The sequence below is a fragment of the Hirundo rustica genome, chromosome 2, assembly GCF_015227805.2.
Source record: "Hirundo rustica isolate bHirRus1 chromosome 2, bHirRus1.pri.v3, whole genome shotgun sequence".
Lineage (NCBI taxonomy): Eukaryota > Metazoa > Chordata > Aves > Passeriformes > Hirundinidae > Hirundo > Hirundo rustica.
The window spans coordinates 101,689,782-101,833,960 of NC_053451.1; the positions used below are offsets into that span (position 1 = coordinate 101,689,782).

Consider the following 144,179-nt stretch of genomic DNA (forward strand, 5'->3'; position numbering starts at 1 on the left):
ACACATTGCACATGACCTTAAAAGAGATAAAGGAAGAGTCAACTCACAGAGATCAGGCTCTTTTTTCCAGCAAATTCTCTGTTGCAGCAGTGTAGTTTGGCCAAGATTCAACGTTTTGTCAAGAGGTAATACTTTCATCCACTCCAATGGATCCAGCCAGCAAAACAGAAGCTGAAAAGCCATATTCAGCAAAACAGGCTAAAGCCTCACAGGCTAAAGCCCTCACATTTTATCTGACTTATTTCAGATGTCTACTGAAGATGAGATGAATCACTCCATGTTTCTCTCCACTCCTTTTGAAGATAGCCATATATCTCCCTCAAATGTCCAAATTGTGAGCAGCTGACTTGAACAATGCATTCCCTTCCAGGTGTCATGATGTGAACTCCAAGGATCTGACAGCTGAGCTGACCTGACCTGCCCTGCCCTTAATGAGCAACAGGGGTGGGAAGAACTGCACCCCTCATAATGAGAACAATTAGCAAGGCAATCTACATGACACAAACCAAGAAAATTATCTTCTCTCTCTCCCCTCCACTTCCACATGTTGCTAGCAACATGGAAAGGAGGGCTGATGCCTGTGGGGTTACCTCTCTTAGCAGCTTCGTGGATGGGGGATGCCAGGTCACAGGGTGGTTGTAGGCTGGCTCCATGCTCCAGCAGTAAATTCAAGCAAGCCACACTGCCACTGACACAAGTGTTGAACAGTGGTGTGTGCCAGTCAACAGTCACTCCGTTCACCTGGGGTAAAATAACACAATCCGGCAAGTTTTTTTATCTTCTTGGTATTTCAGAATTGATGATAACTAACCAGTTTCTCAGCAGAAAATAGGGGTTTTGATATTTTTTATTTAATTCCATGCCAGAACTCCCCAGTGCTTCTGAAGACTACATCTTTTCATTAAAATGATCATTAAAAAAGTATTTTTTTTTTAATTGCCCCCAAGTCTCTCCTACTGAAAAAAAAAAAAAGGAAAAAAAAAAAAAATTCATCAGGGCCACTCCAGGGTCTTTCAGGACTACCAAGATAAATGTATATGCATTTCTCAGTTATCTTAGCTGAAACACACCTACCCATGGCACCCTCCTGAAACAGTCAATTCTTGGCTAAAAATGTGCAGTCCTTCCTTATTTTTTAATTGTTTTTTCTTAATTTTAAACTGAAAAGTAATATCTGGTAATGTATGTATGTATGAATTTTCTTATTCATTATAATTTTGACATTAGCTTGAAAAGCAGTGGCCATGAGACACCCATTCACGATTTTACTTGCATCTTGTTTCCACTTTCTTCCCATTTTATTGTCAGTTGATCCTAACATTCCTATGCCTCTACTTAAGGCTCTGCATAGCTCTGCATATTGATACAAGCAAGATTAATGTGTGCATAAAATAAAACACACCCTTAACTGCTGCAGGATTATAAACACTTTTCAAGATGAACTTCCCCTTGTTCTTGTGAAAGATGAAAACATTTAATCCTCATCTAAAGAACAGTAAAAACTGCTGCTTATAGCTGTGCTTTTTGGATTGCTTTGTTAGGAAACGCATTTCATAAGTACCTTAAGCAGAGCTAAGTACAGAGTGTAAATGACAGGGATACTCTGCCATGACATCATGTAGCATTAAAGTGTGCTAATATAACATACTAACACTAGACACAGGTCTGTCCATCACATACTCACCTGAGCACCATGTTTTAACAAGACACTGGCACAAGCAGCATGACCCCCCAGGCAGGCTTCATGGAGAGGAGACACCTGGTCTGCTGTAACAAGATTGACATCATTCCCCTGATAAGATAATGGAAAATACCATTAAAACCAACTACTAAAACACCCATACCACAACCAACAATTAAAAAAAAAAAAAACCGCAAACCAAAAACAAACCCCAAAACCTTATTTAAAAGCTTTATGTAACTAGACCTTCCTCAACTGCCTGGAGCTATTCATCTCAAAAAGCAAGCAGATGAAGGGGTGAAGAGGCTGTGATGTTTTGGCTGGAGTGGACACTGGCACAGCGTACCCGAGGTCATGCCCTGTACACACTGAGAGCCAGCACGGAGAGCTTAGTGGACTGTCCAGTGGGACAGTACATCCTGTTAGGAACTCAGCGTGATTTGGCTTCTACGACACTGTGGATAGCAAAATCTGAAATAAAAGAAAATGATAAAAAACTGCTACTAGAGTTCTTGTCAGGGTCACGACTGCTGCGGTTTCCTTCCACTGCTCAAGCCAAGCCTTCTGACCTTCTACCCACTGAGTCTGTGGTTGTTTGACTGGGTTGAAAACCCTGAAATGCTCTTGAAGTATTTTCTGCTCTTTGCCTCGAGGCAATCACTGAAGGAAAGAAATGCATTAGAAACATTGGCTGGATTCTACAAGATCATCTGTTTCTATCAATCTTGGTGCTCCAGAAGACTAAGCTGCAAGAGTCTCCAATGCCCCTTCCCTTTCCATCAACTCCTTCACAGCCTAAACCCAGGGATTTTGAAGAAACAAAGCAGTGAGGTTCAGAAATCACTTCTACCTATCCCTGACCTTCTGGAGTGGGACCAGGGCCTTAGGATACGCTCAGGCACTCCAGAAACAGATGTCTGGGTGACTGAATTGAAGCCTCAAGCAGACCCATGACTGGGTCCAGAGTTGGCCCTCAGCTGGGGCACCAAAAACTGCTCACAGGAGCTGCAGAGGAGCTGCCCTCGGCCATCCAGAGATTTCAGTGACCAGCATCCCATTACCCCTGCCAAAGGCAAGGCATCATCCAGGATAGTTCAGTACATCATCAAATTAGTGCACAAAGCTTGTGCCGAGCTGGAACTGATTGTAGAAAAAAAAAAAAAGCCTGTTGCACGCAGATTTCACTGTGGCCTGGTTAACACGATTTTCTCACCATGGAAGCTTCAGAGTAAAGCACAGACTGCATTCATCCACTGAACAAACCCTGCAGAGACCACAAGGACCCAATGGAGAGGTACCTGTTCAATGAGCTTCTTCAGAGAAAGCAGACGCCCATGGATAGAGGCCTCATGTAAAGGAGACCAGTCTGAAACAAAGTCTGCATAAAAACAAAGACAGGAAAAAGGCTAAAATTCTATTTCATTAGCATACTTTACTTCAACTGTGTGACCTCCCTTCTACTTTATTTGAGTTGCCAAGGTTTCTTTGGAGCAGATGCTGTGAGGGAGACAGACAAGAAGATGGTTTCTCTCTGGGTGCATTTTTAACTCATCCAATGTTTGCACTGCACAGCTGTGTTCCCTTTCAAAAGACAGGAGAGGGATTTGCAGAACATCAAGCAGCTCTGGCTGAGCTTGTCCCTCTCTCTGAATTATTTCCAGGGCCTTTTTTTTTTTTTTTTTTCCCCCACAAACTTATTACGTTTTACCAATTATCTCAAAAGGAATATGTTTTGAAGAGGGTTTGGCTGATCAGTCATTTACCCCTGTTCAGAACTGGACTAGAGTCAACAACACTTGGCAAGAGAAGAGACCAAAGTACAAGGAGGCAAACTGTGCTACCTGTTGATTCCATCTTTCAGCTTTCAGTGTCTGGTGTGAGTGGTTCATTTTAAGTAATAGCTGTGGTCTCTGCATTGTTGAAACCACAAACTGAGGTACAGCACATATACATTGTGCAAATATTAATAGAGGGAGATCTTCAGCACTACAGATTTCATGGCTCAGAGCCAACTGACAGCAATAATCCTCTGGGAGATATTTACATCCCAGCATTCAAAACCCAGTATCTGCTCTATGTCAATGTCCCAGGTTCCCCCTGGGAAGGAAGGGAAGCCTTTACAGAGGGCACTTCACACAGCTTCCTGTGGAAAGACATTTTGCTGCTCTCTGGATACATCCCATTCTCTTTCCACTAACTACAGAGAAAACTCCAGTATCAAGTTGCTGGCTGAGTTGCTGAAGTTCTCAGGAACTGTAACAGAGCACATGCATGGAATGGAATCCCTAACAGTGGGAAGACTGCCTTCAGCAAAAAAAACTAATAAGCCACTAGAGTCCTTTACAATAATGTTTACACATAAGCTGATGATCATAAAGGTTTTAAATGGAAAGAAGGTATATTTGGGCCAGACATAAAAATGAGGTGGTGAAATAATGGAACAGGTTGCCTAGAGAGGTGGTAAATGTCCCATTCCTGGAAAGATTCAAGGTCAAGTTGGATGGGGCTCTGAGCAACCTGGTCTAGTGGAAGGTGTTCCTGCTCATTGGAGGGGTATTGGATGAGAGAACCGTTAAAGGACCCTTCCAATCTAAACCTGGATATGAGTCTATGCATTAGCTTTTAAAGAAATTTGTATTTTTTGTTATCAGCATTATTTAAGCTCTGCCTGCCTCCTTCTATGTTCCACAGTCTGCATCCCACAACAGTTGCACAGTTTCATTAGGTTCCCAAACATCCCTGGGCTTTAGCAAATGGACAGCCAATTCTGGAAACTGGGGTTCTGGTTCATAAGAAGAGCAAAACTAAGCCACAATTATTAAAGCACAGTACTATTAACTCACTAAAACGGCTTTGCTCTAAGTGATGTGTGTCAAATTGATGCTCATGTGACTGTGCTGCTGTTCCTGCTGATCCTGCTTGTGTTACAGTCAGCTGTGTTTGAGGGTATGTAAAAAGCCTTTCCCCCCATTTAGAAACTAATGCCATTGCCTAAATTGCATGAGTTGTAAGGGAAGTATGTTTATAGAAACTCTAAAAATCTAGACTGAAGTACAAGTTTTTTGAGCTGCAACTTGAACTTTTTTTGGCCGCGTACCTGTACCAACCTGTGCGTTGTACCAGCTTGTTGTATCATCATGTCAGAATTCTGGTTACTAAGAGGGACATATCCATGTGAGGATTTTATCCATTCAGTCCTTGCTTGAGAAAAGACAGGTTTCTACTGAAACTCTAAAAAGAGCCAGCCATCTGTGGACTGGGCATTAGCTTGCAATTTTCTAAGTCTTAACAGTGAATTAAAAGCTTGACTACATGAGCATCAAAAATAAATGTCAGAGAAAAATAAAAGAAATATGTGCTAACACATAATCTATCTGTGAGTTCTGTAACTGAGAGAAACTGAGAGTTTTATTCGAGGTGGAAGTAAAGTCCTATGGAGGCCTATGGAGTCCATCACAGCAGCCTTGGATACCTTGGGAAGAGTGGTACTGAATGCCTGACAGAGGACTAACTGCGATGGCGTAATTCCAGATCTGCTGCCATGAACTGCACAGCCCCAGGCTGATGTCTCTCCTGCCCTATCTCCATCTGCAGCAAACACCTCTAACCTGAAGCAAGGCCAGGGAGACAAGCCCCCTGGAAGGGATGGCAAATTTCCCCAGTTTCTTGACGCAGGGCATCACTTTCTGGCAAATAACAATATTTCTATCTTCTGCCTGCTCCAGGCTGGAACTCATTTTTCTTGCCTGGAAGAGGAGAAAGGCTGCTGTGGATTTCCATGTCTCACTGCTCTCTTCTACACTTCACAGGAGGCACACTGTCAGAATATAAAAGACCTGTATTGTACTTAATTAAGGCCTAAGCAAATGTCAGCTCCAGCTGACCAAGGGCCTTCAAAATCCTGAACTAGTGACTTTTGTGCTCAATACACTCTGCCCACCAGAGCTGCACACGAAGTAGCAAGGCCGGTGTATGTGAGGGGACACAGCTGTGTTCAGTGCATGTACCACCACTGCAACAAGGATTCATGACTGTCAAAATTATGTACAACTGCTCTTTCACAAAGAAACAAGATAATTAGTTCAAATTTGAAATTTACCCACACCTTAGGCCACAGGGAGGCTGAGCCAAACCCCAGAAGACCAGCATCTACACATCCAAATCCCACTGGCTTTCAGTGGCTTTGGGCCACCTCACTCCCCTTCCACTGCAGAAAACTCCAGCCAGCCCAGAGGTGACATTAAACCTCTGGTCACATCTGCATTGCCATCACTCAGGCACGTGACACTGGCAGGGTGGTGTATACAGAGGGAGCCTTGCAGCAATAACCATGCACACATGCAAATTCTGACGGCTCCCTGCGCACAAGAGAGCTCTCACAGGACCTTTCCAGAGCACTGGATTTTGTGGTGATGGCTGAAGCAACTTCTTCCAACCTCTGACCATGTGAGGGCAATGCACCCTCTGTGCCTGTCCCCAGGCTGGTTTCCTTCCATGCCTCTCACACACACTGCAGCTTGAAAGGGGCTCTGAAGTCCTCCAGTGAAGGTACGCTCTTGCATTCATATTTGCAGATATAAAATCTTATGGCATTATATAGAACGAATATATTTTATATATTACAAATGAGTTTTTTCCTACTCAAAGGCTGTCCCTTAAAGTCTGTGATCTACATAGCCTAAGCCAGATACATTGCCACTGCAAACTGCCAGCAGAGGTCATTGACTCTGCTAAGGAACAGGCAGACACAAAAGGAACGGACTAAACTCTGATTTTCAAAGGACCAAATGATCAGCGTCCAGCACTGTGCCATGTGGGATTCCCTCCTTCTACCCTCCATTTTACTGGAGCTCATCTCCAGTGTGGACTGGTCCTATTCACATCGTTAATAATATCACTATGCCTTCCCTCTCACCCCAGTCTCAGGCTGTACATATGCGACACATATAAGGATGGGCAGGCTACACTGCAGACAGACTGGTCAGACTTGCATTTTGGTTTTATGGTCTTAATTTTCAATTTGGTATTAATGGAAACATCCTGAACAGCCCAGGAAAGGAGCAAGGACAGCACAAAGTCACATTTTCTGAATTTGCCCCATTCCTCCTGCACTCACCATTAGCTGAAGGAGTAACTTCACAGTAACAGAGCTACATGGAACACGTCCAGCTAAGGATATGCTTGTCTTTTTTTTACCATGTCATATTTTCTATGGCTCTGGGCCAGACACAGAGCAAAGACCAGAGTGAGGCCATTTGTCTGAGCAACTGCTCACTATTATGTGTCCACAACAGCATTGGTCACAACAATGCCACTGCAGAAGAACCCAGTAGGTTCAGGCCAAACAACACTTAGGTCTGTTCATCTTAAAGACAAGGAGAAAGGTTAAAAGACAAAGGAAGAAGGAAAAGACATAAGATAAGACAAAAATGAAAAGGAAAAATTAAAATAACCAAAAGAAAGGAGGCAGGAAAAAAAAGAAAGTAAGGGGGAAGGGAATGAAAAGAAAGAAAAGGAGAAGGAGATGAGAAGAAGAAAGAGAGAAAAAGAAGAATTGAGCCAGTGCTGAGCTTCCTGCTGGCAATAATTTAAGTCAAGCATGCCACATTTCAACTTATTTGCAGCGCACTGCACTCCAAGTGCTGCATTTGTTTCTGCTTGCACAAAACGCAGTACAAAATCAACTACTCTTTCCTATGCTACAAATGAAAAACCACCAAAATTTCAGTACCAAACAGAAGCAGCTTTTTGAAATGGCCTCAGAAGTCCAAAGGCACGGGGGTGTTTTGCGGGCCTGTCCTGAAGCAGGAGGCGGGGAGCAGCAGGCACCGCAGCCCGCCCGCGCCCCCGGCAGCGCGCAGAGCCGCGGCACGCAGGGGCGCGTCACTTACCCCTCGGCAGCGGGTCGGATGGAGCCGCGGCAGACACCGCGCCTCCAGCTGCTTGCAGTTTGCTGGCATTTTGATTAGTTCTCTCATCATCCATCTCAGCCCCGTCTGCCCGACCGCTGTTTTTTCACTTTGTGGTTGGTTTGCGGAGTTCAAATTCCATGGTCCCCGGCGAGCCCCCAGCGGCCGGAGTGATCTCTGGAACAGACTCTGCACGCATGAGCCCAGCGGAGCCTGCAGCAGCCCGGGACGTGGTGCCGGCAGCTCTCTGCGCAGAAACCCGAGTACCTGGGCTGGGATTTAGCTCCGGGGCTGCCCTGCTCGGCGGCCAGCGATCCAGCCAAGCGAGAGATGTGCCTGATGTCACATCCTCTCCAACGCCCAATCGGGGCGCCCGCCGTTCCCTTTTTTATCAGGAAGGAAATTCTCAGTTTGCCAAAAAAAAAAAAAAAAAAAAAAAAAAAAAAAAAAGACAGAAAAGAGCCAGTTGAACTAGTTGAGCGGACTGTGCGTGCAGGGGAGGCGCAGAGAGCGCCGGCAGAGCAGGCACAGCTCTGCCGCTGCCCGGCGCCGAGCGCTGCCCGCCCGCGCAGGGAGCCGCGGCTGTGCGGAGAGGAAGCTGCAGCGGGGGCTCGTGTGCCTTCGCCCTGTCCGGCTCAGGTCGCTGAGTGGCAATCGCACCAGCAGTCTGGTACCGAAACAGCGTCCTTCTACTTGTAAGCAGTTTCTCAGCCTAAACAAACCGTCACAAACCAAACAGCATTAAAAAAAAAAAAAAAAAAAAAAGTCATTATTGTTTCAGGAGGACCTCTGCCTCATTTCTCTGGGTCTGTTTTCCAAAAGTTCTGTGCTCACAGATCATCTCTGTTTGCGCTATTTTCCTTCCCAACTTAGTATCATTTACAAGCGCAAAATCCTTTTTCTGACGCAGAATATTTGCCCATTTGTGCAAGTAGGCAGAACTTCCATATAAATTCTAAACCATGTAATGTTTTTCCTTTTTTTTTTTTTTTTTTTTCCCTATATGGGTACTAGAGAAAAATGTTTGTGTATTTAGGGATTCAAAGTTGTTAATACTAGTCTAATTCTGATCCCAACTCAGCCAAACCTAAGGAACTTGATTTTAATTTTATTTCTCTTTGTAATGTATGCAAGAGATCTGGAATCATATTTAGGGTCTTTTTGTCCATATCTTTAAAAATAATGATTTATATTAAAAGATGCAAACAGCAGCTGAACATCATCCACAGACCTTGACAGCAGGGAATCTGTGACAGCAATCTGGGCACAGGGGAGGACAGGGCCAGCCCTTTCCATGGCTCTCCCTGCTGAATGCAGCATGACCTCCCATGCTGGATGTAAGCTGACACTTTGATCTGCTTGGAAATTATATTTGTGTCTTAGCCATTTCCACACTAAAACTGTTGTGGGAATTTTTTTTTTTTTTTTTTTTTTTTTTTTTTGAGGACTGACGTAAAAGGAATGGAAAAACAATTTTTCTCCCTTAGTGTTGCTCGAGTTTAGAGGCTAGGTTGCCACATCTTGTGTATGATCATATCTACAGCAGATCTAGTATTAAAAACTGTGGCAAGAATTCCACCACCAAAAGGAATCAGCATATGCATGCAAATGTGGAAGCTCAGAGCTGTGTTGTCATATTCTCTGATGACCAAGAAGATAAATGCAGTAATGACCAGCAAGATTGAGTGCCTCAGGAAGTTTGCAGGTGACATGAATTTGAATGGTGCAGTTGACACTCCTTTAAGGGCAGGATGCCATCCAGGTGACCCTGGACAAACCTGAGGAGTGGGCCCATGAGAACCTCATGAAGTTCAACAAGTGCAAGTGCAAAGTGCTGCACCTGAGTCAGGGCAATCTCAGACATGAGCACAGACTGGGAGAAGTTGTCATTGAGAGCAGCCCTGCAGAGAAGGACTTGGGAGTTCCTGTGGATGAAAAGCTGGACATGACCCAACAGGGTGCACTTCCAGCCCAGAAAGCCCATGGCACCCTGCATCAGTAGCAGCATAGCCAGCAGGTCGAGGGAGGGGATTCTCCCACTCTTCTTTGCCCTCATGAGACCCCACCAGGAGTGCTGCGTCCAGCTCTGGGGTCCTCAGCACCAGAAAAACGTGGACTTGTTAGAGCAGGTCCAAAGGGGGACCACAAAGATGGTCAGAGAGCTGAGGCACCTCTCCCATGGAGGCACGCTGAGAGAGCTGGATTTGGTCAGCCTGGAGAAGAGGGGGCGCTGGGGAGGCCTTTCTGTGGCCTTCCAGTACCTTAAGGTGCTTATAAAAAACAGGGAGAAGGACTTTTTATATGGGCAGATAGTGACAGGACAAGGGGCAGTGGTTTTAAATTGAAAGAGGGCAGATTTAGATTAGATGTTATGAAGAAATTCTGTACTTAGAGACTGGTGAGGTGCTGGAAATGTTGCCCTGGGAGGCTGTGAATGTCCCGTCCCTGGAAGTGCTCAAGACCAGATTAGATGGTATTCTGAACAACCTGATCCAGAGAGTGGCATCCCTGCCTATGGCAGGGCCTGGGACTAGATGAACTTTAAAGTGCCCTCCAACCCAATCCTGTCTGTCATGACAAATGTGCTCCTCTGAGTTACACTGAAGATGCCCTTGTGCTGAAATACAGCCAGATTATAGCAGAGAGTACCTAGAAAACACGTGGAGCCTTACTTTGAGTGGCATAAATTCTCTCTTGAGCTCTTGCTTCAGCTAGCAGTTCAGACATACCTGCAGAGGCTGTGTGAGGCTTTGGCCTGGTGTTCACCGTAATATTTTACCATCTAGAGCCTCTTACTTCTTAAGCATCATCTTGATGTGAACGGCATCATCAAGCTAAATTAAACTCCCCAGGTAACACATCCCAAAACCAGGGGACTCCTATAAGTTGCTCTCAGCCTTGCTGAGACTTGGAATATACAAGAAACTGATTCATTTAATCTTAATTGTTGCTGATATTTTTTGGAAGCAAGCAGAAAATTCTCCAGTAAAAAGGGAACATGTTTTAACATTAACCTGGACCTCAAGATAAGCAGCACAGAACTTCAAATACAGATTAGAAACAGTTTACACAACACAGAGACACACCAGAGCTTTTAAGCATTACAATACTGTTTTCTATTTAAATAGCAAATACACTCCCAAGTTCTACATAAACAGGTCTAGCTACAGAAATTACTTCATCCTTATTCAAGTGCAGCCATCCTTGGTGGATAGAATTGCACAGTAAAGAGGGATCTACAACACTTAATATTACTCTTTTTTTGCTATTTACAGCATGTCTTATAAAAGGAATAATTTTTTTCCTCCTTCAAAAATCTAAATTTATTGTAATGGACTGTTGTAGTATCTTGGTTCTTTTTATTCTTCCACTTGCTAATCAGTTTTTTGAATTGTTCAGATAAATTTTATAACAATTTTATTATTATTAGCACAAATATTGCTACAAAAGTGAAAATGCACTGCTGGTAAATCTGTCTTGGTATGAAAATTTATCGTCGGTTTCTGAGGATGCAAACCACAGAATTACAGAAAGTGTTCGGGAAATTGGACACAAAACTTGGACACACAATTTAACTTCAGAATCAGGGTGAGAAATCCTTGCTTTTCCTTAGCACTAATGAGGAAATATAGGCACTTTCAAACCGTGATTTGTCTCATCTACTTTGGATGTCTGCTCTGGGGGAACACATACTGGGATTTTAGAGTCAGTCTTCACCGACTGTAAAAGGGATCCCTAAATCATGAGCAGAGAATTAGGTGTGTATGTGTAAACAGCTGAAACCCACTTTAAAAATGGCTGAATTGACAGCCAAGGCTCCCAGCTCTGACCCCCCTGAGCACCATCATGTGCCTTGTCCTGCACAGCCTCTGGGCGCTGCAGCTCTGGGGTGAAACATCTTCAGTGCAGACAAGGGCCAGCATTGCCCAATGCCTCAGCCACAGAGCCTCAGCTTTGGAGTGTCTGTATCAGAGAGCAGGGTTTTGGCAGGCAGTTCAGACAGGTTTATCTGCATTGATCCAAGCTGTTGGTCCCTGCCTGGCTCCGGACTCTCAGCAGAAGTTGCACAATACAAGGGATAGCAGCAAAGTGATGCCACTGCTGTCTCAGTACATGGTCCAGGTGTCAGCTCAAAAACCTGTAAAAGCAGTTTTCTTCTCCAGCCTGTAAACTCAAGCCCTGAGACCTTAGCACATGCCACATACTCCTCTAAGGCAGTAATTTCCAGTCAGCAAGCAAGGCAAACATCTGGGACAGCCACGTTTTAAATCACAGCAGTTAAATCTGCCAGAGCTTGCCCACAGGAGTACTAAAGCACTGGCATCATTTCCAGAGGTACTTGGGTTTTCTTTGGAAAGCTGCTGTGAAATCCTTGAGCTGATTCAAAGTGGAGAAGTTCACCCTTGGAGAAATTAATAATACTGTCTGGTTCTTGTTTCCCTAATTTCCTTTCCTCAAACCAAGTCTCTCCTCCAGAGGCTTTCCTTCTTTAACAGTTTTTCTGACATGGAATATTTTCATTTTCCTTCCTCTCACCCTCACAGAAACTTCCCTTCACAAACATCCCATCAGCCTGGCTGGGGACCAGACAGACTTCTACAAATAACTGTTCCCTTCTGCAGAATGGCCAATTTACTTAGCAAGAGGGACTCTAAATCAAAACAAACATAAAAACCCTGAAGAAAGCATCAAACACATCTTGGTTGCATCTTGGCTACATCAGTAGCACCTAGATCTGTTCTTTAATTCATTGCAGGTGTGCAGAAGCACCAAGATTTCCCAAGGAGCAGGACAAACTCTGCATGAGAGCTTGCAAACAAGGTTATTGTATTTTCATTGTGGCAGGAAGGCGATTAGGGGCATTCTCCCCACAGAGGAAAAAGCAACAACAATCCACTTTTCACCACCTGGTGCCAGTTGTCTCTCAGTGAACATCTGTGTAAGCATCTTCATATGTTACAAAATATATCTTGACATTGCTTTCTGAACTGGATTTAAAACATATGTATGTACTCCTGCTCAGGAAAAAAGAATCCAAACCCTGAAAGTTGGTGGGTTTAAATTTGGTTTGGGTTTTGGTTTTTGTTGATTTTTTTTTCCCCCCCAAATCATCATGATTTCTATCATTCCTGTGATGCTTTTTTGTCCTCTCTCATGGGCTGCAATCATGACTTGCCCACACTGCCAGGTGAATAGCGTGGTGAAGCCTCTCATGTGACAGGTACACACCAGCAAGTAGACAGTAGATGTAACAACAGCAAAAGTGTCAACCCAGTCCTTGAGAGCTGTGGTGGTTTTTTCTGGAAAGCTGTAAGATAGTCTTGTCCAATACCAATTTTTAAGTGAAACTCAAATTCAGGCATAGAGCAGGTTTCAATTCCTTTCTTCCCCTTTTCTAACTGTTCATTATTAGCTTTGAAAAACAGTGGGAATGCTTTGGTTTGCTGGCAAATCCTTTTGATTCCCAAATTTTTCAGTGTAAAATAGCCATTTCTGAAGAAAGCAAAACTGCTTATTCAAAGATACTAATTTTGTCAGAAACTTCGTGGGGTTTTTTTTTAAAAAAAAAAAAAAAAAAAAAAAAAAAAAAAAAAAAAAAAAAAAAAAGTTAGAGTTTTCCACTAATCCCAGTGGTTAGACCATGTGGAGAAAACCCAAATGTAGCACAAACAAGCTCAGAGCCACAGAGGCTAGCTGGGTTGGCCCTGGTAAGCGGCACTCACATGGCAGGTCCCACACAGAGCATGTTCCTTGCATGGTGGGTCTTCCCAAACAAAGCAACTTTCCATGCCTTTCCCGAGTTTTGGTCTCTTCCCGCTGCTTATCAGTGCCATAGCTGTAACAGTTAAGGAGTATTGGAAAGGCAGATGGAATGGTAAAAAATGATCATGGGATGGAGGTATCTAATGAGGAGTCTCCTCTGTCCTGGTGCTTCTCTCACTGGGGTTAGATATTCGCTGCTTGTCGGGCACATTTCAATAAGCACTTCCACACTCACAGGCTGCTTTCCAGACCTTGGAGCTCACCTCTAGAAATTTCCCTCATGTGACATATCTTTTCACACTTCTGCATGTGATGGGAACAGCCAGCACATTCCAGCTGTTCCCACCATGACCTCCCAGGAGTGCCCCTTGGGGAAAGCTGCCAACACCTTATCACTCTACAAAACACAATTTGTGGACTTACACAAAACTTACCCCATGATCTTCTAAACTCTTGTCCAGAACTGGAACTTCCACTGGGTTCTAAAAATGAACTTCAGAAAGCAACACTGCCAGCTCTACTGCTTGAGCAATAATGGCAGCCAGAGAAAATGTCCTCAGACCCTGCATCTGGGTCTGCTCTCTCCAGCATCCCAGGCCCAGCAGGTTCTCCCGTTTTCTTTTGGTAAGGATTGTTAGCATATTACTAAGGTGGATGAAGTTACTCAGCTCCCCTGAACAACATACTTGACTCCCCGCCTTGCTCCTGGAAGATGAGGAGCAAGGCGTGCAGAGTAGAACTGTTTCCAACATTATTTTCAATTCTAAGAATCCACTCACATGGTGTTGGACAGATTAGCTGCTTGGACCAGGAGCTATCCACATTTTTCGTGTTAAAAATGCAAGGTTGAGACTGCAGTAAGCAGCCAACTACAGCAGTAGTGTGCCTCAGTAGAAGTTTCCTTTGCTGTCCCTGAGCACAGCTTGGCTTTTGTTTTGCATGAGGCTGGAAATCCTCTGAAACAGCCAACGGATGCTGATTCACAATGCTGATGTTGTAAAAATAAGAGTTTCCCTTCCTAAAGGATTATGAGCTGAGCACAGTGACAAGGGTACAAGTTTTGTCTTAGTACTCTATCCAGCTTGGCCACTCATCTGAATATCTGATGCTGCTGCAGAAGGAGAACCTCTTCTGGAAACTGATATACAGAGTGCAGGGCTTACCTGAGGCATAAAGATGGAAATGTGTGCAGGGCTGCCCGACCTCCCCTTCCTTGAGCTGTGGGACATCCCTGGTGCATATCAGGCTGCAGGTAACCTCCCCTCAGGCTGCACCTCACCTGCTGTGGGCCACTCCACATCAGCTCCCAGCATCTTTCTGCATGTCCCAAACCAGGAGTGACAGAGCCTCCCTAGGACCCCAACAGCCCTTTGGTGGGTGGTGGGCTGTAGCAATGCACCCCCACCTTAGCAGGTGTTCCCATATTAAGGAAGGATTTGGTTTTCATCCCTTGATTCACTTATAAGGCAAAGAACCAGAAACTTCAATGCTCTTCTCACCATAATTGCCCCAGTGCCAGGAGGTCCTGGGTTACAATGTAAGATATGCCCAAAGTATGTATTCTATCACCATTGACATGAGCTGTTGAAGCTGGGCTGGGCAGTGTTTCCCTTGCCCCCTCCCTCCAGACTATCTTCTGTTAATGGCCCATCAATGCCTTTCCTGCATGACTCATAGATAACTCCCTCCAGGAGCTATCTCTGTTTAATAGGCAATCAAGGACTCATTACAAGACTGATAAAATGATACCAGCCCATTGTGAGATGCTCTGCCCAGGGGGAGGAGCCAAGCATTCCCACCTGGATATAATCTGGGATTTGGGACAGCACAGGCAGCCTTACCCACTGGATTCCCAGAGGACAAGAGCTACCAGACCTTTCTGCAGGAACACTGCTTCAACAAGACCGCTTCATCTGGACTGCTACCACCACGGTGTCAGGTTGTATTCTGACTCTGTCAGTGATCTTTTGTACTATTGCATGTGTTTTATTTTATTTTATTTCACCTTTTTTTTTTTCTCTCCTATTAAATTGTTTTTTCTGACTTGGAGTCTCTTGCTGGTTTTGCCTTCAAGCCAGCACACAGGACAAAGATACCTGTTGGATCCTTGACCTCAAGACCTGTAGCTATTTCTATTGGGCAGCTTGCCAAACCCCCCCCCCCTCAATCATTACATACTTAAAGGAGAGCACGGAGACTCTCAGCGCATTTTCAGGATGTGACAGCAGGTGTGAGGATCCTTGTGTGCACCTTGCACGGCTTATTTCACTTTTGCTTTGTACAGTTTGTTATTTTCACCTTAATTAAAACCTTTTGCTTTTCAAACACCTCTGATCATGCCCTCTCACTATTTTAATAAACCATTTCTGAGGCTGTGGGCAACGCTTAGAGTGTGATGTACCTGCTCGGGGCTCATGACATTCTGGCCTCCTGTTGAATGCATCAGCAGGTAGGGAAAGGTCTGCAGCCAGCTCTGGCCCTGGCTGAGCTGTAGGGAAGCAGTGGGGGCCAGACACATATTCTCCTGCACCCTCAGAGCCCATGCATCCCCTCAGACTGCTTGGAGGGGCCAGTTCTCCACACACCTGCCCTCTTCAGAGCAGACCTGGGAGCTGTCTGCACATGCAGACCACAAAACAAGAGCTCTCTAATTCATTCTTCAACTGGGAAAGGTGGTTATTATTTTCTCATCGCCTGTTCTTGTGACAGCATTGGGGCAGGCATCTGAAGATCTGCAACAAGCCTCTCACTTAACTTTCCATTTCTTCTGATGACAAAGTTTGCTAGGGATTTGTACCAGCAAAGAGAACTATCTGTTAAAATGTACCAAGGATGAGCCATTTTAGTCACATGCTTGAGACATTAAAAAAACCAAAACAAATAAAAAACCCACCACCCTAATGAGTAATTTAATGGTCAGTGGCAAACCCCTTTTTTTTTTTTCTCCCAAGCTGCTGCAAGCATAAAAAGCCCAGGTATTTCTCAGCCATTTACAATGGATAAATAGCAGACAGTAACATTTTCTGTACAGTTAATAATTTCAGCTCAAAGACATTCATAAATATCAAATGAAGTGCCACCCTGCCAGACACCCAGCAGAGCAGCTGTGGTGCCCTGCAAGAGTGGCTGCCCACAGTGAGTGGGAGGGGAATATTTTGGGGGTAAAATAAAAAAGCATTTTGCAAAAAAAAAAAAAAAAAAAAAAGCAGTGTCAGCTCAGGGGGAAATGTTTTACCCTCTCTATACCAACAGCCTGTAGGAACCTGTCTGTGGAAACAAGCTGGAATTACTTTAAGTTGTTGGCATTGATTTAGAGGAAAGTTTTCATTGAAGTCTTGGAAATTCCCAACCCAAAAAATATGTTCCTTAGTCACTGTAATTATTCAGGATGCCATGTTTAATATATATGTCTCTCTGCAAATCTGTAGTGACCCTGAAAGCACAAGTAGCAAACAAAAATTACCACATTCATTAATTAGGAACTATTCTGGGATATTTGGGGATAACTGGTCTTCAACAGGTACTCAGTAATGAAAGACACAAAGCTGCTGGGACAAAATATTTTTATACACATCAGATTCCAGGCAGCAGGAACTCACCCTCTGAAACAGTTAAGAGGAAACATCTCCCTGTAGGATGAGATACAAGTAATATGCAAAGGATGACCTTTTGGGCCAATGTCCTTAAAAGTATTTCAGTTTATTTACACTGTGATAGAGACAGAATGAAAAGGGAACACTAGTTTCTACACAGTTTGATGAGTACTTTTTTTTTTCTTTTTTTTTAATGCCGAAAACATGAAAAAAATATGCCTTGTTTTGACTCTTAGTAAACCCTATCACCCTCATGGGGATTGGTAAACCAGCCTTGAGAGAAATTCAGGGCTGCTGTCACTGCCCATAACAAATTGTTCATTGTGACCAGAGTAAAATAGGTATTTAGTTGGCATCTAGTGCAAGAAAAGTGCAGTGAATAATACCCCTGCACCCCCCTCCCCCCCAAATAAAAGATAATTTTGAATCATGTTTGTGAAGCTGCTGGAGAATTATATGGGAAACATAAAATGAGTAAATCTGTGGAGACTTTAATTCTTCTCTCCCTAAGACAAAAACTCCCACATTTCACTTACATTCCTAGGACAAAAAATAAAAGTTAGAACAAGTTTTCTCTGGAAATCTCTAAATCTCCTTCCCTTCCCATTCTGCCTAATTTCTACTCTGTTAGGGCACGTTAACCTCTATAGCCAGCAGGTACACCTGGCAAAAAATGAACCATTCACCACAAAAGTGTACTGCTAGCAAGTCCCTGGTAACAAACAGCTAAAAATATGGCAGGATGCTGCAAAATTCACAAAATGGTTTGGGTTGCAAGAGACCTTAAAGATCTAGTTCCAAACTTCCTGCCATAGGCAGAGACATCTTCCATTAGACCAGGTTACTCGAGGCTCCATCCAGCCTGGCCTTCAACATTTCCAGGTGCCCTAAGGAATTCCACCATTCCATGGTTGCTGCAGCCACGGCTTCCCTTGAGCTTCACATTCCCCACCAGCATCTCTTTGTTGGGGAGAACAAAGTTCAGCACGTCCCCTCTTCTCATTGGCACCTCTATCACTTGGAGACGGAAGCTATTATTAATGCCTTCCAGGAACTTCCTGGTTTGCCTATGCCTCATGTTCTGTCTATCCAGAAAATACCGGGGTAGAAGAAATTCCCCATTGTGGAGTCTCTAGCATCTTGACAAAATACCTAGGGTCTGTGACAAGTCAGAGTCTCCTGCCCAGCCTGAGAGAGGGAACTTCCCAATGGTGCTCTGTACACAATGGTTTGCCCCAGTTCTCCCTTCCTTAATGCCCCTGGCCCTTTGGTTTCTCCTTTCCTCTGTGTCTCCATTGGGTTTGGGACCCCGGTGACCGGCCCCATTTTCCCTATAGGAGCCTGACCTTACCTGCCCTTTGCTCTGCCCCCGTTCCCCCAGGTCATTGGCTGATGAAGCTCAGACTCAACCCTGAGACTGGCACATGTGTTGTTCTTTCCACTCTGGATTTCTCTTCAGCTCCTGGAAATAAACCCGGCTGGAACTGATCTAGTCCAAAGGCTTTCTTGCCTCTCCTTGCTGAGCTAGCCACATGGCGTGTGTGGATGTGTGAGCTTGACTGCTGTACCTGAGTTTTCCCAGGCAGCCTTTCCCCTGGAGAGGCTTATTGGGTCTAGGCTTCAGCTCTGCTCCTAAAAGGCACGATGTTAACACCCCATGAGAGCCAGGGCTTGTGAATGTGAGGCTGTCTGTAAGGGCCTCATCCATTCAGTCTTCCTGGTCAGGTGGCCTGTCACAGACCCCCCTATAACATCCCTACCCTCCCTTTAATCCTGACCCCAAAGATCTCAGCCAGCTCCTCATCCCTCCCCAGGCAGAAATCCATGCACTCCAGCTGGTCATTGACAGAGGAAAGGCACCTCCTCCATGTCTCCTCTGCCTGCCCTTCCCAGAGATCCTGTACCCTTCCATTCTAACATTCCAGTCACAGGAGCCATCCCACCGCATCTCCCTGATGACAGTGAGATCATAGCCCTGCAGGTATGACATGCTCTGCTGATTCATCTGTCTCCCCCTCTCCCAGATGTTGTTCTCAACTGAATGTGCAGATTATGCTTTATTCTGCAATTCCTTATATCCCTTATTGAAGATTTTTAAATTTTAAACCTGACAGTTTTTAATTTGCTTGTGATGTGCATTGTGAGTTTCTACAAATAGTATAAAATTTAAGAATAGAGGATTTCTCGAGAAATAAAAATCAAATTAGGTAGAAGTTCTGTGTGGAATAATCTGTATTTTCCAATAATATACTATACATCTCATGCAGAACATTAAAAAAAAAAAAAACCCACCAAAACAAAAAACAAACAAACAAACAAAAAAAACCAGTACCACAGTGAGGAGCAATTGGCATGATACAGGTCAGACAGATTTTTCAGCTGAGAGTCAGTGAATGTATTTCATTTTCATTCTTATCAGACTTGCCCTAATGCCATGCTGGGATACACCAGCACTATTTTCAATCCCATAAAGACTGGAGGGGTGTTAAATGCCAAGAGCAGAGTTGTGCTTCAGGAGAAGGTCAGGCTTGGGACAGAAAGGTGCTGGGCAGCCCCTGTGCCTCCTGTCCTGCAGAGTAGGCAGCAAGTGGAGAGGAGGGAGTGGCACTGAGGGGACACTGACCCCGTTTGCAGGGGATTGCATGAACACAACATTTATTTCTAGCATGTGTGCAGAGAAGAAATCTAAATGCCCTGAGAAAGATGTTGGCCAGGCTGAAGTTCCCTGGGGGAAGGCAGAGTCAAAAGGAGATGATCCTCCCATCCCCCTGCCCAAAGTGGCACGGGCAAGTCCCATCACAAAAGGAGACACTGGACAGACAGCTTCCCTCACAGCCTGCGTCTGCCTGGGAAGGGGGGGTGTTGGCACCTCAAGGCAGATGAGGGGAATTTCAGCTCCTACAGTATAACAAGTTTCAATAGTCTAGCATTCCCCTACACTTTTTAATTTCACTCTCTGAATGACAGATTCAACTGGTTGGACAGAAGTTCAGGGACTGGCAAAAAACACTGAGTCCTAGAGAGGCTGGAGGATTGTTAAATGCCAATAGCAGAGTTGCACTGTAGGAACAGAGCTCACCTTGAACTCAACAGGCTGTTCAGGAGACCAAAATGGATGTTTTCAGAGCCAAATCAGAATGAAACTTCTTTTCCTAGCTACCTTAAGAAATACTGTTTATTAAGCCCTCCCAAATGTGTCGGCCTATTTATACTCGCTGTTGTACGTCCCTGAGGACGTGGCCCATTGGCCAGAATGCTTGCAGAGAAAACTCTGAGAAAAATTAATCTCAAGCTGCAGGGAAACATGTGGAGCCAGATTTTGGGCAAGGGACTGAAAGAGCACTTTATAGCAGTGAAATTGCAGCAGATGAAAATGTCTGTATCCCCAGGAAAACAATACCTTACCCAAGTAACTGATTTCAGTCAATGAACATAGAATGACAGAAAAGACATAACTTGTTTTAAAGAAAAGAGACCTTTTAAAATTAGTTTCCTTTCTCCTACCTTCAGAAAAGCATTTGACAGATGTTTTCCAGATCCATTTTGAAAGATCACCAAGATTCAATAGCCTCACAGAACATTGTCCCAGTCTTTCCTTATCCTCATATGAGATGGCATTTTTGAAATAAAAAAAAATTAAATATCTTCTCCGGCTATTTCCTCAGTATTTCTATGCATTGTTATGACATAAAGCACAGTCAATGAGAATTAAATGGGTAACTTCATATTTTGAGGAAAGAGCAAGAAAGTCTAGGTAAAGTTTCTGATGAAATTTCTTAATCTCAGGACTTCTGAACTTCTCTTCTGATTTATTAAGGCTGTCAGACTCTCTGATAGATAGAATTTCAGAGAGAATTATGTCTGCAGGAAGAAGGAAAGGTAAGGTGACTTTTTGATGGGAAGCTAATATCAGGAATAAATATAGGGCACCTTCTCCTGCTTCTTGAGATAAAACTTTCTGAGAGGCTGAATAGACTTTGCATTTTCTTAATGGAGATACATTTTTTCAATTTAAAATCCTATGCAAGTGAAATACTGCTTTCATTGATGACCGCAGCAGGAAATCAGTTCAGCATTGCAGATTCTGAAATAAATCCCCTGAACTGCCTTCGTCCCTAGATTGCAGTGCAGATCTGACAACTCACACAGCTGAGGCTCTGTCTCTCTGTTTAGAGAGCAGATGGTATTCTCACTGCCACCTTATTAGCAGAGCAAGTGAGTTTGCAGTGAAGATAGAACTGAGAGAGATCTGCTGACATCAGATTAATACAGACATTTCTCTCTTAATAGTATTTGATTTTCAAAGGCTCTGGAGAATTTAGTGTTCAAATTTCTGAGATTCATGATGTATTATACCATACAAGGTCATTGATGTCACTGACAACTTTATGGTCAATAGCTCTTGCCATCAGATAACATTCAGTACGTGCAAACACAGGCTGAAAACTGCATCCAATTTTGTCTGTAATGTTGAAGGTCCAGTCTCATGAGCTGCTGAGAGCTCCATTTATCATACTTGTGCTGAATTAATCATAAAGAAGTATGGGAAACATTAAACCTTTGTCTCAGAGAAACTGTCATGGTGACGTTAAGGGATTAGCCTTGAACCAGAGACTGCTGCTGGAGCAGGGACAGGAGCTTGAATGCTGTTGGAAGCCAGGCTCCAGGACCAATTCCTTCTGACTTAAGATGTATAGGCAGTGAAAGTTGATACCAGTGTGCCTAACTCATAAAGAAACCGCTACATTTCACAGCCTGAAGATGTGCCAGCAGCCTCTTGGACCTGTGAAGTTGAGCAAAATGGAGACAGACTCCTTTTAATTCTGCTTCCCATTTTACTACAACTAGTGAAACAACATTGCCAGTCTCATGGCAGAAGTTTACCAAAACTTGGCTCTGAAGAAATGTTTTGTCCCCCAGAAGAACCTCCCCAGGAAAAACAAATAAACCTTTAGGAAGTTAAACAGGCACTGCAAGTGTCACTGTGTACCACATTTCTCAACTCAAAAAGGTTCATGCTTTCAGTCCTGCAGTTTCCAAGTGACTAATCCTCGTGTTTTTTAAACTAATACCATGATGGACAATTATAACATTCTAAAAATCCTTTTTTCTAGGGAGGTAATTAAAGCCTCTAGAATAGGGAGTGAGGGAGCAGACAAGCCTGCAAACCACTCTTGGTGAGGAAAATCCAACCTTTATCCATTTATAATCCAATCCCATCCCAAAAGGACAACATTTGGGTGATGCGCAATTATCTTTAGTTGCCCTGCTTCTCTCCAGCTCCAGAGTCCAAGGACTTACCTTGAGAAATGTCAATCATGCAAAGCCAAAAAACTGAGAACTCCTTCCTTTGCTTTTCTTTAAACCTTGCAAAGGAGGGACATTGAAATATTACCTACTATGCCTATAAAAACATTTGCAGTTTTGTCATGGAATTAAGCTATGAAAAAATGCTCATGTAATGAATACAGCCAGATATCAGGTGATATAACTTTGGAAGCATTTTTTTTTTCTAAAAGAGATGGAAGGGGGTTTTAAGCCTTTCACACATTTTTCTGCTTTTACTCAAAGCCCCTGCATTTGCTTTCATAACATTGCTTCTGTCTCCAAGGTTAAGATGTGTTATCATTGGGGATAGCTGTGCTCAGGGATATACATTTGCTGGACAGCCAGAGACCACTGGAAATTGATGGGGCTCCAGTAGACAATAGGAAGAAGATGAAAGGATGCAAAATCAAAGCTGATAAAAGACACGCAGTATATTGTATACATCTGATGTTCATCACTGAAAGCTTTCATTTTCACATACTAATGGAAGAAAAACATCCACTGCCTTGATTTTGACATTGAGATTAGATAGGCAAAGGGAAGAAGCTGCACAGATACTGTACAACTAAATATAGCCCCAAATGCAGGGGAAATCTCTATGTGTATGTGGGTGACTGGACGTGTGCATATGCATCTACAAACATGTCAAGTGAGCTATTTACGTCCTAGAACTTCTCAGGCTGGTGTAAGTTGATGTGGCAATAGATTGTGATGGAACTGTATCCATAATACCATCCACTGCCTGTGAAAATATGTTTTCAATTTTCACTGCCACATAGCAGGTAGTATTTTGTAGCCACAGAAGACAGTAAATGATGCCATTGATTTTTCTCTTTGATGTAACAGTCTTGGAGTAAACAACCATTTGCTCCTCTTTCTTTTCCAGTCTAAGGGCAGTCACAGACTTAACGATAAAGGAGGAAGTTCTCAAGTGGCTCAGGCAGGTGCAGCTTGTGGGCTGTGTATAGGCACGACCGACCCAGACACCTCCTGATGCACAACCGGCACAGCTGGGCAAGGCTGGCAGGACCTGGAGGGAGAGAGACAAAAGACAAGAATAAGGACCCTCAAGCACACCACCGGTATGAGTCAAAGCAACAAACACCAGCAAGATTTGCAACTCAGACCAAGCACTACATAATTGTTGCAGTAACCCTCTTGTTAGAGGGCAGAAATGAGCCAAGACACAGACTTCTCATTCATCACAGCATGCAAAGGGTCCTGGTTTATTCCTCTTTACAGCGCAGCCATCCTGACTCCAACTATTCACTGACTCTGGCTGCAGCAAGCTCTTACTGTAGGCTCCCCTTACAGGCTCCGACTGCTGGTTATTTCCTGCTAAACTCTGACTGCAGGCTTTTACCTAGCTAGACTATGGCTGCAGGTTCCAACAACAGGCTCTAACTGAAGACACAGTGTGACCTCACAGCAGCAATTCTCTCTCCCCAGGTTCCTTCTTCCTCATGATTCTCACATTCATGATTCTCCATGATAACCCCTTGACCATCTAACCCACTCCTTTTTATCACACTTATCTTTATTGGGTATAGCTGTGACATATCAGGGGTGAGGCTGTATTGGATAGTTAACACAGCTGTTACTTATCAGGGACAAGGTCACCTGCATTCCCTTCTCCTACACTTCCCCCTTTTCTTTTAATTATAAAAGGACATTTAAAGAGACATATTTACACATTCTTCTTAGGATTAACAATTATACAAATATTTAAAAACAATACATATGTTTTACTAGCATATAAAGCTACTGTTTCCAGTTCTTGGGCTTCTGCAACTCTTTCTGGCTGTATTATCTCATAATGACTTGCTGAAGTCAGGTAGAGTTAGATATATTGCTATTCATATTTAAGTTGTATTGTCAGAGTTGGTTCAGCAATTTGAAAACTGTGAGCACTAAACACCTTTTTCTGTACGCACAGCCAGGCTGTTTGGCATCTCTTCTTGAGCTAACACCTAAAATACCATAAAGTGTCTGCACTGGAGAGAGGACTCTGGAATGCATAGCCCTTACTCAGTATATAAGACAACCTCCAGCCGTTTTGTGAGGATAAAGATAAAGGATAAGTACAGTTAATTGTTCATATATACAGAATATGCTTTTTCCAACCACTGGTGTCTCAGCAGGTACCTGCACAAGTAGTAACTGCAACTTAGCCTTTTTAAATGACTACAGTCTCAGAATATTTATGTTTGTCAGTCAGTCCACCAGTGCTCCTCAAAACACTTCTTACTGTGTCATCTAATTTTAGCTAAGTCTGACTAAAGGGAAAACTTTTGAAGAAAGGTCTCAAAAATAGAAAGTCTTCAAATTTGTTTTCAAAAAGATATTGAGGATAAAAAGAAAAAAAAAAAAAGAGGAAAAAAAAGACGAAACAACAAAAAAAAAACAAGATGAGAAGATTAGAAGACTTTTTGCCCTTCCCTTGATGCATGTGAGAACGCTTGTTAAACACTAGAGAGTCAAGTGATTGGAAAGCTGTCAGAGGACTCACCCTGGGCACAGGCTGGTACAGCGCTGCCACAGTGGTGCTGCCCCAGTGTTTTCCCCACAGGGTGACCAGGAGCTCTCCCCACCACACCCCACCATGGATCAGGTGAGGGACATGCCAGGCACAAACCCACTGGATATGAGGCTCCTTTGCTTCTGCAACTACAAGCTTGCATGTGCAAATGCACCCTGCTAGTGAATGTGTCCCTGCCTCCCCTTGACTTTCCTCTTGCCCCAGCTGCTCCAGGTGCAACCTTTACACCTGCCCAGAGGTACTCAGTTTTTGAACCCTATCTTGCCCTTCCACTCCAGTTTCTGTCCAAACAGTAGCAATCACAGCAGAGTTTGACAAGTAATAGGTAGAGATGTGGGCTTAAAGGCCTGTCCTTGTACCTTACAGGTAAGCTTCATAATCTGTGCTTTTACTACGGGGAAATTTAGGAGCTTAAACAGGCTGATAATATCCCCTCTAAGAAGAAGTTAATAGAAAAACATGAACATTTAGAATAGAATAAGAAAAAATAACATTTGTACTACTGTCACTGGAAGTGGAGAAAAAAACTACCATCTCCTAAAGCACTTAGGAAAACAGACACATTTTATATTTCACATCACTTAATAGCTAATGAGAGGAGGAATTAAAGGGACCCATCTAAGTAACTTCAGTGGAGAAGTTAGGGGTGGAGAAACTCTTTAGCCTGGGGTGCTTATTTCAAACAGAAGGACCTCAGAAAACACAGAAGTAGGTAAAAACAGTAGTTACATGTTAAGCATAGCAAAATATCTGAAAGTGGGACCAAAGGTGAGGAAACTGAGAAAACTTCATGCTTGAAAAACAGTCAGCAGGAGTGAAATGCCTTTAGAGCCTTTCTGACTGTAAAGGAGAAGATGGTGACAAGCTGAGAGTGAAAAGAAAAGTTCAAGAAGAGAAAGTTATTAATTTTAGGCTATTTCTTCATCTACACAATGGTAACAGGACACCTGGCAGCACTGCCTTTTCTCCCACAGTCTGCCATGGAGCCCTGGGCAACTCAGCTATGGGGATAGAAGTCACACAAGGTGAGAAGCACTCAAACAAAATTCTTCCCAGAAGGTTTTAGACTTGACAAATTAAAGCTCTGTATGAAAAAGCATAGAGAAAGGGAACAGAACAAAAGGATATTAAGCCAATGTTTCATTTCCTCCTTTAAGCCCACCTGTGTTCAGAGGGTCGGCACAAAGCCTGTGTGCAACCTTGACATTTATTAATTTACCATGCAAGAGCTGTTTGGAAGTGGGCTTTTTGTGCATATCACGCTTTGGTCCTTGGTGGGTTGTGAGTAGGCTCAGGAAGCTGGGAGGCTGCCTTGCATGGGCTGAGCACCATTCACCCTCTGAGTCAGAAGAGCCCCAGGGGAACACAGACAAACTAACAGGGTACCAGTGAGCTGGGAAACACGGAGAATAGAGGAGAGGGGAACTAATTCAGCAAGCCCATAGCACAGGGATATTGCTCTTGGGTGCATCAAGTTCTGACCAAATGTTGTGCAGGTGAAAACAGCACAAGAGGATCCTGATTCATTTCCACTCTGAGGTTTCTTCCAGTAAATTGGAAAGATAATTAATTGCAGGAATCCTGGGGGTAAAACAGCAAAGTGCTGGTCTATGCTGGGATTGCAGCCCCATAAACCACATGGAGGACCTGTGAGGCTGAAGAGTCACCTGGCAAAGAGCTATGCTTTCTCTTGACAGCCAAGGACACAGTCATTGAGCCATGGTGCAAGGCTGAACACTGGATGGTGGTACTAAAATATTATCTATCAATAAACTTTTATGGTAGTTTTTAACCCTAGGAGTCCTGCTAGGTAAATGTGTATGATTTTCCTTCAGTAGACAGGAAAACAAAGCACAGAAAAACTGACTGGTTTATCTGCTAAAACCATAGCACCAGGTGGCAGATCTAGCAACAAAACAGATTTCTGTTTCGTGTGTTGGAGGTTTGAAGGCAGCAGAAAATGTGAAAGAATTTATATAGAGCATTACTTACAAAAGCAGTTAAGAAAATCCACTTTGGTAAAGGATATAAATACTGCTTTGCTTGAAAAAGAAGAAAGGAGATCATTACCTTCCCGAAGCAGAAGTGCCTGCTCCACTTTGCTGTGGGGCATGGCAAGATCCAGGGCACATTTGAGGTCAGCATTTCTGCATTTCAGGTTAGCACCATAGTCTGTCAGCAAGACAACAATCTCCACACTGGATTTCCTCGCTGCTGCATGCAGGGGGGTCTCTAATCGCTTCCCCACATTCACATTGGCCCCTTGGGTGAACAAGAGCTCATGGTTAAATCTGGTAGGCAGCAGGGACTGTCCGAACCTGCGTCACACAGGCTGGTTTCCACCAGTAGTCTCCAATAAGCAAAGGGGATGGATGGCACACAGGACTTCCTCCAGCTCTCAACAGCAGCTGTGCAAAGCTCATCAGGTCAAACACCTGCTCTGTAAGAGTTCTCTGGGCCACCAAACCCTTTCTGCCATGCTCAGAATTGAGCAGCTTGACCTTCCCCGATACATGTTCAAAGCCTACCATATGTTTTTTAAAGTTGTTAATGGCATAAAATTTAATATGGATTATGTTAATTTAATTGCCAGGGGGGAAAAAACCTGAAACCATTCGGTATCTCATTGTAATAACTCTGGAAGCACAGCAAGCAAAATGCTTGCCCCAGGGTGGCTGGGCACAGCAGGGCCACACTTTGAGCATGTGTAACTCAATGAATGCACACTGACAGCAAAAATTTATGCTAGTTCATAGCCTGTGCCTGGACCTGCAGTGATTATTCTTCCAAGCAGCTTTACTGCTGCCTTCATCATCCACTGAGGAGGAGGTGAAGTTAATGGTTGTGATGAACTGCTCTGTTAAGAGTTGATTTTGGTCAGTAATATTAGCAAGCATTTTCTGTGCTTCCTGTTGTCATGCTAGAATACTAAAAGAATTCTGTTTTCACATTCAGATAGCCTCAGGGAGGTGTCTGTAATTACGAAGGTTTTCACTTAGGAAATCATAATTTCTTTATCAACACAGGGGAAATTTTTAATGGCCTCAATTGAGTCTGACAGAGTCAGGCTACCAAACAACTCTTGTGGAAATAACCCATGATGTTTTAAGTAGAGAGGCAGCTCAGAGAGACCAGTGGCATTGGCTCACACCACCACAGCTCTTTTCCAGCCCCTTTTCCAGGTGTACCTAGCTCCAAAAGCTTCTTGACACATTCTGTTCTTTGGTACGTGCAGGCCATGTAGAGGGGGGTCCCATGCTGTGGGTCTTCTTGGTCAATGTCAACCTCATGGGCCAGAAGGGTCTCCATGCACTCCCTGTGACCTGTGGAGAGAAGAGCTGTCACTGGATTGCTGCAGAGCAAAACACACCCAGATATAACAGCGAGGCACAAGAGCTGTGAAAAAGCCAAGCCTGTTTATCTGTACTGATATGGAAATATATTTTTTTTTTAATTCTTAGTCAGCAACAAAAGACACATTTGTCACGTAGTTTTTTTTGGCTTTGCTCACACCCTTCACACCCAGAACATTACCTCTCTTGACTGCTTCATGGATGGGCGAAGGCAGGTGGTTCCCCAGCTGCGCCTTGGCTCCGAATTCCAGCAGCATGTTGACACAGGCTGCGCTGCCACTGCAGCAGGCATTGAACAGAGGAGTGACGCCATCGATGGTGACTGCATTGACCTGCGGTGACAAGACACGCTCAGGATGATCTGGTTCAAGAGGAACGCCCTTGCAACTCGCTTCCTGTGCACACCAGAAGTGCACCAGAGTGAGACTCTTGCTATGTTTAGTTTTAGGAATTATTTACTTTACTTTTTTTTTAATTTTAATTTTTATTATTTATTTCTGAGTTATATGTTGTGACGTAACATATTGTCTTAGTTTGCAATGCAAGATGTATTCTATTCCCAATCTGTTGAAACCAGCTGGGGAGGTGTTTTTCTTTAACTGTGGTTGTGTGGTAGGGGAGAAGGCGCGGATGTCTTTCTGTTAATGGGCCAGCTGTTAAAACCAGGTGGGGCAGTGTTTTTATCTCTTCCACAACCCATCCTCCCTCTGGGGGATAGCTCCTGGTAATGGGCCATCAAGTCTCACCCCAAGACTGATACAATTACATCATCCCATTGTGAGATGATCCACCCAGTGGGAGGAGCCAAACATTCCTACCTGGATAAAAGCTGAGATTCAGGCCAGCAGGACAGCCTGTTTTTCTCCTGGATTTCCCAGAGGAAGGCTGGTCCCATCTTGCCAACATTGAACCCTTCTACAGAATATTTGGACTGTTTCCAACACCCTGACCAACTACATTTTTATTTTTAATATTCCTAGTAAAGAACTGTTATTCCTATTTCCATATCTTTGCCTGAAAGCCCCTAATTGCAAATTATAATTTGGAGGGAGGGGTTTACATTCTTCGTTCCAAGGGAAGCTCCAGATTTCCCTTGGCAAACACCTGTATTTCTGCCCTCTTTCCCAGATAGTTAGTGCCATAAGGCAGAAAAACTGCCTGCTATGGATGCTCCTGCTGGAGTTGCTAAAAAATGCCTTTTTTTTTCCCCTAATGGGAAGAAGCTGAGTATCTTCAAGATGGTTTAATTTGCACCAGCCTCGAGGTGAATCACCCTCAAATGAAAATGGCTTTGCTTTTTAAATAAAAACATTTACTTTCTGTTTAATACTTTCACCTGAAAACATATTTCCAACAAAAAAACTTTTCATAGAAACATAATCCCAAACAGAAAAGGAGCTTGAAGGAGTTCATATGCGTGTGTGTCTATGCAAGACAGAATATTTTTTTCCCCAACTTCTGATGTAAAGATCTGGAAAGAACCACTATTGCCATTCTCCATTGGGACAGCAGAGCTGTAGGTCACAGAATACGCTGAGTTGGAAGGGACCCATTGGGAGCATGGAGTCCAACTCCTGTCCTTGCACAGGACACCCCAAGAATCACACCATATCTGTGTTTATGCTATGTTTAACTATGTAGCCAGCCCTAAGGGCCAATTTATGAAGCAAATCTACATGTCTTTAACTCTGTGGCATGCTGTAGAAGAGCAATAAATTATGCAAGCACATGCAAATTTGTAAAATTTCCACTGCCCTCACCTCCTGCCGGTGTCATCAGGCAGGTGTGGCTGGAGCTGCTGGCAGCATTGGAGGTCTCCTGACTGTTTTGGTGCTGCTTGGTTTCTTGCCATATAAATTTTACTTGAAAACCCGCTGATATAAAAATATATTTCATATATTTCATCCATTCCTTAATCTCTAATGTAAACATGTACTCTGCCTTAGGTCAAGCTGTGGGAATTGTTATTTTATTCGAAGATAAAATATTTCATTGCTTCAAACGCATCCATTTTTACTTACATGAGACTCCCAAACCTTCCCATAGAAAACCAGATGTAATTCCAGGGATCATTGCTGAGGGGGGAGGGGGAGGGTAAAAGTGTGAGTTACTTTCTTCAAGGTTATTTGACTTAGCATCTTTCATTTGCTTTCCATCAATCGTGACTATGTTTTACACACGAAAGGGAATACAAAAGAGAATAATGGGATGATACAAGGGGGAGACAAATCTATCACCCAGGGAAACAGAACACTGTTATGTTTCTCCACATTCTGTCTGACATGTCCACCTGCATCTTGGCCCTGCCACATGGACAGCACGTCAACATCCCCACTGGCGCAGGGAGCATTCCCAGGTGCCACGTTCCCAGTGGCATCCCCAGGCCTTACCTGGGCCCCGTTTTCCAGCAGCACCTTGGCGCAGGCGACATGGCCACCCAGGCAGGCCTCGTGGAGAGCTGAGACACGGTCTGTCGTCACCAGGTTCACGTTGAAACCCTGCAAGGCGGGGCCAGGGGTGTGAGGGGAAAGCCCTGCGCCAAGCACAGCTCCTGCGGGGCTGGTGCAGGCGCACATGGCAGGGAGAGCCGTGTCAGTGGGGTGTGTCCAGGGAACGGGCTCAGCGTGGGCTGGTGCTGTTCAGTGATTCAGTTCTTGTCCCCACAAACCACAGCTGGTGATGGGGTTAAAGAGGGAGCAATTACAAGCATGCCTTCTACTTCTAGCTCTTCACTATGCACTGTCTGTTTCAGGAAAGACATCGCGTTTCTTTAACTCATAAGGGTGGCATTCCCTTGCCTATTAAGTCCTGCACCAGGAGCTACAGCTGTCGGGATTCACCTCCCTGAATGAGGATGGTTCTGACACGGGTATGTGCAGCTCAGCTGGTGCTGGCAGCTCCATCAGTGGGGAGAAACAGGATTCCCTAGGATAAAGCAGCTGTTTCCTGTAGGGCAGACGAATTGTATCCTAAAAGTTCTTTCATTCACTACATAGGCTACCCAAGTGTGTTTCACTCTGAGGTAGTAAGTACCTGGTAAACCTATAAGAGAGATGAATCAAATCCCACCCACAAATCAGTTCCTCTTATCTGACCATCTAGGTAATGTTTTACCCTGGAAGAAAGAACAGTGATTTGCAAATGCCTTATTTCAGGCATTTCCCTAATTGGCAGTTGCCATATCTCTTCCTGCAAAAAGATAAACCAGACATTTTCACAAAGGGGGAAGCAGTTGCCATATGTGTTTTCCTCTGAATGCAGATAAACCTCCTGGTAATTAGAATTTTACAACCATGTGTGAGAACAGGCCTTGAAGCAGCTCTGTTTTCTGCTTGATGTCATATTTTGAAGCACAGTCGGTGTCTGTCTGATGTGCTATAGACAGGGCAGCTCAGGAGATGGCAGCAATGCACTTTTTGGTACATGGTACCCAATGCAATGGGCAGAAAGGTTTGCCTGGGAGCAAACTCATGCGGCGAAAAAGTCAGCAGTCCTGAGGCCACGAGCATTAAAAGCACTGTAAAGACTTCAGGCTAAGCATTATATGATAGAAAAACAATCTTTTTCAGCCATGTGAAAATATTATTAATGTAAAAGTTGTTGATAAAATTTCACATGCATTACAATGGTGCTAGGGGAATAGATAAAACCTTCAAAAAATAGAGATTATTCCATTTTCTAATTGTATGGTTGTTTCATACTTTGTCATCAGCATATTCCTTCAAGATTAATTTCTTCTAGGGACTCCTGATAAGGAGACCTATTCTCAATCATTATTCATATATGCATATATTTAACAAATAAAACTCTGTCATATCAAGTGAAAGAACAAACACTGATACCTTGGGAAAAACAGAAATTCCTTCCATTACAAAACAGAGAAAAAGTTGTAGAACTTACAATGGCTGTTTGACAAACATCACCCATGATAAACCTTGTTTTCAATGTACATGAAAAATCAAACTCTTTTTTCAGGCATTGAAACAGGCATTGGTGAGTTCTTGAGCCATTTTAAATCTCCAGCACTATATTGCCTCCCTATATCCAGACATTCCCTGTGCACCCAGAGCCTCAGTGGCTTTCTTAAAAGCTGTAGTGCTGCAGTAGAGACTTCTGAGGGTCCCACAGATACTCAAGTACAGTCCCATACTTCATTTCAGGCTAGATGTGTAACTATATTGGAGCAATGAGCAATGATTATGCTACTCCACGCACAACTTCATGCCTACATTTATCAATCTGTGGTGACTCAGCTCCAGTTCAGGCTCTACAGACATTGCTGCCTTGATCTCTTTTCATCAGCAAAGACTTTCATCTTTTACTCCCTAAATTAAATGTCTTCAGGAAAAGGAGAAAGGGTGGATTGACTAAATGATATAACCACAACAACGTGTGCTCCACAAAACCAGTGGTGTAAGGTCAGCCTAAATGGAGATAGAGGGGTCAGAAAACCATCAAATCCGTAAATGAATAAAGCTCTTTCTTTTTATCTCTAACTTCCATCACTTCCTTTTCCATAAAAATCACTTTATGTCAGCAGGTGAAGGAAAGAGGGATCAGAAAAAGGGAGGGTGAATAGCATGTGTAAACAGCATCTTTTTTTAGCTGCAGCTATTTCTTAAGAGATGTCTGGAGAGGAGGCTTTCACACTGGCAGCTCCACTCCTTGAGGATGTTGTCCATTAGAGCTGTGGCCTCTGGTAAAAGTTATCTTGACTATAAAAAGTCTGATAGCCAAGTCAAAAGCCTTACACTCAGGGAATTAATTTCCCTGCAGTTGCCTTGGGGGCAAGAGGGAGAGGGGGACAGTTACCTGTTATATTCGTGCTAAATGAGGACACTGAGTTTAACAAAGGTGGTAAGGAAGATGATCGTCAGAGCACAAAGAACCATAACCTATCTCTTTCCATATCCAACTTCTTTTCCTTCTCAGGTATTCTCTCTTCCTCTCTTCCTTTTGCCTGAACTCTCAATTCCTTTTGGAGCAGAGGATTTCAGGTTGACTATAAGAGGCAAGATGCACTTTTACAGCTTCTTACTGGTTTGGGGTTTTTTTAATAACCTACATATATATTTATTGTCCTTATTCTCAAGCCTAGTTGCATGGTTCATCATTAAAAAAGAGCACAAGGATCATTATTTATTATATAGCAAGCTGCAAGCTGTGACAGTCTTTGTCCCAGGCTTGTGCCCAGCTTCTTAACTGAGCAAATTAGTACATGCCCAGAGGTGTTTTTGCTGATGTATTATTCCATATTTCTTATGCCCTATTGCAGTCTATTACCAGCTCACCAGCCCATAAGTGCAATTCATGTAAAACCACCCTGCTTCCCAGCCTTTTCTTTGCCCATGGGCTTTTACCTGTGCAATCAAGGTTTTCAGAGAGAGAAGGCGTCCCTGGAAGGCAGCATCATGAAGAGGGGATCGGTCTGCCCAGCTGCCTGAAACAGAATATGCGTGAAAGCTAGTTCAGGTATGCAGCAAAAGCAGATCTTGGGAGGACAGGGGAAGCACAGCCAAATGTAAATACAGATCAGGACTGAAATCAATGTGGGCTCAGCAGTGAAACTTTGATGAATTGATTTCAGCAGAGCAGCTGAGGGGTCAGCAACCTTGAGAAAGCTGGTTGCTCACTCAGGAACCTAAACAAAAGCTTCTTGGCAGAACTTTTAAAAGAACAGCTAAAAACATGTTTCAGCAAAGATCACGAGTTTAATGCTGCTGGGTCTCACATGGAGTCTTCAAAACTCTGCAATTCCCCTACTCAAAACGGTATCAACCTTTACCTTGCCTGGGGAGCTCTTGTCACAAATTGCGTCCCAGCTTCTCTGACATTTTGTTAAGAGCCTCATAGCAGGGTTGACTTGTCCATCAAATGAAGTCTGGCGTGTCCTTGGCAATTTTATTTCCTGAACTGCAATTTCATAAATAACATTCTCCCTCTCACATTACCATGTAGCAGGTTTAATCATCCTCTTCACTGAAATATTTTAGAAAATACATAGAAAACCAAATTCTGCCTGAAGGCTTTACTTTTCTTCTTTAATTATTTTGAGATGCTGAACTGTTTAGACTCCTCCACGTAGACTTGCTTGGCCCTTTTTCTTATCTTGATCTATTTGTGTGCCAAGAAAAATAATTCTTTAGCCTAGCTACTACCTACAGGCATAGACATTCAGCTCAGGTTAAACCCCTGCCACTCAAGTAGAGAGCAAATTTACTTGTCCCGTATTAAAATTTATAGCCATACTGTGGCACGGTGTGTAGTAAGTATTTCTCCAAAGGCCAGCTGCATTTCTAGTGCCACAGGACAGAAGCAGTACCAGTGTTTGCATTCACGCTCTGCTGTACAGCAAGCCCATGGGCACCGCATTTGGAACCCTTGTCCTGTTTAATTTTTTCAGCTATGCCGCACACCAGAGAGAATGGAAAGGGTGATTTATCTCCATTTCAAATGCTACCCAAGGCAGGGAGAAATCAATGAGAGGCATGGACACATTCATGGGGACTTGAGGTCAAGGACACAGCAGAGGTTTTACACTTGGCCAAAGGAGTCTCCTTTTGTTACCCAAGGACCAGGATGCACTTCAGCTATTGGAGTTAGAATTTTAACTATAGTTACTACTTTTGTTTCCATTTATTTATGGCCTCCTAAGGCAGGAAACTGCCATGGAAAGACCAGCTGGCACAATATATGGCAAGGCTCTAAATGATACGAGTCGAAACAATGGAAAAAGGAACCGAGTAGGGACCAAGAAACATCTTCCTGAAAACATCCCAAATACCCCACACCTCTCATCATGCTGGTGACTGAAATAGGCAAGCTCAGTTCAGAAAGTCAGATGACATTGCAAGTGACAAAGGCCAGAGCCCTTACACAGCAGGAAGATTCAGGAGTTAGATGACAGAGCTGCAGGGCCTTATTTAACCTTTTACACGGAGTATAACACGTGCGAGTGCGTGTTCTCACATGCATTTCCAGGGCATTTCCAATGCATGTGTACGCACACACAGCCTCAGGACAACACACGCTGCTGCTCACTTCCACGCCAGCCACCACAACCTACCTCCCTGAAACGTGTGGCAAATATAGTTCCCATAGAGGGCACATCTCCCCTTCTCAGCTGGGAGCGACATGACTGAAAGTGCTCTTTTTAAATGCCTACAGGTTAATTACTCAGCCCTGCTGCTGCACTGCTTCACTGCAAAGAGAAAAGGTTGTGAAGCTCTGCCTGTAACATGATACAGCGCCCCAACAACAACATCACATGATCTTACATCTTGTAAGATTATCCTTAATGGCTTTCTGCAAATGGCAACATGCAGATAAAGATATGTTACGGCCTGCTGAATTTCAAGGCACCTCAATAAAGAACCCGCTTGAAGGAAAAACTGCTGTTCACCACGTGTCAGACCATGATTGCATGAAGGTGCTTGGGAAAAAAAAAAATAAAAAAAAAAGACTAATAAAAGATTGGAATTTTATTCTAGAGAATAAAATATAAATTAATAACCAAGACATGCCTGTATGTATACAGGCTTGCTTGGCTGCAGTATTTCTCTTGGCCTGATGGTAATCTCCGTGCTTTGGGTGGCCATCCCACACCACCTGGGTTCTGATGCTGTTCCTGCGCCTGTTCGTGATGGCACAATCATGGAGCAAGTGCCAGATGACTGAGTCACATAGAAATGTGTGATGTCACAGTGCTGATAAGAATCTTCAGATAGGAAAATAAGCCCTCATTAGCAGTAAACTGAAAATACTGTGTCATTTTAATTAGTGGAATTAACAGGAATGCAAACACATGCCTGTTTATTATGGCAGTGATGTGAAGGACTAAAATCACTTGAAAAAAACACCAAACCATGACCTACTAAGTAACCTATGAAATACAATATATTCTTGTGCTGTGTATTTTTCAGAAAAATTTTAGCTGCATTCATTTTTATCACCTGATGTAACAAAACCAAGATTCTTGGCTTGGATTCATAAAGTCATTAGTTATATCCTCCTAGCATCTCCTTTCAGAAAATCAGTGTGCTAAAACTTTTCCCAAAATATTTTCTGGCTGTAAAACTGGATGTTTAGTAAAACCATCTGTAACCACTGATAAAGAACACTTTGAATCTGAGAACAATATTTTTATTTACTATAGTGCCTTCAGGAAATGTTGTCCTCGTTCTAGCTGGGTAATTGTTGGAGTCTCATATTTTGCACACCTAAATCATGCCAACACATAGTGCCACTGCAAAGACCCCAGAAATGGGAGGCACTTCAGGTTAAAATATTTACCCATGCATTTAGCAAAAAATTCCCTCATTTCATGGCAATTCTCTGATTTAAATCCTCAGGTTAAAAAATGTGGCAAATAAATATTTAAATGTTAGAGTCCATATTTTACTTTACCTGGGACTATTCCATAGATCTCTTCTGCTATCCTGGCAGCTTCTTTTCTGTTGCCTTTAACAATATAGAAATGGGTCAGCAGAGCCAAGGAAATCTTAATTAAAAGCTTGAAGCAAAACAAAGCAAAAATGGCAAAATAAATGTTAGTGAAAGAATGAAGTATAGAACTGCCTTCCATTTTGGTTTGCTCTTTGAATAGTTTCTCAGGTTGGCTAAGTTGCACTGGGCTATTCTTGGTATCACATGTCATCTATTTTAAACCCTTCAGGACCTGCTGTTCCTCAGTTACCAAAAATACATCCTGGTTTTATTTGGTAGGAGGTATTTGATAGTAAATAACAATATCAAGGATAAGATATTTTGAATATCTCTGCATACAGGAAACAAATGAGAAAATCCTTTCCAAATCTACATAAATGAGAATAAATTTTCAGACAGATGCTCTCCATACCACTTGAAAGCCTATACATCCACATTAGATTTATTCTTTGAGGTAACAGTTCTATTTACAAAGACTTCATAGATAAAGTTGCAGAAACTGTTCAGAGATGCTGCAAAAAGAATACTTTTGTCTTTTCCATCTTGAGAACAGGCCTTGCTGGTACTCAGATACAGAACAAAGGCAAACATGTCAAAGAAAATCATTTTATGAAAGAATTTAAAATAAATCCACATGGCCAAAGCCAGGGCTAGGAAGCCAAAGTTATTCTAGGAGGAGAAAAATACATTGAAATTGCACAAAAAGAAACATTTACATGTCTTTTTTTTCCATAAACCGATAAAGAATGGTGTCCATTAATATCTCTTGCAAACAGAATTCTCCATTTCAGAAATATTTTTACATTATCCTCCATTGATTCAAAGGCGTAATATTTACAATCAAACAAGATGCACCCTTTCATTAACAGCCCTTTTTACTTTCTGAAGGTACATAACTTCCATAGAGAACAAAGGGGTTTTTTCTGCTTGTATTTATTTGAATCTATGTAGAACACCCCATCTCTTTTTATTTTAAACTTTTATTTGTTCCTATTTTCCTATATGTACCACAGGAGTAGGATTTATTTCTTACTTGATTCCCCTATTTGCCCAGGTTCTCTTAGCCTTGAATTCCAACATCTGTCAAGGAAAAGAGCAGGATGATTCCTCTCTTAGAGATCCCAAAGAGATGGGAGATATGCACATGGAAATCATACAGCAAATTATTTCTCTGGGCATTTTAGAGGTAATTTCTTTTGGTTCATAGCAACACAGGTGGTTTAGTACCTTGCTGTCTTCAGTGCTCAGCCCACTCAGGCGCACTAAAATGCTATATAAAATCTGTGCAGAGATAAAACACCCCAAGCAATTTTCTCAACTGAACCAACTTTTCTAAAATTCTGAAGAAAACCAAGTTATTGCATTCTTATGTAACTCCTTACAAAAATATTATATTTACCTTTCCTTACACAGTAATATTATATACCTGTAGAAACTATAATACATATGAATCCAAAAGAGGAAAATTTCTTCCTTTTAATCACTTTAATAGTTTGCCACAGGACAACACATCTGAAGATACGGATTACAGGACAAGAGAAGTTCAGTTAAGGAATCACAGAAAAGCATATTGGTTTATTGGCAGCTAATTCTGCTCAGCTGAGATACAAAGAGGAGAAATGAGCAAACAAACGTGGACCAAAATCTGAGTGGTCAGCTCAGAAAAATCTGAGATAACAAAAACATTCCTGCTGAGGCCAGAGGAATAGTAAAAGCTGTAAAGAACAAAATGTAGGATGCAGAGGAAAAAAAAAAAAAAAACACATAAAAATATTAAGACCATTAATGACAAAATATTAAAATATTAAGACCAAGCCCAAATGACAGAGAAATCTTTCTCATGTAGGATTTAGAAAACTGGCCCTCAAAAGGAGACAAGCAAGAAGGAGCACTTTTTAAGAGAAAACCCAGAAAACTGGATTTTGGTTGCAAAGGAGTTTAATTGATTTCTTTCACAATCAGCCTATTAGATGGTATGTAGAATAGTGCACATCCATAAAAATCAGAAAAATACAAGAAACTGAATATCAGGTGATTTTCACTGAAATTCTCTTATCCCTAATGGAGTAATATCAAAGAGCTCTCCAAGTGCTCTAGAAAACCATGAGAAGGTTCACTTGGAAGCAGTCAGTGGAACATGACTCTCCCAGAAGGACTAACTCTATTTGTGTAACAGCAAAATCACCCTCCTGGCTTCAGAACAAGACAAATATTTTCAGTTAAATTATTCAGTGAGTCATTCGAGAAAAACTTGTGTAATCTCTTAATCTGCTCTTAGTGTTCAAGAGCACTAGGAAAATTACTGCAGTGGATATAAAAGAAAATCATCGTTGGGAAGACAGCTGAACAGCATGGTGGAAAGTTTGAATACTGCTGAAGGTGGTAATCTGGCAAACCACAGACAGATTGGGTGTGATCACTCAGAAATCTCTGGTATTTTTGAGACTGAAGAGATGAGCAACATAGTGTAGGCGTGAGAACAGGCAGAACACAAGAGCAATGACAGTGCAGACACAGGAGTGTCATCATTCCTCCCTTGCTCTTTTGAGCATCATTGCTTTGAGCTGAACGAGGTGGATTATGCAACTCCATTGATAGACACGAGTGAACAAGTCAGGCCCCTGTAGAAAAAACACACCTCCGCTGAGAACTTCTGCGGGATGCCCAAACTATTCCATGAACCCCTTTTCCTTAAGTCTAGGGCAATTACTAAATTGTTAAATCAAAATATCCAAAAAATTTATTAATACTTCAAAAAAATTGTCGTGAGATGATAGTTTAGTTAGATCCTCCAAAGAAACTGGAAGGGTAATGTTTATATACGCTTAGTTTACAAACATGCAAGGAATAAGCAGAAGAAAACAGGCAATTCATCTTAGAAAACAAGTCATTTTCAGTAAGGTTCACCTTAACTTTATCCAGCTTTTAGGGAGAAATATCAGATGTGACCTGAAGAATTTGGCAAGGAAATAAAAATTCAAGGGATCCTCATCTCAGAGAACTTCAAAGAGGTATTGGTCTATTCTTATGCAATACACACTTTGAATTACAGCAGTGTATTTCTAATGTATGTAGCTGGGATTAGAATATCAAATGTATTCAATCAAAGGAAGGCAACTGGGTAAAAAAAGGAGTCAGAAACACTCAAACAGAAGGGATGAGAACGAAGATGTCCATACAGGACCTGGCTACTTCTTTTCTATCAGTTTGATCTAATAAATGACACTACTTCCCCTACAAGCCTTGCCTTATTTGCATCCTCTGGTCAGCACACTTACAACCCTCCTGCTTTTAAAAAGAGATGTGGAGAGTGACTCACTGGTTGGTCTCAAGCCATTGTGGGATTCATCTCACCTATCTGCCACCCATCACACGGGGTAGGGTCCGGTTACTGAAACTCCTGCTGCTGCCTGGGCAGGAAGACAGCAAATTCCAGCAGCAGCCAGTGCCTGTGTTCCCAGGGAATGCACCAGTCCCTCCTGCTTAAACCAGCAACTTGAAGAAACAACATGTACCAGACAACCAGCCATGCACAGTTAAAAGTTTGGTGACTCCTGCACTCTAAGTAGCATCTGTAGAGTTATGACAGTGTTGAAGCATGTCAGGATCTGAAAGCAACCTAATCTACCTGCTAGGTTTACAATAAAAATGTGTAATTTTGGTAAAATAATTAAGTCAGATGCATCCTGCCTTTAGTTTTGTTCCCTTAAAAAATATCCACCTTTTATCTATGTCAATGCTCAAGTCATCAGGGAAAACTGTGGAAGTCAACATACTACCGAGTGTCATGATGCACAGCAAATATCGTAAGAGTAGTTTAATGATAGCAGTTAAACACTAAAAATAATAAAATACTTTTAATTTAAAAAAAAAAATATTAAACCATTTTGAGATTGATTATTCTTTTATCTATTTACATAAAGGCTGTATTTTACTGAAACAGAAAGCACCAGAAAGACTTTTACAATTACTTTTTAAAAGCCTAAGCATACATGGGGGGGGGAAAAAAAAAAAAAGGGACTAGCAAAGAGAAATAAATATCCAAAAGGGAAAAATATCAAGAGATGCAGAAAAACTTTACCACCAAAAAAAGTAAATTACAGTATTTACCTTCTCACAGATCTATCCACACCCACTAAAACACACTCTGAAACACAAATCTTATATCCATACTTTACTTGATGCTCGTATGGTGTACTGCATGTTTTAAAATACAATTTTCAATTATCAACACCTTAATTCAGTGTCTGCACATAATGTATTAGAAACACCATTTCTCCTTGTACCTGGGGATGGAATTTCATTGCAGTTTGGAGGGGGCAGATCTTCTATACAGGTCTTCCTGCTCCTCCTACACACCAGAGGCTCTGCTCTGTGCAAGACATTGCTTAAGGAGTGTCACTCTCTCTTTGCTAACATTTCCCTGGTATTTCACAACAATAAAATGTTATCTACAAGGACACGTGAAACATTTTAATTTTTTAACAAGTTATTTTATTAATTTCTAACCACACTCATCTCAGTAAGTTTAATATTTTGTGTATTTTATTTAACCTCTTTCATGTTACTCACTGATGTTTTGTAAAACTGTAAATGTTTCTGTGGCATCACCCTTTACTCCAAAGCACAAGGCCAGTCAGCAAGTCATTCCCACAGAGTTCTGCATCATACAAGTGCTGCTATTTGGGAAAGCAGCTATGGGTTAAGTTTGTAGGGCAGCTTGTACAAAAAGATGATTATTAAAAAACACTCTCATAAGAACTCCAACAGTGGTGGAAAGCAGCATTATGGTGTGTAGTTCTGTATTTTTTAATTATATGTTGCCACATATTAATGAAATGCATCCAGTCTTTATGGAAAGGTAAATAAACCTCTACATAAATTTTACACTAGTTTTGTAAACAAGACTGTAACAAGGTTTTATTATGTTATTCCTAAGTACACAATGTTCCACAAAAGAAAAAATTATTTTGAATAGATACACACACTCCTTTTGATTTGAGGTTGTAGATGTTGCAGGAAACCAAATAGAAATAAAAGAGAACAAACAAAATATTACTAAAAATACACACACATATACATGTAACAGTTCCCTGGAGTGACAATCAATATTTTCAAAAGGTTGTTAGAAATTTTAATGCTTGAATAATATTAAAAAAAATAATAATAACTTAGAAAAGTAAAATATTAGCTTAATTCTACCCATTTATCCTTTAACCTTGTGGCACCATTTTAGATTACTTCCATTTTTAGTGCAGAGTTTGAAAAACTCAAAATTGTAATATTACATGCTGTATGTTACATATCAAAGGCTAAAAATTTAAGTAAAAGAAAATAGACTTTATATATGGCAATTATTTACATTATCTTTGTGTTTCATGAAAATACGTTCAGTGGAATTATAAAATGCTTGTGGTAATTCCATCTCTACCCAAACAACACGAATTTGGCAGAAGTAGTGTGTTAAATACCACCCTTCGAGGGTTCGGAAACAGTATTTTCATATTGCACAGTTTCAATATTAATACAGTGTCCGACAGCACACAATACTCCAGAGTCATAAAATAGTAAGCTTATTAGTGATGCTTGAAAAAGAAATTAACCCAGTGCATCAGACAAGGAGCAATTTTAGAGGCTGTTGACACAAATGAAATTAACGCCTCTTCTCACACACACTGTAACAATGCTGTGCTGCCTCTCACTTCACATACACATCACTCCTGTCTGTCTATGACAAGCACAGCCGTTGGTTATTCCCACTGAAGGGATACCTTGCCACGATTTCACGTGCAGAACCTGCTGGCCAGTGTCTCTGATGTGGATGAGGTGAGATCATTCACCCTGAATGCTGTCCCCCACCCCGAGATGGACTGAAATGCCACTTTGGTCATAAGTAAGGGGAAGGAGAAAGAGAAGTGGGGAGAAAAAGAGATGGGTGGGTGGGTGAGAAGTGAGGAAGAGCAAATAAGCATGAGTGTGCTTGTTAAGCCCTTCACAGTTTTTGCTCTCTCACGAAGTGTTCACACTTTGGCACAGTCTGCTGGAAATTTTCAGGCCTGAGATGTTTCTGAAGGCTGTATTATCTCTGAATAATACTACTTCTTTGCCTATGTACCGATAAGCAAAACCCAAAACCACTATAAGCTTTACATCACTTTCACACTTGTAAAATTTAGCACCTCTGAAAATATCAGAAAATCATTACGGAATTTTGATTTAGAAACGGGTCCAGCAACTCTGACTTGGGAAGAAATTTAAAATAATAATGCTACGCAGGCAAAACACTGTCACTGGGACACAACTGCTAGAACGAAGTCTCTGAAATTTACATGGTAATGGACTTTATGACTAATTTTAAGTGCCATTTTCATCTTGAGAAAAAGGTGTATTTTGTTGAGTTTTTAATTATTTTGAAAAAGGTCTTAAAAAAAAAAAAAATCACAGTAAATATCAGGGATTAGCAGGTACTACAGTAAGGTAATATTTTTTGTTTTCCTTTCCCAAACACCTTAAGTCCCTTTCTGCAATGTTCAAGTTACCAAGAAAAATCTTATTTTTTTGTTTCCAAGGTTTCTGGCATATATAAAAACCCATGTTCTCCTCCCAGCTTTCAGTGCAAAAGAGATGCCTATAAATTTGCATGAATCCAAAACTGAATTAAGAACATCATCTTAAACTGAGGTAGCACATTGAACTAAAGTTTCTTTCCAAGAACTTCAGAAAGAAACTTAAGTATTTTTAGAGTAATGTCTCTGTCAGTAAGCATTAAAACCTCTAGTGACCGATGTATTCTTCCCTCTCCACTTGAGCAATTTAGGAGTTTGGAAGTTCTTCTTTAACTCTTCTGTTTTTCCCAAAAAAATACCGTTTAGTCCATGCACCCTTAGGTCCCGTAGCATCTATTGCAACATCAATAATGGAATCTGGAGTCATCCACCTCAGAAACATCAAGAGAAGGAAGTTCAGAACAGCAAAAAAAGCAAAAATACACCCAGTCACTGGGCCACAGTGAGTCATTAGTCTGTCAAGTCGCTCCTTCATTGGTAAAACCACTTCATCTGCAACTCTGTCATACACCTAAACAGAGAGGAGACAAAAAATAACATCTTAAAACCATGTTGCTCCTACCTCAAAAAATCAGACAGCGCTTTGCTGTCACTGCGCAAAATAAATGATCTATTCTTAGCTACCAAATGGGACAAATAAAGCTTTGCAGATCCTAAGTTCTGATTTATGAGTCTTGTTCTAGATATTTCATTAATTTATTTAAGGAGAAATATGAAACATTCTCTTTTACACACTTCAAAAGTATTTCATTAACTAGGAAGGCTGAATAATTTGTCTCTCATGTAATGTTATACAGAAAGGGTTGGGGGTTTTAATTAATTGAATGGGTTCTAATCTCATGTTCACATCAGTCCTAGGAGCAACTTGAATATGCAATTACTAGATTTTAAACATAAAGATGGATTAACTCATAGGTGAGTTTGGCACTATTCCAAATCTCTGTATTTGAACAGCAAAGCAAATCATAATAGGCTCATGATTTTTGCTTAAAGAAACACTAGATCAATTACTGCACAAAGCAAATACATGTTACTATAGTGACTCATTATACATGTTATCTACAGCCACCTACAAACCACTCCAAAGAGGCTTGAAGGACTCAGTTTTTTCCTTAAGAATGTTACAGACTACAGGTAATTTAACAATTTCTACAGGTGACTTAACAATTGGCTAACAAACAGCTGTCTTCTGTACAATTTAGGATCTATGCCTACTTCTACCAATTCTATGACCTTTTTCCTTCATGAAGTACTAGTGGGTTTTTTAAGAACAGGCTGTATAAAGCAAACTGAAATCTAGGCTAACGTCTGTAAAAACTTTGCAATTCAAATGTGGCTTGCAGTTACAAAATCATAAAGTGAATGATACTGATGGCACTTGAAAATAATAAACTGGTTGTACATGGCACTTTGAGGAGGCTTGTGAGAGATACATAGTTGAGTGCAGTACAATCTAATTAAGAGCCATGGGGTTCAGCTTCTCTCTTCCTAAAACACAAGCGGTGAGGTTGGAAGTGACACATGTCCACAGGTGTTTGTAACATCACTGCAGCCAACATTCTTCACTAACGGCAGAGTTTTTATACAGAAATGCAGTTCTAGTTCTGAAATATGATTTCAAAACTATGAAAATAAATTTTCATTACAACCACAGCTTATGTAAACTCAGCTGTGTTCAGCCTTCCAGCACTGAACTACCTCTCGTAATTTTAAACTACTTGTTAGCACATGGCAAAGCTTTGTCATGAACTGTCCTTACCTTGTCATACACCTCATGTAGCACGTTTTCCAGTTATGCCAGAAAAGCTACTTCATGTGAAGACTTGAATAAATAAATAAATGAGTAGAAATCTAACTAAAAATCTAGGCTTTTCTTCACAATACTTACCAGCAATTATGGCGTGTTAGAAAATACAAATAGGAAAAAAAAAAATCACCTATCCAGGAATGTATTTGGGGGAAAAAAAAAAAAAAAAAAAGGGCATTTTCTGAATCTTTTAAAACCATGTACTTTTGACATGAAACATGCGGTAAAATTACACTGGAATATTACAAAGTGAAATGCTTAGCAATATTTCAAAGCAAGAATTGTTCCAGAAATATACTTTCAGAGAATTTAAAAGAAGTGATTATACATACTTTCTCAGTTCTCTCTGCTACATTCCTCCATGTATAAAATGCTTTTACTTCATTATGAACAGTTTCTGGAGATGGCAGAGTTCCTGATCTGAGCTGGGCAATCGCTTTTTCTAGTCCATCACACAAAGATTTCACAGAGGGCTCACACAAAATGATGAGATTTTCTGGAAGTACCTCGGGAATCCCACCAACTCTTGTACTCACCACCTTTGAAATAAACAAAAGAAACGGCACATACGCAACACAAAAAATGAAATTGTGTGATGACAATGTTCTTACATTGTTTAGATGCAACTATTTAAAAGAAAATATCCTGGTTTGGGAGCTTGATCTGTATGTGAACTAAAGGTGTAAAACCCCAGAGAAGACAGAGCATGGCAGATTACCTTCAACATTGTCCAGAATCATTCTTTGGTGCCGTGATAAAACAGAAGACTTGGTCTAATGAGTGGCTGAGACACCTTTCCTGAAAGTGTTTGCCACAGTACACAACTAAACCCGTGTAACCAGATTTTGGACATCTCCTCCATAGTATCTCAAAAAGCTATTAACCAAAAAAAAAATCTCTATTTGCAGAGGATAATTTTACCACATACTGAAAATTTCAGTTTCCTAGGCTACTGAACTTGCAAAACTTTATTTATATTAATCTGAATTATTATTTTTAAAGGGAAATCAGAAATTACTATGCCTCACATTGTGCAATCACCTCTAAACATTGGGCAATAAGAAACTGCAGAACTTCCTCATGTCTAGAGAAGAGATGGCAAGAGAATAGTAGTAACTGCTGACAAAGTACACTGAAGTAAAGAAAAAACTGAAGTCACTCACATTTTCTATACTTACTGTAAATTAGTCACTCTTATCAGTCTTATTTTAATAAGGTTTCTTTATACTTTAATGTGAAACTCTAATTCTTTATGGCTATTGACACAACTTCCTTTTGAATTGTCAATCTGAGTTGTAAATTAGTTAGAAAGGGTTTTTACTGTTTTCTCTCTCTCCAGCTTGTCTTGAATCCCTAGAGAATAACATAGTTTTTCTCCTTTCAAAGTATTGTCAAAGTAAACCTTTGTGAACATCAACTACCCATGAACTCTGTAAAGCAGTAAATACAAAATAAGTGTTTTGGAGAGGCAGTCTGACTACTTGAGAGAACTGAGAGCAGATCTATATGTTATTCCCAATTCTGCACAAAATTCTTCTTAGAGCTTAAGCAGTTTCAATTAACCCTTCTGTCTCAGCTTCCAGGAGATCTGTAAATGGGGATAATATTTTCTTACCTCTGTCAAGACAGAGCCTCAGATGAAATTAAATGTTATAAGCACATACTATTTCATTGTGAAATTTTTGTAAAATGGATACATGCTTTCTAGATATTGAGATTTTTTTTTTTTTACCTGTAAAATGGATACATGCTTTCTAGATATTAAGATTTTTTTTTTTTTTACCTGTAAACCACAGCTTGCTGCCTCCACAATAGCCATGCAGAAGGCCTCAGTGAGCGAAGTATTGAGAAAAATGTGCCCCTGGACCAGGACATTTCTAACATCCTGGTGTTCCAAGCCTCCTAGAAGACGCACCCTGCATACAAGAAGAAAAAAACCCAGAGATAAACACTAGAATTGGACCATAATAACGCTGTATAGTGTTACATACATTCTGAAAAAGGTACTAATGGTTCACACTAATATAGTGAGAGAATAAAGATGTGCACCTCAGTTTAGCTTTTTCTAAATTTTTCCAGCAATGGAGAAACAGAAGATTCTGCTTTTTTATTTTATAGGCACTAAAGAAACTTCTGAAAATAAAGCTAGTGGGAGAAGTTCCTGTTTTAATGACATTTGCCTCTAGAACTTTGCTCCTGAGCATTCTATTTCTGCAAGAAAAAATGGCTTCATTCAGTTAATAATTAAGATTTGTCAAATGCATTATCTGAATTTTCAGTGTGAGGTCTGACCAATCTGGGCCTGACAAGGGAGAAAGTTTTAAAGATAAAATGACCAGGACCTATCATCTTGAAGAGATATTGGAAAACAATAAAGGGTAAAATGAGAATGATAGGGACAACTTTAATTGGGGGAATTACTGACTAAAGTACAAAGCAGGCAACAACAAAAAAAACCCACCTAGAAAAGAAAATGAGCAATTGAGAACATGAAACTGTTCAGGATTAAGAAAACCCCAGAGAAATGTGTAACTGCCTATGTATCATGGCAACATTTTGGTAACATGGTAGCACCAGGGAATATGTTTGTAGTACTGCAAGAACACATATAAGACAAGTGCTACGTTTAAGAGTTTCATATGGAAATGATAAATTACTAGCAGCCATCATCACATGCAATGGCTCAAATGAGCTCCTAACACCTGATGCCATAAGAGCTCCAAGCACCATGGCTGCAGAGAGGGGTATGATAAATTTATATCTAAGTCAGCTTTCTATGACTTCAGTGAAGGCTCATTAAGGGCCTATTCACAGCAATATGAATTAACTTGCTGGATCATAGTCCAGCTCTCAAAGTCTTGTGTCTGGTTTATATGCCTTCCCTTTAGGCCTCCAGCCTCAAGTGTTGGGATTTATTTAGGGGAGGGAGGGAGGCAGGTCCCCACCCCTGAAGTACCTTGAAGGGTCACAGACATCCACAGAACAAACCTGTCATGTAGCTGGTATCTCTCCCGGACTTCTTCCAGTACAATTCGTTTTGGTCCTTCTCCTCCAACTAAGAAATGTAACTCCGGATATTTCTGACAGAGCTCAGGAATTATACCACTAAGCAAATCAATACCTAAGAGTAGAAAATTTAGGGCAAGCCATTATTATATTTGATTTCAGAACAACTCACGGTGTAGCCACATCTACAACTATACTCAAGAGCAGAAGAAAAAAAAAAAAAAATCTCCTGAATGCAGTTAAACTGCTGTATACAAAAATATGAAATAAAAAGCAACTTGGGACCTCTTAGGAGATAAAAATGGAAAAAAAAATCCTTTGAGTTACTGTCACTTGATTAAATAAAAAATAATTAAAACATTTTTAACAGAATACATAGATTAGGCCCTAAATCTTATGTCCAATATGAGCCAAACCTTCCATTTTAGAAACTGCAGTTTTCAGTCTCTTCAGTATCAAAATGGAAACACACCTCTGAACCCAACATGTACAAAAAGAAATGTACATTTATTCTTCTTGAGCTCACAAACACAAAAGCTAGGAACAGCCACCTCACCGCTCCCAGTGAAAATTCCATCCATAGCACAGACACAGCCTAAGTGATAGCTGACCAAGACCTTTCCAAAGAAAGAAAACAACCGAAACAAGCTTACATTTGATCCCCCATTACCTTTTCTGTAAACGAGTCTGCTGACGACAACAATTGTTATTGTACTGTCATCCCTCCTCGAGGGGTCTGGAGTGAAGTCGGTGGGATCGACAGCGTTTGGGATGACAGAGACTATGCGAGGGTCCAAGGCTGCTCGCAACACCGTGTTCTCCTTACTCGTGTAGGAGACGCAGATGATGTGGTTGGTGTCGCACAGGGACACGGTCAGCAGCTTGTTGGTCAGCACCGAGCTGACATCCGCGAACCCAAAGAGGGAGTGGTCCGTGAACACGGTCCGCAGCCCCATGGTCTTGGCGTGGAACAAGGCGTCGTGCGCCATGGCGGAGAAGGAGCTGTGGGCGTGCACGATGGTCACCCGCTCCCGCACGAAGATGTACCTGAGCAAGGGCAGGCTGTGGAAGAGCGTCGTGGCCGTGGACTGGTTGTACATCACCTTCAGGGGCAGGTAGTAGACTTTCAGCCCGCTAGTGAGGTAGCGGACGCCCTTGCGGTGCCCGTAGGCGTGGGTGACCACCAGGACCTTGTGGCCGCGCTCGATGAGGCACTGTGACAGCTGGTACACGTGGCTCTCCACGCCGCCCATGTTGGGGTAGAAGAAGTCCGACACCATGCACACGCTGTGGGCCGCCGGGCCTCCGCCCTCCATCCCGGGCCCGCTCCTGCCGGGTAAAGGAACCACAAGGCGCCATCACTCGCCGGCGGCCGCCCGCGACGACCCCCGGACCCCTCAGCGTCGCCGGCGCCGCGGGGCCCACCACGCCTCCCGCGCAGGCCGCACGCAGGGAGGGGAGGCGCCGCGGCCCCTTCAAGAGTCCAGTCAGCGCAGCGGCCGCCCCGGGGGAGCGCGGGGGGCGGCGAGGGCGGGGAAAGCGTGCACGTACCTGCCGGCGGCCGGCGCTCCCTGCGCGCTGCCCGGCGCCATAGCCCCATTTCCCGGTCACCGCCGCGGCCACGCCCGCGCGGGGCCGCGCCGCGGCCAATCAGCGCCCGGCGCTGAGTCACGCGGGAAAACGAGCGCCAATCGCTGCGCCGGACGATGATGGGCGGTGGCACCGCCCCTGCCGCGCTCCCATCCCGGGATCCCGCCCGCTCCTGGCCCCGCCCCCGCTCCCCACCCCAGGGTCTCGCCCCGCTCCTGGACCCGCCCCCGATCCCCACCCCGGGTCCCGCCCGCTCCTGGCCCCGCCCCCGCCCCATCCCCAGGCTCCCGCCCACTCCTGGCCCCGCCCACGCCCCATCCCGGGATCCCGCCCTCTCCTGGCCCCGCCCCCGACCCCATCCTGGGATCCCGCCCGCTCCTGGCCCCGCCCCCGCCCCATCCCCAGGGTCCCACCCCGCTCCTGGCCCCGCCCCGCTCCTCACCCCGGGATCCCGCCCGCTCCTGGCCCCGCCCCGCTCCTCACCCCGGGATACCGCCCGCTCCTGGCCCCGCCCCCGCCCCATCCCCAGGGTCCCGCCCCGCTCCTGGCCCCGCCCCGCTCCATCCCCAGGGTCCCTCCCCGCTCCTGGCCCCGCCCCCGCTCCCTATCCCAGGGTCCCACCCCGCTCCTGGCCCCGCCCCCACTCCTCATCCCGGGATACCGTCCGCTCCTGGCCCCGCCCCATCCCCAGGGTCCCGCCCCGCTCCTGGCCACGCCCCCGCTCCTCATCCCGGGATACCGCCCGCTCCTGGCCCCGCCCCCGCTCCCTATCCCAGGGTCCCGCCCCGCTCCTGGCCCCGCCCCCGCTCCCCATCCCGGGATCCCGCCCGCTCCTGGCCCCGCCTCGCTCCTCATCCCGTGATCCCGCCCACTCCTGGCCCCGCCCCATCCCCAGGGTCCCGCCCCGCTCCTGGCCACGCCCCCGCTCCCCATCCCGGGATCCCGCCCTGCTCCCCGCCCTGCTCCAGCTCCTCAACCCGCCCCGCTCCTGCCCCTGCTCCAGCTCCTCATCCCACCCCGCTCCTGCCCCCGCTCCTTCCCTCATCCCGGTATCCTGCCCCGCTCCCGTCCCCAGGCAACGGGCGCACCGCGCTAATGCAGCAGCGATGTAGCGATGTCCTTGCTGTAGTGGGATGCAAGCTCATCCCGGACGGTTGTCAAAAAAGTGCAGTAAAAACGTGAACTCTATGCCGTATAGTGATGGGATTTTCTTTTTTTTTTTTTTTTTTTTCTTTTTTTTTTTTTTTGGGGGGGGGGGTGGGGTCTTTGCTCTGCCCCCAGTGGAAAAGTTCTTCTGGTGTGGTTGGCTCGGTTACAGCTGGAGCTCCTGAAATGTTCTAGATTCTTGTGCCACAAGTGCTGAAAGCTATCCCTAATTGAAAATAAATTTTTAAAAATGGGTTTTAGGGACGGCCCAGGAGCTTTTACACTGGGAAAGGAGCTGGGTTGCCATCACTTGGCTATGCATTCCTGGTCTTCTCAAGGAGCCTTACCGTCAGCCTTTTTTGCGGCTCCAACACTGTCATGACTGCTGCTGGCTGCCTAGAAGGGTGTGTGTTTCCAAAATTATGTTTGGCAGATCCTTCTTCTTGCCAAGATTTCTGGTGTGAATTTTGTGAGATTTGAGTCTGTCACGACTCCTATGGAAATGTGCTTGTTGTGAGTGACAGTACAAGTTGACCTAGGCTGGACTGCTGGCTGGACTCCTGTTAGACTGAAGCTTGGACAGATGTGGTTTGGAGGCACTGATCCCAGGAAGGATTAAGGAGGAAATGAGGCACTTCATTCTGGAGACATAAAGACATGAAAAACTACTCTGTTGAGTAAGGAAAGCATTGCTCATTGATTGAATTTTTCTCTTGTGTTCAGAAAGGTGGGACCAGCACTGGAAAATCTGATTTCATCATCAGGTGCTTCTCTGGCATGTCAAGAAGCTGAAGTTCAGGATGAGAAGCTGGGTGTGCAGCCAGAAGAGGGGAAGCTTCTCACCAGCAGCAGCAGAGTTCAAGAAGCAGGAGTTTGTAGGGATCCTAGTTCTCAGAAGAAACTGTAGCCTGCGTGTGAAGCTGTGTCCTTTAACTGCATCAGGGAAAAAGCCACCCAAATAGTGCCAGGAGAAGGAATGCACTTGGGGGTTCTCCACTGCAGCACCCCATGTGAGCTCTGGTAAATGGTGGTGGTGACCTCCCTTGCTGTCATACTGCCCTGAAGAATCAAGCTGTCAAGTCACTCCAATTTTAGCTGTCAGGAAAACAATGCTTATGGTTTTAGCTATTTGTAAAATTATTTTTTTTTAGATGAGTTCTTCATGTGTGGTCTCAAGAGAAGTTGTAATTCTTGGTATGCAAACTTTAAAAATTTGAAGAGAAATCATAACTGGTATATGACATAGCAGCCCCTTTACTTTCCTGGCTGTTGGACGTAGGTTCTGGATGTCTTTCTGAAGGAGGTCAGGGACGGTGGCCAACCTTCATGCCTTTGGCCTGGCATGTTGTCTTTGGTGGTCTGATATCTGTGTTCTTCATTAAATGTGTCTAGTTGAGCTTAATGTCATTCCTGTCAGTGGTCCAATAAATCCCCCTGTATCAGCAGCCTTCTTCTGTTGTCATGTTCAAAGGAACTTGAAAAAATTGTTTACCAAGGAGCCTAGGAAAAACTTCAATGGAAAGAAAAGCAATCTTTGCCACTGCCAAGTTGAAAAAAGTGATGCTAAATTTTGTCTCCACAGCTGGTTCACAAGGATGGGATAACATTCCCTTTTCACTGGCTGTGATGTTGTGTTGTGTATTCGTAAAATTGTCACAGATCTTGGTCATATTCAGAGTCTATCCTGCCCTGATCTGAGGTGAAGGTGATATTGAGGGGACCAACAGCTGAAGAAAGGATCAAATTTTCTTACTTTCTAAATCCTGCACTCAATATATTCACTCCCTCACTTAGAGCACATACAAGGTCAGAGCGAGACTGTAGGATAAATAGAGTAGAGAGTAAAAGATGTAAAACCTGTGACAGCAGAGTAATTGCCACTTCCAAGCCTGGTCCTTGAAAGCTCTCTTAAAACATCTCATAAATTGAGTTAATGGAGAGAGAAGATGGAGGACACCCAAAGAGACTCCTGTGTCTTTGTTCAGGTAGCAGATGCCATCATGCCTCAAGGAGATCTCTTCAGTGTTCACAAAAATATAGGAAAACTTTCTGCCAAGCACTCTGCGCTTTTAACTCCCACTCAGCCTCCTCTCAGGCTGAATTTGCCACTCTATCCCCAGCCTGTTGGATGACATTGCTCTTATTCCATGTCTGTATGGAGCAAAGACTATCACTATTTGGCTTTGCTGTGTGTTATAAGCTGGTGTACTAAATAAATGTGTTTCTTTACACTCAATAAGCCTAAAGCATGCACATTTATTAGTAAAAACAATAGTAATTGACAAAACCAAGCTATCAGTTATTCACAGAGCACTTCACAAAAGAGCTGTGAAGCAGTGCTGCTCTAGAGCCTGATGCCATGACAAGGGAGCCATAATGCTCCTGGACAAGAGAGCTCGTGATGTGCAATGCTGGTGTGAGACTGCACAACGAGCTTGAAGTGAAGGACATTCTCTTTTTGTGATTCAGGAAAGCAGAAACTGTTGGAAGCCACAAATGAAGTACATCAGTGAAAAATAGACTGCTGAATGGAGAACTGTGGCCTATAGGTGTATCATAAACTGAGACTCATTAGTGAAACCAAGCAGGGCAGCCCGAGACAGCCCAACAGCTTGTTTGAAAAATGATAGTGTTTGCAGTTTTTGATCCTGCTGGAATTAAATAGGCTCCAAAACAAAGAGGAAAGCAATATTTGAAATTGTTCCTCAGAAGAAAGAGGACTAATTGTCCTTCCATTTAGTTTACTTTTACAGGGTAAGGCTGGAGAGCCTGTCACTTCTAAGACTCCTGCATAGAGGGAGTGAGTGTCCAACTGTCTACCTCAGCAGTTGTTTTTTGCTGCTAGGAAATAGCAACAGGAGCCAATAGATTTCTATAATACCTTAGAAAGGTTGGGTTTGCCTGGTTTCTACTGCATACAGCCAACCTCATTACCTGGCTGGAATACCTCCCATAAAGCAGCCAGGAAAAATCATGGTTTTCTCATTCAAGCACCTGGGTTTTCCTATTCATGGAATCCCACTGAAGTTGGCTGAAATGACTTATTAATGTACTTCTAAAATACATGTTTTAAGTTTAAGGCTTAACAAACCGCAGTGCTGTCTGTGAAGGAAATTACCATTAAATGAAAACTGGAGAAAGGGCTTCTTTTCTTGAAGCCAAATTTCTATCTCAGATATCAGAAAATAAGTTGGTTTTCCATTTTACAGACACTTCTCCCTTCCAAGCAGTTTGGAATTCAGTTGGACATGAATTTGCTAGCAGAAGGGAGAAGCTGATTGGCAAGGCTGAAGGCTGCGTGTGTTAGCTCTCACATGTGTGTAAACCGTGCCTCTCATGTGTGAAAAACGCCATTCACCTGTTTTTGAAATTTTAAACGTTTAATAGTAAATAAGATGGTTATAAAAATAGAATTAGAGTAAAAAAATTGAACAATTAGAGTCAGGGCAATACGAGACAATAAAAACAAAGTTTCAGATGTCTGGGTGCCTCCCCCAGCGAAAAGCTTCAGAGAAGGACCCTGGTTAACAAAGGATTATCTCTTAAAAGCAATAGCCTGTTGAATATTCATACATTTCATACATGATGTATAAATTCTATTCAAACAAAGAATCGTCTCTGGTTAGTATCTTTTTTTTTTTTTTTTTTTTTTTTTTATCTCTTTGGCATCTTCAAGGCTGAGAGGTAGGAGGAGTTGGTCTCTTCTGATAAGGAGGTAATAAATTCTTTTTTTCTCTGAAAGATTTACGTTTTCCTGTGGTTAGTACATAAAAACTACATTTTAACTACAAAACTACATTTACTCTACTATCAAACTATTAATACAACACCTTCAATTAACACAACACAACGCATATAGTAAATATCTTGCATAGAGCCATATAATATGCACTTTTCACACATGCATGCCCTGAGGTCTCAACCATTTGGTTGTCCTCTGCATACTACAAAGCTCTTCCACCCCAGAGCCCGGAGCATTCCCTTCCCTATCAAATCCGGTCGGTGAAGGTGAGGAAGAGCACAAGGGCTTGGGAGCAGCCAAAGGATGTATTCCAGGAGTAGCTTCCAATCCCCTGGGCTTACAAACAGGTTACACCTCTTAGCAGGACACAGGGCAGGACAGCTGCATTGGCTGTTACTGAGGAGAATCCTCTTTTACACCACCCGTGAGTGAGCCGTCCGTCGCTGCCATGCAGGATCCATCCCGGTACCTGGACACTTGCTCTCTGGTCCTTCCTGGTCCCTAGCAGGAGCAGTCATGGCAAACAAAGCCTGGATGGTGTCTTCTACCTCCCCAGCCAAGGCACTGATCCGGCTTATTCCCATCAAATAGGGCAGAAAAAGATTCCTGAGCACACAATGCAAAGGGGCGTCTGTGCTTATCCTGACATTTTGAGTCTATCAGAAGTGCTGGTTGCTTTTATCGTGGCAGACCCAGGGGGTATCTGTCCTGCAGCCAGTGTACCACTACTGTCAATTCTCTAACAAGCCATCTATCTGACTAATGTGACAGAAATACAGTTCTGCCTGTATCTGATTTGGATCAAATGATTTACAGTAACACAGAGGTCTAGTGTCAGTTGTGAAGCCACAGCATGTTGACCACACTAGATTTTTTCTACCTTTTGTTTTGTTTTGTTTTGGTTTTGGGTGTTTTTTTGGGTTTTTTTTTTTTTTTTTGGTCAGCTTTACTAGGTTTTATTGTCTGTTTAGTTGCAAATCTGTTTCTGCTTCTGCAGCCTTGAGGCCACATCAGAGTACTTTCACACTGATGTATCAGCTGTGCTAGAAGAGAAGGCCTGTCCTAGAGCCTTGTGTTTGTATCTTTAGAATTGTACTTGACAAACTCTTAAAAACTCCTGGCAATTTATGTCAGAGAGTTCTGCTTTGTATGATTCTATGAGCTGGCACAAACTGGAGTGGCAGAACTGTCGGGTGGGGTTCAGCTTTAAAATGCTAACAAAATGGGTTTAACCAAAAGTTGAGTATGTGTGAGGACTTACGGTAGAGGAGAAAAAAAAAAGGTGCAGTGACAACAGTAGATGGAGCTATTGGAAACTTAAAATGTGCTCATCCTTCTGGTGCTGCAAAATATCTCTGTGCAAAGCTGAAAAACCTTTACCTGGTATGTTTTATTTCCTGCTACTAATGCCGTTACCACACAAATGCTCCAGAACATTTTTAGCACTGTTCTCTGTAGTAATTATACAAACAGAGTAGTACCTGCCTGCATTCTACAGTTTGAATTTGAAGAAAACTGAGTTTCTTATAAAAAACAAGCATGAACTATCTATAGTTCCATATATTGATACTATAATTAGCTATATATGGATAGTTTGAATCCAGATTTAAACTGTAAAGCAAGAAAAATTAATTTTAATTATACTTTAAAATCCATTAAATGAAACAAAGCTTTCTTTAAATTTATACTCTTACTGTGGCCTTGAATATCTAGAGATAAAAACAGGGTAAGGTCTGTGGAGGATAAAGTAATTTTTATTTGATTGTTAGAATTGAGAAGACTCAGATAGGCATGCAAACCATTCTGGAAGTGTGAAATGGAAGGCACAGATTTTAAGCCTTGTGCAAGCTGGAAAGTGCTGCTCTGAGGTCACTTTAATTGATGTGGAGCAGGGCAAGGTGAAAGGTGACTGTACTCCAGGGGACAGGTAGAGAAGTGTAGGCATTCTTAGCTCTGAAAACTTTTAGGAGTGAGCTGTGGGTAGATTTAAAATGCAATGCCCTGGGAAATGGAGGAACAGAGAAACCAGGTGATTTTCAGAGGATTTTCATGATATGCCTTCATAACTCAGCTACAGGAAAACAATGATGTTTATTGCAAACACAGTATTGATAAGAAGCATTGCATAGTTCTTGTGGATGTGTTAAGCTCTTCCTTGTGTTTCATCACTTGTGTTGGTGGTTTTATTCTGAGGAGTGAGTCAAAATAACTGCTGTGCAACTGTATTGGAATGCTTAAACACAATCCTGAAAAGTTTGTTCATTAATAGGAATCAAGATACACTTTTTCCCTCCCAGAAAAAGATCAAAGGAGGCACGAGTGTGCATAGACAGTGGGATCTGGGGTCAAGGGAAAGTTTTGGATTAATACCTTGGCAATGAGTCACCTAACTGATGGGTTAGTGTGGGTATCTTGCATTACCTTTTCAGCTGGACCTGTGATCCTAAGCCACACATCAGAGATAGTCTTCACCAATTAAAAATACCACTTAGCATAGGAAAGTAGGGCAAAAGGCTAAGTGAAATGCTTCCTACTTTGTAACCTTATTTTTTTGGCACTTAATTTGTAATCACACTCCATAACTAGATATTTTTTGTGTAGCTACTGTTGTATTTTTATATATAGAGCATATACCAATGCAAACTGGAATTAATAATTGATTATTCAACCATAAACATTTTAAAGGTACCTTTAGATGTTTAAGAAAGGAAACCGTTCACGCTAAATTATGGTTCCCCCACTTCTCTCAGCCTGGAATGACCTTTCACATTGAGTAGCATTGTAAAGTATGATAGAAGTGGAAACAAAGAAGAGTGTTGATGGCATTGAAGCCAAAATGCAGACCAAACTGACACATCATTTTGGGTACTCATTTTGTTTTATTGCCCAAAGGAGCACTTCCCTTTTATTGTAATTTAAAACAGATTTTTTACCCCTGAATTAAAAGTTTTTAGTGAGGTTTTTAAACAACTGCTGATGTAGGAGTTTGATACATAAAATGAATGGCAGTACATCACTTGTAACCCCTGCTTGTTTGGTTTTCTTAATGTAGACTTTAACAAATGAGAACAGAGATTTACTTGGCCTGGTTTCCATATTGTAGTTCAAGAAAGAACAATTCACTCCACAAGTCCAGAATTAGAAGATGACAACCTCTTTGATATTTTAAAGTTGAAATACACTTACCAGCTATTTAGAAAATATGAAGGAAACAGGCAGCTGAAGGAGCTTCCTCAGATTCAGTTTTGGGTTCTCAAGATTTTCCTTTCCTTTTTTTACACTACTGTAAAGCAAAACAACTTTAATCGCATAAATCCTGACTTGTAGTGGTACAAGAAAATAAAAAATAAGCCTAAGCAGATTCACATTTGTTTTGCCTGGAATACAGGAAGGGACCTTGTGAGTCAGCTGAAGTGGATGCCCAAAGGATACATACAGATTTATATGTTTGCAGTGTAGATGAGTATGACAGGATTTATATGAGCTCTGTCAACCCTCCCATGAATAATTCTTGCTGTAAGCAATGTCACAGCATATGACCTCCCATAGCTTTTGAAGTAAATGAGAGCAGTGCTTTCAAGACATGCTTGAATTTCTTTCATGTCATCAGCATTTGGAAAAATCACATGTACCTCTGTCCTTCTGGAAGTCAAGTAAAGTTTTTTCAGGTAGATAAATATTTCCTGACTCTTTCAATGCCGTGTGCCTATTTAGCTATTATTCTGATCATATTCTTTCTTGTCCCCTTCCTGCAAGAAAGCACATATAAGTAGAACTCATAAAAACTACACACAGTAGCTTACCATCAGTTTTATCTACTCATAAAAACTGATGGTTTGAGAAACTTCATGTGTGTTTATTTTGAATTAACAATAATTATTTAAGTACTGTCATTCCTATTACACACATAACACAAATATCACATTAAAGACATCCCTCACTATGTAAAAATTAGGACACATGGCAACAGGAACTTTTAGCACAATTATTCTGCCTATGAAATCTGTAAATCATGTCCATATGCCTAAAAAGCTAGTCATGCTGAACACAGTAATAAAAGGCCTTTCAAACTTCAAAGAGAACATTCCACTGCTCAATAACCTCCTCTCTCTGAGGGTCATTTAGTCATAGGTTAAGAGTTAATGACATCAGTCAAAAAACAGATCTGCTATGAATTTTACATACCTCATCTGATTCTTCTGAATTTTAATATTAAATATCCTAATTAAAACTCAGTCTGATGTATCAATACGAAAGATAACAAAAAGCATTTCTATTTTAAAGTTTGTTGAATATTTTTAAATTAAAAATCCAGAATTTCACCAACAAAATAGCATTGAAGTTTTATAGATTCCCACCAAAATCTAATTATCTGCATTTGTTTACATCTTTACCCAGACCCTCCTTTTAGTCCTGGTCTTCCACGTGGAGGATTTATGGCTATGCCACAGTGTTAGTGACATCCAGATATTCTTGGCTCTGTGGCAGTGAAGACCATCACACAGCACTATCATTCACAGCACTGTGTTAAATTCTTGATCTTTTCCACATAGTGTTTCAGTGAATGTTGCAGATATGCACTACATGCTCTAATTTTGGTAATTTTCTAATTATTTGGAGAGCAGGGTAGCAAAGAGCTGCACCCTACAATAGAGACTGGCACAGGGCCCTAGGAGCAGATGATCCACTGGGGTAGGAATTTATTTTAAAAGAAATACTCTGTAAGATGCCTGTAGGTTGCACCAGAGCTGACAATCCTCTCTGAAGCATGCAGAAGTACATTCATAAGGCTTCTGAAAACTAGTGCTGAGAACCTCTGGGGAGAATCAAAGTTATAAACTAGATAAAAACCTGTGTGTTGGCTGCTTAGGTCATGCCTGCTGGTGAATGCTGCCACAAGCAGTTTCCTTTTCCACCTTCACAGTAAGCCTAAGAACCATTCTTAATCCACAAGCTTTCAGGCACATTGCTCCTGCAAAACAGAAATCTCTCACAGGTAGAAGAACCTATAGGAGGTTAAATTCAGTGAAAATAACACTAAATTTTACGTTGACCTCCAGGTGTGTTTTTGATGATCACACTTTCTCTGCTGCTTGAGCATGTCTGTATCTGCCCTGGTTTGAGCTGGGATAGAGTTAACTTTCTTCTGAGTAGCTGGTACAGTGCTGTGTTTTGTTTTAAGTGTGAGAATAATATTGATAACACACTGATGTTTTGGCTGTTGCTTAGTGCTTACTCTAAATCAAGGGCCTTTCAATTTCCCGTGCTCTGACAGAGGGCAGATGCTCAAAAAGCTGTGAGGAAGCCTAGCCAGGATGGCTGACCCCAATAGGCCAAAGCAGTAGCCCAGTCCATAGAAAATAACTGAGGGAGTTAGGGAAGGGGAGTCCCATCACCACTAGGATGGACTGGGCGCTGCTCAGTGGGTGGTGAGCAATTGTGTTGTACATCATTTTTGTTTCTTGGATTTTCTTCCTCTCTCTCCCCCTTCTATTACAACTACAAGTTTCAGCATTATTATTCTTATTGTTGTTGCATCTTTTATATTTAATTTTGTTTCAATTATCAAATTCTTCTTACCTCAGCCCATGAGGTTTACTTTTTCTTTCCAAATCTCCCCACTAGGGTGTTGGAGGGCAAGTGAATTGTGGGGTGCTTAGTTATAGCTGGGATTAAATCACAACACTACCAAAAATATTTGCCTAAGTGTTTAACAAAGTGATCCACAAGATTTAAGAGCAAAAGTTTGAGGTTAAAGGTTAAATTCACCCAGAGGCTTGCTACGTATATATCAATATCTCACCTCACTCCATCCCACCAGGATCTTAAATCCTGCATTGGACATCCAGGCACAGGTCTCTTTTTCAGTGGAATTGAGAAATGTGAAAAGCTCAAAGCAGGGTTTACAGTGGTGATCACTGATGGTGCCTTTCCAGCCTAGGTATTCTAATGGCCATTGTAATCTCCTGGAGGTTATGTGGTTTATGTTCAAATCCCTATCTCTGTGAGAAAAGTTTTGGAACGTGGTTTTCAGCCCCTCAGTGACTGCTTTATCTAAGAGCCTTCTAGGATTGAAACAGACTTGTCTCTCTGTCAAGAACATTCAGTTTTGAAAAATGAAGTTAATATATTCACTGTTCAGGATAGGAAACCAAGGAAGCCTCTACAGATCAACACTGACAAGACACAGATATAATTAATACAGCATTCCAGCACCTAAACTTCAGGATAAGCTAGGAAATGTGAAAGCTTGTTTTCTGTGTGGTTTTGCATGAAGGTGTGTTTTTACTCCATATACGTCTGTTAAGTGTCAGTCTTGCCTCTGCAGCTCCCTGGTTTTCTGAGGAGGGTGCTACAGGTGTAGCTTATTGGCAACACAGCCATTTGGTCAGATCAGATAGAGAAGTGATGGGGAAGTTCACTCCTTTTATGGACCCCTGTGCAGCTCAGGGACCTCACCACCACACAAGTGTTTGAATTTAGGGCCTCTTAGAGGAGCAGAAGAGATGTAAGGGTGTGCTCGTACTGCCAGGCTGCTTCACCTGGTGTTCCACTGGGATCACCTTCCCCTTCTCGTCCATGCAGAGCTCATGCTGGTGGCACGTGTCCTTCGCTCTGGAGGAACACCTGCAAGCAGGAGCCCCTGCAGCCTGCAGGTAACCCTGCTGCAGGGGCTCCACTCAGGATGCTCACAGGAGTGAGGATCCCAGGCCAGCTCACAGAACAGGTAGCACCAACAGCCTGCAGGTATATTTGCACAGACCTAGGTCCTAGCAGGCTTAGGAAACTCTCACAGCACTCAGGTTCAAATCCTAAATGCCTTTCTGAGACTAAAGGCATGTTAAATTGCTTGGTACTTTTTCCAGCCATTCAACAAATCTTACAGGATTTGACTCTAATTTTATTATAAAGCAATCTATCCTGTATGAATAATAAAAAAATTATATTCTGCACATCAGAAATCCATTTCCTGTTCCCTGTGTTATGTCAAATGTTCCATTTCTGTAGCATTGGTTTCATATACTCTATTCCCTTTGTTCACAGTGCAGTGTAGGATTGGAGAATTCAGTAACAGGGGAAAAAAAATCATACAGATGTCAAGAATATCACTTCCAGTTCAGGACTACTGCTCATAATATTTTCTCTGAACTAGCTCACACCAGACTTCGGTGGCTCAGAAAATAATACTGCCCTTCTACCTGATCTGGTTAAAGCACTGTTACTCAGGCCTCACACTGGGGAGAGGAATTTCACTGCAAAGGAGATATTTTCATTGCATGGTAAGCTAAAAGGAAAACCATCTTCTAGTGAACAGTGCTTTTCCAAAAAAACCACTGAAGAGTTAGTACTAGTGGGCTGTTATCCCCCTTAGGAAGATTAATACACTACACCAGGAACAAATAAATCACACATGCTGTCAGGCAGACATGGGAAAAAAATGCTTATTTTTTACAGAATCTGTTGGGTCAAGTGACCTTGTTTCTACTTGGGTTTGAGCAGAAGCCAGTCCCTATGGAACAAATATAAGAAAACTGTACTTGAAATGGCTTTGGGTTTTATCTTATTTTCTTTTTGTTGGGCAGAGTTTTAAAATAACAGAGAAAAATCAAATCCACTCGAATAACTGATGTATTTATTTTCTTATATACACTTAAATATGGCACATCTGACAGTAGTTGAACAATAAACACAAAATTATAATCAAAGCTGGACAGTAGATCAATAACTCAGTGCTGAACCTATTAGAAGCCAAATCCTGTACACTGAATTTCTGAAGAAAGTTTTACCCAGGAGCTGCATTAGCTAAGGATTCAGAGGCTAAGATTATAAGTCTCAATTTCTGAACAACTGGCTGGAGACTGTGACTCTATTTCCAATACACGGTTTCATCTTCCATAATGTAGCATTGAACTGGTACTTTCCAATCTTTCTTCCAAGCAGCCAGAAATTCATCGGCTGTTACCTCTCAGAGAACAATACCAGTGTCCCAGAGGATTCACTTGCAGTTAGTGATTACTCTAATAAATAAATGCAGACTGGATTAATTCTTCTGCTATTAATGTGGAAGATGTTCATGTTACTATTGTTTGAAAGTCAGTGACAGCTACTTTGCAAAGCGGTGGATTTTCAAAGAATAGGGCAAGCTCATTCAAGGAGTTTCTCTGCTTTGGGACCCATGAGAACCTCTCTTCTCCTTCGGACACCGACAATGCCTGGAACACACTGGTTTGGCAGTTGGGCATGTTCTGGGTTGGGATGGACATCTGTCTTCACAACTATTTGATAGAGGAGAAAGAATGCAGAAGAGAAAAGCATTTTAATATGAAAATTCTTCAGTGTCATATTCCTCAACTTTTTCATCATCAAACACAGCAATGCTCCCTACACACTGTTTGGGAAACTGTTGACATCCTACAACACAGGGAGACAAGAATTTGCTGCCTCACAGTTTTTGCCTACAGCAACAAGTCTTGCAGTGGTCCATTTGTCCAGATTGACAACTTAAGTGATGCTTTCCTTTCTTGAGACAGTGAAGTTCCTATGGTCAGGCACTGGATAGTGCTGCCCTTGGACTCTGCAAAGTTGCTTATCTCACTTCATGATTCAGCCTTGTTCCTCCAGATATTCTGCACATGGAAGCCTGGCATTATGGTCCTGTGCCCAGATTATAGGAATTTCTAGGAGCCAAATTCATGTAAACAAATGATTATATTGCTGTCCTCCCACCTGTCTGAAACATACAAATAACCAATCCTTTCATGCTCATTTTTTGCTCTGTTGATTGTTTTAGCTATTTTTATTCTTGCCAACTATTTTGTGCTTGTCTTTGTTTTCAAAGCTGAACATGAAATGTTAATTCTTCCACAGCATCTTTCCTGTGAGTGAACCTCTGAAGCCACTGAGAGTGGACCCTGTGGGTGACCATTCAGTGAGCTACAGCTCTGCCAAGGTACCCAGGGAAACTGGATGCTGGCTGTCCTCATATAAACTTCAAAACTAAGGTACTGTATGTTCCTGGGTCTCAACATGAGACCAAAGCTTTCTGAAAAATAATAATAATAAAAAAACCCAAAACTAATCCATTAGAACTGGTGTTTTAAGAGGGCATTTTCTATCTGATTTGACACAGAAACCTCAAAACTAGCAATACAAACAGATTAGGGAAATTCATGGAGTATAGTAGCCCTAGAACAATCTTCCTGCTTCTCGGTGGAGTCAGAGCTGGTTTAGTAGATTTATAAGTGTACAAAATTACATTAGATTTAGAAAGTTACTTGCTTTGAGGACAAACTGGAATGTGCTGTGTGCTCTGTGTGAAAATTTAGGGAGCCCTTGTCCTTTAATGTCCCTAACCATGCATGAGATTGCCTTCAGCTGGTGCAAAGAACAGCTGTGGGTTCTGCCTACCTACATGACTCAGTATCTCATTTAAAAAAAAAAAAAAAAAAAAAAAAAAAAAAAAAAAAAAGTATTGACAGTTGACTAGTGGTGTTGTCCAGATTTCTTAAAAATACAAATAAATCGTAGATTCCTTTTATACGGTAAGTATTGTAAATAAAATGTCCACTATTATTACTATTACTATTACTATTACTATTACTATTACTATTACTATTACTATTACTATTACTATTACTATTACTATTACTATTACTATTACTATTACTATTATCTCCCTAACTTCAGCAAGGTATTTTATCCCAAGAGGACCTCCCAGCCAATTAAGCACCCTCACCTCTAATTCAGCTCTTGCAGTGTAGACCCTGAATAGCTTGCAGTGTAGACCCTGAATAGCAAGGATCACTTACCTGCAGGTTTCAGCATGAAATATCTTGTGTTTTAGAGCACAGCTCTCCTGGCTCTCCCTACACAAATAGCAGCTGCAGTTCTCTTTACTTTGAAAGAAATCTGTGGGACACTTATGTCTACAGATGCATTCACAATTTTCTTCATCAAAATCCATATGTTGTCCACACATAGCCAGCTCAGCAAGGGGAGGGAGTCCTGCAATAGCACATACATCTTTTAGCAGTAAACTTTACATGACTAAATCCTTCTTTTGAAGAGATTTTTTTATCAGGACTCACATCACATAAATTCTGATAGATTCTAGACTTCACAATTTCTGTTGTAACTTCCCATGCAGAAAAGGACTCGAGAGGATTGAGCTGATTATTTCACTTTATTCTAATACTGCTATTTCTTGTGGGTTGAACTTAGCACAAAGAAAATTTGGGGGGAGGTATACTGCAAGAGCCTAGTGTTGTGTTTTGGAATGCACAGATATTTACTGGACAGCAAGTTTTAAAAAGATAATCTCAGAAAGGATTTAGTCTATACCCAAGACAAAAAGGCACATCCATGCAAAACACCAGACCCACCACATGTGTACTTCACTATACAGTCACTGCAGAAATTTTTAAGGAGTAATGCTATGTCTACTATGGGGCAAGCTGGCCTAGCACTTCAACAAGGAGCACATTCATATTTGTCAAAGATGAAATAAAATACTTTGTTTCAGGAAAAAAAAAGCCAAAACATCCAAGGAAACTCGCTGTCTAATATCTTCCCTGAAAATGCACATCTGGAGTACAATATGAAGCTAATCCCGGCAAAAAGGGAACACATTTTGTGAAAGCTTTATTAAAATGCAAGCAGCACATCCCTGGTTAAAGGTCATAGCATATAAGGTGTCATTGGGAAGGTAATTTCCTGCAGCTTTACAATTAGCTCTCGGATATAACCTATGGAATGTGAAATATAACCTGCACATCTGCACCACCTGCCATCTGATCCCTGATCTCAGTGGCCAGAAAAGGCTTGCACATTACTTGAAAGAAATTTTCATTATTATTTACTCGGTGCTGAAAAACCAATATCTGGACAGAATAAAACCTAAGGCCTATTGAAAGGGAGGAGGGAGCCTGCCCAGAATTCTTGGAAGACAAACCCTTTCCTTGGGGTGATAAAGCTTGGCATGTGTGAGGTGGTGTAGAGTGTTTCGATCTCACTTTGTTTCAACCTCAAAGACAGATTTTAAGTTATTTTGTCCCAGCCACTTGCCAAACACAATGTACTTCAGAGAATATTTTTTCTGAGGAAGTATTGAGTCTGTGTCAACAAAGGCCATAATTCAACAAGCCATTGATTTTAATGCTCCAAGCTGAATTTACAAAAGACTCTGAGTTAAGAGGGCTCTTGCTATTCTCAGTCCTTCATACTCAGTCTGAAAAACAGAGTGCTAATCCTTTCTGGACTGAAAAGTCCAATTTGTGTTTGATTGCCTAACCTGATGGTCAGAGGATCTTATCCAGAGTGAAAAAATATCCAACAGAAATCACTGTGCAAATTATTTCTTGCTTATTAAAGTTAAGAGATTGTAATTACTAGACCAGTTTATGAGGTTATTTAACTTTATTCTAGTTTGCTAGTCTAGGAATTGCTCACCACATTGTTTATTGCTGCCTTGAATGGTTTATTCTTCTTGCTGAATGCAGCTTAAAGCACAAAAGCAAGGTTTCCTTCTCTGTTTCCTCTAGTGTTATGATTGTGTTATTTTGACCAATACAATTTCCTGAGAAAAACAATGTTTAAAAGCCTTACACAGGACTTGGAGAAAATTTATTTTCTCTGAATATTTATTGCTAGTAAGTATGTTTAGACTTACACAGTTACCACCCAGAATATTTCCTGCAATTTTCTTTGACAAATTAAAACTTTACAGGAGAAGTAGAGGAAGAAAGGCAGTTATTATTCTTCTACAAATTTTATCCTCTTCCATTTCCTTCCACAGACCTGAAGAACTATATATACGTACTCCTTAAGATTATAATTAAAAGTACCCAAATATTTTGAAATATTATATATTTTTCACACTGACTACAGCTAACATACAAGGCTGGTTTTGTCTATCTTATTCCTTATTATTTCTTTTCTTGAGAACTAAAAATAAAATAAAATAAAATAAAATTTAAAGTTATTACCTGCCCCCTGCAATGTATTCTAGGGCATTTTTTCCTACAGTTATGTTGCCCTAATGTCCATCATATAATTTAAGGTGCATGTGAAATAAAAATTTGTATCGTGTGACTATTTCACAGAATCTTATAAATACTTTCCTATGTCGTACTCAGGTTGCAAATATAGAAAGAGTAAAATATCCAAGCAAAAAAATGTGGGATGGGGGAAGCACATAAGTATGTTTATTTTCAGCTAAATTTCCACACCATAATCCAAGTCTATCTAGGGATGTGGAATAAAACCTTTAACTCTCTCAGTGGGGGAAAAAAAAAAAAAAAAAACAAAATTGAGAAGACCAGAATGAGAGACAAATACTATGCAAAAATATCTCTTTGTCATTCATTTACCTTCTCGTCTGTCAGAGTGCTGCGTGTCTATAACACATTCACATTTGTCACTATCCCAGATCCATCCATTATGGCAAAATTTGTTGGTAAAGGGGCATCTAGAAGAAAAAAAAATTGAGATAGGAATTAAAAAAAGAATAATAATAAAAATTAGGGGCATCAGAGTAGCCATTTGGCAAAATGAGCTGCTGGTGTGCTGGGTCTGCCACCTGTACCACATGAAGGCCTGGTACCTGTGTGCATTCCTGCTGCAAACAGGAAGAACGGGGTCTGGGTGGTTCTGCTGATAGGGCAGAGCTCTCTGGCTCCCAGTGACACAGGAAGCAGGTTCAGCACCTATTTCAGATTACAGCCTTAGGAAAAAGCTACAGTTTTGCAGCTCCACTTTTGCATAAAACAGCTTTACACCAGGCAGGGTAATCTTTGTCCTGCAGTATTCATGTTGTGTAACTTTACTCAATTTTGCCTTGCTGCCAGAAGGTTTAGTTCCAGTTTAATTTCCCCGTGCTCATGGATGCGCAGGGATGGATGCTCATGGATGCTTATGGAGACACTATTTCTATGTCAGAGGGACAGATTGACTTTCAGGCCCTTTGCTCTGGGAGGGGAACTCACAAACAGAAAAAAGACTGAGATTCTTCTGTGTTTGTGAAGAAAGAGGATTGGGAGTGGCCAGCAGGCTGAGGGAGGCTGGAGGGGCTTTGCTGAAAAGGCACCTCTCCCCACCCCGACGTCCAGCTGAAGGGCAGTGACGGGGACAAGCCAAACACAGGACGGAGACTTTTGAGCTGACTTCCAGCGAGTCACTCAAGCTATTTGAGTTTCTAGATTCTTTGTTTAATTTATGTAGCTTTTTTTCACCAGGAGTACTAGTATTTTATGCCATGTTTTGGAGTGAAATGTGAGGTCACTTTTCTCCTGTCCATGAGCCTGACAGACGCAAACCAAGACTGGATCAAAAAGTGAAAAGCCAAGATTCACATCGATTCTGACCCAACGTGCCATAAAACATGACAGAGGCCTTTAGCTTGAGCACAGAACTCAGTGCGCCCTGGCTAAATAACGCACGAGCAAAGCTGCTGTGTCAGGCTGAAAACGTCTGTGCACACATTCTCAAATAGCTCCAGTGGAGCATAGTGCCAATATGAGCACTTTGAGCCCCAGCTCAAGATCCTAAATATCTTAGTGACTCCAAATGCTGCTGGACTGGCCTACAGTTTGTTGAAATCTGATGACCACTCACTTAAAGTTCACATGCTTTGGGTGAACTTTCTAAGCCTTTCTGGCTTTCTAAGCCAGAATGATAACCAAGTTATTTGGAAAAATGGTTGGGATAACAGAAAGAGAATGGACCATTATAACCTGCAAATCAGGACAAAACTATTTCAACATGTGTAGAAGTTTGCAAATGAGAGAATTTACCCATCTTCTTCTGGGTACTGGACAGATCTTCGTATGATGGTGTACTGGTGGCGCTGGGTATTTGATGTACATTTACAGGCCGTGTGATTGGCAATTTTGATGGGCACAGGCTCGGGAACACTTGTCAAAGGAACCGAGATCTCAAAGAGCTAGACGAGACAAATAACATCAATTTTTCAGTTTCCATTCTAGAGTTAATAATTACTTATTAATAGTTATTAGTGTAAAAGTAATTAATAATTACAATTTTAAATAAAAATTTCATATTCTTTTCCACCATTTTCCCCACTCTTGCCCTTACCTAGAGATAGTTACCAGAAATATAAATGAGCAGAAGTGCACTGAGGGTTTTGAAGAGTAAGCCAAGCCCACCAAGGTAGGAACTTGCTAAAAAGGGCATCCTAGTGCTGTATTACAGCTATTAAACACTGAAGCCTACTCAAAACTATTTGAAAGCAAACACAAAAACCTCCTTTGGATGCTAAGGCCAAATGGGAAAGAGGCAGGTGTTAAGAACTTTAGTTTTGGTTGTACCATCAGCTGAGTCTCTACCACTTACCGGGACAGCTACTCAGCTGTCCTTGGGTATAATCACAGTATGCATCTCTAGGGACATAACGCCCACAGCCTCCTCAGAGAGGGAAGAAACAGGACTAAGTAGAGGAAAGTTCATTCTGCTTCAGCTGGGTTTCTGCAGGGAATCATGCTGGAAATGTCTCTCTGTTGACTATAGCAGGAGCTTAAGGAAAAAAGCAGCCTGCTTTCAGTGCGTCCAAATTGTTGAGCAATCTTTGAGTAGGCCTGTGGAGACTCTGGTTCCTTGGGCAGCTGTGTGTAGGGGCTGTTGAAGTGATCCACACTCTCCTCTTCCCCTCAAACCAGCTTCCTTCCCTTGGAAACCAAAGCATTGGGCATGTCTTGGTGTGCCGGCACGTCTTGGCTTAAAGCTACATCCACCGGCAGGCACTGAGTATTCCTAAGCAGAGTTTAGGTGGCATCAGAATCCTCCAGCTGCTATATTATATCAAGGGGGAAAAAAAAAGTCCTCTTACTAATATGGGAATAATTACATTAGATGAATAAATCTGGACGGATGGTGATGTATCCAGAAATGGAACTTTGCTGGGGACTTTTGAGGGACTGCTTATTTTGAAGGATGTTAAAGGAATGTTACACTCTGCAAAACTGCAGTTTTTCAACAAACTTTTGAACTGCTGCTCAAAAACCACATAAATAAATAAATATTTCTTAGCCTGACCTAGCTCCTTGAGCTGATCAGATGTCTTTTGTGTGCGGCCAACAGCTCATAACAGCTTTCTCCTTCTGGTATGGAACGAAAGCAATTAATGAGCATTGACGCAAGAAGGACAGGCCCTGATTTATTTTACTCCAGCTATATTCCAGTACAACCAGACACAGTGGAATTGCATTCCAACAAACACAAAATAAATACAGAAGTGAATTGGACCTGTTCCCCATAAAGGCTTCAATTTTCTTTACGAAACAACTGCCCTTGATCTTTATTATGATTTAAAGAGAAGCCTTTTTCATAATTAGGATTTCATTTATTACGCCAAGTGAAATAGGAATGCAGAAGGTGAAGGTTCATCAAAGAGGATCAGTCTCCTGTGCTTCATTTGTGGTTATGAATCATAGAATCATAGAAAGGCTTGTTTGGAAGGGACCTTAAAGATCAGTTCCAACCCCTTACCCCCTCCCAAGGGCAGGGGTGCCACCCACTAGACCAGACTGCTGATGAAAAATGGATGGTTTCATCCACAGAGTAGATTGAAAGTAGTAAACTTGGAGCTCTGCTCAGTCACCCACTGGAGCAAGGTATCTCTGTACATAGCCTCTAGTGGGAGTCTACAGAAAGAATCTGTCTGGCTACTCTGTGCTCAGCTTTTGTGACTGGTCATTAAAACTTGGGTAATGCCTGTTGCTTTTATTTATTTGTACCAGTATTTGACTACTGGTTTATGCCTTTCTTTCCCTAAGAGGTGTGTGATTTGGGACATTCAGGTCCTGATGCATGCTAATTAATCTGGTCTCTCCTGAAGAATATGTCTCCCTTTTTGTCTTGCAAAATTGCACATCCAAAATTATTAGCTTTCTTGGCACAGATGATAATTTTAAAATGCAGTGGCCCAATACACCAAAATTTCCTGGGGTTAAACCTTGGGTACAGAGGATTCCTAGGAGACAATGCTCTCAAGGGGTCCCCAGTCCAAGTTACAATATATTGAAGAAGGATCAAACTTCTGATCATCATGAGCCTGCAGTCAGGGCCTGATTTTCTATCTCTACACCTATATAAACAATTTTTAATAATACAACATGAATGTAAAATGCTATTGCACACTCCTGCATTCACTCCACATGGATAAAAAATTAATTCTTCTGTTTGTTATGATAGTACAGACAGATCTTTCATAACAGGATCTCAGAAACCAAACATCCTCCTTCCCCTCCCTTTTTGGTGAGCCAGGGTAAAAAGGAAGCAGATGAATAGCCTCATTTACCGTTTTCGACACGTAAGTTGTACTTGTATTCATGCAGCTGAGACTCTCCTCATTGCAGCAGCCTCCACATCTGAACACGTTCACACAGGGAGGCTTGAAAAATTTGTTCGTTGTTGTACCCAACTCTTTGGCAACTTCCACGCAGGTTTCCCTTGGCACACACTGAGTCTTTTGCCATTCTTCATCTATGACTGGAGAAAACACTATTTTTATGAACAATCATGGCAAAGTTAAACGTCTTGATTAGTGAAGCAGAAGCATTTTATAAACAAAAATGAAGTGCTGGCAGGCCATTTGTACTTGCTTGGATCAATTTGCACTTATTTGGATCAATCTAAGGGCCAGAGGGAGTCTGAGTGCAAAATTATCCCAGTAACTTACGCCAGCTGCATTGTCAGAGGTTGTTGCATTTATGTGCCTTTAGCTTTCAATGCCAATGACCAAAAATCTCTGTTAATTCCAGCAGATCAGGTAGAGCTGCATTGATTTCCCTTAGCTGAGAGTCCCCAACTCCACAGTGTCTATCTGATAAAGCTGCCCCACGCTCTGTTCCCCTTTGCTCCAGGGAAGCCTTCCTTATAGTCATTTTATCCTCTCTGTGAGTGTACCGCACCGGGGACTCAGCAGAGCCTGGGCCTTAGTGCAGAAGCACATTAATGACTACCAGATTCTGGTCAGAGATATGAGTGCTCCTGGTGGATGTCAGCCAGAGAGCACCGTTTCCAAAATGCCAGTGAAATCCAAGACAAACAGTCTCACACCTCAGTACCATCAGGGGGTTCAAGGCTGAATAACAGGAATATGAATTCAAGCCTGAGTCATCTATTCAAAACACCACGGCATCTTTCAAATTCTGAATTGCTGTAGACCAGTAGACTAGGCTTGACTGATTTGTCAAATTCTGACTCTGAGAAGGAATAACACATTAACTGCCCAAACCAGAGACAACAATGACATTTGCATAATATACATAATACAGTCCTGAGTTTTGTCACGAGGTGGCTCTCGTTTTTTTCCCTTTTGGAACTTGATTCGAGTTATGGAATTGCTCATGAGCCATCAATGCCTATGCTTTAAGTTCTTTTTAAAATTATGAAAAACATTTTTTTTCTCTTTACCCCCTATATTAGATTTGTGAAAGATGAAAAGCAACTTTTATACTATGAAAAAAATCCTCTCTCTTCCAGTGCAGTCTACCTCCCTACTATTGTAAAAGCAGTGCCTATATTTACAGTGAAGTTCTGAGAGAGAAATTCTGGAATACTTTTGACCTACATGCTTTACCTCGCCTTCAGATGAAGCTCTGTTTTTCTCATTCCTGACTTTTCTTTTGTTATTTTTAACTTTTACTTCAACTGACTTTGTATATTTAAATAATTTTGTTTATTTGTGCGAAGTCCTTCAACAGGGTTGCTCCATTTTTCAGTCATACACAGAGTACAGGAAATAAGAGTTTGATGTCAGAATTGTGAAGAAGAGGCATAAATGAAGAGAAGAATAGTCATTAAAACAAATAGAATTTTCTAGAGTAATGTTAGTTCTATCAAAACAGCAATCTAATCCTAACATTAAAATAGAAAATAAAGTGTTTGCCAAACTCATTAAGGTATGTCCGTGTAATCCCTTCAGATGTCACTTCAATGAGCATAAGCAGCAATGACCTTTCCAGCTACACACATCCTCACTTTATTAACCAGTTCTTTAGCAGAAGGGCTGTTACAGGAACTGGCTGCCAAGCGAGTGGGTGACACATCTTGTTCAGAAGCCCCGTGGTCACCCTGGTCATTTCTGTGACCGAGCACAAAGCAGTTTCTGAAAAATTAGGCTGTGATACAGTCTCCAGTTTGAAAATGCTGCAGTCCTGGGTGACTGGGCAGCTCAGGGGAGACTGTTGTTAAAGCTTCAGAAAGGAGGAACAAAGTCCTGAATTTTCCCTGATGGAGTTTGGAGTGCTTTGGAAGATACTCTAGTGAAACCATTAAAAGTCTTGACCCAGCCTTCTCATGAAAATATTTTATAAAAACAAAAGAGATGCCCTTGGCAGAGAGGTCACTGTTTAAGAACTGGAAAGGGTGTGGGAAAGAAATGCATGTTTATGGTCTTGTGTTTTCTTAAAAGGAGCTTTAGTACCTTGAACATATTGATATATTAGAACAAAAGTACTTTCTGTCCTGGGATAATTCCACTTTGAATGGAAGGCTGGAGAAGATGGCCCAATGGGCTTTTTTAACTTGAATTTCAGCAACTTGACTTTTGATGAGAAAGCTGACATCTCCGTGTCTGAAGTTAGACTTTCAAAGGACAAATAGGAAGCAACCTAATAGCTGTTCCAAGCAGAAAACTGTATCTATATGACCACAGTAAAATAGACCCACAGAACAGTTTACTTTGGAAGGGACCTTAAAGATCACCTAATTCCAACTCCACCTTCCTCTAGACCAGGATGCCCAGTATTCAATATAGCCAGGCCTTGAACACTGCCAGCAATGGGTCATACACAGCTTCTCTGGGCAACCTGTTCCAGTGTCTTCCTAATATCTGATCTAAACTTACCATCTTTCAGCTTCACTGCATGCCCTTGGGAAAATCCCTCTCCAGCTCTCTTGAAGCTCCCTATTAAGTACTGGAAGGCTGCATTTAGATCTCCATGGAACCTTCTTTTCTCCAGGCTGAACAGCCCCAACTCTCTTAGTCTGACTTCACGGGAGGGGTGCTCCAGCCCTGTGACCATCGCAAATTAGCCACAGTACACTAAATGGCATAGTGACCTTTTCATGTGAACATTATTTACATTATAAATATTGAGTTACATTATTCTGCCATTGAAAAATGCCCATTTCAATGTTCCCTGCCTCAGTAACATTTTATAACATCCCCTGTTGTCATGCTGTTTTGACAAAAGGGATGTTTTAGTTTTGCAGAACTGTTGGTGTTCACTAAATGAGCAGCAGTGAGTAGAGACATCACTTGACTCCGGGTACTCCTAATAACTCTATGAATTTTTAATGTTTCTGAGTAGAATTATAAGGGTATATAAGCAAAATGTTTATCACTATTAAAAGCTATCTTAATTGTTCTTCATGTGTGTATCTGTTTTAACTTTTTTCTGTACAAAATTTCTTTGAAAAGTATAAAACCATGCCTGTGATATGAAAACCCTCTTCAGACAGGCACCTGTACACACATCTTGGTGTTGTGGCTCAGAGAAGCAATTTAAGGCCTATGCTTAGAAATAATTTAGCTGAGTAATGGTGTGTGAATGTGGCTGGGGTTGTTGTAAAAGTGGTATTGGAACAGGGTCAGCAATATCTCATTTCCCAAAAGGAAAGTGATATGATAATATCACATCAGGATAAAGACAACAAAGAGATTATCTCAGCCTGTCCTTCATTAGGCTGCACTTTAGCTTTGCTGTAGAATGTCCATTTGCTGGACCAAAATATAGTAACTGATCCTTTGTTTTACGTCCATGAATATGTAATGCCTCTTGAGCATCCCAGCTACATGGAACAATATCCATGCTTCCTCCAGATGGAGGGAGTAGGACGTGATTCTCCACTTTTAGTTGCTGGTTGGTTGCCTCAAGTTCTACTTTTCTCTGGAGAAACTTCCTCAAACAGATCAAGGTTAGGACAACACCTTCTTCCCCTCAATTCCCACACAGACACTGCTGCTGGTGCAGTGCCTTGTATCAGAGCACACCTAATAAAAAAGAGATTTCTATGCCTGCAGTAAAGCTTATTCATTTCTGCCTGCAAGCAAATTCTGAGATGTAGCTAAATGTTGCTGTCCAGCCCCTCAGCCAGTCATTCTGACCTGGTTTTTGCACATTGACTTCTCTTTCTTTTGTGCACTGACAAATCCCTGAACAATACATCTTCACTTTGGAGAGTATGCAGAGAAAATAAGCCTGATTTGGCCACAAAACAAGGAGGTGTAGTCAGGTTGTTGTCCGACCCTTTTTCATACAAAGCCATTTTCCAGCAATGCCCTGTTATTTCCAGTATGGGTATATTCTGAGAAACCCCTTACTTGCTTCACTGTTTACTGCACAAGAATCAGGGAGGAGTCTTGAAGTTGAGATCAGACTTGGCCACAAACCTGCACCCACCTTTCAGTGTGTCAATATCATAGAAAGCAGCAGCAAATCGGGTAGAGCGATGTGAAGCAGAGCGGGAGTCTAAGTTGGCCAGGCTCTTGAGTTTTAGCCTGCATTTCCACAGCTTCCAGTCCTCAGAGTGAGTGATGTGAAGCAGCTCTTCCAGGCTGGATGCTCTCCTAATCTGCTGTTCTGACCGCTCCAATGCTGACAGAGATGTCCTCTGGAAGGAAAGGGGGAAGTCAGAAAGCCAGTGCTGTACAGCCTGTCCCCAGTGCAGCACATGGAGCACTTGTACCAAAAGGCAGCACGTTACTGAGGACATCTGAGTGTGCTTGGGAAAACAGAGGCACACAGAGGTGTTCCAGGCTTTGAGAGTGCCCAGCACCAGATTTATCTGCAGGATTTGTGCCCACATACACTGGGAAAGGGAGATAACCCACTTCTTCACCCACTTCTTCACCCTCTTCATCACAGCCCTCAGAACTATTTGACAAATGCAGACTTTACTGTGCCCCTGGTTTCCAGGAAACCTGGTAGACACTGATCACATCACTGCCGTACCTGAGCTGGCCAGTGGTGCCAGAGTGAATCCCAGGTAACCCTACAGGTCAATCTGAATCAGTTCAGCTGGTGAGCCCAGCCCATGTGCCTCTGCAACAAGCCACCTCAGGTGCCAAAACTCCGATTCCAGCCAAGAGACATCACCACAGGGCCAGGTGATACAGATGCAAGCTCCACTAAGCTGAAGGGCCCACCCATATGGCAGGCAAGCACATCATTCAACAAGCTGCAAAGAGCAGGATGCATCTGCCATCTCCCACTGTGACTACACTTGGGTCATGCCCAAGTCCAGCCTCAGAGCTGTGGCTGTGCAGCAGCATTAGCACAGTCATTGATGTTCATGACCACTCGGCTTCCATTGGAGAAAACTCCCTACAAAGGACCTGTACTATCAGTTTGAAGTTAATATTCACTTCGAAAATAGCTGTTTAAGGCTTAATATTGCACAGCACCCTGTAACAATACTGCTGTCTTTGGCTGCTGCTTTTTGACATCTGTGTTTGTATCTTTATCAAGGCACTGAGTATTTATTTCCACTGACTCACCAGATCTGCTGAAAACATTGTCTCCAACACAAGTAAGAGGTTATCTTTGTAAATGTCTGTGTTGCACTGGGCTGGTGCTCTTTCAGCTGTACTCTGGTCATACAGTGAACTGGGTTTTTTGAATTGCAAACAAAGGGCTGCGGAGCCAGCTGTCATAAATAAAATTCCAGCTCTTAAAAGCAAAGCTGTAGTACAAGAGGTTGTTGATGAGGTGTGTAGCAGTCTGAACAGCAGTCTGAACCAGTAGCAAGTGAGTGCTCTGTAGAGGGCTGGGGAAGGGGTGAGGGAAAGGGCCACCTATAACAGGAAGATTTTTAGATGAGATCTGAAATCCAAGCACTGAGTGCATCTGTTACTTGTTATAAAGACATCTGTGGCATTTATTTTGCAACAAGACAGATGTTAGCCAGTATGCATGGGCCAAGTTCATTTTTGGGTAATTACCTTCTACTGATCTAAAATTCCTTAAGTAGTTAACTCAGAAAAAGTTGTTTTCTCTCCTTTTATGCCCATACAAAACATTATATTGTGCTCTAGCAAGTTGTCATATTTCATTATAGAGATGGATGCTTAATAAGTGAACGATTTCTCATGCATTTCATATGTGGTAAAAACTGGAAACACCATCCTCAATACTTATGAACAAATAGCTCAGAAGGAATGTGAATACTTAGCACCAGTAACTGAATTTCTAGACAGTTTTACAAACAAGATATCCAGAAGTTTGCTGATTCAGGAAAGCTGAAATTCAGCTTGAGGTCAATGCATCAAGACTTATTTGTTCTAAGAACCACAGCTTATATTCACTCCCATTCACAAACTGTCTCCTTGGTCTTGCAAAACATGTGAGTCTAGGACCAGCACTGGCATGGTAATGGGACCAAAGATATCAAAACTGAGCTCTATTAAGCATTAACTTTTTTCCTCTCTCTTTGCGGTACAAAACATGTTCTAGCTGAATCAGCATCCAAGGCTTCTAAACTAGTCTGAGTTTACAGAGAACCTGTAAAATGAGATGATATCATTCTGGAACTTGGAAGATATATCCCTGCACCTCTTGTACGAGTCAGCAGTTTGGGATGACTAGCGTCTCAGTTTCTCTTACTCCTATATCAAGAGGTTTTATTAGTCATAGAATCATTGAATTGTTAAGGTCGGAAAAGACCTCTAAGATCATCAAGTCCAACCATCAATCCAACACCACCACTGTGTTCACCACTTAACCAAGCCCTGTTTATTATATGAGCAAAATAAGGTTTAAACCTTAGATGAAAGAGTACAGAAAAAGTAGCAATGCCTCCTCATGGTAAGCAAAGATCGTTGATTTTATCTAAAGCAAGATTTTTTGCTGTTTTAAGGACTTCTTAATTTTTAAAGGTATACAGATTCCCTAATGAGGACACAATATACTGAAATTAACAAACTTTGTGCCATCACAAGTACTGCTGTGTAGAAGGGTCATTAGTAGAGGTCATTTCTATACCAAAAATGCATCTGCAATGGGATTTGAATTCTGGCAATTAAAAAAAAAAAACAAAACCCACAACACAAAAAAACCCCCCACACCTCTGATATTGATGCATAATAGTAGTACTAACAAAACCTGCTATGTACTCAGGTTGTTTCTTCTTTTACTGCTTTTCATATTTTGGAAACTGGAGTGTATGGTCAAAGGAATTGGAAGGAGCAGTGCTCATTGTAGAATTGTCTTCAGAAATGTATCCTGATTAACCTAATCATGATCATCCAAAACTCACACAGATTTAGAGCTTCTCTGTCAGATCCAACTCAGCTCAACATTGCCTAAGCTATTCAACCCTGAAGTGAATCTGTTGCCTCTTCTCTCATCGTGTTTCCTAACACCTATCCGAGCTCCGCTTGGTGGGATTGCCTATTGCCTACCATGATAACAAAAGAATAATTGTATTCCTGCTCCTTATATTTGATATCTTCCTAGAGGGATCAGATTTCACAGCTGACTTTTTAACTTCTTCCCTGCCCAGTACAGAGTTTCCTGGTGTCCTTTCCCGTGACAACAGCACTGACATAAAGTATGGTCTTTGCCTCTGAGCATTGTTGGCACTTAGGCCAGATGGTGAGCTGCAGGGATTGCTGGCATTTAAGGGAGGTCTGAATCTCAAGTAGTTATAGGATTTTACATTGGGGACATCTATTTTGTTTGTGAGCTGGTTGTCCTGAGCTCCTTCTGTAGCAAAGACAGAGAAATATAGACACTTTTAGAGCATGATTCATTTGAAATCACACTGAAAGGTTTTTTGCTGGGCGGCCTGCAAGGCCAGGCTCACTCAATCACAAGAGATATCAGTATGGTAGATCTTTGGTCAAACATATCTCAGCTCAGCTATCTGAGATACAAAACATGTGAAGAGAAGCACCAAATTTTGTTCCAGTCTTGCTGAGTGTCAAAACAGGAACAGTGAAAAGCCCCTTATGTGTTTCTTTTGATTTGTTTGAGACTACTACAATGCTCTTATCTAAAACATTTTTCTAAATGCTTGCTAGATCACACAAAAGACAGCTAAGCAACCAGGACATCCACATCATAATATACTTTGGCCACAGAGGTGGATGCCCACAACAACAACAAAAAACATTCAAAAGTAAAAGCTTAAAAAATGAAAAGTGTAGAAGGTGCATCAGCTCCATCAGCAGGACAAAGCCCTACAGCCTGAACTGCTTCTGCTGGCCACCCTCGCCCTACTGCACAGCTGCACCAAATAGAGCATTGTCAGGATATCTTTCCAAAGCATTCATTTCTGGTCATATTATTTTGAAAAGGACAGCACCAAATAAAAACACAGAACCTCTTAGAGTCTCGGACAATACCATGGATGAAGTGCCATAGGGCACCGTGCAGGTCCAGACACTTCTTTATAAACTGCTGTTTAAATTCAAGCTCTGTTTACATATGGACATACTATGGCTGACTGAGAAGACCCACTTAGAAGACTGCAGCTTTGGACAGAAATCTTTCAAAATGTGAAGTCCCAAACGTACTTGTCATGTGATTCAGGACATTATGTCCTCTCACCTTGATAGCAAGTGGAAAGCAGTTTAAACTAGCATTTGAACAGGAGGCGAGGTCTTCACCCAGCCACAGAGCTGATACATAGAAAGATACAGAGATGTCAGACTGACGTTTCACTGACACCTCTGGGAGATCCTGCTCCTCACTTAAAGCAAAAGGGGAACAGAACCATTGACTGTCTGCTTCCCCTGACTGTAGCCAGCTGCACATGCTCTTTCCCACTTTTCAAACAGCCCTACCTCCCTTTTTCAGTCTTTCTCTGATAACTACATTCTTTCTTTCCAGGTTCCTCTCCCATTCTCCACTCTGCTCTCAACATCTTGAACTGTTTGGATCTCGCTGTGCTTTTATGTTGTTTATTTTCACTTCTTTCCCCATTTTCTTCTGGGTGGGAGTCTAGTGAAATCTATCTCAGGCTGAGCTACTCAGCCTCCTGGTCCAGAGGAACTGATTTTTTTCCCTTCCATGCCCGTGTCCAACTTTCCTTTACATTGACACAGATTTTGGTAGGCAGCTGAGGTGAGCTGTCACCATTGTGGAAGTTGTTGGTTGTAATGGTTGCAACCAAGATGCGGAGCAGAACTTCACTGCACTTGGCATGGCAAACATAGGGAGCAAAATCATGAACTCTGGCCCCAGAAAGCTTAAAATATGCATTAAGACTTGAGAGAAAAACAAATGAGACAAGGAAACATTGGGAGAGCACTATGGCAATGTAATTTCCATGCTCCCAAATGAAAAAAATTGTTATTACTCCTGTGGAGCCATATCACAAGAAAGCTCCAAATGTCCTAAACTCCCAGTACCCATCAATGTACACCCCATAGTCCACCAAAGAGACAATGGTATTCCCTGTGAGAAATGCTTGAGTAGAATTTATCAATAACAAATATCAAAATAGCAGGTTTAAGTAGTTCATTCTCCTCAGCTTGCTGCAGCTCTTAATGTCATTTTTCTAAGTACCTTATCTAAAAATGGATCCCATACCCCGAGATAAAAACCAGATTCATAATTAACTGGGGTCACATGTTTTTCAAAACACTGACCCTTCATATGTTCCAAAATTATTCTTCAATTCAAAAAGGAATATCTGTTTTCCTCTATTTTGGCTATGAACAATCATCAGGAAATGATAACGCGAACTAGCATTGTGATTTTTGGATAATTACAACCCTTGCCTTTCCAAAAGAAACCAAAATGGGCTATCTATCTTCTTCCTAGCAATCTTAGATGCCAAAAAACTTCTAAAAGTAGTCAGCATTGGAAAGGGACAAGAGAAAAAGCAGTGATATATTCAGTGGCCTTTCCCGCCTTGGACACAGACTAAAATCAGGCGCTGAGTTCATTTCCCCACTGATTTATGCTAGTCCAATGTTTAGCTTATGCATCATGTCATACAGATGCACAATCCCACAAACAGCCTGCACTGAGCTTTTCTTGAGTATTAGTATTGACCATACCCTGTCAGGGGCTGCAGCTCTGTGGTTTGCACCTTTTCTCCATCCTCGATAAGCTCCTAGATTTCCTGCTTCGAAAAAATGAATCAAAATTATGTCTAAAAAAGCCAGAAGAACCCACCTTTGCAGAACTCAATTTTTTTTCTTGGCATGTGCTGCTCTTTTCAGTGGCATAAATGCTTTGTTTCAAGACGTCCTGGAGGTATTTTGAACAACAGAGGAAAGATGTGGAGTACAACAGTAAAAAAAACAGTAAAAAATAAAGGCCTGCTAAGGTCCTAAGTTTATTTGAGAACCTATAGCATAAAAACATGTGAGGTTGTATTTAAGAAAACAGCTGCATGAATGATCTGCATTTATGCAGATGAATAATATTTTTTGTGCATGAGAAGGAAAAATGAAAATTGATTTAAATCTATATTTTGCTCAACCTGCCTGCATTTCACTCTGTACTCAAGCATGCTCACAGACCCAGGAAATATATCCTGAAAGCTTTACACATATTATTTTCCTTAAGTCCCAGCCTCACAGTTTTTCTCTATAGTAGGACATAAACTTCTGCTTAAAGCTAAGCAAGTGTAAGAATTCTTCTGATAAGGAGTGTTTTTCTGAGTTAGGGTCACAGACGCTATCACGGCAAGTGCTGCATAAATACCAGTGGAAATTTTCAACATTACCATTGTGTCTGGGACCAGGACAAATGATTAAGGAACCTCTTGATAACCTTGCACAGTTTTATGATCCATCCTCTCAGCAGCTAAGAAATAGAAGGAAGATAACAGATTTATCTTGCCAGTGAAAGCAGATTGTAGCTGCATAGCACAGTGATGATTCTCTTAATGCCATTGTATCACAAACTTGGCCAAACAGGCTTAAGATAAGGTCAGACTAAAGCTTTCAAAATTAAACAATCTCTGGGTGGAAGTTTTGTCTCATAATGAGGGCTCCTGAACACATAGAGTACTGGCATCATGTGAGGGCATTTTGAACCTTTATGTCAGCATTGTGTGCTTTTATGCAGCTGTAGAAACTGCATTCAGTTCAAGAAAAGTTCTGTAGAAGACAAAGACCTGATGCAACCAGAAGGTGAATTCCCCCTGTTCCAGGGCTGCCTGAAGGCTAATCTCAGAACTAGATTCAAACCAGTTTAAATACTAGGTAGATGATTCATCACCACAAGAAAATACCAAGGAATTTTGCTTCTATGTGTGCTACACCTGAAAACAACCTCCTTTTCTCTTCCACGATGCATTCCCCAAGGTGATTTTACCACAGTGTATAAACTGATTAAAGTTGCAGGCTCATCTTGTGGAGATAGAGTGCCTACAGCTCCCTGCCACCCAACAATTATCAAAAGTAAAAAATAATCTGATTCTATGATTCTATTCACCTGAATGAATAAGAACTATTTACCTGAGACTCCTCTCATAGACAGTGGAGAAAAATAGGGCCACTGGGTGAACATTCATCCCATTCTAAACCCTGCTGAATTAACTGTGCCTCCAAAATGCCTTTTCCTCTCCACTGATTCCAAAGGATGAATTGGCAGATCACAGCTTAGCTGTAGTGAGGGGACCTGAATCCTACTCAACAGAGAAAAGTCAAATGAGATTAAATAACCTCTCCTAATCTAAAGCACAAGCAGTTTATGAGGTACACAGATATAACCACCCAGGAAGTGCAACTGCACTGGGTCAGAAGGACCTGGGACTGGCTGAGGGCTAGCACTGGCAGAGGAAAGCACTCCATTCCCTGTCTCAAAGTCACGGTGTCATTGCCCAGCCATGCTCTGGCTCACAGAACACAGACTGTGAGATGATGTGGCCAAGGAACTGCAAGGGAGTTCCCATGGAAAAATTTGGTTCTCTCTTGGCAGGAAAATGAAGCAGCTCCTGCCATTATGACTCCGACACAAAGAACTACATTTCCCTGGTAAGAATAACAAGCTTGTGTGGAGTTTGTGCAGTAAGAACTCTTTTGAGAGTTTTCATCATTATTAGTAGTATTTTTAGCATTACTGTGTCTCTCATCAGTTTGGAGTCGGGTAAAAACATGAAATGAACAGATGATGCCTAACCTGGTGTCTACAGCCAAAGCAAAAGATGCAAGAAAAGAGAAGAAGGCATTCATCCAAAGGGAGTACCAAGATGTCCTAGGTTACAACGTAAGATGTGCCCAAAGTATGTATTCTATCACCATCTACATGAGCTGTTGAAGCTGGGCTGGGCAGTGTTTCCCTTGCCCCCTGCCTCCAGACTATCTTCTGTTAATGGTCCATCAATGCCCTGCCCCATGACTCATAGGTAACTCCCTCCAGGAGCTATCTCTCGTTAATGGGCAATCAAGGACCCATTGCAAGACTGATAAAATGATATCAGCCCATTGTGAGATGCTCCTCCCAGGGGGAGGAGCCAAGCATTCCCACCTGGATATAATCTGGGGTTTGGGACAGCCCAGGCAGCCTCACCCACTGGATTCCCAGAGGACAAGAGCTACCAGACCTTTCTGTGGGAACACTGCTTCAACAAGACTGCTTCATCTGGACTGCTACCACCATGGTGTCAGGTTGTATTCTGACTCTGTCAGTGATATCTTTTGTACTATTGCATGTGTTTTATTTTATTTTACCTTTTTTCTCTCCTATTAAATTGTTTTTTCTGACTTGGAGTCTCTCGCTGGTTTTGCCTTCAAGCCAGCACACAAGGAAACAGAAGATATTGTTCAGAGTGATGGGCCATGATTTTTAGGGAGCAGGGGCTCAACCACTGCCAAATTTTATCATAACAAATATTGTCTATAATACAGCATCTTGTATCCTTGGGGTGTTGCATAACAGGCAATAAAATAGTGAGAGAATCTTCTGCAGCTTGAAAACACAAGGCTTGGAGGAGTGACTTACTGCACTATCAACAAGCAACTGCATCACCCCATAAATATCTATCATGAGGCTTCTAACTCTGCCACATGTCTGACACATATTAGCATGCAGTAATTTTATCACCACACTGTATTTCATTTCCGAGGAGAGAAAGAGCATTTACTTTTCAACAGCTCCAGTAAAATAATATTTTTGATTCTCTGTCAGCTATGAACTTCTGATACATGAAGTTGCATCTCTGAGTATATTCCCTCTGGAAGCATCATTGTACATTATTAGTGCACAAATAAGCTGTTTTTAATTATAGTGAACATGATCAAAGAGAGACAAAACAATTAGATACTTTGATTTCCTGCTAAAACTGTTCTCTGAAACATGGTGGGCTTGTCATGGGATTTTTAAGTGGCTATTACACTCTTTGTCATCTCAGAAGCATGGATGAAATTTCAGGAGCATGTAGTACTTCACTCCACCTTCAAAATGTTGTAAACAAATACTCAAATCTCTTCTAAAAATGTTTCATCTCTCTCAGTGCACTGCCTTGTCCAGACTGAACATTCATTTGATCATCACAGTTACGGCATTAACAACCTGAAGGAGCATTCTCTTTATAGTGGGGACAGAGTTTAAGTTTAGGCCCTGTGAGACAAATTTCCAGCTGTCACTTTTTTAAAAAGGGTGTTTTCTCCAGTGTGAGCTGTATTGAAAGCATACAGCTATATCGTCCAAGTATAAAGCAAAAAATATGCAAAGGGACAGCTTTTTCTTTCCTGGAAAAGCTCAAGGACTGAAGAACAGGCACGGGAAAATTTCGCTTCCCTCACCCACAATCTGTGTAAAACCTCTCTGCAGTCTGCCTTGAGAGTTAGAAAGTGTTGGCCTTGGCTGTGCATCCTCTCAGGAAAGGGTGACTGTGTGATCACAGCACTCCCTCCTGAAGTCCTCTGTGCCATGGCTGCTGGAAGAGAAACTGCATAGAGCCCTGGCCTGTGAGAGGAGCAGTGCAGAGTTACCAGAGCACTGAAAGGAGGACAGATATGTTACTTGTGGGTTTGGGAGGAACAAAAAATGGTCAAAGTAATAATCTGGCCAGGTGTTTTATGAGGTGGCAGAGTGCTGAGAGGGAGACAGTGACCTCAGACTATCACGTTTCTCACTGATACATTTGTGATGTTTGAGGGCCTCTTTTGCTAAAAGCTTGTCAGTACATTGACTGAGACACAAAACCAGAGGAGGAGGAAGCTCTAGACTGCTCCACCTCATGTTCAATGTCTTAAAATCTTCCTCCAGACACTTCTTTAAAGTCCATCTTCTTGGTTTTGAGTTTATCTTCCACTGGAAAAGGAGACCTAATGACCTGTTTTCTAAATTTGGTGGTCAAGGTGGTGATAAAACAGCTTCTACTTTAGCTGAAGATGTGTTTTCACAAGCAAATCATATTAACTTCTCTGTGGCTTCAAGAGAACAGATGTTTTATATTTTGAATGGCCTTTTGAACTAGAATAGATCTTTTGTTGTGCTACAACAAACAAATCAGGCTTCTTGCACTTTAGTAGCATGCTTACATTATAAAAATCCTTGGAGATGAGACATTTTGGTTGCTCTATTCTCTCTTGAATAAACCAAAATACTGAAAGCAAATAAGGGAAAACATCAGAATTGGACATGGTTTTGTGGAAGCATGAATCTCAGAATATTTCATATAATTTTTCATGTCCAAAGCAGAGATTGATAATATTTTATAAAAATACCTCTCAGAACTATATACTTTTAGCCAGTTATGTCTTTACACCATAATGAGGCACTTTTTTTCAGCCAGCAAACTTTTTTTGTATGAGCTACTACTCTAATTAAGATGTTCCTTCCCACTGCCAGGTCTTTTGGCTCTCATGGGAAACATCCTCCACTTGTGATTTTGAGGGTAACAACATCCACTGTGCATCAGTTTGCTGGCAGTAATGGAAAAGCTGGAGTGGTAGATGAAAGAAAAGAGTTGGTCCACTAAGGTATGGATTTTCTTTCTGTTCAAGCCTAGTCAACTCCTTTGAGAGTTTACCTTTAGGGCCCTCTTACAGTGATCACACAAAGTACATTCATGTGGTAAGTGAAAAAACACAGGTGATTTGTCATAAATGTCCAGTGTGGTAACACACTGATACATCCTAAATTCTACTGACAACTTTGGGAGTCTTAACAGTACATTTTCTGGGTTTCTGCTTAAATGCTTTTTCATATGGTCTTGCATTGCTGTTGAGGCAGACGTGCATCTCAATACAGAGCTAATCTAGAACATTGTCACTTCACTGTACCCCAGGTTAGGTGCTGGCCCAACTCTGTGACAGGGTGCACACATCATAAACACCATATTAAATGTGTTCACAAAGAGCGTGTCTGGGCTGTAGTCACTGTCTCTTGATATTTGTCCATTCTTTGGCAGTCACTGGGGTTTGGAGAGTAAGTTTGGAATGGCTCAGTAAGAGAGACCTGCATGAAATCAGATGACTACATAGTCTTTTAATATTTGAAAGTATTTTAAAATGGGACGAAGGATCCTTCTGTTAGTGCCTTCATTGGTTTTTGGGTTTTCCCCAAGACACTTTAATAAATGTTTTGGAAGTATGAGTAGCCAATTGGACAGCTGGGTTTCAAAGTGTCACTCACAAAGCAAAGCCATTGCCAGCACTGGATGAACTTATGTTACCTCAATCACATGCACACATTTTCCTGGAATTGTAGTTTTTCTTGAGTAATATTTCCCTAGCAATTCAGAAAAGTATCCTAACATGGTTTCTGAGTCATGCTGCTGATTAAAGTGAAAAGTTTTGCCTGTCTTTGTGGTGCATTCTCTGTGTGCAAAGTGACATACGATATCGTAACATGATGCAACTTTTTTTGCAATTCACCGTGACTCAAATAGAATTCCCTCCTCCCCAGCTGCACTCAAAGAGTGACCACACTGCAGTCAGCGACCGTGAATTGTCAAAGCCAACACAGCCTGCTTCCCATGAAAGCATGGCTCAGGCAAACCCATCCTGACATTCCCAGAGTGAGGAAGGCGGTCACCCCCTTCCAAACCCATTCCTGTGGTGCCCACGTTGGATTGCCAAATCCCAGGAGCCCAGCCCCACGTTGTTTGTGCTCAGTATGACTCTCTGGAAGCAGGAGAACCCTAGATGGCGTCCTACACCAGCTGCGTGGTTGCACATGTTAAATCACATTTGGGCAAAAACTAGGAAAAAATATGTCCTTCATAAAGGAAGTAAGCGGTTCTTTTCTTAATGCAAGAAAGCTAAAATAGCCAGTGCAATTTTTCTGCTGTTTGTGGGTACAGAGGCCCATTTTTCACTCTTTTGCTGGGATGTTAGGGAAAAAAAAAAAAAAAAAATCTGCTTAGTTTTCCCAGGGGCAAAGGGAGTCTGTGCAGGTGTAGTGGGGGCATTCAGCATTTTATTTCCATTCCTCAAATCCCAGCAAGATGTATGACAACTTGCAAAGCATGCTGGGGAGGTAGGAAGCAGGTGGAGAAGCAGATAAGGGAATGGCACATAGTGAGAGGAATAAGAAATTTCTCAGGAGTAAGTGTTTCTGTAGGAAAGTTACTATATCAGATTTACTTCCCTGCAGCAGCATAGCTCAGGTCATTTCCTCCCCTCAGCAATATGGTCTCAAAGCCAAGTCCAAGAAAGGGCACAGGCCAGTTTTGTAACTGGACTTACTTGTCCTGAGAGAAAGGCCTAAAAGAATCACAGATCCCATGGTGTGATAACTGTAAAAAGTATTATACAAGTTTGTGAGGTATTTTAGTGGGAATAAGAATAAATGAGTTATCACCTACAACAACTGTGCCTTATTTATTTTTCCCAATTGCCAGTATGGCGTCCACAAGAGATAAGACACAAGTAAACCTTGTCTGGAATAGCGGCAGTGTTGATCAGAACAAAAACTGCAGGCACCATGGCAGAGGTCTCACAAGCCAGAATTTGCACCATTTTTCCTGTTTTCAGGCAGATCTTTTCTCTGCTTGCCTCCTGGGGGAGCCTACATTGGTACCACCACACCACTGGTTATAAACAAACTCAAATGCCTGTGGGGAGAAAGCACCAGTAAGCTGCAGAAAGCAGAAAAAAAGCAACACTTGCTGAGCCTGAGCTGATGGCTTGTTTTGGTTGCTTTCAGATCATTAATTAACGAAAGGATGGCCCACTGCCTTCTGAACCTGCCTTCTTGCCTCTCCTTGGCTTCACAGACTTGCAGATGTGAGCTACAACTTGTGGCAAAGTTTAATTAGTGCTTAATTTCAAACAGCTGATAATTGGATTTCTCTGATGCTGCATCTGATTAATCTACACAGCCTGGTGTACTTTTCCAAGCTCTGCTCTATCCTCAGATATTAAAATCCCAGCTGAGATGAACTGGATTGGTTCAGCAGCTGGGAGGGATTTTTTTGCTATTTCTCATGAGTGAGAACTGTTCTTGATAAAGTAGCAGCGTGTTAGTTGTTGCCTTTCCAAACTGATGAGAGCCAAGGACGGATGCTGTGTGGCATGATAACAATGCAGGATTGTTCTGTTTGCCTTCAGTGCACCTTGTCAAGACAGTAGCAGATAAGTCAGAACAAATTGGCTTTCCTCACAATTTCTCTGATAGCTTCTCACTTCTGAAGAAAAAACACAATCACTTCTGCAGGAATGCTGTGAGTATATTTTCACACATTTTTGGTTCATTGTGCCTATCAGAGATGGTAATCACAGAGAATCAAAAGCAGCAGACAAAACTGGGAGAATGAAATACTTCTGGAAACCACAATCTCATAATATTTGTTTAGAAGTGTTTCCTAACTTTGGAAAGAAGCTGGATTTGAGGATGGAAAGCCTAGTTTAAACAGAGAAATTGTTCCTAATGACATTTCAAGTTGCTTTTTCTAGCAGTTGAGCACTTTACTGGAATTTCAGGAGTTGCCTTTGAGGAAGAGATCCAATGACATGGAAGATCTGTTAGAATCTCACTTTTCTAGAAACTGAGCAACACTTGCAAGCAGATTTTAGAAAGCTGTGTAGATCTATCTGAAAAACAGTGTCAGTTATAATTACAGAGACAAAAGCTTACAGCCAGCTCTGCTGCTCAGGTTTCCTCACAGAGCTCTGTTTCAGCTGTACTGACAGACTGCAGCTGGCTCTGGGAAAGGAGATGTAAAGAGCTTCCTGATTTCTTCCGCCCATGGTGTGATGGCTCTCCAGTATTTCCTTTCCCAAGGGCAAGGCATTCTCCACTTAGGTGGTCCAGAGCCTCAGGAGGATGGGGAAGTGCTGCTTCACTCTCACCAGTGGACAAAGACTACGTACTAGCTGTGTTTGGAAAGTGTCTTCCCGCTCCGTGCAGTTCACAGTGACGGTAGGAGATTAAGAAGATCTGTTCAAGTGAGAATCACCGCTCAAGGCTTTAACAATGTTTAGTGCAGAAGTAAAAAAGATTTAGCTGTGGAAAAGGAGTGCATGTAACAGAGAGCAGGCATGTTTACCTCCCAGCTAAGCCCACCTAACCCCTTGGTCTTTTGATCAGAAAGCAGCTTTATAGTACAGGGACACTCCTCAGGCCTGTCCACTGCGGGTTTCTCTCTAACAAAACCAAAGGGGGTTCAACATGGGGAGAGCACCTCTGAAAAAGGAAAGGCTCTGAGTCTGTTTAACTTGGAAGTGACCACTTGTTCCTTTCTCTTGCCTGTCCCTCAATGCTTTATTAATAATGTGAAGCAGCAGAACTGAGGAGGAAAGCAATGAGATTTTCATTCTCCGAGACCAAAACTTGAAGCCTCATTAGTGAGGCACTTTTAGCGTTGGAAGGCAGAGGCAGCTCTGATGGATTGCTGGCTTTTCTTGGCAAAAAATTTGCCTCAGCTCTGATGAATATAGGACATAGCTCTTCACATCTAATTTTAAAATTCTGGAAAAAGTACTTTATGTCTCTTGGTGCTCTAGGAGAGGAAAAATTTGAGGGGGAGAGACAGAAAGAGAGACGGTGAAATTTGCGGTTCTCTAGCTGAGAGGTTCCAAAACGTAAGAGACTCTTGGGACAAGAACTTCAATAAAGAATTTTTAAAGCATTTCCTGAAAAAAAAAAATAAAAAAATTCTCAGTCTTCAGAGAATCCACGTGGAAATCTAATTCTTCCATGAGGACTTTGTATGTTAGACTGGCATTCCGAACCAAGCCACTGGAGGGCAAGGGCCAGCCTTGACATCAGCTCAGCTCTGGAGCCAAGCCCTGTTGGACACCTGTGTGGCTGTGCTGCCCCTGTCTGAGACTGCCCACTGCTTCCTAGCATGAGCCTGTGCTCCAGTTGGGTTTCTGACTGCCAGACATTTGATGTTCACACTGAAACTTTCCATACCAGATGTCTGCCTCAAAATTATTTTAATAAGTTTTTGCTCTCTCTGTCAAAATGGTTTGACCACAGCGGAGGATGAAGATCCTCATTTATCCATGCAAAAAATTTTTCTTTTTCTCTACTGTGAATCACAGATGGGATTTTTTGACACCGGAGGAACCTGTTTTTTTGGCTCAGATGTGTCTACTGCTGTCTTTGAAAAAAATCCATTGAGATGTGAAAGAGTAGAAAACAGCACAACCCTCCCAGGGCTTTGCAGCAGTCAGATCCTGTGCTGGTTCCAGCCCATTCAGGAGCAGAGCAGGACATGGGTGCAGACTACGCATGGGTGCAGGTCCAGCCTATGGGGCTGTGAGCACAGGACCTGCCCTTCTTCCCCTTCAAGCCACAGGGGTCTGGCATCCAGGGACAGGAAGCTGCTGGATTTGCCTGTGGGAGAGGAAGGAGATGAATACTCATGGAGGAGGGCAAGACCTGGCCAAGGAGGCTGAGATCATCTTTCAAGATCAGAACAAGGAATGGGTCAAGAAAAGGAAAGTTGGGGCAGTTAAAACCACAGGGACAAAGAAGGAAGCTATGGATGGAGAAGGGAATGGAGGAACCATTGACTGGAAAACATATGACTGGAAAACCATATGACTGGAAAACATAAGTGTCCATTAGGGCTGTCTCTGAGGAGCTTGGACAAAACTCCTGAGGGTCTGTGAGAGAAGAAAGATGTCCCTATCCAGGAGGAAGCGAGGGGGAAGGAGGGTAATACTTGGATAGCACAAACAAGACACTAATTGGAAAACTGAGTCCCTGAGTCCTGAAGGTGAGGGAACACAGGTCAGGTGCTGGGAGTAGAACAGGTCAGGACTGGAGAGAGGAAGGAAGAGCTCTGACAGGTGAGGAATACATGTGCATGGTGGGGAAAAGGGATTCATGTGCTCAGAAGAGAATGGAGTTTTTGAAGGGTTAGGAAAAGCCAACTGCCATGGAGATGCTGGACCATGGCAGCTTGTACATAAACTTTTTAACCTTCATACCTTTAATCAGGATATTTGCAGGGGGAAAAGAGAGTATTTAAACCCTTAGCGCCCTGAAACTCTCTTGCATGATACTACACTGATGCCACCTGATGGTTTAAAGCATAAAGAGTTTTAAAACTTCAGGTGTCCTGAGCAGAGGTCACCTAACTTGGATTCATATAAGAGAGGGCAGAGCAGGTTGCTGGTGCTTAACCCTTCCTAGGTCTCATTGGATTTGTATTACCCGCATCCCGACCTTGTGGGTTTTATCCAGGCAATGCTGCTGTTGATCTTAAAGAATTTTTTTAAAATAAGGTAGGGCAGGTGAATGCAATACATTATTTCAGTGTACTGCAAATTCAATTTGAGGTGCAAATGGTAAAAAGTAGTCATAATCCTGCGTGCCATCCAACACTGTAAGATGCAGAACATTTTGTGGTGTATTTCCAGATATGTACAGACACAGAAGCCCACATGTCATACAGGAGAAAACAGCCCAGAAAGCTAACACTCTATGTAAAACATTAAAAGATAAATGAACAGTTTAGCAAAAAACCTCTATCTATACCAAAAGAGCTAGAACAAACAGAAAGCCAATCTTTTCCTTTTAGCAATCAGCAGCCAATACAAGTGACATACTGGAGTGGGAATTGCATTTGAGTGTGATACCTTTTTGAGTGTGACCTATAAGATTCCTTTAGGATAGTCTTGGAACCCCTCAGTGAGTTGTTTCAAGAACAGTAGCCTGTGGCTAAGCTGGCTGCTTGACAGTGGTAACCAAATTTCAGTGAAAATAATCACAGTTGTACCTATGTTGGATGGAAAATCCTATCACAGTGAATGAACTGCAAGCCACTATAAGCTAGCAAGAAGAGCTCTTGCATTTACTTTAGGCAAAGTGGATATGGATTCAAAGTTTATAATTAAAGGGCTTTCTAGTGGTTTTACGATGGTGCTGAATAAGATTGCGTCCCACATGTGGCTAGAATTATCACCCCTGCCAATTATAACATTCTGTTACTATTCCATATTAGAAAGCACATTCTGATTTAAACAAAGTGATTCCTACAAGTACAAAACCAATGATTTGTCATACGGTGCACAGAGTTAATGTATTGAACAAGGCTTATTACTCTGGTCCTAATGCCTTCAAAGAATTGATTGCTGAGGTTGTAAATTAAAAGCTTGTGAACAGTCAGCATGCATCAGTCATCCTGAGGCACACATTGCTCACCACTGCTGACTTATTGGGCTGGCAGTCTGCAATTAGGCACACGACACAGCATTTCTTTTCTAAAGCACAGGTCAGCATGCAGCAGGCTCACAGACTAGTGCGTGGTCATCGCTTGCAAGCAGGGGGTTTTCTGAAGTGAAAGCAAAAATATCAGCTTGTTTTGTTCTCCTAGTGAAAAACAAATAAATCTTTTTCTGGACCACACACTGAATTAATCATTTTTGGACAGACTGCACGTGTAGAAACTTGTTCCAGTTTTCGTTCTGATTTTTCTAAATGATTGTCCTGGATGTCCTCACGTTGTCTCAAAGCCAGATCTGAAAAATCCTACTCTCATGGTGAGGCTTCAGCTTAAATTTTGAATATAGTAGATTTCATATACTATACTCAGAAGAAAAGTTAATTACCAGGCAATGTGCTCCACTATTACTAGTGGCTGTTTAGTTTCAAATCCTATATAACTTTTATTAATGAAGGAAAGGAAAAATGTTTCTCTGATATCTGGAAAACAAGTGAACAACTGATGAACATGTGTTTTTACAAGGAAAATTTCAATGCCAGCATACTAATTCCTGCAATTATAAATACCTGAAATAAAAAAGTGCATTTACCAAATATTCTAAATGCTCTGACTCATGCTTCTTTTTCAGATTTTTCTTTTATTTTGCATGACTGAAACTAAAATTTTAACTCAAAAACAAAGTATGCAAGTACTTAATAACTAGTAAAAAAAGTAATAAAATATTAAACAGAGAATATTTAAATTCCTTGTAGATTAATTTTCCTCTATTGCTGCTAAACATCTCTGCAACTAAACCATCACCAAAGAAAAAAAAAATAACAAAACACAACAATGCATTACTCAAACAGCAAGAAACCCACTACCTTGCACAGTAAATGTAGCTAATTCTGGAAATTTGTATTATTAAGAATCACCGTAAATAAAGTTCACTTACCTTCACAGATCCATTCTCATAGTCAGATCCTTGCAGCAGATGTAGAAGAGAAACTATGAAAATATTCACAGTTGCCCACGGTTTGTACATTCTGATGTTTAAAATCCACAGGTTACTACGCAGTCGTTGTTGTACAGCTGGAAGTGTCTGTTGCAAAAGGCATTTCTCTACCACCAACACAAAAAAGCTTCCAGAATTTCTCTCATAAACTCACAAAGGATTCCAACATCTGAGAGTAAATATCTGTCTCTTTGCTGCTCAAAACAATTGTAAGTTCCTCTAGAGAATGTAATTTCTTAGAGCAGATCTTAGATACACTTGAAATAAAATCATGATAAGGTTTTAAATAGATATATATCGCTATGTATACATATACACACTCACAAACTATCAAGTATGGATTCCAGTTAATGAAGTTAATATATCTTCCATCTAGACACAAAGAGACATATAAAATCCATCTGTGGTCCAGAAAATATGAGAAATCTGCTCAATTCTGTGCTCCGTGTTACGGCAGGCTTTTAAGATGGTAGTGTAATGGCCAGTGTCTTGAGCCGAGAGCTGTAATCCAACTCTGTATGAAAACTTTTTTCACAACCTTCATGGAAGCTTGCAGAAGCATGTGTCTTAAATCTGATACAGACTTTGGCAGTAACACAGGCAAATTTTGGCTCAAATCCCATTTTCTTCCTACCAATAGCATAGCAGTTTTTAAACTAACTGATGCAATCTAGACTCCCATTATTTTAAAGAAGATTACCTGAAACATGAAACTTCAGCACACGTTCTTACACTACACACATACTTTATGTTACTTCTCTGGAAAAAAAAAAAAAAAGGAGGGAGGGAAAAGAAAAGAGAAAGACTGAATTTCTTTCATATGCTCTATCTTATGTGTCATAAGGGTTTCTGAATAAATTTTAAAAAGGAAAGTTAAGAACTATCTTTGACAGCAAACAAGATTTTGATTTTTTAAAAGTGAGCTCATGAAGCTGCAGACATAAAAGGAAAAAAATCTCTTTTTATTGCAACAAAACAACCAGCATTTCTGCTCCAAGATAAGTATGTATTTTCTCTGTATGTTTCTGCAGTTTCAAACAGAGATTTAAAAAAGGAGATAAATCATTTAAAATTATAGCAGGGACAAAGGCTGCAATAATTATGCATGTTAAATCTATATTGCTGTACTCATATATATTGTGTTCAGGAGAATAATTCCACTCTCACATGTTTTAATGTGAATCAGACTACACAGTTGCTAACATAAAACAGTCAAGTACATAACACTTCAAAGTCCTGGTTTCCTACCTCTGATGTCCAAGCATGTGCTGTCTTAAATACAAGTTACGCTTCTCTACCGACCATTAGGTTGAATAATTTCTTCCTCAGTATTGACCACAAATGGACCTTAGCAAGAAAAATATTTTAATCCAGTCTTTCCAGTTGTTGTCTGTTAAATGTCATTAGATTTTTAAAAAATATATGTAATTCTACTATTTTTTAGCTTTTTTTTTTTTTCCCATTTGTTTTCTGAAAGCAATCTATTCCTCTTTTTTTGCTTCCTCCCACACCACACTGGGTATTACAAGGACATCAGGAATTTCACCTCTTTGAAATGAGAGTGAAAAAGCTTCTTTGTCAGTGTACCTGCTGCTCCCCCTCATACCTCCCCTACACCCAGCTGCTAGAGACATTCGCACAGTTTTGCACACCCCGTGCTACGAGGGTCATCCTGTGTCTGTACTGTAGGTTATAACTCAAATTCTTTAAACTATTTCATCCATCATTTTAAATTATTGTGTTATCTAACACTTATGTATGGTCACCTTGACCTCATTTAATGTCTCTGCTTTGCTTCTGATACAAATATCTATCTCCTTGCAGGAGCTGAAAGCCTGCTAAAAGAAATGGATATGCCTCAGCCTCGGATGCACAGCTTCCGAGTAAGGGATCAGACCAAAAATAACCTCTGTTGGCTCAGGACTCCATGAAAATAACTTTCTACTGACCTGTAGTTAACTGGAGGGAGTGTGGGGCCATACTCACCTCTCATTTATGGAATCATTTGGAGCACAGACGTGGAACCACGAGAGAATCAAGACGTGCCTTCATGCCTTAGAGCCTAGTGAGCGGGATCCTTACACAGCCTGTCTCCAGCACAGTTCAGGGGCGAGCTGCTCTGCTCCCCAGTAGGGCTGGTGCCAAATGCCCACAAACCGCCCTTAAGGGACTCTAAGCAGTCTAGCATTAGAAAATTAAGGCTGTTTGGTTTGGAAATGTTGGAGGGAAACAGCTCAGTAGTATTTTCTCTATGTTGTAGTTCATCGCTGTTTCTCACCAAATTCAGCTCTGAATTACAAACACACTTGGAAAGATCAGGCCTGTATCTTCCTCAAAGCAAACCATTCATCAGAAAAGGTCACCCACCTCTGGCTTCAGGGGGCTTTTTGGCAGGAAGACTGCACTCATCCTCAGGCACTGAATCAAGCTCCTTTATACAAGAGCAAGTTAGATGCTGCAGGCAGAACACAAAACATACCTAGTCTCTCCCTTAGGACACAGAGACAAAGACTAGCAAATAAAGAAAAAAAACCCCTCTTGTTAACTGCAGAGGACTCTAAAGCTGGCTCAAAGCTATTAGTGAAAGCAAAGGCAAAGCAAGAGAAACTAGCTGATAGGACAGATAATGAATTTCTGGGAAACTGTTCTCACCATCTGTATCACTGTGCTTACCCCATTCCCTATAGTTCTTGTCTCTCTCAGTTCTGGGTAAGAATCAGTTCTCTCTTCAGCACCACCTCAGCTCTGCTCCTTACACAGCCTTCTTGTGATTTTTCCTGCCTGGTGCTTGAGAACAATTTAAATACTTTTGTGTTGGAGCTCGAATCTCAGAAGTATGGTGAAATTATATTGCAGACTGCCTGCAACAGCAGTGAACAGACTTGCTGTCTGGCCAGACACCTCTGTTTTCGTTTAATTTATGGCCATAAGTTAACAATACACACACTCTAGTTTCTTCTTTTATCTCAGTTAGCTGTTGTAGAACCACCTGCTCAGTTCTGTGCCGGGTTCGGAGTTTGTACTTCTTTTAAAAATTAACGCTGTCTAAAAAGGAGCTTAAATAAAATTGATATAACTATTTAAATTACTTTTGTAACTGAATAATCAGCTCCACATACATCAGCAATGCTAAATACAAGCAATACATAATGAACTGAAATTTCAAACATTTATGCCATCTTTGGGTAAGCAGCTAATGCATTAATATTGTTGCAATGAGTCAGCTCTTTGCAAGAAGAGCTTACAATTTTGTTTAGTTAAATGTTTCTAATATTGATCAGCACTGATGTCTGAAATGGATGAACAGTACAGATTAAAACTTTAAATCTATTTATCTACAAGCATTATGTATTATTTTTTCAATAATATTTGAACTATGAGTCTTTCTTCCAAAGTAATAGTCTCACATATATTGCACAGAAACCCTGAATCACTGATTCCTATTCTCTGGTTTTGTGATGGAAGAGAACGCATAAATGACACAGAACTTGGTCAATGAATGGATTAATCATTATTTCTTGGTATTTTTATGATAGGCTATGCAGACCAAGTACAGTTTATTTACTAGAACTCCTCACCATGATGCATTGAAGGTTCTGTATTTGGACTTTACAGCACATAAAGAGAACAAAGGCCAGTACAGACGACTAAAACTAAAAAACCAGCACCATATTTAACTCGTGTATTTCTTGCATGCATGCACACACAAGTAACAGAAGAATTTCCTGACAATGCTGACCAACTCATGTGCATCAAGCTGAAATCCTTTCAGGTGAGACAGTAAATTCCTTCAGTAATCTGAAAAGAACTTAGACCTGCAGATAGGCCCGTACTGAAAAAACTAAAAGGGAACACCTCAAACAAACAAACAAAAAAATCTTCATTTGGAAAAAATTAATAAAACACCAAAGGATGATATTTCAGGCTTTTGACACAAGAGTACAACATAAATCAATAGGACTACTTAGCCCAGGGAAGTTTTGTGAGGATATGCCCTAAATAAACTCCAATTAAATTGATCAGTTTGCAAAGTTGAAATTGGAGATAAATAAAAGCAGTTCATAGCCTTTACTTCAAATAGAGTGTTGTTTCACCAGCTACTTCAGACATAGTTCCCAATGAAGGCCATTAAGTATTTTCAAGATGATTCTGTAAGCAGATCTGTCCATTCCCTCTAACTAACTCTTACACAGAGGAACTTGTTTTCTTGAAAACTACATGGAAAAAGAAAAATTGAGACAGTTTATAAAATATTGCAAACAAGGATCTTAGATTTAATAAAGCACTCATGACATAGCAGTTATATGGCAATCCGATCACTTAGCATACATTAAACTAATTATCAAATAATTATTAAAAACTTTTTTTTTTAAAATAAAGTAACATTTATTAAAATGGCTACTGGCATCAAAAATTTCTGTGAAATAGCAGAATTCTTGAAACATCACACTAATGCTGAGCGTGATAGATAGAATTTAGGGGGGGAGGAAAAAAAAAAAAAAAAAAAGAAAGAAAGGAAAATCCCATGCACAGAATGATGTCAGATTCAGAGCAAGAGAAGTCCCTTCCAAAGCTGGGGCGAGCAGAGTGAGTGGGACAGTGCCACAGAGCCAGATCCAGAGCCATCCCTCTCACCAGCCACAACACTGCTTCATCTCCTAAAGTTATTCTTTAGTTGCCCTTAAATTAGTTCATTTAATTGTCTACTTGCTGCAGCAAACCTGGAGCTCACAGCAGGATGCAAAACCAGCCTGGGAAGAGGGGAAATCCCACTGGGTGCCTCTACTGTGCTCCAGGCTGCAGTGGCTGAACTGCTATCCATACCTTCATCTAGCTGGCTCAGAGTTCGGCAGGGAATGTCTGCACAGGCTGCAAACACACCCTTGGCTGAAGGGCAGGCATACTCCCAGCTCTCCACAGCATCCCCGGGCTCAGTCCTCCCCTGCTCCAGGGAGGGACACCCTTGTTAATAGAGGAGAGTGGTCAGCAAAAGGCAGATACAAATCACAAACAAACACTGTTTGGTGAACTTTTGAAAGATGTAAACACCGTGTAGATGCTCTGGTTTTGAATAGGCTCTGCCTCAACCTTATGAAGAGCACAGCTGCCTTGTTACCCTTCACTAGTTCACATTTGTAATGTCTACTGCATGGAAAGACAGAAAAACTCCCTGGGGTATGGCTGCTGTGCTGAGCAATAGCTTCATATCAAGTAAGAAGAAATTTGTGCATCTTTCGTTTCAGTATTTCCTCTGTGTCTGTTTGTGTAACTCCAACTTCTAAGAAGTCTAACTGACACAGAGATACCTGATCCAGAGAGCAAGAGCTCTCTCTGGGTTCCTGTTATTCATAATTATTTTCAATAATGGGAGCTCTGTGTCTGCTTGTCTTCACATCCATCTGTGTTTACATACCTGTTAATGAGGGCACAACTGAAACAATAATCAAACTTTAATTACAAAGGCGTGTAATAACTTTCATAAGCCTTTATTTCACTTGTAATTTTATAAGTTCTCATTTCTTTCTACAGAGAAGTGGGAGAAGCTGAACATTGTTGCGGTGCATTTTTTGTTATGTCCCTTTGCTCTGCAAAATGCTTTGTAAACCCCTTTCTATTATATTGTAACTGTCAATGTCCTTAATGGTTAATTCCAACTCCCCTTAGTTAGTTTATCCCTCGTTCTCCTCTCCTACACTTCCTTGTCACTCTGCCCTTATGCCTGCCCTTATCCCCACCTATTAGTTGTCAATCCTCTTCTGACCCTACGCCTGAGTCCAGAAGATTCTGTTGAACTCGATATCCCATTGGTTTAGTTAAGACTGTATCCTCCCTGTGTTCTCCCTGGTTGGTTTAAGCTTTGTCACTCCATATTGTGCTCCACCTCGGTTGCTTTGTTATTGGCTACTGACCCCAAAACTCCTCCCTTACCCCTTAAAATCCACAACACAGCCTTTGTTCGGGGTCTCAGCCCCTGCTTTGTCTTCAAGTTAAGTCGCATCTTATTTTATGTTTTAATAATAAACATTCCTTGGAGTTGCAAGCTGAGCCCATCTCGTGTTTCTTAACCCTGACCCACAGGTGACTGTCCAGGACATTCAGGGCCCTGGGGGAAGGTGTCGCTCCCCCGTTAAGCGCTTTCACATCGAAGCGCATTGTGACAGAACATAAAGGTAAAACAGGTATTGCATTAAGGAGAAGAAAGGGAGAGGGAAATGTGGGGAGGTAGGGGATGGGTGAAACAGAAGAGAGAGGAGGAAGAGAGAAGGAACTCTGGCCAGATGCTATGCTTCACACCTGCCACTGGCTGTAGTTAGGCCCTTGTCTCCAGACTGACAGTGAGCCACTCCTGGTGTTCAGGTACCTCTGAGGATCACTGCCTGTTCAAGTCAGGTCTGAAACTGTTCACAAAGCCAAGGAAGGAAGCAATGACCAAGAGGATGGATTCAAAATCCAGAGTTCAATGGCTACATACAGTCTGAGGCTTCATCCTCAGCTACTGTACAGTAAGAAAGGGAAGTGTAACTGCAAAGCACAGTGAGTATCCAGACTGAATTCTGAAGGTGTTGCAAGCAAAGCAGATGAACTCACTGGTTCTCGTAAGGAAGAAAATAATACATTCTCATTTTCTCCAGCACATGTGGCACTGTTGCTAAATTACCCTGGGAATTAAGGTATGCACAGCTTGCACCAACTTGTGTAACTGAACAGACATTTGTTGCACTGTGCTCATCAAGGCCAGAATTTCTCAAGAGAAAGATGTGACTGCAGGTGATATCAACATCCTTAACCTTACAGTCTCTGGTGATGTCTTAAGCAAGTCCACATGGCAGAGAAATATTACAGCTTGTACTTCAAACATTTACTTTCTTCTCATCCAATAGAGCCTCAGAGCAATATAATTCAAGTGACTGCAGAGTGGATGGTGGCAGAAGAGCAGCGAGAAGACGTTGAGGAAACATCTTTTACATGAGAAAATCCTCATTTATTCTAGTGACTGTTGCATTCTCAGAGGTCAAGAAGCAACTATATGTTATGGGACTGGAGAGTTAAAGCAAATATGTGCAAGAACATTTTTCTGAAGCAGTCATTAGCACACAATCACCTTCAAGTGCTCCTGGAGAGCTTTGTCCATCTCATCACAATACTTCTTCGAGGTAAGGCAGACTTACAGACAGGAGTGGAAAGTGTAAGATTAGTTTCATCTTGGCACTTAGACACCGGGCTAGAATTTGCCACAGGCTCCCATAAGCAGCTGGTGGAACTGCAGGCATAACTTTGTCTATCAGAACAGAAAAATATAAATACTCGCAGTCACATCTACTTACAATTAGCTTTTGGCCTTTTTCTGGACTTTATAATCAGATCCAGTCTGCTTAAAAAAAGTTCTCGGTTAAATGCAATACAGAATACCTCAAGTTCATGCGCCTGGCCAAGTTCCAGGGCTCAGATTTTTCTTGCTTCCTAGTTCTGATGTCCTGTCAAGGAGATGAGGTCTTGAAATAAGAAGCAGCAACCCACTGTGCCAGAGTCCCAGAGTCTTGACCCAGTGGGTACAGCTAGAGGATACTGTGAAAACATCCTGCCCCTCGAGGCCAGCAAGGAACTCCAAGACTAAGTCCCACGCAAGACAGCTTAAAGATACGTGTAGTCACCCTCCCTGCCTCTTTCTGTCTTCACTGAACACAAAGCAGCTTTTTGTAGGACCTTTCAGCACTAAATAGTCTTAGGAAAAACTGCTTTTGCCCAGAATTTCCCCTAAACAGAGAGTTCTGCTCCTCATATAGGTATTTTTACAGATAAAGGGTACTAAGTGATCAGAGAAATCAGGCAGAGAAGTAGAAGTTAAAATGTTTAGAGGCAAAAAAAAATTTCTTACAAGTCCAAGGATAACTGAAATGACATTGTGGGAAGTAGAACAGCAAGAAGGTGATAATAAAGGAATTTATACCTTTATTTTCTACAGGTGATTTCCTGACTTGTAGGACCCTGAAGTGACATCCTTGGAGCAATATGTTCATACACAGCAGATGGTCAAAGAACCAGTACAGGGCTGAACATAATTCTCCTTGCAGGGCACACCGCAAAAGTGTGCACACAGCTATAGCAAAGTACTGAAAGCTGATTTCAGGACTTACACCTATCTGAGGACACTTTAGAGTAACAACAGCTCAGCAATATGAAAATAAAACCCTTCTGCTGCAGCTTAGAATTTGAGGATGAAATGGGTACTATTTACATTTCGTTTTGCTGCTTTGACACTCACAGATACTGGGCCAATAAAAGGGCAAATCAGCTCCCTGACACCAGTAGGGGAGAACAGATGAGGTGTCTGTTGCATGTTTAGATAAGAATATGTATGCTTCAAAGTGTGTATATTACAAAGTTCATCTCTAGCTCTAACAGGATGATTTTTTTGACAATTAAAACACAAAAGCAGTTCTGTGTTTTTACAAGAAACCCACCATTTCATATTTTTATTGCATTTTATTTTTAATCAATAATGTGTAAGCATAAACACAGTTTGTCAGTCTCACCCTACATATTTCCTGTTGAAGACAGCATAAAATATGGCCTGGCTAACTGTCTCTTCTTCAGAGTTTTCATTCCCATATTGTTTGTGTTGCTTCAGCTCTGCCTGCATACAAGATTTAATGAACATTTCAGATCCAACAACATCTGGCCAGTCACCTGTGTGAAACAAACTACTTTTCTCTAATGCCCGTCCACTGCAGACATCAGGGTTCAGAGGATCAGGTGCCATCAAGGCTTCTCAGGGGGCAGGACATGTCCTGAAGCATCTCAGAGAGTGTCCTGACATTAATTCATCTTGGAGCCTGCTGGTCTCACACCCAGTGCAAACTTATTTTTCTATGGATGAGACTGCTGCTCCCACATCTGCTTGCAGGTGTAGGAGTTTGTACCTCTGTTTGGGTAGCACAGAAAGCTTGATGGATCCCCCACCAGTAGTGGTGGTGTAGAGGAGAAGAGTTCACTAGGCCATATAAACTGTAAGGTTTTAACCAGGGTGTTTTATAGTGTCACAAGAGCTCTGAGAGACCTCCTCAACCATCTGGGAATTACCCCCTTGTTGGTATTAGATCAATATACCATGAACTTAAGCCTCCAGCACTGCCTTTTGGCCAGGGCATCCATAACAAAAATCTTCCAAGTTCAGGAGGGCAGCCAGGGAACAGAAAGCAAACTTTTACTGCTCAAAAGAGAAGGGGAAAGACAAGATCCAAGTGAAATAATGAGATATTTATTCTTAAGTCCATATCAACAGCTGTATTATTCTTTAAACACAGTGGAGAAATTTTGTAGAAAATTTTCCAATTTAAAAAAGCGAACACCATTTAGATACTGAAACAGGAGTTACTTATCTAAAGAAAAAAACCCCAAACAAATAAATAAATAAACAAAACAAACAAATAAATAAATAAATAGCACAGAAAACAGGCAGACATGAGTCCGAAGGAAATTAAACCTTAATTACTCAAAAGCTCTCTCGGAAGAGATTCCTGGTGTAACATGTTAAAAAACAGTAATAGTTAACTTAATATCAATTTTTCAATAAGCTTTAAAACACTGAAAAAAGCCCCAAAATGTGCTCTACCTAAATGTACCTAAATCTTCAATTCTAGCTGTTCTAATTCCTTCAGTTTGACAGAAAATCTTCAGTAACAGTCTTCAAGCAGACAAGATTTTAAAGAGCTGAAGAGGTTGCAAAATCTTTTCAGGCTTCATAAAAGACACTAAAAAGCAGACTCCAATCCAATAAGCAAGTTTTAACCTATTTATTTTTTCAATATTGACTGAGAACTAAGAATATCTCTAGATTATTTAATATAGAAGAGGCAGTGACAGTTTTTAGTATTGGATCTCTGCTCCTCTGCCATAAGTCACAGTTACCTTGCTCCATGTCCTGTTTTGGACCACTCTCGTTGGCTCACTCCAAGGCAACACCCGAGCATGGTTCTGGCACTAGATCATTCCAGAGATCTCTTTCCAAGGCTGAAGCAAGGGGATTCCCTGATTCCCCTCACACAGAGCTTTACAAGCAGGATTTGCTTCTTCAAACATGCACAAGTGTCTTCCTGCCATGCCTCAAGGCACGGCGCATGCATAATTATGATCTAATAATTAAGTCATTAAGGATAATAATGCTTAAAAGTCTTTAAAAAGGGATAATTATTACTTAAAGCCACGGGAACATCACGTGGAGCTTAGAGGAGATGTCTGACCAAATGCTTCATAGCCCAGATTCAGACAAGCTGTTCTCAATCTTGATGGGGTGGCCTGAAGCACTCTGGATACAAATGTCTTGTCCTCAGGGAGAGAGCCTGTCCTTCTTTTATCCAAAATCCTACAAATAGTCCAAGGGACTACTTGAGCACATAAAATATGTGCTATTAGGAATGTTCTGGGCAGACCTGAATTTTCATTGGCCTTTGATACAAGCAATGTTACTAGATGATACCTCCCCAATTTTAATTATATTCTGCCATTGAGGGACAAAAGCAAATACAGTAAACACATTTCAATAGATAATTATTTAGAAATCTTTCTGCCAAGCTGGACTTCACAGTCAGAATATTTCTCTGACATGCATAACACCCCACCCACCATTTTTCTGCCTACAATAAAGAGCACTCAGCATAAAAGGAAGCAGGGCACAGCAAAAGATAGATGAGACAGGGGGTGAGAAGATCCCATCATGATGTAGATTCATGAAGAATCATAACGACTGACTGTGGCTGTCTACTTTGCTTCCCCAAAGAGACACTATTCCCCTGTTACAGTCTCACAGAAGATCCCCAAGGCTGGAATAGCAGGCCAGACACAAAAAAACCCCATCTGGAGAACAGTTAACGTGTTAAGTGTAACTACAGACCTATTATTGTTGTCCTTTTGTCCTTTTTTTTGGGAAAGGGGACTTTGTTCTGGGATAGTTAAATTTTTATAATGGTAAAAGACATTTAAAATAAATGATCATTCCAGGTAAAACTAATCCTGATGATGTCAAAGAAAAGGTCCTCTTTACAATTCCAACTTCAAAATTAATGGAAAAGCTGAAGAATTGATGTCTATGATAAAATAATAAGAAAAATTTGACCAAATTATGATAGATACTACCATTATGAAATATTTAGGAGCTTTCTGATCTAAAATATTGAGAGTAGGTTTATAAATTTATACTTCAAAGGCTGCAAGGAGGTGTCAGGAAGATGATGAACCAACAGTTATGGCTTATGGCAACAATGTCAGCAACGCTCATCTTAAATCTTATGCATAGATGTCCTTCAGACTGCAATCATTAGGGCAGAAATACTTTGTGCTCAAACTGAGCAGTCATTGTCAGTCAATACACTATGGTGAAGTTCAAGTTTTTGTTTAGCATCATCAGGATATGTGACTCTAAACAGAAAAATAAATACAGGAACCACCCTGTACATTCTTTCTAAACATTTCTATTTTTTTTTCCCTCAGAAATATTTATGTTACTCTTACAATCCATTTAAAATCCTTACTAAAAGGGTTTTTTTTTCCTTGAACATATTCAGATTCACTCTTTCTTAGTATTGACTGGAAGAAGCCTATTTTCTCTCTACTTTCAAGACAGGTATGCACAACCAGGCTTTTCTCAAACACTGGATGTAAAGGATGGCCAAAATCTTTTGTTGCATGGAGTATCACTCTTCACTGTCATTCCACCATTTTTCAAAGACCCATATAGGATTTATTTTATATAGCAATCTGATATTTGAATATAACAAAAGTGCCCTTTTCATAAAGGAGAATTTATTTTCTTCTGTCCTTTCTGAGAATTCTAAGTTGCACATATTTAGTACAACTTTGCCAAAATATTGAACTTCTGACTTTATATGAGATCATTTTTTCTTTCCTCACTTTTCAAAGGGATGGCTGGAAACAGCTATGTTGTGATATGAAAGATCATTTCAGATTACACATAAATGTAGTTTCTATGGCCCATTGCTGCACTGTCAATTGTTGTCTTCATGGTTAAATGACAAAGCTTTGTCTATAGTCCCAAACACTGAAGTCAGTTTATAAAAGTGGGGAAAGCTAGCTATATAAAGATAGATTACATATGTAAAATATGTTATTATTTATGCATGAATTGCTTACAAAAGATTTGCAGAGTAGCATCAAAGACAATTACATAAATGTTCACAGGCAATTTTTTTGGTACATTATGAACACTGTTATTTTTTGTAAATCAAAAATGTTTCAAAAGTCAAAATACATCTTACATGTCTTTCACTTATAAATACAGCCAAATCAGATAAGAAATATTTTCCATTACTAACCTGGGCTAAGAATGCTAACTAACAGCACAGTTCACAAGGGTCTCTCTGAAAATAGCTGTTCTAAATATGTGGTTAGATTAGGCTGTCTAAACATTTGTAAAAGCTCAAGGAAAGCTACATGGAAAGGCTATCTTTCATTTCTAATTGTAATATTTTCATAACGTATGACTTTTATTGGCTACCACATTTAATCCCCATTAACTCTGCTTCCCTTCTTCTAGTACTGAGGATTAAGCAATAATTCCCACCATGTTGAGACACATAGACCAGACCAACTAAACTGTAACACACATCTTTAAATTCTGATTACTGCTTCATATTTTGGTTGGAAGTATTGAGCAGACTTACAGATTGCCCTAAATCTCTCAGCAAGGGAATAAGAGCTGCAGACATGAACATGGAAAAACTCTCCCTGTGCTCTGATCATCCTATTCATCCACTTAAGAAACGAGCACAGCAAGATGCTGCAATACAACATCCAGGTCCCTCTGCTGGGTTGGGTGCTGTCAGGGGCACATTTTCCCTCTGGGTTGCTCTCTGTGGGTGGCCACTGCCTTCCCCAACAATGTGCAGGCACGCAGCCCCATGGAGATAAAAGAGGGGAGAGCACTGGGTCTTAAATCAGTTCCAGCAGGTGGGAAAACAGATCTGATGGATAACATTGAGCATGTAAATAAGAATCTCATAATACAAACCTCTTCTGTGGGCATTTTTCTTTAAAGCTTGGTGGTGTCAACAGTGCTCAGATACTGAAGAGGAAATGAAAGCAGTAAGCTGTCAAAACACTAGCACGTTGTTCTGCTCAGCCACAGACTTTTGTTGTTTTTATAAAGTGCAGCATCTCACATACTTGCAAATCTTGTCATCTTGCCGTTTGCCACAAATCTTGTCATCTTGGCGCGCGCCAGAGTGCTGCTTTAGGAAAGTTGAACAGAAGCTTCAAGGAGAGTTGAATAGATTTACCAGCCATACACAGTGCCAGGCATGGTGTGAATAAAGGTTATCAACACTGGAGTACAATGAGACACAAAACTTAAGTTTAATATACAGCATTTTAGTAAACAGAAAGAACAACACTGAACTGAGGGGTTTTATAGACTTGGTCAGTGAGATGTTTATGCCCAGATAGGTCTGTGGTTAAAGTCTGTAAGCCTTAGGTACCATTGCCATCTGAGGAACAGACAGTAAAAACAGATTTAGAAAGGTGTCTTTTCTCCTTATTTCCAACCTCACAGACACAAACGAGGCAATGTAATAGACTGGGAGTATTCTCAATGTTGCCTTATGGCTCACTTGCAGTCAGGTAATTTTGGACAATGACTGACTTCCATAGGAGAGTTTAGCAGCTCCTTCAAAGGCTAAGTGTACATTTGTGCATGTGTGTCAGCCCTAGCAGACAACAGCAGCTGCATGAGACTTGGTTTTGTGCAAACTTGCACGAATGTGCTCTGAACAAGCACCAGAGTAAATATCAACAAAGTCTTTCCAGCTTTGACTGTAGGAGCCCAACAGTCCTTTGCATTGAAAATCTGAAGCCTAACTTAGCCTCTGAAACTGCTTGCACTGAGCCAAATCACTCACTACTCTTATTGGTACCTCTCACTGGACTAATTTCCTGTAACTATGGATTTTTACAAACAACTGTATGGGTTTATCAGACCAAGTACATGCATGTGCTTTGAAATGGGGATGGTGTTCCAGTGAGCCTGTTTGTCTCCACGGACCCTGTAGTGATCCCAGGGTGACTGGCTCAGGTGCGGGTGGATTCAGTCTTCACAGTCACAAGCAACTCCGTCAGCTGTCGTTCCGCCATGTAATAAAATCACAGTGTTTTCCAGATGTGTTTTTCTTCTGCCTCTCATATACTGACTGGAAAATTTCAATTTCCTAGAAACATTTTAAATCAATATGCCACAAGCCAATAACATACCACTTGCAGAATTCACAACGTATCCCATCTGGGGTTGTTGCTTCATGAAAATTGAAATATTTGTGTCCTTCTTTCCTCAAGGTGAAATGAGGTCTTCCAAAATTTTCTGCAGGTCCCATAGGCTTTCAGACATTCCGTCTATTTTTAAGTGACTTCAGACTAATAACTAATAACTCTTTATGCCTTAGCTGCTATCCTGACATTCACCTGTAGCAAAAGATTTCCCTTTAAATCAGTGTGCTCCCTATTTTATTCAATCTCTTTGTTTTGGTATAATATTGTTTTCACCTTTGAAAGCTCCCCTCCGTTATTATTAACACTTTTTTTCAAGGTATGCAGGCTGCAAGAGAGATACCTTAAAAGTAAGGCAACAGCTTTTGTTCTGTATTGAACAATATTGCACTACTGCTGTAAGAAATTATTATATTCAGCAGAAGACCTGGTTTACTATCTGAGATGAAGAGTAGTCTTACTGGAGATGCCATCCAAATATTACATACACATTGGTAAAATTCCAACACTCCACAACTGGAGTATTTTTTCTAGTGTCAGAATGCTTTAAAAGTAGCTTCTTTTAAAATATTAATCATATTCTTAAGCCAAGTGTCTTTTGCACATTTTTCAATGCTCTGCTCTCCAATGAAGATGAGTTAATACTGCAATCAAATTATAACTTTGTGCTAAAAGAATTTTTGATGCATCAAATTTTCAGTTAGTACCACAGTGAGAAACATTTATATGTAAATAATGCAGACACATTCACTAACAACTTAACAAGCCTACAAATAACCCAGTTCCATTTTGGGATACCTTTGGTATCAGGAATATATCTGCAGTGAATCAGCAGATGGGCATCCCACTATATTACATTGACCACATTTTCTACATTCCCTTCAACTTGCCATGTGCAAGGAACCATTTTTCTTGGTGATCATCTCTGACAGCAAGGACAGGGGTGTAGTCCTTAAGTACTGAAATTCTCAAAAATGTCATCTCATGCCTTTCAGACCCCTATTTTTTCCCATTCCATCCATTTTTTTTAATGATTAAGAGTTCATCATTATTAAAAATGAATTACACCTCAGTAATTTTTTTCCCCAGCCCACATACTTTTAAGGCTAGAAACACATAAACTCCATGACCCTTTAAAAACTACTTATCTCCACCTGCAGTTAACTCCTAAATCAAGGTCTGATTCCTAAATGGCACTACAGACTCTAAATCCCTCATTTGTGAACATCTGTTGACACCAGGTCTAATGCGCTCCTTTCACGTTCACCTTACAAACTGACTGGATGCCACATCATCTGCACCTAAAGCCAAACTGCAGGCTTGGCTCAATACATTTGGCTGATATAATTCTCCAGAGTCACTGGAGAGTGTTACAGCAACTCAGATCTCCAAGGATAATAACACCCAACAGCAGAGTACTGCGTCCTCCCAAATGATTTATTCTTAGAAAGGTACTTTGGGATAAAGAAATATCTTCCAGCTTCTCGATCAGATGAACTGTTGATTGTGAAAACTGAAAGGACTTGACCTATTTGTTTGGCATGGTATTGCTTAATTTTGCTTTTCTCTCACCTTGAGCAACGACAATATATAAGCCTTATCTGTTTTGGCTTCTATTTGTGTTCTTATCTGCAATTCTGTATTATCATAAGTTAACTGCAAACTATTATATTTTGGCTGCAAAGAGGTAGGAAAATCATCCTACCATAATTTCTAAAATTTATGGGATCATGTTCAGTGCTTTTAAACATTTAAAGAAATTATTTTTAAAATCACTCAAATCCTGGAATGAAATTTTACATTACATTGTTCACCAAAGAGTGCTTGTGGCAAATGGATTGCAAAATGCTTCCCTTTGATATATCATGTCGACCATCAAATTAACAAATCTGTCAGAAGTAGTGATAAAACACCTGGCAAAAAATTATGCCAAAGGTAACAAAAACCAGTAATCTCGCTGTGAAGCTGAAATATAAAGAGCATTGGGATGCCACTTTTTTTTAAGACATTTCAGCTAAAATAAATATAGTTTTTGCTAGAATATACAAGAGAGTCTCATAAGAAATTGCCAACAAAATCAAACCTTACCCTATTTTGGGTTTCATTAAGGTAAGACACTACACCAATTCTTACTTGGCGTTTTGAAAGCAATTATCTCTCGTGGATATGGTAATATGCAGAGAAAGAAGAAAACGCAGGGTGACTTTTAAAAAGATGAGGTGTATCTCCATGTTATTCAATCCAAAATCCCCATGATACTGAACTTATCTCAAAAACAACAGGTCAAAAGTGATTACTTTTATGGCAACTAGAACACTACTGAGCTACCTCCATTTACTGCATTCATGCGTTCACAGAGGGCTGAGTTAGAAACTCTGTCTCTATTTACAATTATGCATGGAGTGGTCATCATGCAAGAGGAGATCAGTAAGTGTATTGTGATTAAAGTGATCTGCTAAATCAGAGCCACCATCTCCTAACTCATTCACAGCTTGAGGTCATTCATTCATGGATCACCTTGTTTATCCTAACCCTTTGCTAATGTAAAATATTTGCTTGCTAGGTTCCTGTTACTTCACATGCCATTAACATCTCCAGTCATTCTTCCAGCAATCCAGCAGCAAGATCCAGCATGCTGATTACAGCAATTGGATACAATCCTGACCACTCAACTACCGGCTTATTCATACACATCTGTATGATGCATTTACTGTGTAATTTGGGGTGATTCACTATGCCCAACTTCCCATCTTTATTGCTCTTCTAATATGTAATTTGTAATCTATAACCATAAAGACAAAGGAGTTCTTCAGATGTGTTGCATGCTCATAATGATTAACATTATTCCTCATCTGACCTCTTTATTTAAAAGCAGCTAAAAACTGTATTTTGTGCTGCAAGTGAAATTCATTTCTGGTGCAAACCAAACCCAGTGCCGTAGATAGTAAGGAATTCCCTTTTATACAGCTAGCAGGAAGAAATGTGTTACAAATGTGAAGGAATTATGCAATGCTGAGATTCTGATGATCCTGAGGGCAACCACTGACTGCCGAGACTGGTGCATGCTGCGTGGGGAACGGCTCCCAAGAGGAAGGCTTATCAGATGGGTGCAGGCTGCAGGATGTGGCCTTGGGTTCTCTCCAAGCCACGCAGAATGTGCTGCTTTCAAACCCCCAAACTGCCTTCTGCTGCTCTCGCACTGTGCTGAAACATCTGTTTTCCATGAGTCCAAAATCACTGACCAACTGTTTAACTCTTAGATGTGCTAGTTTAAAGGAATCATCCAGGCAATTAAAAAAACTTGTTCCCTGAAAATTCATCTCTAATGGATGTGTGTCAACTTCTATTTATTTTTTCTTTTCACTCCTACGTGAATTCTCAGATGTTGATGAAGTGCAGATTACAAGAGATGTTTTCCCTTTGGTTCTGAGGCACCTGCAGTACCCTGTCTCATGGGGTTGGTAAAAGTGGAGTCCAACTGCTGCCTTCCTCAGTAGAGGGCTCTTAATGGAGCCTCCATAGCTCTCATTTGCAGTAAGCTGAATAATTGTTCATGAGCAATCTCCTTTTGTGAACTGACTGACACCAAAGGTACATTCACATAGTTAGGTCTTTCCTTGCTACCTAAAAAAATGTAAAGATATTTTCTGCTATACATTATTTTCTGCTGTACATCATTATATATTCTAAGTACTCCAGACTGAAGTAAACAGACATTGCAATCCTACTCTGTTTCCCTTTCAAAGTCTGTCTGTAGTAGATTAGTATGTGAAAACATCTGATTACCATTAGCATCTGTAGTTAATCTTTCAGTTGCAGTCTGACAATTAAGAAATCTACAGAAGCCAAAAAATGAAGGAACAATGAAACAACACACTTGAAATACCACATGAAAAATGTTACTGCTTGAGCTGTCTGTGTTTAAATCTTTCTCTGAAATGCCTACTTTTCATCTGTTCTCACATTAATACAGCTGGTATACATGAGGACATTTGGAGCGCCTCCTCACAAGTTTATATAGCCAACAACTACATTTTTGCCTTTTTTTTTTTTTTTTTTTTTTTTAATTTCCACCAAGTGAAACCATTAAACCAATTAATCAGCATGAATTAAGCCATTTTCATTCAATGAAGGCATCACAAGCCCACACTCTCACTTGAGGGTGTTTTGAACCATCAAGTGCATGCTTTTTTATGCAGAAGATAAACTTTCTTCTCTCATCCAGTCCATCATCAGCTGAGATAAAGCCTAGCTGAAATTCAGCCTTGCTGGTGAACTTCAACCTTTTTTTATCCAGAAAGCAATGAAGATCTTGCAAAATTAGCTCTGGTGTTAATCCATAATTACTCTTCCAAGGAAACAAGCTCATTTCAAACAAGCCACCTCTCGATTATAAAAAGTATGTTCCAATGCTCCAGTTTAACATCTCAAAGTCACGCTTACTAGGCAGGGATTACATCTTTCAATTCCTGTTGATTTTCTGCCAGTGGACTTTGAGCTGCTCTTGAGTGCAGTTTTAGATCAATAGAGACATTCTACTCCCATACAGAGGATCCCAGCTCCCATCATACACTGTGCTGCTCTGTCCTAAAAGCAGAATTTGGGAATGGGTAACTGCCTTTTTCAATGTTACCAAACACTCAGAATGCAGAACAATGCAAAATTAACATGCTTTTCACCCTATAAGGGTGAAATATTTTATCTTGTTATGAATCACACCCAGTTCATTATGTTCTTCCTCTCCCACTTTCCTCCTCCCACAAAACCAATCATCTTCTTACCTGTAAGAAAGTGTGTGTGCTTGATTTCTTTGTCCATCTTGAAGCCCGGGTACTTGCATGTGGATAAGGATAAAGCAAGCAGGGAAGGAAAATATTGTTTATATACTTAGAAGCTAATTTGTAATTTGTAAGATGTCTAGGGCCACTATTCAAAATCAGTTTCTTTTGTTCTTTGGACATCAGCTGTAATATCCTAGGTAAATGGAGTAGGAGTTGAGGAAGATTTCTACATTTTTAGCACTATGGCTGTAGTAATAGAAGCTCTAATGACAGTTGTATAAACATAATGTGGAAACAGAGAAAAAAATAATTGTAAAAGGCAAAGCCAAAGTAGCAAAGAGGGGAAAAAAAAGGGGTAAATCTGGCTGAGGTTAATATTCAATATACTTCCTCAGGTACACTAAATAGAAGTATATAATGCCCATTATGAAGGAATGAGGTCATACACAGTAGCTTTATCTTCTTTCTGCTTGACAGTTCCTGTCCTACATAATTTTTCTCTGTATTCTTGAAGTATTTATATAACTATGAACTCTTCAGAAGAAAACAGGGAATTTGAAATGAGTGAAATTAATAATACGTATGAAGAAATGACTTGTTGCTATCACCACTGAGACAAATTAAGGGAAACTTGGAAAAATTAAAATTCTAAGCAATATTACACTTCACTGAAAATGTTATGCTTGTCTTTAGAGATTACTGACAAACTAGAGGAATCACCACCCTTGGACTGATATCCACTGGCAAAATCGTTCAAAGTGTTGCATCACACAGTTTTATAACAAAAAAAAAATTTTATAGAAATCAATAGCAATTGTGAAATCTTATCCTTGCAAGTGATATGACTAGAACTCAAATAAATAAATTAAAATATCCATTAGGAATAGCAGTAAATTTTTTTCCAGTATGTGTTTAATTGGCTTACCATTATTTGGAAATGTTTCTAGTTAAGAGGCAAATCCAGATGTACATTAAAAAAGCCTTTTATTTCCCTCCCTCTGCCAAATAAAAAGACAGTGTAAGCACATTGAATTTAGACATTGATGTTTTCCAAAATATACATCAGCCGTCCCCAAAAGAAAAGCAGTAAGAATTCTTTGGAACTTCCTGCAGTGTTGTACCACTACCCCAAGGCACTCCTGCCTTCTCCTCTGCAGCTGAATGAAAGAAGCCCAGGTGGTTTTTGGGAGGGACTGTGGCAGTATTAGTCCACTCAGCTGCAATGAACAGGGTTAGGAGGTCAACAGGAGACTGCCCAGGTTTAAATGCCAACAGACATTTCTCTGTCACCTTTTCATCAGTGGAATGCTGCTGCATTTGATCACCCTCTAATTCTTGTAGAGCTTTCTTCTTTTCAAAGTTAACAATTTAGGGATTATTCCTGGAAATGCTGCTGAGACCATGTCCTTTTCTGAAGGCCTGTTGAATCTAACCTGCAAAGCAAAAACAAGAGCAAATAGCTGAGAAAACTGAAGTGTCTTAATAGAGAATTAAATTTCTTAAGATTTCTAGAAAAAAGCTGAAAGCTACTCAAAGCTCAAGAAGCTTTTCAGGGAGCCCCCAAGGCATTGTTTCATCCCCATGCTTCCTTCCATAAGTTTTCCTCATAACTCCTCATGGACTGCAGGAGGCTTCACAAGACAGTATTCTGTCCATTCACAGCCACAGTGAAAAGCAGATATTGAACTGACCAGAATTGCCTGGACAACAGTAAATCAGGAGCACAACCTTCCTCTGTGCTCGCAGATATTATTCAAATACACATTGCATGGTCACAGGCATGACCTTTCCTGGTCTCTGATGACTGGTTTCAGGCTGCTGATACCTCTGTTTGACAGGAAAGTCAGCTGCCAACAAACAAACCAACTAGACCTGTGTGGGTGTCAGGCTGCACAGCAGTTACAGAAAGTGTGCAAAAAATCATCTTTCACCATCTGTGTTCTGCCTAGAGAGGATGGGTTGGACACTCTAACCAGACAGTGGCAGATTCCTGAGCTAAGTTATATGCTTGGTCATGTCATAGTTACTTTGAATTGCCTTTTCATCAACTATTGAATAACAATACTGAATTGATAATTTCAGTGAAATCACAAAACCAAAATAACATAGTACTTATTGTGGATAATTTCTTGTAGATCTGTCCTTCAGCATTCTTTATTTATATGCATTGGATAAAATGAAGTAAATTGTGTTCAGAATTCACAGTGGCAATGCTCTGTGAAACCTAATCTAGTGCTGCAACCATATAATAAATGTACGCAATGCATTCCAGTGCTCTTGGGGGGGAGTGTAATTATATTTCAAAATATGTAAACAAATGCTTAATGACTATCTACTTTTTCTATTAAATAAAAAGTGCCCACAAAACCCAGAGATTTCAGAAGGATTCTGGGTGTCAAAGCCTCAGAAGATGAGTTATTACTAAAAAATAACACAGTACTTGTACATCATTGAAATAACAAAATGGTACACTATACTCGCCTGGCTCATTCAGCACATGAAGTTTGGATACTAATGGCAAGAAGTCATAGCTGAAACTTTGGAAAAACACACTAGGAAAAAAAACCCTCAACAAATCAACACAAAATGTTCCAATAGCTTGAATTGTCTGAGATAGTCACCTTCGGCTGCCTTTCTGGCTGATGGAGAGAAAGGGTTATTCATCTCTTTAATAACAAAAATACTCCTGTGAGCATAATCCAAAAAATCTCTCACATACTTTAAGGAGCACCTATGGCAACCAGCTCTGCAGTGCATACTCCTCTATGGACTTCTAAAATTTGGGAAGATAAGTACCATCCTAGTTTTACTGGTTATGTTACATTCGAGCATAGTCTACATGTGTTTAAATGGAATTTTGACAATGGAAATCATCAAAGAAAACAGGAAAAAAACTGAAGAGAAATAAGATTGAACATCTGCTTGACGGCACAGAATAGATCAGAGAGTCTTTGAGGTTGGAAGGCACCTTTGAAGACTGCCCAAGCAGGGGCAGCTACAGCATCCAGTCAGATTTCGAGTATCTCCAAGGATGCAGATTCCAGCACGTCTCCAGGTAGCCTGTGCAGTTCCTACAATGGTTAATCCCACTGTCCTTGTCTCCAACAAAGTTGTTGAATAGTCCCAGTCCCAGTACCAATGCCTGAGGAATATAAATCATCACTGCTTTCCACTTTGACACCAAGACATTGACCACAACTCTCACTGGATGTGACCATCCAGCAGATTCCTTATTCACTGAGTGGTCCACCTGTCAAATCCATGTCTGCAGTTTTGAGACAAGGATATCACACAAGAGAGCCCCAAATACTCCAGGTAAGTCCTGTCATTCATTCTTCCCTCTAGCCACCTCATCAGAGAAGGCCACCAAATTTGTCAGTCAGGATTTGCTGCTAGTGAAGCCGTACTGGCTGTCACCAATCACCTCATTTCCCATGTGTCTTAGCATAGCTTCCAGGAGAATCTGCTTTTTTATCTTGCCAGGCACCAAGGTGAGATTGCCTTGCCTGTATTTGCCACATTTTGTTACACACTCTTAACACGTCATTTCATGTGCTAAACCAAGGAAAGACAGACTTACATTTTTAAAGAGTGAAAACACCAGAAGGTGTAGGCTGTAGTCTTACAGATCTTCTTTTGGTCAAAGAGGTTTTGTCCCAGACTTTCCAGAACATTTATTTTGGAGGGTGAGGATGATAGATGGACTTTCCACTGCTGACAAGTTCCCCAGTCTGCCTTGGTCTTGGGTCACCACTCAAAACTGGAGAGTCTGCTGAGGAACAGAAGAGGCCACAGAATATCCTGGGTGCAGGCAGATGGTGAGCTCCCTACCTCCTAATAAACTCTAAAATTATGTTAAAAATTGAAGCACTTTGATATTCTTTTCCTTCCTGCAATTTTGCCATTACAATCTCTGTCACCACCACTAGACAGTTTCCTAATTAAGGACTGAACCAGTTGAGGAACTGGCCTTTAGCAAGTAGTCTCATGTTGTAACCAAATGCACTGTCTTGGTGCAGAAAACAGGAAAATCAGAACTAAAATGAATTTATAAATTCTCTTTCTGAACTGAAGAATTTCCTATATTGTGCACCCTTCAAAGAGTTTCCATTCAGAAGTCTTTAATTTTATCACCCCTGACATTCTTTCCTTCCTTTCCTGGGTTTTATTTGTAAATGTGTTCTTAATTATAAGAAAGAAACATTGCCACACATAAGCTATGCAGCTTATTGAAATCACAGCTGCTCCAGCAGGGATGCACTGGAGTTTCTAGCACAAGTACAAGAGGCAGGAATATGTACGTCCACACCAAATTCCCCTTCTGCAAATTAGAAATGATTTATGGACCTTTTTCAATATGTCCATTTTATTGCTAAAGTGAACCAAAATATAAAACATGAAATCAAGGAGAGGCTGAAACAGAGTGGAGTCTGCATACCAGAGCAGTCATAAATTTTTCAACATGTGGCTTCAAATGTATCCATAACTATTTTACAGCTGTATTTTAAAGCTATTTTTATTTTATATTTTCTTCAAGCTTGATCAATTTTTAAATTTTTTACAGAGTATTGTATTTAATTTCCTGCCCCAAGTATAATTGGCAACAGAGGTATGAAACACCATGTCTTAAGACACTATAAAAACTGAATTAGTCTTCCTTCCTAGATTTTTTTCTTTTATTCTAGTAATACTTTCCTAACAGAACAAAGGAACCAAATAATTTGCATGCTGAATGTGCATTACAACTATAGATTCTTATAATGGTTTATGTTGGAAGAATCAGTTATTCATAATTCCAGGAACACTATAAGCTGTGCTTTGCATGGGAATCAGCCAATATTTTGTCCAGTTTTTCCTTCTTAAAATGCCGTGTAATGAATATACCCACTCTGTGAACAGCTGTTCTGCGGGACTCACTCAGACCAATGCACCTTCTAGAATAATTGCTGTTTGTTAACAAACTATATGCTGATAATGATCTGTATTTTGTTTTTATTCATATATTCCAGCACTTTTTTTTTACCCGACACCTTGCTTCACCTACCTTTGTTTTTCTCTTGTACATCTCATCCATGTAGCCTTTTCCTTTCTTCTCGTTTCCTTCCTTCAGCATCAATGAATCATGACCCAAAGGTGCCATTCCACAACCAACCTCTCTTTTTAATTCTGCTGTGCTCTCTCCTTAAATTCTTTAAGTCTTGGACCCAACTTTACTCAAGCAGCTTTGCAGGGTTTACCATCAATGTCCCTCGGGCATCCCACATGCCACTCTGCCATGACCTGTACAATAAAAGTCTTTGAGCCCTAGAGAATTTAAGGATGATCCTTACGACAGAAATCATCACAGACAAATGGGGGAAAGGGAGAACCAGTAATGCAATCTGGTGATGATAGGGAGTGGGCTCAACACAAACTCAAGTTATTTTCAAGCTTGCTACAGTCAGCTTGGGAACGCTAATTCTTACAGAGAGATTTACAAATGTGGATTTTACTAAATGACTACTATACTTAACAAACATAAATTTTTAAATGGTACAACAGGTTGTATCTAAATATATAGCAAATACAAAAAGTAGTGTGGGGTCAAGGCAAAGATGGACAAGGCAACTCTTAGTTTTAGCCATGTTAATTCTTACTTTTCTTAAGACAGGTCTTTGTAACCATTTTTTTTTGCTATCATTCTCCTGTTGCTTTCTGGTTTCTGCTCTTGCAACAGATGTCCTTTCTGCCCAAAACTATCTTGGTATCTATCAGGTGTATATCTGTTGCATCTGAAAGATCAAGACCTCTTTTTGCACATGGAGATCCCTTCACCTAAACATAATTTCATACCAGTTTAACACTCCTCCAATGCAGATACAAATGCAAAATAGTAGCTCCGTATTATAGACTGTTTCAGGCAGGGAACACATTTGTGAGATGCTATAAAGCGCAGAAAACACTTTGGACAGCTTAAAAACTTCTGCAATCAAGAAAATAATTGCCATTGAACACAGTAATTAAAGACTGCAAGCAGGATGGTAGGGAGAGTGAGAAGGAAAAAAATTATTTCATTTTTAATAGCAATAGCAACCTCTAAGTCAATAATTTCCTGGCAGTTAATGACCAGACGGATCAAGATCTCCTCCAGATGGCCATTAACTGCCAGGAAATAGTCAACTTGTTGGCCATTAGTGCTTAAAACACCATTAGGGTACTGCTCTTCATTAGATATATTCACATGATGTTACCATTCACTAAGGATACGAATGCAGCAGAAACCCTTAGTTTTAATAGACAACAGAACAAAAATAGAGCTGAAATAGATGGATAGTTTCACTTAAGCAGGGCTGCATTGCTGCTGGAACTATGAGAATGTGGTGCAAGTAGAAATCACTGTCAGCAGCATAAGCTCCACACATTAATCCACTTATGTGCCTTCCCTTATGTCCTGATGGGACCACCCCAAGGGGTGAAAGGTTAGCCTCCATGCCAAATCAACTAATGGTTTCCCTGCTAAGATGTCCAAAAAGTATGTGATTGTTGAGATTAGGTTACTTTACCATTATTAAGAGGACTAAGAGAAAAATTCCAAGTGTAGAAAGCACAACCATTTCATTTAACAGTGGAGGCACACATGTATGTTTCTTCCAAGTAATCTCCTAACACTGCAGTTTGCTATAGTTTACATATGGTTTACTATATAGACTATACTATACTATGGTTTATGTATACGATGTCATATGTAATTTACTATGATTTATGTATAGTTTCCTACAGAAGCATAGTTTGCAGAATCATGTGTTGTATATACATATAACTACTCTGGCTATTTACAGAGCTGTATGGTGAGTTTAACTGATGAACCCACAAATAACTAGAGCCTTATTTATGCTAAAATCCCCAAAGTTAAAATTAGATTAGCCTATCTTTGAAAATACTTTTTATGAGTCTTTATATGTATGTGAACAAATGTATGAACATCTATGAACTAAAAAATGAATTATTTGTGAAGTATTTAATTAATTTTGGGAAAATAACTGCTAATGTCTCTAATCTGAGATAACAAAAGGGTAGCAGGATTAAGGTTATCTGTCCTCAAAAACACTCAGTGAACATAACCTAGAGGTGTTTTAGTTTTACTAGTTTTAACAACAAATACAAATCAGACATCAGCCAATCATTTACTGAAAAAAGATAGGAGGAACAGTCTCACCATATCTTTGACAAGTTTAGTCAATATTTTTGCAATACATTTTACACAAAGGGCATATTAAACCTTAACTTGGAAAGAGAAAGCTAGTGAAGAGCTCATGATATTTTCTGCAAAATGAACCACTGCTGATTGCTCATTCGGTGCTGCTGCTACAAGGCTTTTCCCCTACAATCCATAAGGCTGATGCTTACCCATTTTGAGAGTTCTGCTACATAATACTGTGAGAGATAAAATTTATTGCAGCACTCAGTTATGCTCTAGAGGAGCTGCCACCAAAGTTTTCTTACCTGCACACCGTGAATTACGTTTTCCTTGAGCTTACTATCCTGAATATGATAAAATACATTCCCAACAGATGCACATACAAGCTAAAATTTTGGAGAGGCCTTGTTTGACTGGGTCAAAGCTGTCTTCTTGGAAAAGAGAAGAAGATTTTTTTATTAATGTCTTCCTTTTTCCTGTATTATTTTACTATGATAGATTATATTTGTAATGTGTTTGCTGATGTCTTCCTAAGGAAATGATGTCATTAATAAAAATAAGTCAATGCATTTAAAAAAAAAAAAAAGTACTCAAACTAAACTAAAGGTAGAAAAATTAATATCCCCCAAAATGCTGAAGATTCTTTCGTGCTCTCTGAAGCACAGAAAAACACAAGAAAGAAATTCCTCAAAAAGGAATAATTCTAAAAGTGCCAGAAAACAGATGGTTTATGAAAAAGGAGTGAAGGACTCTGTAGCAATGTGAACACATGTAAATTAATAGTTCTGGACACAACTATTGTAAGGTCTTAAACAAATCCGTCCATTTATAAGGAATTGAAAGTGCACAAACAACTGGGGCTGGCAAGCAGACTGGGTAGTCACTAAGTGTAATATTAGCACTTTAACTTCTGTCAAGGTGCCTCTCTGAAACAAAACATGGTGTGGTCACAGTGCACTCTTGTAGCCCAGTGGTGTATTAATACAGTTTTTGGCTGAACTCAGCAGTCCAGGGTGAGCAGTGGAATCCAGGTTACCTCTTTCGTAGGGAGCTGCCCCTCAGCACAAAAGAGAAAGTCATGAATGACATTCTTGGAGCAAAAGTCAAAGCATAAGGCAGCTGGAGAGGAAAGGCTTTCTTTTATTCCAGGCATTCTACATTGGTGTGCTAATATCAAAATAATTTCTAACAAGTACCTGAATATTCTATCTAGTAATGATTTATGCCCAAATGTACAACACAAGCTTCCATTTAGCTCCATCTTCTAGTGATTTGTAAGCTTTTCTTCTGTTTGTGCCCTGCCAGGCCTGTTCTGGTGAACAATCAGATGTTCTTTCCACTACTTGATTACCTCATCCCATTTTTAGCAAACGGTGGTACCTGACAGCTACAGTGTACAGATGTCTTCTAGAGTTCACTGCAAAGAATTAGAAAGTGCTCCCGTATGCACAGGCAATAGCAATGCCAGAAACTTGATTTTTATAATGAGGAATCATAACTTAGTTTCCAACTTTTAAGAAGCAGGACACAATACAGTCATGCAGTATGTGAATGTCACCTGCCTGAGGCAGGCAGTACGCACAGAACATTCTCTCCACCTGTTGATGGCAAAATACCTACTGACATAAGAAGGGCCAGAACTTCACCCCGAAGTTTTTCCGATAATTTGTGTTATTAGAAATCATAATATGAAATAAAGAAAAACCACACCAAAAACAAGCAACCCCCCCCACACACACTAACAACAATACTTCCTCATTTGATTTTAGTGACAATAATGTAAAATATTTATTTGCATGTAGGGTTGTTATGTAACTGAGTATCCATTTAAGAAAGCCTAGGTGAGGATATTTTACAAAATAGCAAAAATTACAATGATGGCGCAGTAAGACAGTTGTTTTGAAGAGAAAACTATGGAGAGCAAATCAGGACATCAGTTTCCATATCCAACCTTTCTGCCAATTATCTGGTAGGGTGGGCACTGCCTTATCCATTAACAGACCTAATAATGGTGTAGTGTCCCTCATTTACCCCCTTTGTTGTGATTTTTTCCAATCTTTTTTTTCCCAGTGCTCCAGTGCTGGCTGAAGATACGGGAAAGACAAACAAATGGTTAAAAAAAAAAAAAAAAAAAAAAAAAAAAAAAAAAAAAAAAAAAAAAGCACAGGATTCCTCCCTTTTCTGCAAGGGAGGGAAGAAAACCCAGGAAAAACATCCCAACCCTACCACATGGACCTACTACGTTTTTTGCCAGAGGGCAGTAAATGTCAACACTGTAGTATATTTCCTGTTTTGAAAATGAACCAGTTTACTTCAGAACTATTAAAGGTCCCAGCAGTGGTAACCCCTTCCTGTCTGTTGTCTTTCTGTTGGGCAGATCTCTTAAATCATTCAAGGTTGCTCCCTGCTAGAGACTGAGTCCTGAACAAACGAAATTGCCCCTGCAGTCAGATTTCTGCAACAAGGCTACACTTTGACCAGAGCCTTCCTTCTTTCCCCAAGGATGAGTTAACCTCATAAAAATGCATATCCTGCCCAAATGTTTGTTTGCTCTCATTTATTCCTCTCTTAATACTACCAGCGAGATCGCTGAACAAACAAACTACTGCGCCTGGGTATAAACACCCAGCCTCCAGTGGCCGTTTGTCAGAGGTGGCCAGGGCCATCCCCCGGTTCATGCTCTAATTGCAGCCTGGGCGGCTGCTGTTTTTCTTGCATTGGTTCAAAGACACCCATTGAAAACAAGCATCTGGCCTTGGAAAGGGAGCAGGGATGTAAAATCCGAACAGTGTAAGCAGGCACAAGTCTGACGAGGTTTTTTTTAAATATATCTACAAATTCATCTGTGCTCTGCCCCAGTATACACAACGTAATTCTTACTGGGAGCAAAGTAATGAGTGTAACCAGAATTGCCTACCACTACAGGTTTTGTTTAACACCAGCTGAATTTAGACATGATTGTGCAAACTCCTGCCCTTTTCTGTACCCCACTCATCTGCATCCAGGGGACTGTGGATCAAGACAGGGAAGGATCATGCAAAACAGAGCTTAGTGAAAAATCATAGTCTTATTCTCTATTTTATTATAAAGTGCAATAGATGAAGTTGCATGGACCATGACTATCTGAGAGGTAGGCAGCCGAAGTGATTTTCCTCAAAGTCAAAACAAATTATCTGGCAGACGGTAACAGGAGACAACCCCTAAATGTTCAACACACTGTAACTGCACACAGACACTGTCCCCTGATGAAAGACTGAGACATAATGCACATTATCACTACCTTGGGAAAAACAAAGGACTACAAAAGAAAAGATACAAGGTGAATGTAATGCAGCCAAGTTAATGCTATTTTTGCAGCCTTGCCCACTGTTATTTCTCCACTACTTTTACCCTTGAGGATCTCTATCACAGAACTAGTACTTTCTCTGGTATTTAGGGGTTTAGATTTTCACTGGCTCTATCAACAGTTCTGATTTTTTGAGGGTTTTTTGAAGGGAGTAAATAAAAGCAGGAAGGGTACCAACATCATTCAACCACTGTCAACTGGAAATGTGCTGCCAGCTTAATCACAAAGAACAGGGGGATTGAGTTGTTTCCTCATCCAACCCTTAGTTCTTTTCTCATAGATAAGGACAAATATCACAGCTGCAGAACAATGAGAAGTGTGTGCTTAATCATCATAACTAGGAGAACCAATGAAAAAATAAAAGACATCTGATTACAACGTTAGTAGTACATATAGAAATGTTACTGCAATATGTATTCAACTTCTCTTTCCCCCAAAAATGTTAATCTTAATAAAGATAATAGAACCACAGAGCCATAGATATCTGCAAAACAAATAATAATTGAGAAGCTACATAGGACTGCCTTATGTCATGCAGCAAAAGTGCCTGAAATGCACTTATGTCAGAGGCAATGGGATGTTCAGTTTTAGGGAGTCATTAACTGGGGCTGGTTAGTTAATAAGCAGTCATTCAGCCATTTGCCCGAGACAACAGCCTAAATTGCAGTGGCCTTTTCAACTACAAAAAATGCAAAATGCCATGAGCACTTGAGTCAAAGCAACCATTATCTTCTGGCAATGAAAGACTCCCATGGCACTTTTGCTGAAAATCTGGCTTCATTCTGTTGGTAACCAACAGTTGACTCTTATCTTGATTTGCTGAATTCTTTATAAGCTTCAGTCTCTGTGGCCCCAAAATATTGGCAGAACAGTCAGAAAGCAGTTAAGATTTTGTTTTGGATGGACAAAACAGCATCAGAAGTTTGGCATTAAAGGAAAAATCAAGCTGTCTACACTCTCATGGTAAGGCTATACAACCTGGCAATAGTCTGCAGAAGGGAAGGAGCTAGAGAAGGCAGAGTTTCTTTAAATCAATTTTTATTGGTGTCCAACAAATCCATGAAGAATGTGAGGTCCCAAGCTTCTCCTCTTGATTTATCCATTGTCATGAGAAATATTTTAAAGTGTGTTCATAGTGGTGGCAACTGCAGCTCCAGTTCTGTTTCCAGGACCTGTGAAAGTGTAGGGAAACAGGTTCCCAGTTCTATCTCACACTTCCCTGTGAAGAAGGAGGTGACAGGCAGGCCATGAACCATTCCCTAGCACAGGAAGAAGCATTTGGGGAGCACTTTGAAGTGACATCTGTAATACTGCCAACAGCTGTTCTTAATGTGGAAAGTGACCTGTAGTATTGTACATATAAAAATGAGAGCCTGCGTTTCCTCTCTGTTCTGGCATAGCGCAGGATAACACAGCTCTCCCTCCCTAGTAACATCAGGAAACAGTTTCTTTTGATCAAAAGCAGTCATATAAAATGCAGACCTTTGCATCTAAACTACTTCCTGAGGTCAACAGGCCTGATTCAGATTGAGCTAAAGTGGAAATCTAAATTTAAAAGAAAATCCTTATCTTCTCCAGTGATAGCTTAGATCTTCAAAATCAGGTGAAATAATTCCACTTCCTATGTTTCTAAAAAAGTCATACAGCATCAGCGCCAGAGTCTTCCCATTGAACATCCACCTGTGGTCTTTGAAACTTCAGTTTCACCCTTTTCTTTCCCTTTGTGTAAATGTGTATTTGCTCCATCTCGCAAGGAGAACCATAAATCCCCCTTGACTCTGCTGGCTATTCTGGCATTTTTGCTGTAGCTCCCACAGATGGGGTGTATTGAGACAAATGGCAGAAGGAGAACACTTCTGCACACATATAAGTGGAAGTCTCATCTACAAAGAGTATTTCTTCTGTGTTAGTCTGTAAATTCATGATGCTGCACATCTTGAACTCAGCTGCACCTTCTGCCTTTCAGCACTGCTTTTACTGTCTCTTTATGATGGTTTTCAGCCAGAAATACAAGATCAGTGGAGGAAAAGAATGTAGCAAATACCACCATTACACCAATCTGCCTTACAAAACCTCACTTGCAAAATTAATGTGAGCCAGCTAGCATGAGACAGTCACATGGACTGAAAACGTTCATGCACGTAAGCAGAGGGTAATGATAAATATCAAAGTACGTAGGTCAGGGGAGACAGCTCATGGAAGATTTAGGCATCAATGTAAATCTGGTTTTATTTAAAGTATGCATTTACGATGAGGAAAACCAAGGGGATACCACATAAATGTCATTTTCAGATGTAATTGAACCAGGAGGAATGTCATCCCCCAATAAGGAGGGAGAAATCCTGCAGAGTCTTTCATCAAAAGCAGAGGGTGAGAGGTTTGTGAAACCATGTCTGGGAGAAATACATATCTTGGGGAAAGGAAGGAATCTGAAAACCTGATGAATGCAATGAGAGGAGGGAGACACCATGACAGTGGTGCTGAATGGCACAAACGAGTAACAAAAATAGCAAAGGAGAGAGCCCTTCCAATTACATTGTGATACCCAAAACGACACCAGATGCAATCTGGAGTTCCATGTGCAGAGAGGTCTCCACACACACCCCTCCATGTGCTCACTGGGACACTGCTGGGCACCAAGGGGCTGGGAGAAGGAGACAAGACAAGGAGATCTTGGTTTCTCCAGGTTCCCCTGGAAAACGATCTGTGTATGCTGCAGTAACTACTCCACGGACACAGCTGAAGCAAAGGCAGGGACAGGTTGCAAGAATCCAAAGAAACAGAACCTCTTTCAGCTTTGTGGACGTCGAGACTGTAATTCACAGGATTTCAAAGCCATAAAAATGCACAGAACCATCTGACGAGTAAGCCTGCACCCGAGGCTTCTGTTAGAAATCATCAGTGTTAGAGATAAAATCAATCATTAAAGCCTTTTACACTTCCCATTAAATTGTTCTCATCACTGTTTTCATTAGTGAGAAACTGCTTCTTATGGCATTTTGGGATCTATGAAATAGCTGGATGCATGCAATCAATAATTTCTCAGGAATCTGTTGGAAGTGGAGACATAAGAAATGAGGGGCTGAATTCAGACAGACATCTGGATTTTGCACTGCTCTAATCTTTGCATACAATATTAGCTGTGCTTTTTGATTCACTGTGCCAGTGGCCTGGCAAAGAACAGGATGCTAACAGGAACATCACGGGAGCATTACATATTCATATGTAAATACCCAGAGAAGAAAAAAGACTCAAATCTTCTGCTTTGAACTCTTTCAGGGATCTTTTAAAATAAATGTGTGTGTAGAGGGAAAGGGAATTATTAAATCAATCAGTCCAGCATTATCCAATTGCTCAGAATAATTTTTCCAAGCAGCAGCAATCATTAGGCACTCCAGAGGAAACATGATAAACCTCACATCAGACAGATTAATTGTGTTTCTGTTTTCTATCAGAGACTGTCTAAAACTCAGAAGGATGTGGTTTAATAGCATTCTGATATTTCATTTTTAAAAAAATAAATAATCACACCAATCCTGAAAGTTTATTAACCCTGAAAATCTGTCAAATGGTTTACGACTTGTTAAATTTTCAACATTGACAACCTCCTACAGCCTGAGTTCCAAAGCCTAAATAAATTTTTGGTCAAAAAAGTGCATCAGCTTATATCAATCTTCAATTTGCAAACCAGATCTGCACTGCATGGCCCCTTCTTGTCTCTTAACATCAGAAAACCAAGTGCGCCTGGATCTAATGAAGTGCCATACTCTATTTAAAAAACAAATTAGTTCTATTTGCTTGCTTCTAGTAGTTCTGTATATAATTTTTTAAAATCTTCTATACATAAAAAATCCTTGATTTCTTTTCATTTTTCTCTAAGTCCCTTCTGTTCAAATAGAATGACACATTCAGTGTGACGTGGGACTTACCTGTGTTACTAAAAACCAGACAAAAATTTTACTTGCAAATTCCCTTTACAAAAAATTATGTAACAATATACATAAAAATCTTCATCAATTAATTTCTGTTTTAAAGACAATGGGGGTTTGTGTCCCAGGCTACTGCCCTAAACATAGACCGTTCAGGGACATGACCAGTAGTTGTAATTTCCCTTCTTTTCTCTCAGAAGAGGTTTTGGCAAGCAAGGACTCATCTGTCCAGCCTTCTGGATGTGGGCCTGGTCCTTCAATGTGTCCTTTTAGCTGCTATTTGTGTATTCCCACAATGAAGTGATCATTATATACTCACTACATCTTTATCAGAAGACATTCAGTTGTCTATAAGTCTCATTATTTTTTTTTTCCTTAAAAGAGAGAAGTCATGAAAAAACTTGTTTTTAAGACTGAAGCCAGTAACACCAAAAACTTTTTGTTGTTCTTTTTGCAGAAGTACAGACATGGATTGAAAGTACTTCTTGAGGGACATTCAGTCTGTTCCTGAAATCCTGGTCCTTTCTGAATTTCTCTGTTGGTTGAGCCTTCTGTGGTTAAAGGAGTCCTCCCTATTCATCTACTGATGCTTTGGCATCATTACCAATAACACAGATGAAATCAAATAATTTCCTAACCAGCTTGCTTATTTCTAAAGGCACCATTGATGCAAGAAATTCCATCACAGCATTTTGTATGAGCTGCATATCTGCAAGCCTGAGACTCATTATATACCCAGCTAAGGTTTTAAAGCTAAGAGCCTTGTAACTGCAGCCACCCAACCCAGACAATAAAGAATTAGGTACTTCTTGGTGTTATCAACGTTGCTCAGCAATTGGGAGCTGCCTCTTTATCTTAATTGAGAAAGGCTATGATGACTACAGACATTGCTAAATAGAGGTAGTAAGGGGCTAAAATCAGAATGAATGTGGGCCTGTCCTTTATTTTACTACATGTTCAGAGAACCTCTCCAGCTCTTTCCTTTAGAAGTAATCTAGCATCTACTCCTATATTACATCTCTTAAAAGCAGTTCTGGCTTCTGCTGTGTTTGTGGCATAACCTTACTGCAAATTCATATTTGTTGTAATGTCAGTTTTGCAGCAGAGATAGGTCTGTTTTCATTAACTCTAATATACCCAAATAAGTGGCCATCAGGTAATTATTCTCTTAGGGATACAAGAAAAAATTGGTGCAAGCTGGGTAAACTGGGATATAATTCCCAATCAAAGGGTAAGGATCTTCATATCTACCAATCCATTTGTACATGCAGGAATTTGTACATGCTGGATCTTCTACTTGCAAAATGATTTGTGTCTGATAAGTACTTTTCCTAAGCAAATCAATTGAAGGGTGTGATCCCTGTGCTGTGAAGCAATGCTCTATAATCCAGTTTCTGGTTTTAGTTATAGCACTTACACTTTGTTGACTCGGTATTAAACAACTGGAGTTCATGATTAAAGAGCATGTTGGGATAGCCTACACTAGTAATAGAAAGAGGTCTACAGAACAAAATGAAAAATGCAGCAACACTTTGTGAAAGATGACTCAGGAGACACCTTCTTCATAACACAGAATGCCTCTGATGGTATTCATAGCACTTCCTTTGAAGCTACCCCACAAAAATCTCCGCTTAATGTCAAGTGAGAAAAAAATTGTGCATTTTTTTCTCTGCATACTCTTATTATCCATCTTGAAGAGCAAGGAATATCCTGCCCAAGCTACAGTGTGTAGCAGAAAAAAAATGGGTCCCTTCTGATCCACAGTCTACAGTAACCAGTTCTTATCAGCCTATCAGAAACAAATTAGAACAGCCAAAAAAAGCTAAACATTCCTGAAATGACTGATGCTTTTTCTTCTCTTCATTTATCCGCCTGCAATTACAGATGGAACCCATTACCACCCACTTCCTCAGTTAAGAAATTGTCCCTCTGCACACTTTGTACTGCTCCTCAGATGGTCTGGGCGCATTCATCCAAACAGTTATCAGCAAATTCTGTCCCTGTTGCAAGCAAGTCAAACGCAAGCCAGCTATGGAGCAGACCTCTTACGGATAAAGCCATGGATACCCAATAAAAAATACCTGAGACTGACCACAGCACCAAGCTGCACAGCACCACTCCCCTCCACATCTGAACCTGCTCTGAAAACACTGGGTAGATGTGCCCCTTTATATCATTTTTTTGTGAGCAGAGACTTGCTGGATAATTTGGTGCTTGTTACTTACATGTTACAGTTTATTTCTTCCTATACAGCTCATTTTCTTTTAACCATGTATTATTTAGCCCCAGCCTAATGTTAGCCTCCAAAAAACTACATCAGGCCTGTGGTTTTCACATAAAAGGTTTTGCTGCCTTACTTTCTGTAAGAATAGTGAAGAAAGAGAAACACCTGGACAGATAGTTTATCTGGTTTGAAGAACATGTTAAATAGAGAGAGAATCTTCTTTTCCTATCAATTATTCAGTGATCTCCAGATGCTCAAGCAATTTCTATAGAACCGCACAAGCTTTACAGGAAACATACAAAAGCAAAAAGCATTCAGACTGGGTAAAACTACAGCCTGGAGATACCATTTATCTGAAGAATACCTCTTATCCATCCTCACTGAACTGGAGGCAGAGCAGTAAGACATACAGAGTAATTTAGGGCACTCAAAATGATCACAGACAGCTTCATCTTCATACAGTGGGAAGGAGAAAAGCAGAAGGATTTATGAGAGGGTATAATGTGATAAGCACATTTCCTTACACACGTTGCTTGTTTTGCACAGATCCTCTTTCTAATTCTGCAGGCTCTCTCCTCTAAAGCCACTGCCTGACTGGGCACCTGGGTGGGCTCCCCTTGGGCTGGACCCTGCAGATGTGCACGTCAGACAGCGACGCTCGCACGCCCTTGACCTGCTACGGAGCTGTTGGGATAAAAGGAGGGGATGAATGCACAGGCCAAGGTCAGGGCTGAAGATGGGAGTAAGAGGGTGGAGCAGGAGCATAAACACTGGCAAGCTGTCCTGAAATATTTGGTTTTCCTTCCCGACTTCTTCTGATAAAGATATCCTTCTAGTTCACAGCAAAGACAAAAACTCATTTTTCTTTGGCCAGACACATTTCTGTCGATCACAAAGGCATTATTTTGTACCTAGACCTTGTACTAGAGAGAATGACTCTTCTGTCTAAATGTGTGCAATCAATCCCTAATAACACATTGCATTCTAATCCCAAACATATGAGTGAAAATAAGCATCTTGATTCATTCACATTCAGAACCTCTTACCCAAAAGACAGGAAAGATTGAATTCTTTGTTTTAATTTCTCAGAAACAGCAAGTAAAACATGAAAAAAAGCATTTTTTCTTTTGACAAAAGGCACACTTTGCTGCAAGTAAGCTCCTAGGATAGGAAATTACATTAGCAGGTGAACTTAATTCACTTTCTTATTATTTTAATTTTTCCATTTCATACTACTCTAGTACACCACTGAATTTTTTCCAAGTTCTGATTTGACCAGACATTTGGAAAAAATGTGTGGGGTTTTTTTTTTCACTTCTAACAAGAAGCATATAAGGTCTCTGTCTTTCTGATACCCATAACTTTCATTACTATGAGTTATAAGTGTGCATTAAGACAGAAAACTTCTCCTAAGGCTTTGTGGAAGGGAATTTATACTTCTGAAATATATTTACTATATACATCTTGAATATACTGAAGATCTAATCTGGGTGCTAATACAAGACTTTACATTGTCTATAATCAACCTTTATTCTTCTTAAAGAAAGAAAAACATGTAAAGAAACATGAAGTGTTTGTGGTTGTGTCAGCCACCATCAGGTGGTTGTGTCACCGTTCAGAGGGGCTTTGACAGGTGAGAGAAATGAGCCAACAGGAACTTCATGAAGTTCAGCCAGAGAAAGTGCAAATCCTGCACCCAGAAAGGATCAACCCTGAGACAAAAGCATGTGTACGTGACACAGCAATGAGAGCCTGGAAAGCTAAACACGTCCTGGGCTGCAGCAAAAGCAGCATGGACAGCAGGTCAGGAGAGGGGACTCTCCTCCTCTACACCACTCTGAGACTTCACCTGGAGCACTGCATCCACCTCTGGGGTCATCAGTCACTGAATTATAGAAGACAGAAGTGGAGAAATGCCATAAAACGTTTTGCAATGTAAGAGAGACTCACAACAAAATACAGCATGGTGACATAGGTAGAAAACTCACAGTGTTAAAGGCATCATATACATTCTATGTTCCTTCAACTGTAGAGAGCACGGTGAAGGAAGCAGGTGGAGAAAAATAAATACTAGAATTGCATTTGATGCAAGAAATATAGGTGAGGCTTTTGCCTGGTGTAATGGTTTTAATTTCAAAACCGGGCAGAAACACTCAATTAATGTAGTGGTTTCACGCTCGCCAAATTCTGGTTGCCAAATTTAGTGTAGTGGTCTTATTCTTGTTTATTCTTTTTCTGTGGGAGAGAGATTAGGAGAAAAAGCAAAGCAGGCTCAAGCTTAAAAATGAACAAGTAGTTTTATTAACACACACTAAAAGAATGGAAGAAAAAAAAAGTTGGGAAAAAACTAAACCACAAGAGAATGAAACTCTAAAAACACTCTTCCCTCCCCCTACAAACTGTTAACTTTCCTACAAAACAACATAAAGGGACAAAACCTGTAATTTTCAGTCAGTTTCACCATTTGAAAATAGTCTTTCACCAATTTTTAGGAGAGGAGTCTCTCTTAGAGTCATGGATCCCACTGACAACTTAAAACACTTGGGTTTTTTAACTGTCACAAAAACAACCACCTCGAGAAAAATGCCTTTGTGACCCTCCCAGGAGCAGGTCCCCAAGCTGCTTATGAGTCATGGGTCTTAGACTTCTGCATACTGTGGTGTCAACTTTTAAAGATGAATTAACTCCAAAAGCAAAGGATTCTTCATTTTAAGGAAATATCTTCTCACCAAGATATCTAAGGATAAGATATCTAAGGAGATATCTAAGGAGATATCTTCTCACTTCTTCACTGGCGCAGAGGGCTTCTCATCTCTATCTCTGTTTAAGCATCTTATAGTATTAATATCACTTAGTCCATCACAAACACTTTTGCTTAAATCCACACACAAACCTAAACAATCATTTCCCCAAATGCATATCTTTCCCATAATTTAAAGGGATAATCTAAATATAAAGTTCATTTCCATGGCTCAATAAGGGTGGAATGACAAACTCCTCAACCCCCATCCTAACAGTCTTTTCACTTTCAATCCACTGACTTCATGCAGTTTCTCCTTTATGTTCACTCTGTCCCTTTTCTTTTCTCTCTGAGGGAAGGGTTAGGCCTTGGAAGCTTCATTTTGCCAGGAAAGGATTAAATCTGCCGAGAGTCTTCTCTCTCCCGCTGCAGCTCATGGTGTTGGATGTCCTAGGCAGCGCAGGTGATGGGGGGGAAGAACTCACGCAGGAAGATCAGAGATCAGAGCACCCAGGCAGTCCGGAATCAAAAACAACAGGCAGGATCACAAATGCCTTTTTTGGCCGCCCCTCAGTGTAAATCGGGGCGGGCCGCGGCCCAGCCAGGCCCGTAGCTGCTGTCAGGGGCCTGCCCGGCCGCCCTTGCTGGCAGCAGATGGAGGCACAGCCCGGCCAGCGCCGCTCCTCTGGGCCCCGGTCAGACCCCCCGCTGCCGTGTGATGTTACCTTTCTCTCTCTCTGGCCAAAGGGAAAAGAGGCTGACCTGCAGGAAATCAAGGGGTTTTATATGTATACTGCCCAAAGTCGCAACTGACATTTTTAGTGGTTAAAATAGATGCCAATATTCCAACTAACCCTCTGATAGGTCCTTGTCCTTTCTAAAGCAATTCCCAAGTCGTGACCCGGAAAATCATTCCACATTCCTCTATGACTAAAAAACTAAACTGTGCTAACCCATGACATCAAGGTAAATTAGGTATACAATCACTTCATATCTATTATTTGTTGATTTTTCTGTGTTTGAACGGTGCGTGGAAAAATACCAGTGAAAGGTTAATGACGTTTAGCAGATCAAGAAATCATGACTATGCACTGCTGGTGGACATTTAAGTAGCTCATATCAAGATTTTCAGTAAAGCAAGGCATGTTGAGAATTCGTCTGGAATGTAAAGTGAGGGCAGAATACAATACTTTGGCTGACTTCAACAGCTGGTTGCAACTCACCAGGGAGATACGGTAACAAAGACCTGCAATATTTTTAGGCTGCAATGTCCTCATCAACTCACATGAGGCAGATGGAGCCTCTTAAATACTAAGTGCTCCTTTCTGTCAAAAATTCCCTTACCTGTAAAAAGCTTAACTTCACTTTAGTTACAAGTCCACAGAAATTTTCATAAGCCATAAACCCTCTAGTGGTTAAGTAACCTTGAAGAACAAGGGATACAGATTAACTCAGTGAGTGCTACTTACATTCAAAATGATCACAAACAGTTTACACTAAGAATAAAAATTCATATTCTAATAGAAAAGGCAGGGTATAAAAGAAATAGTCTATTCCTTTGTACCAAACAGCTGAAGTAAATGTGTGTAGTTTTATACACCTAATGTGAAGAATTACACTTTTGGGGTTTGCTTCCTTTATTTCTCTCATTTCCTTACTTCTTTTCTTTTTATTAAGCCTGTCCACTTTCCCTGCTTGCTTATTCTTACATCCTTAAACTTTCCCCTTTTTGTTTTGTTTTGTTTCTAGGACAGGACAAAGAGGGGAAGAAATTAGCAAGGACTTTAAAGCCACAGTTTTACAGTTTTTGTTACGATGTTAGTGCAAAACCCACACATTTTCCTAAGACTGTCCTCAATGAGGAAAGCAGAAGTACCACAGCACAAGGCATGGTCAAATTTTCCTGCAGCAGCACACTGAAGAGCGCACTGCCAAGACATCTGCAGAGGAGTGTGCAGATCTGGCTGTTCCTACAAGCACATAGTACTCATTCTGAGGTTTTCAAAGAACTGCAAATTAAATCTGAGTGAACCAGCTGCTGAACTCTCTGGTTAGCTGGATTGTAACTGCTGAGGCAAGAAATATCTTCCACTGGCCCAGCATCTCTGGGCCCCAGTTGGTTTCAGCTACCAGCTGGGCATGGGCTCACACATCTCTCCACCTGCTTTTGCTCATCTCAGATGAGCCTCAACATCCAAAGCTAAAAAATAGTGCTGTGATATCTTCTTTCTGGCTCAGCTTCAAATAAAAAGAAGATGTAGTTTGAACAAAACTTAGGTCAAACGAGTTACAGATCTGTGTAAAGCCAGGAATTGAGAAAGTCCATGAGGATAATTAAATGGGAGAGGGGGGGATCAGTAATCAAATATAAAGGAGCATATGGGCACCTAGACACACCCAGAGGCAGTTAAACCAAATATAATCTTCCATGCAAAAACTGACACAATGGTTATCAAAAAGCTTCTGTCCACACTGTCCACTCCAAGTGAAAGCCTCAGTACAGCTCATCCAAACCACACTTCAGGCCTCCAGAAATCGTGCTGCTCTGATAAATATATGTGCATTTTCAGACATTGCATACTGTGTCCCAATATTTTTCCAGGAAGTTCCTAGCTTCAGTGTGTAAGTGAACATTTCAGAAGGAAGCTACAAACGACAGTCCCTACTCTCCAAATGAGGAAAGCTCCAGCTATCACATCTAAATTCCCCACACCAGGCAGGTGGGTATTTTAGGCAACCTCTCCTGCCTCCTCTAATCTCATCTGTTCTATTTCTTATATCTTCTCACTCTCCCTCCTCCATCTCCTCAGTCTGTCTACACATTTGTATTGCACCATCCCTCTCACACTACATCCCATGTATCACATCTCCAGCATGAGGTTTTCCTCTTTGGTTTGTTTGCTTGTTTGTTTTGTTTCAGTTTTTTAAAAATAAGTTGCAAGTGCCTGTAAGTCAGTAAAATAAATGACAGCTGTCCTGCCATTCTGACTCCACTGAAAGTGATGGAAATATGCAGTTATTTTGAATGAAGAAATAAAAACAGAGATGAAGGTCAGGAAGAGGGAAATTACATGTAAATAAGGGACAAGTCTCAGTGTCACTGGACTAAATTCAGGTGTCACAGAAAAGAGTAATTATATGCTCACTGCTCACTTATGGCATGAGTGAATTTGGTCCAGAATATTTTTTTTTTTATTATTGATGAAGATGAAGAGAAGTTCTTTCAAAATATTAAAAAGCTGTTTCTGCAAGATGTCTGCAAAATGATCACAACCTCAGCAAAAACATCTATATTTTTCCACAGACATGCATTTGTTTATGTGCTACAATGCAGTAATATTTTGGACAGCTCTGACTTCATTTCAGCATTTGCATAAAAAGGTTGCTGAAAGTCAAATTTTAAGGACAGTTAATCCATCTACAGAATTACATATACATTAATATTCTTACTCAACTCATGTATAGTAAAGGTTATAGTAAACCCTCTTTCCTTCTTATCAAAGAGCTTCAACTTGAATTACTTCTAACATTTATCGTGGACACATAAAAAGTTACTTTAAAGTATAACTCAGTTGTAGGAGTGGTGCTAACATTTTTCTTTCTCTAAAGTTAGAATTTTGCAGTTTATGGTGTTTGCACTACAAAATTCATCAAGTGAAATGTAACTTTTTCAGAATATGTATTATTTTACATAGAACTTGGTAATTTCCATCTAATCCTTATCCTGTTTTTAGTACAAACCACTGCTTTAACTTGGATTATGTAGTAAGACCAAAAAGTACTGTTTCAACACAAAAAATCTGTGTTTATCATCTCCCAGTTAAAACAATGCTTTTCATTATGAATTGTAATCTGTAATATTGCATCATTATTTAATGCCACCCTAGTAATAAAAGAGCAGCATTTCTCCAATAAGTTTCCATCTTTTTTCCATCTGAATTTTGGATCCTATGTTTTGTCCAATTTGTATAAAAATTTAATTGCCCTTAAATATACTGAGACATAGTTAATATGTGTTTCTTTTGATGTTTGGATGATCTAATCATCAGTTGTCAACTAAAACCAGCATTTTATTATTTCTCCCAAGGCACAAGGAAAGCTAGTCTTTTACATGAAAGTTTGCAGTGGAAAAAGTCAGCAGTGTTACATCACTACAAAACTGATATATCAGGCACTTGAGAAAGCACATAAGAGAAAATTTCTATGGATCGATTTGTGACAAGTACTTTTGTATAGATTTTGTCTCACCCTTTCAATCTATTTTATGGAAAGGTCCAATTAAAACTGCTTCAGATTTTATTTCAACACCTTTACACCGATTTTTCATTAAAAGAACTAGTTTGATTTTTAACTAAAGCTAACTATTAGTCTAGAGATGTGCATAAATTCAAAAGCAAGAGCTGCCAGGTGTCAGAACTGTGGGCAATGCAGTTACCTTCGGGTCACCTCCTTAAGGTGAGTTTCAGAGAGCTGCCACAGGCAGAGAGGCTGCTCATCCAGGTCTGAGTGCTACAGAGGCCCAGAAAAAGGCAACTCTCATGCCTCTGAGCAGGTGACCCAGGATCTCGTGCTGAAATGAGATACTACTGAGATAAGACAGCAAAGGTCCAACAGGCAAATTTTACCCCTCTTTTGCAGAGGCATTCAAAACTTTATAAGGGTGACATCAAGCACCCGTTGCTCCTCCACAAGTATTAGCTCTGCACAAGAGTTACCCCGGCTGTGCTCTAGGTGTTTTAAAATGCAATGTACAACTAGTGCGATTTGCAGATTCATTAGTCACCACTTAGTCTTGTCAGGAAAGCCTCTGCAAAGTTCAAAGCAAGTGCCATATGAAGATCATCAGATAGAGCCAATTCTTCACCGTGAACCAGTGCTTGGTTTTAACCATAGCATTTACTGCAATGAATGAGCTTAACCTCTGAATGGAGAATGCTATTAATTTAATAGTTGAATAAAGTTGTACCCAAACTCTGTTACATAATAGCCAAATCAGACACAGACATCATATAACAGTCTCCCAGCATCTCAGAATGCTCTGCCCACAAGATTTATAGATCTGGCCAGACCTTCATTTTCTGCCTTGGAGATTCTGCCGTATTAAAAACGGTGGAGAAGTAGGAATAAAAACCACTTCAATAGTAACTAAAAAATTAAGAGTGTTTTTGCCAGTGGAAAATATTTGTTTGGGGCAGTGTCAAGGAAAAAAAAAAGAAACCCCAAGTCTTTTAACATAATTTGAAACCAGATCCTCCTCAGAGGAAAAAAGAAAAAAAAAAAAGAAAGCAAGCTTGTCCTGCGGCAAGAGATGAAGGCACACTGCAATATTTCCAACTAAAGGTCGCTGGTCCCATGACCATCCTCCTACAAACACATACTGCTGCTCTGAAACAACACAAGGCTCTGGGCACAAATGAAGCGAGACTAATTCCATGAGATTTATTTTCCTGTAGAAGAATCCAATCAATGCGCCTCACACTAATACTGCTCTGACTGTATTTGCTTTTAGAAAGCGTGGCTGGGACGTGGAGGCACAGGGCAGGAGCCAGCAGGATTAGAGAGTCTACTCTGACGGGTAACAGCAGGAAGGCCTCTCCACCTCGGGATGGGTTTTGAGCAGGGGAGAGGAAGCCATCTCCTCGCTTCTCAGATTCTTATGTTTAACACTGCATCAAAATTCCCAGCCCTTATCAAGGAAATGCGCCTTCTTTTTAGCACATTGAGCAGTGAGTCTATGGTGAAGACCACAGTTATGTTAGCACAACTGAGAGGATTGCAGGAATAGGAGAGAGCAGCCAGGAGAGGAGAAAGGGCAAAAACTTCTTGTCTCCAAAGAAAACACACACAGAACACCCTCCTGAGAGCTCAGCTGGCTTCAGCCAGGCTCCTGGCTCTCCAGAACTGCTTCCCAGGCCTTGGCCCAGCACATCTGCTCCCTCTCAGCATCAGCTGCATTTGCCATAGTAATGTGAATTTCACAATACTGTTTTCTGATAGCCCTTCTGTTCTGGTATAAGGAAAAATGCTCATACATTAAAAAACAAACCAATTCATAAATGCTATGAAAGACAAGTTTGATAATGTGAACCCTGGTGACTTGACACATCTAGAAGCAAAAATGCCACATGAAATCAATAATTTGTTGATTTCACATCTTTGTGGACTGACACAATAACACAGAGTTCTATACCTGCAATACTCCTGTGTAAATTTGACTAGGTAGGACACAATTGCTTTTCCCCAATTTGGCTATGGTTTCTCCCGAAGACATTCAACTTGGTCCTGTCAATATAATGTGAAAGCAACTCAAAACAGAGGTGGTTTTCTCTCTGTACACATACGTGCCCAGAACAAAGCAAAAGATTCTAGAATGAAAAGGGAGGCCATTGGCTTTATCTACTCCCAGACAGAATAAACAGATTAATGAAGTGTGAGAACACCTGCTGTCCTCTGCCGTGCCCTGCCACCAGCCCTGTGTCGGAAGCAGTGTCATGACATGTGGTGAGCTACCACAAGAGCTTGCTCTTGCCAGCTGCACACTCCCTGCTGTCTTGTTTGTGCCAGCTTTTATGTTGCTCCTCCGAGTTCTCCGTGAGCCAGTCCGCCTTACGCAATGCACAGAAACAGCCTGGCAATAACTGATGACACTTCTGTTGTTCTGGTGAGTGAAAACAGTACAGCAGAAGGTGAGCCACTAACCAACAGCCTCTGCCAAGGAGCAGGCAGTCTGAGTGACCCTGCATAGATCATTTTGTCCTTTACCTCAGCTTCCATTTTCAGAAATGAGAGTCATTTAGAAAAAGGCCTGATATTAGAAATGGTGTTTTTGTACTGAATGCTCACCAGTTGTTTTGGCCAGACTTGTTTTTGTTTTCCCATGTTTTCAGTTTCCTGTAGTCCACCAGAAGCCAGTTACTTGTTAATTGGAGGCCAAGCAAGAAGAGGTGAGCAGCCTCTTCTTGCAGCGTGCCCCCTGTGACCAGCAGGGAGCTGCTCCAGCATACAAGGCTCTAGCCAGTATTGCACAGCATCTGCTCTGGGTCCGTATCAGCCTCTGAGCAGCTGGCTGAAGTTCTTCCAACACAGAGCTCCTTCTCTGCTGTGTAAACCTGCACAAAGTTTGGGCACAATATTGCCTCAGGAGATGGGAGTCTGAGAAACCAGTTCAGCACTCCCAGACAGCTGAAATTCAATGCCTTGGTCTGAATTTTAAACACAAGTAAATTTTATTTACATGCTGTTTAGGTCTCAGACAGATGTTCCCTCTAGAACCAGCACTTTTACAAAAACAAAGTTAAACAAATTTGGATCCTTGGAAGTGGGATAGGTATGTGAAAAGAGTGTGAATCCAGCTCCTGGCCTTTTACTTGGCACTTTTCTCAAGGTCCCCTGGCTTAAATTAGAAGCCCGATATGCTAAGAAACTCCTCATTTGAAACCACCATTTCCTGAAAACTATGAAACCTCTCAGATTCTAGGAAGTATTATCAAAGTCTTCAGCAGCTACAACCAAGGTTCTTTCCACCAATGCTCTGTGTTTTCAGGAAGCGCTGAGATCAGTCAATAGCAAAGGCTGCTCCCTCCACAGAATCTGGTTTTCATCTCCTAAGTGAAAACATTCCTTTGAAGTGAAATCTGTAAATTTCAAATGCAGAGGTATCAGACAGCTAGAATTTTTGTTATATAAGAACTGCAATTTGACCAATCATTGATAAATTATTCAAATGATAAGAAGAGATCACACAATTCCACTATAATTAAAAATAAAATCAAGAAACCTTTTCTAGATTTTTTTTCTTGCTATTATCTCTGAATCTTGAGATTTAACATTTAGCCTTGCTGCAGCCCTTCACATAAAGCAGACATATCTGAATAACTAAGGTTGTCTTGGATACAAAGAATGCATGGCCTGATGCATTAGTGACTGGCCCCTTGCTCAAAATATCTTTCACATTTTCAGTGCTCTGAATCATAAGGCTCATACTTAACTTAGAATAGGTCATAAAAGTTGCTTTCATTTTAAGTACCAATTCCATGTATCTCAGCTTTTTGGTTAGAACATGAGCAATGCAGAATATGGCAGGAATTCTTCCAAAGGACAAATTTAAAAATGTAAACATTTTGTTTTGACAAAGCCATTATGCAACTCTAGGCTCAACTCTCAAACACAATTCAAGTTCAAATAAGCCAGCTAGTGGGATGTTGCACTTTCTTTCAAACCTCATCAACAACAATTGTGCTGCACTGAGCAGTTCTCATTTGTGTGAGATTCAGGACATTTTCTTCTCTAGACTTCATAGGGGTTTGTATCTGCTGAGCCTCATTTAGAATTTCAGTATAACTGCAGAATTGCTTCCTAAATTTGCTGCACACATCATGAAAGCTGAACCTCTTATATTACACAAATACGTAGGGAGAGCCTGGGTGTGAGGAAGACTCTTGAAACCATCAACACCAACAAGTGACTACAAATAAACAAGAAAGGAGAATTAAATCTGGTTCTTTTAAAACATTTATAATCCTCTTTGAAATATTTGGCAGCCTTTTTGAGAAAGGACATTGATGTAATCCAGGGAGAGTCAATGAGAATGATAAAATTTGATTGTTAACATGCACAGAAAGTCTGGAAAAGCATGAATACCATAAATTGAAATCTAAGCTTTTAACCTCTTCAACTGGTGTTTCATAAAGGAATGAAGCAAAACCAGCAGTATCACTCCAGGGATAGAACACTGCATTTTGCAGAGTTATAACTGAGCAATAATGGACTTCCTCACTGTGGTTTTAGGAATAAGAGTTCTATTGGCCTGCTTTATGGTTATATAAGACCTCACCTAGCCCTGAGCAACCCTGAGCCCAACTTTGAGCTCTTTGAGCGTTTTTACTTAGATGTCAGCATTCCCTTATTTACACAGGTTACACCAGTGTGTCCTGTCTGCACTAAGTTCAAATCCAAAGATTCAATTCAGTAAACAGGGAGCACATCCAAGCCCTATCATTTTTGTTGTCATTTCACACAGTTTAAAGATGAGGAAAACAGATAAGTTAAAGGACAGACTATGATTTTTTTCTTCCTCTAGGAAGGGATGCTGTTGTGCCCATATACTGCCATCCCTACACGAGGGTACACGTACCACAGGAAGAGTGTATATATCCACAGTGAGTGTGTTTCCCTGCGCCCTGAATTACATCTGAGGATGCATCGTATTTCCCCTCCTCCCCCTTTTCTGTCCTCACTCTGAGCCTTATTTGATGGCATTTGTTTTACTTCAAAGGGAATTTAGACTGAAAATAACCATATGTTATTCTGCACAACCCTTTGCTATGGCTGGGTCCTGGTGTTGGAGCTCTGACATTATCAGCCTGATGACAGACAAACCTTTTGAAATTCCAGCACCCCCAGGGCAAAGAGCTCCCTAGCTGAGCACACAGTGCACACACAGCACAGTGCTCACACAGTGCTTAACGCAGTGTTATGTGACCCAACAGACTCTACAGGCTGCCTTCTGATGAAGATAGAATGAAATGTTCAGTTCTTCTCCATTTTGCCTTCATTTCTGGCCACCAGACAGCCTCTGTGGCTGCAAATTTCCACCAATTCACTTAACTGACTGAATTTTAGAGCTCCACCTTGTCTGCTAAACTCAGTAAGCGTTAAATATTAAGAGGAAAGGGAGCAGTCATTTTTTTTTCAAAGTGAAAGCGTGAAAAAGACATAAGGAAGACATTAAGATGACTGAAGGCACCCTTATACTGAGCAGTGGAGTATGGCACAAAGATCTTCAAACTGTCACGCAATAAATAAGCCCCAGGACAAGCAGCAATGTAACTACATCAGAACCTCATTATTTGTGGGCTAATTACCCTTGCTGAGAAGCACCATATTAATGCAGTTATGGTATTTCCAAGATGCAAGGTCCCTAGGCTTGTGGCTAAATCAAATCAAAAATTCATTTCTGTTAATACAAAACTTTTAAAATAGTGATTTCGGCAAAAGACAACATTAAAAACCCCAGACAAAATGCTCTTAAGCTTGTCATTGTAGGTATTTTCTGTAATATGCAAGGCTAAACTCATTAGGAAGCAGAAACAAACCCGAAATCCCTCTAATGTACTGCATAGCAGTCTTGGCAGCTTTGCAGAAGAGTGCAGCTCACTCTCTTTCTCTGCTTCACTGTGAGTAAATTTTGAACTAAAGTTTTGTCTCCTGCTCTGAGCAAAAGGAGGAGAACTATTACATACATCCTTTCCCACTAGTTCCAGTACCCAGACAACTACTGGCCACAGAGATAGAGATTGACATTGTGATGGTGATTAACAAATTCTTTGGGGAGGTTTTGGTTTCATCTCTTAATCCAGTACATATTTCACAGAAGCAGTTTCAAAGAACAGAAGAAACCACCCTGAATTCCCTGCAGCCTAGAGCAAAACAAGCTCCACAGGACCACGTTTCAAATTCTCTCCCAAAGTTGGCAAAGAAATAACTTAAGGAAAGGGGCTCCTTTTTCTCCCTCTCCTCAAAACAAATACTCCGACCACTGTGTTACAAGGGTGGGCTTCCAGGGCTAACACTAAGCCCTTTAAAATTTGTTTCTGAATTAATTTTAAACAAGTTTCATCAAATTAACCCCACTACCACCACTAATCTATCAAACACCATTTCTGTCAGATCACATTGTTCTCCTCAAACTTTCATACAAATGTTCTATGTCATCATATTAAGCACCTTCGAATTGCTTGGTTTGGACCTGCCTCTTTGTCCTCTAATTAGGAGCAATGGCATTTCAATACTATAAATCCATCATTAGAAAGATAAATCAGCTTTTACTCCAAGCACTCAGCTAATTTTTTTTTTTAAACTGACAGTAATCCCAAAGCCCTCAGGTGTGAGTAGTCATCAGCTTATAAAAAACATTTACATTACATTTCTGCTCATTTCCATGAGTTCCTCCTGAGATTAAGGTGATGTATCCTTACAAGCTGAAAAGTGCTCGGGAAAACCTCTCAGCTCCAATATTCACTTGTGCTGGATGTACCTGAACATGTTACCTTGTGATCATTCGCTCACTTTTTCATCCACCTCTGTTTACCAAGACAAATACTGTTCAACCAGGACCCTTTTGCATCCACGGAAATCAACTTGTTACATTGGTTGTGATATATTCATGGTTTCTCTCAGAGCACAATAACATAAAACAGCAGAACAAATCAACAACAAAATTAGATTGAGCCTAATCATCTCTAGCAACCATTTCTGCTGACTTGAAGACAACCTTACACAGCCTGCAGCCTGCTCCCTGCCTCTGTTTCCCAGGGGCTCCTCAGACACACATCAGGAATGAGATATGGGCTAAACAGGCAAGCAGCAATCTCAAATGCCTTCCCTCCTTGAAGGTCCAAGTTCTAGCTCTGTGGGTGACTTGTGATGCACTTTTCTGAGGATCAGCCTGTCATGCCCTGCTGTGTTGGAGGACAATGCCTTGATTCACTCGACGCGTGTGTAACATGAAACTCAAACTGCCTGCCTATGGAGCACCTACAGGTGCAGCTTAGGTGTTCCTTAACCTGTCAAATGGCCCTCCTGTCAGAAAGGAGAGCCAAGGAAGGCCAGCATTAAGCTGCAGGGTAATTTATGCCAGGAAGGGCTACCAGAATTAGAGCAGTTTTTACTTGGCTTGGGCACTCAAGCACAGAACATGCCTTTGATACAAAATTGTCAAAAAAGTAAACTTTTCTCTTAAACTATGCTTACTTATCCTCTCTGAGGTAGGATTGGTTCTTATTGAGCGCGTTTTGTCTTGATCAACACTGTTTTTCAGCACTTACTCCAGTACGAAGCAGCCCGTAGAGCTCTGCAGACTTCTCGCTGTTGAGCCGTGCCACCTTCTGGCTCTGCCGAGAAACACGGGCTGGCTGCGAGCCGCCTCCGCAGCGCCCAACTCCTGCGGGAAAGGACGGGCCAGGGTACGGCTCGGCTGTTCCCACCCCGGCTTGGACAATTTCAACAATAACTCTGCCCACAGTGAAGTATTTTTTTTCTTATATACAGATAGAATTTCCCGAGGCAACTTGGGAAAGCTCCGCTGCCTCTTGCCCTGTCCTTGTGCATCTCTTTGAGTGTCTCCACCTTCTCCAGAAATACTTCTTAATATTTGATATTTGATATTTGATTAACTTAATATTTGAAGAATGGAAATAGCTCCCCACAAACCTTCTTCTCTTCTCTTCTCTTCTCTTCTCTTCTCTTCTCTTCTCTTCTCTTCTCTTCTCTTCTCTTCTCTTCTCCTCTCCTCTCCTCGAGTACAGTCCTCTGGTTTCTGTGACTTTTCAGAAAGGATGACATAATTTTGCAATGATATTAGCAAGTTCTCAGAATTGCAAAATACACCCAAGCAGGGCCCACAGATCTTTTTCTTCTATATTTATCTGTAATTTGTACAGACAGTCCACAGTCAACTTGATATGACTGTTGGTGGTGTGCTGTTCCAGCCCTGCTCTTTAGCACAGAGTCAAGGCTGGTGGCTACACATGTACATAGGCCTGTCAGAAATATCTTATTTAAAACCTTGCTAGAGCAATTCCAAGGCATTTCATGGTTTTCTTAATCTTCTGCTACTGAAACCAAACAAGTATGTAAAAATAATCTGTTCTGATTAACGTTAAAATCAGCTTTCAAGTTTGTGTAAAAAAAAAAAT

The 144,179-nt window shown here is 41.0% G+C and overlaps 4 protein-coding genes across 10 annotated transcripts in view; all 4 read right to left on the reverse strand.

The window, feature by feature from the left end:
- The window catches only part of ASB9 (ankyrin repeat and SOCS box containing 9), a 15,680-nt gene extending 7,728 nt beyond the window's left edge, over window positions 1-7,952 (reverse strand). Inside the window, exons 1-5 of one of the 5 annotated variants that reach the window (XR_005699653.2) lie at window positions 7,573-7,930; window positions 2,980-3,059; window positions 1,685-1,792; window positions 591-741; window positions 1-16 (exon numbers count right to left, since the gene is read on the reverse strand). The exon at window positions 1-16 is cut by the window's left edge and continues 119 nt beyond it. Coding sequence is in view for 3 of the 5 variants with exons in the window: in XM_040056805.1 (XP_039912739.1) it covers window positions 1-16; window positions 591-741; window positions 1,685-1,792; window positions 2,980-3,059; window positions 7,573-7,666 (449 nt within the window). In the remaining 2 variants the exon portion in view is untranslated. Of the gene's footprint in view, window positions 17-590; window positions 742-1,684; window positions 1,793-2,979; window positions 3,060-7,572 lie in introns of all 5 variants that reach the window. The other 4 variants (XM_040056805.1, XR_009207584.1, XM_040056807.2 and 1 more) reach the window with 4 other exon arrangements.
- A 14,735-nt stretch (window positions 7,953-22,687) lies between these two features.
- On the reverse strand, window positions 22,688-36,789 carry ASB11 (ankyrin repeat and SOCS box containing 11). 2 transcript variants are annotated; one of them, XM_040056322.2, is made up of 7 exons: window positions 36,573-36,789; window positions 33,527-33,606; window positions 30,557-30,664; window positions 28,348-28,498; window positions 28,002-28,136; window positions 26,884-27,075; window positions 22,688-23,304 (listed from the first exon to the last, which is right to left on the reverse strand). In XM_040056322.2, exons 1-7 carry the CDS (start codon window positions 36,748-36,750, stop codon window positions 23,180-23,182), a joined length of 969 nt encoding a protein of 322 aa, XP_039912256.1. In that variant the 5' UTR covers window positions 36,751-36,789; the 3' UTR covers window positions 22,688-23,179. The 2 variants fall into 2 exon arrangements, with proteins under 2 accessions (XP_039912256.1, XP_039912259.1); XM_040056325.1 differs by lacking the exon at window positions 26,884-27,075 and having other exon boundaries at window positions 36,573-36,783.
- Window positions 36,790-42,916: 6,127 nt separating this feature from the next.
- On the reverse strand, window positions 42,917-49,608 carry PIGA (phosphatidylinositol glycan anchor biosynthesis class A). Its single transcript, XM_040057125.1, has 6 exons — window positions 49,542-49,608; window positions 48,661-49,319; window positions 47,973-48,105; window positions 46,768-46,900; window positions 45,317-45,523; window positions 42,917-43,688 (listed from the first exon to the last, which is right to left on the reverse strand). The coding sequence occupies exons 1-6, from the start codon at window positions 49,580-49,582 to the stop codon at window positions 43,425-43,427; spliced, it is 1,437 nt and encodes a 478-aa protein (XP_039913059.1). The 5' UTR covers window positions 49,583-49,608; the 3' UTR covers window positions 42,917-43,424.
- Window positions 49,609-62,086: 12,478 nt separating this feature from the next.
- Window positions 62,087-93,606, reverse strand: VEGFD (vascular endothelial growth factor D). Of its 2 annotated transcripts, none has more exons than XM_040055378.2 (7): window positions 92,957-93,606; window positions 74,892-75,102; window positions 70,781-70,971; window positions 68,259-68,407; window positions 66,837-66,934; window positions 64,278-64,473; window positions 62,087-62,744 (listed from the first exon to the last, which is right to left on the reverse strand). In XM_040055378.2, exons 1-7 carry the CDS (start codon window positions 93,044-93,046, stop codon window positions 62,618-62,620), a joined length of 1,062 nt encoding a protein of 353 aa, XP_039911312.1. In that variant the 5' UTR covers window positions 93,047-93,606; the 3' UTR covers window positions 62,087-62,617. The 2 variants fall into 2 exon arrangements, with proteins under 2 accessions (XP_039911312.1, XP_039911313.1); XM_040055379.1 differs by having other exon boundaries at window positions 62,088-62,744; window positions 70,781-70,965; window positions 92,957-93,585.
- Between the last annotated feature and the right edge of the window lie 50,573 nt (window positions 93,607-144,179).

Bases quoted from the DNA above. Each gene is read 5' to 3' on its own strand.
- VEGFD (XM_040055378.2), bottom strand. From the start codon at position 93,046: ATGTACAAACCGTGGGCAACTGTGAATATTTTCATAGTTTCTCTTCTA. The intron at 68,408-70,780 runs GTAAATGAGGCT...TGTCTCGTCTAG, and splicing joins CAACTTACGTGTCGAAAACG to CTCTTTGAGATCTCGGTTCC. The intron at 62,745-64,277 runs GTAAGTGATCCT...TCTATCAAATAG, and splicing joins TTTCATGCTGAAACCTGCAG to TTGTGAAGACAGATGTCCAT.
- PIGA (XM_040057125.1), bottom strand. From the start codon at position 49,582: ATGGCGCCGGGCAGCGCGCAGGGAGCGCCGGCCGCCGGCAG. The intron at 49,320-49,541 runs GTACGTGCACGC...TTTACCCGGCAG, and splicing joins GGAGCGCCGGCCGCCGGCAG to GAGCGGGCCCGGGATGGAGG. The intron at 46,901-47,972 runs GTTTGTTCTGTG...TCTTGTATGCAG, and splicing joins AGATACCAGCTACATGACAG to GGTGCGTCTTCTAGGAGGCT.
- ASB11 (XM_040056322.2), bottom strand. From the start codon at position 36,750: ATGGAAGGCAGTTCTATACTTCATTCTTTCACTAACATTTATTTTGCC. The intron at 27,076-28,001 runs GTACACCTGGAA...TGTTCACCCAAG, and splicing joins CAAGAAGCTTTTGGAGCTAG to GGGCCAATGTGAATGTGGGG. The intron at 23,305-26,883 runs GTAATGATCTCC...CTCTCCCTCCAG, and splicing joins GGCACTTCTGCTTCGGGAAG to GTCCTGCCAGCCTTGCCCAG.